The sequence below is a fragment of the Acomys russatus genome, chromosome 15, assembly GCF_903995435.1.
Source record: "Acomys russatus chromosome 15, mAcoRus1.1, whole genome shotgun sequence".
NCBI classification, from domain to species: Eukaryota; Metazoa; Chordata; class Mammalia; order Rodentia; family Muridae; genus Acomys; species Acomys russatus.
Window position 1 is genome coordinate 9122011 of NC_067151.1, and position 144179 is coordinate 9266189.

The window sequence follows — 144179 nt, forward strand, 5'->3', positions numbered from 1 at the left end:
TGTTTAATTTATTCGTAAATGTTTTAATCTCTCTAATCCTATAGAGAATTACTTCTTGCCAGTTTGAGAGGATCCATTGCTAATACTTAGAAATGCAATTAAGTTTTGCATATCACATCTTCTGTCTTACAAGCTTGTATACATTACTTTTTAGGTAGAATCATGGTTAATCTTGGTTATCAATTTGAGTGGATTTAGAATCATTTTGGAAGCACAGCTCTGATGGTATCTATGGGGGTTATTTCTAGAAAGCTTTAACCGAGGACAATAGAAAAGAATCACCCCTAGTGATGGTGGCACACTCCTATTGTCTAGGGTCCTAAGGTGAATAGGAAGGAAAAGGTGATCTGAGTACTAACATTCATCTCTTTCCGCTTTCTTCTTTTTTTCTTTCCTTTCCTTTCCTTTTCTTTCTTTCTTTTTTTTTTTTTTTTTTTTTTTTTTTTTTTTTTTTTTTTTTTTGAGACAGGGTTTCTCTGTGTAGCCTTGGCTATCCTGGACTCACTTTGTAAACCAGGCTGTCCTCGAACTCACAGAGATCCACCTGCCTCTGCCTCCCGAGTGCTGGAATTAAAGGCATGCACCACCACCGCCCGGGCTTCTCTCTGCTTTCTGACTGTGGATGCAACAATGGCTTCATCCTTGGACTGTGGCACACGCCTCTAATCCCTGCAGGGAGGCAGAGGGGGATCTCTGTGAGTTCGAGGCCAGCCTGGTCTACAGAGCCAGTTGCAGGACAGCCAGGGCTATTACACAGAGAAACAATTGGAGACACAACAGTGGGCTAGGCCCATATCAGTCAGGACCATCTCCCACAGACACACCACTGATCTAGGCAATTTCTCAGTTGAGCATCCTCCCAGATGGCTCCAAGCGGTGACAGTTAAAGCTAAATCAGACACCTGGTACATTGTATCAGTTGTTTTGGGGATGAGCATTCCTGAAGGATGGAAAATGTCAATTATGATAAACGCTTTGTATATGCTACTGGGTTCCATTTCTTAGTCTTGTGTTTAAAACATTTTCATCTGTATTTGACAGTTAGTAGTCTGCATTTTCTTTTAGATTTATTTATTATGTATACAGTATTCTGCCTGCATGTACACTTGCATGCCAGAAGAGGGCACCAGATCTCATTATAGATGGTTGTGAGCCACCATGTAGTTGCTGGGGATTGAACTCAGGACCTTTGGAAGCCAGTGCTCTTAACCTCACCTCTGAGCCATTTCTCTAGCCCCAGTCTGCATTTTAAAAAATTTGTTGATTGTGGTTATCAAGGTAATGTTGTCCTTTTAAATTTGTTGAAAAGAATTCTGTCTTTTTATATTTTTTGAAATACTTTGTGAGAAAATAGTTTTTTGGTTTTTGGTTTTTCAAGGCAAGGTTTCTCTATGTAGCCCTGGCTGTCCTGGACTCACTTTGTAGACCAGGCTGGCCTCGAACTCACAGAGATCCGCCTGCCTCTGCTACCTAAGTGCTGGAACTAAAAGGGTGCACCACAATGCGCGGCTGAGTTTATTCATATTGTATCTTCTCTTTTTTTCTTGAGTTTGTTTTGGCAAACTCAAGGAAACTCTAATTTACCTAAAAAAAAATATCTTCACCTAGAGCTGTTTATAGTGCTTCTTTCACAACTTATTTATGTATGATTAATAATTAACTCATCACTATAATTTAAATTTAATTTTTTATTTTATTTTATTTTATTTTTAAGATTTATTCATTTATTATGTATACAGCATTCTGCCTGCAGGCCAGAAGAGATGGTTGTAAGCCACCATGTGGCTGCTGGGAATTGAACTCACGACCCTTAGGAAGAGCAGTCAGTGCTCTCAACCTCTGAGCCATCTCTCCAGCCCCTAATTTTTAAATTTGAGTCATTAAAAATAATATTTCCTCTACTTCCTGGTCTCCGTGCTTTCTTGCTTCTTACTGCAGAAGTTTATTTCATGTTCCTCCTGCTCATTAACATGAAAGTGGAAGTTAATGGCCCGAGATTATTCTTCCTTTTTACAATGTAAATGCTCACATCTATCTAGGGAAACATTCCAAACACTTCTGTAACTGTACCCATGCAGCTCGCTGTCTTATACTTTCATTTTCACCCAATCCACAGTAGTCCCTCATTTTCTGGTGATTTCGTCTGCCTAGGAGTGTATTGTTAACCCTCACTTTCGTGACTGTGCTAAATATCCTCCTGATGCTGGTGTCCAGTGTCATCCTGAATAAGCTTTTAACTATTTCAGTCCTTTCTGCTTTATTGCAGCTTGTTTTATAGGTCATATGAGGTCTGCCTGGGAGATTATTTCATGAGCGTGAAAGGAATATGTATTCAGATGTTGCTGGGTAGGTTTTGCTGAACTCCCAGCCTCCTTCACTGTTTTTGTTAGTGCCTGGGGGCTGGGGGTGGGGCACAAAACTGCAGTGTACTGCAGTGTTATTTACGATTTCTCCTCCTCTCCTCTCCTCCTCTCCCCTCTCCTCCCCTCCCCTCTCCTCTCCTCTCCTCTCCTCTCCTCCCCTCCCCTCTCCTCTCCTCTCCCTCCCCTCCTCTCCTCTCCCAGGGTTTTGCTTCATAGCCCATGCTGACCCTCACACCTTAGCTTCCCAAGTGTTGGGATTACAGACATGAACCACCAGGATTAAGTTTTATTTATTTATAGTTTTCCTTGTGGCTGTGGGAAGAATGAGCATAAAGTTTCCTTACATGCACTCTGAAAATATTCTGATAGTAGTTTTATATCTAATGCAGTTGACAATAGACAAGGTTAATGTACGAACAGATGAGTGGAACACTGAAGTGTCATTTTCAGTAACAAACTAATAGAAAATATTGAGATGACTCCTTTGTTATTTTTAACCTCTTTAATTAAAGACAATAAGACTTAGTAGAGGAGAGTTGGTGGTTAGTCACTGGTTGGTTGTTGTTTGGTGATTGGTTGGTTGGTTGGGTGGTGTGGTTGGGTGGTTGGGTGGTTGGTGATTGGTTGTTGCTTGGTTGGATGGTTTTGAGACAGTGTCTCACTGTTACCTCAGCTGGCCTGAAACTTACTATGTCAATCTTGCCAACCACAAATTCACAGATGTTCACCTGCCTCTGCCTCCCAAATGCTGGCATTAAAGGCATGGACCACTAGGCCCATCAATAGAAATGTTTAGAAGGACCTGGTCTAAATTGAATCATATGTTAAGGAAACACAACTTACTTTTTTCAGATAAAATTGCTTTCAAGAAGATGGTGCGTCATCCTGGTAGATTTTTATATTCAGTCTGAATTAGCTACCAGTGTGTTCTTCAGCTGGGATCAAATGTGGAAATATGTTTGCCCTGCTCTTCATATGGTCATAAAAATCTGCCACTAGATCTTCAGTGTCTTTCTCTCAAATGGTACAGTGCAGGAAGCCTCGCAGCTCATTTTTCTGTTGCCTAAATTTACTGTGATACCCAGTAATATCCTGAACTTTGTGCTGGAGGTATTGTACAGTGGTAGAGCACTTGCCTAGCATGCATGAGGCTCTGACTTCATGTCCTTGTGCTGAGGGAAAGGAATCAGACGCTCTCAACTGTGTATACCCCTGCCATTCTCTATAGTTTAACTGAACTTGTAACAACATCATTAAAAGAAGAGGAAACTACGCAGACCAGAAATCCTGATCATTTGGAGGACTTTGTTACTTTACAGAGGTAAACATCAGCTACTGGGCTCAGTCACACCTGCCTCCGGCTGAGTGTAATTCCAGTGATAAGAAAAATCAAATTCATGATAAACAATTATAGGCTTGCTGGCTGGAGAGATGGCTCAGTGGTTAAGAGCACCACCTGCTCTTCCAGAGGTCCTGAGTTCAATTCCCAGCAACCACATGGTGGCTCACAACCATCTATAATGAGATCTGATGCCCTCTTCTGCAGATAAAGCACTCACATACAATAAATAAAATAAATATTTTTTTTAAAAAAACAGTTATAGGCTTAAGAGACTTAAAATATTATTTGCAAATGTTCTCTCATTTTACAGTCAGCAGAATGTTTGTCCCGATGTGCTGCTTTACACACTGTTTGGAGAATAATGATTGACAGAATAAGTGGCAGACACAGATTCTGTGTGGTCACACTTTCATATCACATTGTTTTGCTTAAGCGGTGCGTGTGGGGTGGGGTGCGTGTTCATAGTTGTGTGTGCCTGTTTGCATATGTAGAATCCAGATGCCAGCCTCAGGTGTCACGCCTCATTCAGGAGCCATCTATTTTGTTTTTTTGAGACAAGATGTCTCATGGGAACCTGGGGCTCACCAATTAGGCTAAGCTGGCTCGCCACCGAACCCCAAGGATCTACCTCTGTCTCCCTCATCTCCCCAGCTCTGGTATTATAAGTGTGTACCACCACACCAGGCTCACATAAATTCTAGGGGCTGACCACGGGTCCTTATGCCTGTACATAAGCACTTTACCAAGTAAGCTATCAAACCAGCCTTAACCATTAAAAGAAAAAGTCACACTAGGGAGGAAGAGGCAGGAAGATCTCTGTGAGTTCGAAGTTAGCCTGATCATAGAGGGAGCTGCAGACCCTGAAGTTACTGTGTTTCTTATGCACATATACTTACACTCAAACATATACCCATAATTAAGAATAAAATAATTTTTTAGATATCATGATTCAAGAGCTTCTGTCAAAATACTGAAATTTCTTCTGCAAGTTTTGTTCTATTTCAATTGGAGTACTGGCAATTGTACTCGGGACCTTAAACATGCTGAACCGATGAGCTATAATCTCGGAGCCCACAGAAGTCTCACCGCTCAGTGTTCTTTAATGGTATTTTCACACCAAGTACACGGTTATTAACTTAAAATATAAGTTACTTTCCAAGCAGGCCTTTCCTTGAGGATTGCATGCCGCCCTAGAAATGTAAACACACGCTAATCAACGCTCCAATCTGTTAGCACCACCCAGCCGGCCTCGGGGAATGAGCCATCTTCAACGGACAAAGCCGCCCGTCTCAGCTCTCCCTCTGCTTGCTTCCTGTTGGTCTCCAGCATTTCCGTATTGATTTTCTACTGTACCTGAGTGAGACCAAAGCATATCCTACTTTAGGCCGCAGATAAAGCAAGAGTAAGGGGGAGTTCCAGGTGTGGGGTGAGCTCTGGCTGCCTGCACATACACAGTGCCAGTGGAAGGGCACTGCGAGGTAAAGCCACGAGTTCATCTGTGCACTCGGCTGCTTGCCCTGTGACGGCTGCTCCTGAATGGATTCCTATTCTAGAACAAATTGACCAGCTAGGAAGGAGCCTATAACTGAATCAACCCAGAGCACCACACTCGGCCTTTTGAAGCAAGCTGCCATTTTCCATAGGTGTCTCACAGAGCTGAAACGTTCCGTTCCGTTGTGAAGTCCTGTTGACACTTAGAAATGTATGGGGCCTCCGCTTTGAGGCTGTGTCTAGTCAGCTCCGGGGATCCCCCGCCCCCTAAATTAAGAGCTGCTTTGTGTGTGGCAATTACATAAAATCAATCTATTTTGAATTACACTGTGAATGCTGTAGCTACCATTTAGACGACGAATAGAGAAGAAAATATTAGGCTTATGAACCTTCAAAGGGGGAAAAAAAGAAAAAAAGATTGTCCACAGTCAAGAAGCAGAGAGTGATGGGTGCTTGTGCCTCCCCTTCCTCTCCCCTCCCCCCCCTCCCCTCTCCTTCCTGATTCCGCCCTGGATCCAAGCTTTGAAATGGTGCCACCCATATTCAAGCTTTGTCTTCCCACCAAAATAAACTCACGTGAGAAAACCCCTCACAGGTGTGCGCACCAGCCACCCGGTCAGCTAACCCTCCGGTGGAAATCCCACTGCAAGTGGTTTCAGAGCCCTTCAAGTGGACAACTGGGGATAACCAGGACATCCCCCTCTGCCTGCAGTGGAGAAAGGTGGTGGCCTCAGCAGTTGGGTGAGAAGTTAAAGGTCATTCTTGGCTACACAGAAAAATTGAGGGCAGCCTGAGCCACTCAGAACTCTGTTTCAAAAATAAGATGGGAGCCAGGCACGGTGGTACACGCCTATAATCCCAGCACTTGGGTAGGCAGAAGCAGGTGGATCTCTGTGAGTTCGAGGGCAGCTTGGTTTACAAAGAGAATCTAGGACAGTCAGGGATACACAGAGAAACCCTGTCTCGAAAAAGCAGTAAAATGAATGAATGAATGATAGATAAATACATAAATAAAACGGAGTAGTGGGGAGATGGCTCTGGCCGACAGCACTAGCTGCTCTTGTAGAGGACCCAGGTTTGCTTTCCAGTGCGCACACCAGGCAGCTCACAACTGCCTGCAACCCAGTTAGTACTGTATGCAATCCAGTCCCTGGGCATGTGATGCTTATGGGCACCTGAATGCATCTATTATACATACATACGTACACACATACATACATACATACACACACACACACAGGCATATGCACATACATATAAAATAAAAAAATTAATCCTTACAAAAAAGTGACATGACAAAAAATGTAAATAAGACTACCAAGATATACAGTGTGGAAAAATAAAACCCCAAACAGAAGAATGGTGACAAGACCCCCACATACATGTGAACATGTATGCACAGTCACATGCACACGTAGAGATTCAATCAAGAGAAGGAAGGCTTACTAAAGTCTACTTTGTTGGAGGGGACTTTATTAGGACCCCTGGACATATGAAAGCTTTGTTAGGGGCAGTGCACTTGCTTTTCCAGAAGGCCCACGGAGCTGAAAGCATCGTTTTGCCTGCCAGTACTTAGCATGAGAAATCAGCCTTATTATATGAGATTTGGGGTATCATTTGCAAAGGCACAGTTACTGGAGTGGGCTCATGACACAGGAGGCAGTGTGTTCAGGCTACCAACTGTCCTACGTGTGATGGATGCATACATGTGGGCTTGCTGCTCTGATGGCGGGCTCGGGTTTGCTGATCTGATGGTGGGCTCAGGTAAGTGGTCCCTGATGATAGCTGAAATCCACAAACCAAGCGGGAAAAATAGCATCACTGTGATATTTCTGAATGCTACCAAACGGCCTTGGGTGCCTGCAGCTATCCAGAACTGCTTAGGACTGGTGAGATGGCCGAAGGCCAAGCCTGGGCCCCGCATGGTAGAAGAAGAGAGCTCTGACAGCCACGTGAAAGCACTCCTCCCCCCCAAACATATACAAATAAGTAAGACTAATGTACATTTAAATCTTATGGATAGAACTATTTGTTACATCATGAAAGTTAAAAGGGAAACATAAAATTGTTTTGTATTTGACAAATCATTGTTTATGCCCTCTTCAACACTAAACTTAATCTCAGTAGGGCAGGAAGGAAGGCAGCAACAGCGAATAAAGCAAGCCTTTGTTTTCTGCTTTCTCTATAATTTTTAGAAAACTTTTTTAGTACATCATTTTTTAAACTTTTAATTGATTCTTTGTGAATTTCACATCATTCACCCCAATCCCACTCATCTCCCTCTCTCTTCATTTCTGCCCTAAACCTTCACACACACACACACACACACACACACACACACACACACTCACACACATACACACTCACACACTCACACACACACTCACACACACACTCACACACACTCACACACACACTCACACACACTCACACACACACACTCACACAACACACTCTCACACACACACACACACACACACTCCCATCCCACACCACTCCACCCCAGGCCACCAAGGTAGTCAAAAAAGAAAGAAAAAAAAACCCGGGCGATGGTGGCACATGCCTTTAATCCCAGCACTTGGGAGGCAGAGGCAGGCATATTGCTGTGAGTTTGAGGCCAGCCTGGTCTAGAAAGTGAGTCCAGGACAGCCAAGGCTACACAGAGAAACCCTGTCTCAGGGGAGAAAAAAAAAAAAAAAAAAGAAAGAAAGAAAGAAAAGAAAAGAAAAAAAAGAAAGAAGAAAACCAAAAACCAAACAAAATCTCGACGTGGAAGCTGCTGTGTGTCACAGTGTGTCACACAGTACACCATTTTGCCCAAACAGCTTTACTTGCAAATGTTCGTTGAAATGAGTCATTGGTGTGTTTCCAGGCATCTGGCTTCTGCTATTCTATCAATATGGGTTTCTCGCTGGGACTCCTGTCGGATATCCTGTTGTTACCCTGAGTCATGGAGACCTTGCAAGCTTTGGATCTGCAGGACCTGCCCCTTCATCCACTCCAGCAGCTCAAGATGGTGTAGATGTTGGGGTGGACCAACTCAGAGCCCTGGATCTGAGCCTGGGTAGTGGCTGAATTGGTCAGCCCTCCAGCTCTTCAGCGCCCTCACCACCAGGGCCAGCTCTCCCACTCTCACAACCCTGGGGCTGCTCTCTCTCTCTCTCTCTCTCTCTCTCTCTCTCTCTGTGTGTGTGTGTGTGTGTGTGTGTGTGTGTGTGTGTGTGTGAGAGAGAGAGAGAGAGAGAGAGAGAGAGGGAGAGAAAGAGAGAGAGAGAGAGAGAGGGAGAGAGGACAGGCTGTGGGAGTCGGTTCTCTCCTCCTACTTGAGGATTCTGGAGATCCAACTCAGAAAGCCAGGTTTGTCAGTGACCTTTTACCAGAACTTTCTATACTAATTTAGAGGACTAGAAGAGACAGTTGACAGTCCTTTTCCTCAAGCAGATACCATTGTAAGGGGAGACTTTTTTACCTGACTCCTTTTGCCTCATTTAAAGTCTGCATATCCATGTGTGTGTGAGGTGCTCCTGTGCACATGGAGGTAAGAGGCCAGCCACAAGAGTTGTTCCTGAGGGTGATGCCCTCCTTTTCTTCCTGGAAACATGGCTTCTCACTAAACTGGAACTTGCCAACAGGCTAGGCTAGCTGTCCAGCAAATCCCAGGAATCCGACAATCTCTGTCTCCCCAGAACTGGGATTACAAGTGTGTACTATGATGCCTAGTTTTTCTTGTTTGTTTTTGTTTTTTTGAGACAAGGTTTCTCTGTGTAGCCTTGACTGTCCTGGAACTCACTTTGTAGACCAGGCTGGCCTCGAACTCACAGAAATCTGCCTTCCTCTGCCTCCAAAGTGCTGGGATTAATCGGGTGTGTTTTTTTCATATGGGTTCTGCATATTAAACTCAAGCCCTCTCGCTTGCAAGACAACCACTTTATTGACAGAGCCGTCTCTCAGCCTGCTGTTTGGAGTCTTCCAAACAGAATGCTGGATGGTTCTGTTACTAGCTGGAAGTTATTTTGTATTATAATATTATAATGTATCTTCAACATTAATATATACCTAGGTTTAGAGAGTTCAGAATCGAGTCTCAGAACCTCCATTTCAAAACAATTTCACAGGGGGCTAATTGGTTCCTCTACAAATAAATTTGTGGGATTAAAAGAGATCCAAGTTAACTCTCTCATTTAATAAAGTCCAGAGCAGTGAAATGACTGATTTTTGTAACATAAAAAATTTCATTCTTTTGATATAATTTAAAAATAGTTAGCTGGGCATGGTGGCGCATGCCTTTAATCCCAGCAATGGGAGGCAGAGTCAGGCAGATTGTTGTGAATTCTAGGCCAGCCTGGTCTATCTAGTGAGTTCCAGGACAGACAAGGCTACACAGGAAAACCCTGTCTTGAAAAAGCAAAAAAAAAAAAAAAAAAAAAAAAAGAACAAATAGTTAAGTATGTAATATCTTATCTACATGAATTTGATCCTAGAAACCAATGAAAAGAAGTAAAAGAAAAGCAGGGCATGGTGACACAAGCCTTTAGCTCCAGCACTCAGGAGGCAGAGGCAGGCATATCTCCGAATTCAAGGCCAGCCTGGTCTACAGAAGGAATTCCAGGACAGCCTGTCTCAACAATAAATAAATAAGTGAAAAAATTAAGAAAAGAAGTAAAATAGCATAAATTCGAAATTGAGACTTTCTGGTAGCTGAAGAAAAAGTCCTGTAGCCTTATGAAATTCCTAGTTTTACTTTTTGCATTGTATTTTCATACTTGTGACCTAACCATGCGCTAACAGCATGTGTTGAGTTACTTGTTGTTAAAGATCTCACTTTAGCTCATAATAATGTGTTCTTTTCAGCTGGGCGTGGTGCCATATGCCTTTAATCCCAGCACTTGGGAGGCAGAGGCAGGTGGATTGCTGTGAGTTCAAGGCCAACCTGGTCTACAAAGCGAGTCTGGGACTGCTGAAATAACATAGAGAAACCCTGCCTTGAATAAACCCAAATTAATAATAATAACAACAACAATAATAATAATGATGACGATGATAATGTGCTCTTTTCACAATCAGTGGGTTCACCATAAGCATGGTAATGTGTTGAGTGTCATTTCTTGATAGACATTTTCTTTCCTCATTAAGTCACCTTTTACTTAGTCTTTTTCAAAAACAATTGTTAGGAAGGCTTGCCTAGAGAGATGGCTCAGCAGTTAAGAACACTAACTGTTCTTCCAGAGGCGCCAGGTTCAATTTCCAGCACTCACACAATAGCTCACAACCATCTGTAACTCCAGTTCTAGGGGACCTGAGGAATTCTGGCTTCCAAGGGCACCAGGCACGAACATGTGCACAGACATACATGCAGGATTAACGCCCATACACATAAAATAAGATAAAATAAAATAAAATTTTGCTGGTTGTTGTTTTGTTTTGTTTTTCGAGTCAGGTTTTCTCTATGTAACCTTGGCTGTCCTGGAATTACTCTGTAGACCAGGCTGACCTTGAACTCACAGAGATCCACCTGCTTCTGCCTCCTGAGTGCTGGGATTAAAGGTGTTTGTCACCAATGCCTTGCTTATTGTGTGTTTTTGTTGGTGTGATTTGTTTGAGACAGGCCCTCATGTATTCCAGGCTGATCTTCAACTTCCTATGTAGCTAAAGATAGTTCTGAACTCAAGAGCTTCCTGCCTCTACCTCCCAGGTGCTGGGGTTACAAGCATGCAGTCATCACACTTGGGTCATACACTGCTGGGTATCCAACCAAGCACTCCGGTGTGCTGGGCTGGCACTCTACCAAACTGAGTTATATCCTCAGCAATATTTAGTCTGGATTTTATAGTTTAACCCATTTAAACAGCCCTTCAAACTGATTGTGTTCAGGCTAGATTATTCCATTTCCTGTCATAGAACTAGGAAGCAAGCTTGAACTAAATGGGGGAACAGTGTATCTCCCGTCCCTCTGAATCAAGACTACAATACCAGGGCTGGAGAGATGGCTCAGAGGTTAAGAGCAGTGACTGCTCTTCCAGAGGTTCTGTGTTCAATTCCCAGCAACCACATGATGACTCACAGCCATCTATAATGTGATCTAATGCCCTCTTCTGGCATGCAGGCAGAACACTGTATACACAATAAATAAATCTTTTTAAAAAAGACTACAATTCCAACTTCTCTTAAAAGCTAGTTTTCTGATTTCTAGAGGGAATTTTATGTTTTTATCTGGTTAAAGATTTTTCTAAGCTGGGTGTGGTGGCGCACGTCTTTAATCCCAACACTAAGAGAGGCAGAGGCAGGTGGATCGCTGTGAGTTCGAAGCCAGCCTGGTCTATAAAGCAAGTCCAGGACAGCCAAGGCTACACAGAAAAACCCTGTCTTGAAAAACCAAAAAAGCATTTCATAGTACTATTAAGAAATATTTTACACACGTATATTTTTTTAATTTTTTGTTTTGTTTTTCGAGACAGGGTTTTTATGTGTTGCTTCTGGGAAAGCAACAGTGAACCGCTCCAAAATTTTCAGATGGAAGTGGCTGCCTCTCTTGACTTCTTATTTAAAGAAACTTAAGGTTTCTCTTTCCATCGAAATACAAAACCAGCTGGAACCTGCTGAGCTTCTGAGAGCAGAAAACAGGCCTGTTTAACACAGACCTGCTACAAACTTAGGAGCCCTTTCTATGGTAGGGGGCCGGGAAAGACTAGAACTTAGTTGGTAGTCTGCCTCCCTTCTTCCGTCCCTCCCTCTCTCCCTCCCTCCCTCCTTCTTTCCTTTCTTTCTTCCCTCCCTCCCCCCCTTCCTTCCTTCCTTTCCTGTGCTGGGGATTGAACTCGGCCTTGCTTAATGTTTATTACTGATCTATATCACTAGCTGAATTTCATAAAAAAAAAAAAAAAAAAAAAAAAAAGAATTATTTAAACACACAAATAATATTGAGAAATATCTGTTGCTGGCAGAACTCTGTGCATTTGAGGCCAGACAGGTCTACATAGTGATAACCTGTCTTGAAAGAAAGAAAGAGAGAAAGAGGAAGACAAAGGAAAAAACCATTAAAAATAGTTATTGTATGTCCATTAGATACAACTAAACTGAGAAACAATGTTTCTTCACCCTAGTTGGTGCAGTCCCCTTAAAAGACCAACACCAAGCAAACTGCTAATCTTATGAAGAACAGGTAAAAGCTGTAGAAACTGACGGGTACTTTATGCACAGCAAGGTTAGAGCACTAAAAACAAAACAAACAGACAACAGCAACAAAACACCAAACACTCTGGTAAATTATCTCCGAAGATACATATGTGTGGCCTGACACAGAAGCCGTCTCTTTCATTTAGAAAAGACTTTCATCAGGAATAACATCAAAACCAAACCAAACCAAACCAAAAACCTGCCTTATCAGGAGCCAACTGAAAGAGCTCCCGTTAAAATGCCAGGGTCTCGACCTAAGTTCAAAGACAGCCAGAATAGGCCAAGGGCTGCTATTTAGCATTTCAACCCTACTTTTCCTCAGCAGAAAAGACAGGGTTGGTGATCTCCAGGACCCACGGCAGTCTAGAATTATAAAAGTCTCAGCCCCACATTGGGAACCTTTGATTTGAGAAATCCATTCGACTTTCAGCTCCTTGTATAAAGCATTCTTTGTATAAGCCTCGCCCCCCACCTAGCCTTCAACATTTATTGGTTGACAATAAAAGCCCCGAACCAGTTTGTCACCCATCAGATACGTTTACTGAAGGCTTATTATATATGCTCGACATCAAGGTAGGAAAAACATAAGCCTTACACTGATGTAGCTCACAAGTAGCAGAGCTCTGTCAATATTTGCTTTAAAGCATGTGATAAAGTTCAAGGTAATTCAGTGGGGGAAAGAATTGTTTCACTGTTGCTTTCCAACAAATGATTCTGAGACAATTAGCTATCTGTCCACACACAAAGAAGTAAAGGCAGACCACTTTCGAAGATGATTATAAAAACTAACTTAAAATGGGTCAAAGACCTACATATAAGAGTTCAAATTGGGGGAGACCTGGTGGCACTCAGAGGAAGGGTAGCAGGCTACCAAGAAGAGACTTGATGCCCTATGAGCATATAAAAGGGGAGGAAGTCCTCTTCAGTCACAGTCATAGGGGAGGGGAGTAAGGGGAAACTGGGAGGGAGGGAGGAATGGGAGGATACAAGGGATGGGATAACCATTGAGATGTAATAAGAATAAATTAATAAAAAAAAAAGAGTTCAAATTATAAAAAACTCAGGAGAAAATGTAGTTAGTGTTTATGATCTCAATGTAGTGAATGATTTTTTTTTTAGATGTGGTTTCAAAACCACAAAAAAAAAAAAAAAAAACAAAAGAAAAAAGAAGGGTTGGGCTTTGTGGTGCATTCGTGGGGATCTCTGAGTTCAAGGCCAGCCTGGTCTGCAAAGCGAGTTCCAGGATTACACAGAGGAACCCTGCCTCAAAAAGCAGAAAACAAAGAAACAACAACAATCAAACAAACAAAGGAAAGAAACTTATGGACAAAGGGTTTGAACAGAAAGTTCTCAAAACAAAACAAAACAAAACAGTTCATTAGTTATTAGTGAAATGCAAGTAAACTCATGAGGAAATACTCGACACCCACTAGTTTCAGGTACAAAAATAAAATAAAATAAAATAAAATTTTAAAAAGGCTGGATAAGAAAAGAGGGTTGGTGAGATGGCTTTTCCAGTTAAGATGCTTGCGACCAAGTCTGATGAATCGCAATGGATCCCCAAGATCCACAGGAGGAAGGACAGAATCCACTCTGTAGGTTGTTCCCTGACCTCCGTGTGTGGAGAGCTTATGCAGACATAAATTAATAAAGCAATACAAAATGGGGCTGGGCGCTAGCTCAGTGATGAAAGAGCTTGCTATGGAATGATGAGAACCAGAGTGTGGATCTCCTGAACCCAAGAAAATGCCAGGTGGGCGTGGCAGCCGTCTGTATTTCCTCCCTCCGAAGGCTGCTTGCTCACACACATACAATGCTCCCAAACTCCCAAACAACAACAACAACAACAACAACCTCCCCCCCATCTTCCTTAAATAATGAATGGATTCACAAATATGTAACATCCCCATAACGGCATTCAGTAGCGAAAAGGAACGAATTGCTGATACACATTGACAGTACACAAATCTTGGAAACATTATGTAAAAGAGAGCTTATATTCCAGGCTATATATTATATGATTCTTCTTGTAGTAAATGTCAAGAATAGGCATTCCGTAGAGACAGAAAGAATGTTAGTTGTTATCTGAGGTAGCAGGAAGGCAGAGATAGATAATTGGAATGGGGTTACTTGGGAGGCTGATAGGTGTGTTTTGAAATTACAAAATGCTAGTGGTTATACAAAAATGTATATATAGTTACATATACATAGTTGAGCATTTACTTTAAATAAATACATCTTATGTGAATTGTATCTCAATTAAAAAACACTTGTTAGCTGGGCAAGGTGGCACATGCCTGTTGTCCCAGCACTAGGGGAGGCAGAGGCAGCCAGATCGCTGTGAGTTCGATGCCAGCCTGGTCTACAAAGTGAGTCCAGGACAGTCAAGGCTACACAGAGAAACCCTGTCTCAAAAAACCAAAACCAACCAGACAAGCCAACAAAGAAGCAAACAAACAAAAAACCCACTTGGTAAATACCATGAGTATTAATACTAAAGAAACAGCTGACTCCATCTGGAAGAGGTTGTGAGAATTACAGGAAGAAAATGGTGTGCAGAATTTGAAAAACAATACCACCTAAGATAGTAGAGAAAAGTGAGTCAAGAACCTGATTACAGGTGGCACACACCTGTAATCCCAGCACTCAGGAGGCAGAAGCAGGCAAATTGCTGTGAGTTTGAGGCCAGTCTGGTCTACACAGTGAGTCCAGGACAGTCAAGGCTAAACAGAGAAACTCTGTCTCAAAAAACAAAACAAAACAAAACAAAACAAAAAATTAAAATAAAAGAAAGAAAGAAAACCCCCAAAAAGCCAAGAACAAGAACCTGCATTTGAACACTGATGAGATGGCTCAGTGGGTAAAGGCGTGGCGGCAGCCTAACCTTGCTCCCTGGACCCCACAGTGGTGGGAGAGACCTGATTACTGAGGGTTATCCTTTGACCTCCAGACTACAGCATGTGCGAGTCCACACACACATGCAGCGTTGGCGTGTGAGCACAGACAAACAATTAGTAAGATAAAATTTAAGGGAAGAACATGCCCGCCAGTCCTGCCATTGAGTGGCTGTGTGGCCTTGGTCAGGTGACTTCCTCTTACCAACGTGGCCTCACTCCTCTGCAGGATGAAGACTAGAATCTTCTTCATGGCTGTAGGGTACACTAGATGGCACAGCTAGGTGTTCAGCACATGCTGCCTCTCTCCCTCTTCGGTAGAACTGATGGCGACTGGAAAGGCAGAACACCGGAAAGGCATTCTTTGTGTCTGAACGGTGAGAATTGTGATGAGGCCGAAGGCTAAAGGAAGCAGGAAGTAGCCATGAGGTGATGTTTTTGAATAAGAAGACTATGTTAGAAAAGGTCCTTTAGGATTTATTCCTGAAAAAAAAAAAGGATTTATTCCTGAGAGGTGCTAAAGTCATCTGACATTTGGGGGAGGAACAGAGAATTGATTCTTTAGACAAAAACTGAAGAGGTGGCCCAGGATGGACCAAGATGTTGCTACGTGACCTCATGAGAGGATGCTGTCTCAGAACCTCATTGAATACAACCCAGTGCCTGGCATTAATTTTTATTTATTTATTTATTTTTTGCTAACTAAAGATAACCTTGCATTTCTGCTCCTCCTACCTGTACTTTCTGAATTCTGGGAATACCATACCCAGCTACCATTTTCTAAATACTGACTTACCTGGAAAATAGTCTATTCTAATTACAAAGATTACATTGCTTCTGGGCTCTAAAAATACTGCATGGAGGCCTAAAACTTGTTGTAGAATGTATCATCTGGTGTATATCGGCTTTCTGCTACTATAACAAAATAGCGGAGGTAAATAACTTATAAAGAAGGAAACGCCTCATGATTTCAGAGGTTTTAGCCTGTGTTTATTTGGGACAGATGCTTTTGGGCCTATGGTGAGGCAGAATATCATGGCAGAGGTGAGCGGTGAAGGTCCTGGCTGGGAGAGAGTGAGACCCAGATGGAGTGAAGGGATCATGTAAGCATTTGCATCACAAGTCAGTGGTGAAAATGTAAGCCTGACTGAGGAGTAGGGCACCAAACCAAAACCCAATTCTAGACTGCCATTATGCGGACTAGAATATGAAACAGCTAGCCGTCCCATACCCACAGCTGAGAGCCAAGAGAAGTTAATGCACACCTGCTTGCTTGTGTTCAGCTAGTTTTGCCACTCCTTTTTTTTTTGTTTTGTTTTGGTTTTTGTTTTTCGAGACAGTGTTTCTCTGTGTAGCCCTGGCTATCCTGGACTCGCTTTGTAGACCAGGCTGGCCTCGAACTCACAGAGATCCACCTGCCTCTGCCTCCCGAGGGCTGGGATTAAAGGCATGCGCCACCACATCCGGCTTAGTTTCTCCAATCTTACACAGTTCAGGACCTGTGGAGGGAATGATGCTGCCTGCAGTGGGCTGGGTCTCCCCACATCAATTCATTTAATTAAGACATGCCCACAGGCCAAAGTAAAGTACACAATTCCTTACTGAGACTCTCTTACGTGACTTAGGCCATGTCAAGTAGACAATTATAGTGAACAGTCACAGCTGGTAACAGTGGCCGTAGTATAAAATCACAACCGGTTTGTATTCGGGTAAATTCATTTGTGCCCATAGTTGTGGAGGCAGAGATGAACATATCATTTGAAGGTGGAGCTAAACGAACTTCAGGGGTTCACAAGTGGTGGTGTGATAGAATCAGGACTCAAATTGGCTTCATTCTAACACTCCATGTCTCAAAACATTTCTCGGATGCCCCAGTGGTAAATGCACACCAGGCAAAAAGGCTGAGCAAAGCAGGAGTCCAGAGCATCTGTGAGTATTTCACCTATGTGTACTGAGGGCTCACGGCACATGGCAAAACGCTTCTGTAGGGGGTGACAGTCCATATTCTGTATTTACCATGGATTCTTGCTCCAGTGGATCCTTTCAGCTTTAATGCTCTGTGTTGCTATTACTCAGCACCTGGGAGGCTACGGTAAATTCTGCCACCCACACCTAACATAGGGAGATAAGACTGACAAGCCTGTGACTGGCATGCTGATCATCTGCAAGAGTGGGTGAGAGGGAGCAGGCTACAGAAACATGTTTAGTTTGCACAGTATCTGAGTTAGTAAAGGTGTTTGGTGGTAGCACATTCCTTTCAATGGAAGGCATCACAGCAAGAGGAATCGTAAGACGTTGAGGTCAGTGTGACGTTATCTCAGGAAACAGAAGGCATTGCTTATGATCAGTGTGCTTCTGCTCCTGTCAAGAGAGCCGAGATTTACTTACCTCCCAGATCTATGAGCAAAGTCGTATCGTGTACAGTTGTCTACAAAATCTATTCTTCAGAGTAAGACTATCTTGGATACACGTTTAATGTTTTATAGTGTGGTTAATTTGTGTGTGTGTGACACAGTCTTAGTTTTTTTAAAATTAGTTTATTTATTATCATGTACAGTGTTCTTCCTGCACATACACCTGCACACCAGAAGAGGGCATCAGATCACATCACAGATGGTTGTGAGCCACGGTGTGGTTGCTGGGAATTGAACTCAGGACCTCTGGAAGAGCATTCAGTGCCCTTAACCTCTGAGCCATCTCTCCAGCCTGACATGGTCTTATATATCCCAGGCTAGCCTTAAAATTTCTCTTGTTAGCCTTGAGAAAAACACCGTTTCCATGACTGACTGATTAAGCCAGCTTTATCTAGACTACCAGAAGGCTGCTTCACCCTAAGTCGGGATTTCAAAGAGCAGCCCCCTCACTAGCTTTTGAGGTCTCTCTCTGTCTCTCTCTTAAAAAAAAAACAAAAAAAAAACAAAAAAAAAACAAGACACATTTATTTTATGTATGAGTGCGCCATCTGTATAGACACCTGTATGCCAGAAGTGGGCACCAGATTCTAGTACAGATCGTTGTGAACCATGTGGTTGCTGGGGATTGAACTCACGACCCCTGGAAGAACAGGTAATGCTCTTATCCGCTGAGCCACCACGCCAGCCCTTGAGGTCTCTTTTATAAGGTTTAGGGTTGATAGAAAACAGCTGTTGAGAGAATTGGTTATTAGCGCCTGGACAGAAGAGGGGGGTGGGGGGTGGAGACTCAGGGCTAGAGGCTGCATTAGTCTAAGAATACATCACGTGGAAGGGTATTCAGGTGTTGAGGAGTTTAGCAAGGTAAAGGAGTGGGTACACATTATGAGGTTAAAAGTTCAGCCCATGATGAAAAAACATGGTTTGCAGGATACACTGGGTTTAGGAAGTAAACTTGTTCTTGTAAGGTGTGGAGACTTAATGCGGTTCCTTTACAACAGTGTGGCTCCGGTATATAGCCCAGGATGACTTCGAATTTATTTCTCCTGCCTGCACTTTCCAAAGGGCCCCGCCACACTTGGTTTATGTGGTGCTGGGTATTGACCCTAGGACTTCATGCATGCTTCTGCAAGCACTCTGTCAACTTCATTTCTAGCGCTCCGCAAAACTTTTTCTTTCCATTTTTGCCGCAGACCCCGGCCTAAGGCAAAGATTCTAGGCAATAGAAATACAGACAGGGTGGCTGGGAAGGACCACTTATAGCAGGGAGGGCAACACTGGCTTGAGGTGGCGAAGGCTGGACCTTGCTGGCCTCACGTGACCTCAGCGCCCCCCCCTACCCCCGCCCCCATGCCTGGGTAGCGCGGATCCCGCCCCAAGCTCTGGCGGTGAAGGGGGGGTGGTGGGGGAAGCGTCGAAGAGGAAGGGGAGGCGCATGCGCACCCCGTGTTAGTGATGGAGGAGAGAAGATGGCGGAAGCGGAGTGAGTGACTTGCTGGTGACTGATGTCGTAACCGGGGGGTGCGAATGAGGCCAGCGACACGTCCCCCCGAGGGAGCTCTCAGGCCTCCGAGGCTGACAGTGCAGCGCTGAGGAGAAGAGAGAGCCACGGCTTGGTGGAGGAGCCCGGCCGGGGGAGGAGGGGGAGGAGGAGGAGGAGGGGGAGGAGGAAGATGGGGATGGCAGCTCCAGTCAGCCTCTCCTTGGGAGTGCGTATGGCACAGTCCGGCCCCGGGGCCGCGCGGCCCTAAGCGCACAGCTCCTGGGGGGACCCGGGCCTCCGCAGACACGAGCCCTGGGGGCTGCTCCTCCGGGGCTGTCATTGCAGCCGCGGGCCCCGGCAAGGTGGGCCGGGTCGGGCGGGCGAGCGGGAGGGCGGGCGCCGCCAGGCCTCCCCCGCGCTGGCTCCCGGGGGCCGGGTCGCCGTGCGGGGGAGCCGGGTGGGGGTGGGGGAACCGCGGGGAGCCGGAGGTGGGGGGAGCCCGGAGAGGTATGGGGCGCCAGCTGCCGCGCGGCCAGGCCGGCACGCCCCGGCCTTTCCTTGCAGTCCCGCTCCGGGCTCGCGCTGCAGCGGCGTGCCTGCCTCCCTCCCTGGAGGGCCGCATTCCTGCGTCGCGCTGTGATGGTATGCTCAGTTAGCGACTTGCAACTTACTAGGTAGGCCTCTGGTGTGCCAGAGCTGAGCGCTGCAGATATTTCCGTGCCAAGCCCCCCGTTCGCTGACCAGAAGTGTTCTTTTGTACCAGGCCTCCGTGCAAGGCGATGGTTTGGCCAGTTGCACCTAGCAATGTTTAGAATTAATGTCTAGTTCTCTGATCTTTTTTTTTTTTTGCCTAGTCCGAACTACTTGCGGGTCGCGTGTGGGCTTGAGAGCACACACAGCTGAGCAGAATAAGACTCTGAAAGACTAGGGCTTACGCTGGTATTTTGGAAGTCACGACAGAGGGTAATTTTGATCAAGATTTTACCTTACTGCTGATTGTGTGTAATATCGAATAGGTACCATATGATACTGTGGTTTGCTCAACGGAAAGCAGTTACAAAATAGCAGAGAAAAATAAAAATGTAGGAATCAACTTCTAATAAAAAGTGAGAGATCAGTCCCCTCTGTTTTTCTTTTCACTTTTCTCGCTTGAGAATTGGAGATGTGAATTCAGGCTGGAGAAACCTGAGCTACATAGTGACACCCTGTTTTGGTTTAGAAAGAAAAATGTTCTTTTTACATTCTTGTCAGTGAGGGCATGGGAATGTCAGTTGGTTCAACTTTTATTTCACAGGAGAAAAGACAGATAAGGAAAGAGGAAACCAATAAAATCTCACGTGTGTTTCTGACCCTGGGGTGCCAACTACTCTGGTTTTAGTTTGTAACAATATGGAAGCTCTTAGAATTGACCTTAGAGGCTTGCATTTATTAAAGTATAGAGTTCTTTTATTTATTTATTTACGGTTTATTATTTTTTGTCTTGTTTTTCGAGACAGGGTTTTTCTGTGTAGCCTTGGCTGCCCTGGACTCACTTTGTAGATCAAGCTGGCCTGGAACTCACAGAGATCCACCTGCCTCTGCCTCCTGAGTGCTAGGATTACAGGTGTGCATCACCACGCTGGGCAAGTATAGAGTTTTTATTGGGTGAAACTTTGTGCCACAACATAAATGACACAAGTTTGTAATACTGGAGGGAAAAGACTAGAAAATTTGATCAAATATGTACTTCCTTGGTTGTACATAGGAAAGTGAATAGATTATATTTTGTACCCCCACATTTTAGAGCAATCGCTGTGAAAAAAGATTTTTGTAAGGTTATAAGATGTTGCTTTGATTTGCTACTTTATTTTCCTAAGTCGACTAATCTATTATTAAGCTAAACTGCTACTACTAGAACTAGTAAAGACAGTGTTGTAGACTAATAAGGTATTGAGAGTTGAAAAAGGTTAACTTAAAATTTTTATGTATATGGGTATTTTGCTACCTTGTATTTGCATGGCATTATGCCATGGTATGTGCTTGGTACCTCCGAGGCCAGAAAAGGATACCTGACCGCCAGGACTTGATTTCTGAGGCTTATGGGCTACTGTGTGGGTGCTGAGCACCAAACCTAGGTCCTTTGCAAGAATAGCCGCTGCTCTTAACCACTGAATTGTCTTTCAGCCCCACTAACATATTTTTATGATCTTATTTTGAATTTTTATTTCTTTCTAGAATTATTTACTTTTATTTTATGCTCATTGGTGTGTGCTGGAAATGAACCCTGTGTGTGTCTGGAAGAACAGCCAGTTCTCTTAACCACTGAGCCATCTCTCTAGCCCCTAATTTTTATTGCTTGCTTGCTTGCTTATTTATTTATTTATTTATAGACAGGGTTTCCTGTCTAGTCCAGGCTGGCCTCTCATTTATTATGCAGCCAAGGATAACCGTGCCTAAGTGCTGGGATTGCATGTGTGTGTGCCCCCATACCAGGTTTCCTAACTTCCTTTTAAACAACTGTATGGCAGCTACGGTTAAACTAGTCCTTATGAGTCTTCTCTAAAATATAGCTATGGATGACTCTGAGAGGTGAAGAGAAGGCTCAGGGCTTAGGTGCACTTGTTCCCGAAAAGGACCCGGGTTCAGTTCCCCATACTCACATGGTAGCTCCATAACTCCCATATGTATGTATACACACACTCACACGCAGATATTGCTTAGTCGTGTCCCCCCCCCCCCCCCCCCCCCCCGCCTCCATCCTTAGGTTAATATCCTCTCACTGCCTTCCTTATCTTTTGGTTTCAAATCTATCTTTTTTATTGAAAAATTTTTTTTCATATAACACATTTTGGTTATGTTTTTCCCTCTCCCAATTTCTCCTGGTTTCTTCACACCTTCCCTACCTACCCAGCTGTATATTCTTTTTCTTTTTTTCTTTATATTTCTTTTCTTTCTGTTTGAAGACAGCCTGGATTACAGAGCGAGTTCCAAGACAGCCAGGCCTGTCCAAATATACCCTGTCTCAACAACAACAGCAACAAAAAAAAAAAAAAAAAAAAAAAAAGGAAAAAGAAAACAGAAAACCACAGAAAAAAACTCTCCCAAGAAAACCCCGTTAACAGCAAAAATCAAAATAAATAAGCAAAAGACTTAATTCTAGACAAAAATTGTCAAAACAAAGCAAAATGAAGCAGACTGCCCACAGAGTTGCTGCTGAGTTCATTCTGTGCTGGCTCGCTATCCTTGCTGTGGGGCCTGCCCTGACCTGTGGGCTGGGGCAGCCAGTGAGGCTCCATTGGAGAGAATTGATTCTCCTGTTGCCAATGGTGTCAGTTTCAGAGAGCTGTTTCTTCTTCTTCCTCCTCCTCTTCTTCCTCCTCCTCTTCTTCCTTTTTGTTTTTGTTTTCAGACAGGGTTTCTTTCTGTGTAGCCTTGGCTGTCCTGGACTCACCAGGCTGGTCACAGCAATCTGCCTGCTTCTGCCTCCTGAGTGCTGGGATTGAAGGCCTGCGCCACCACCTCCCGGCTTCAGAGAGCTTCTTGATTGGGAATGGGACCCATGTCCACGCCCCCACTTCTCAAATCCCTCGCTTTTCATTAATAAAACATCAACTTCAACCTAGGCTCATCTCAGTTACTGCTCTGAGTCATTTGAATTTGGTTTAGCAGATAGGAACTATCAAATATTTTGTATATGAGGGAAGGATGTTTCTCTTGTATTTGGGGATTATGTACTAGCTTTATTTTATTAAGGTCTTCCTGTAAGTTTAGATGCTTAACTGCTGCTTTTTTTGTTGTGAGTATTCACTAAGGCTCATAAGATTTGGCTTTTACCAATACTGATCCTTGGTGTTGTCCACCAGATTTAAGGATCACAGTACCACTATGGACAGTGAGCCAAACTCCGGAACATCTGTGTCAACAACAGCCAGCAGCACCACCACCACCACCATCACCACTTCCTCCTCTCGGATGCAGCAGCCACAGATCTCTGTCTACAGTGGTTCAGACCGACATGCTGTTCAGGTATTTCAGCTATATGCATGGGGAGGTTAAGCTTATAAGATTACATGACAGAGCTGGGCGTGGTGGCGCACCCCTTTAATCCCAGCACTCAGGAGGCAGAGGCTGGTGGATCGCTGTGAGTTCAAGGCCAGCCTGGTCTACAAAGTGAGTCCAGGACAGCCCAAGGCTAACACAGAGAGACCCGGTCTCGAAAAACAAAAACAAAACAAAACAAAACAAAACAAAACAAAACAAAAAAAAGATTACATGACAGTAAATTATAATCGAATGTCCCCTGCTGTAAGAGTGAAGGTATCACTTGTGAGATATTTCGAATAGATGCGTTCCTGGCTTACTTTATATTTAAGCCTATAGACTTGGAGAAAACTTTTTACATTCAGCCACCGTAGGAACAGTAAGCAGGAAGGTTCTCCTGCCTCTTGGGTAGAGAGGGAAGAGAATAGTTTGAAAGATTTTTGGTGTAGTCACTTAGCTGAGGAAGTAAAATGGATTCGGTCGAACTTCATCCCACCAGAGACAATACGGTGCTGTCGTCTCCAAGGCGCTTTGTTTGAACTTGGTTTCCGTTGTTCTCAATGTCTGTGTGCCCTTGGGCGGAAGACATAATCCTCTCTTTGAGTCCCAGGAAGCAGTGAAATGTGGACAACGCTGTGGACTTCGATCAGTTACTGGGGACTGAAAGGGACACCTAGAACTGTTTGTGTCTCTAAGAAATCACAGTGGGGTCCGTTGAACTGTTCTTACGTGCCAGGCACTTAGTGGATGCTTTCTTCATGTAGAGTACTCTGTTTAGTTGTCAACAGACCTCTATACAGTAGTAGTTTTACAAATGGGAAAAACCAGTGTTTTAAATAAGCTGAATAATATTTCCAAACTGGCATTGCTGGCAGGCTTCCTGACTTCAGCTCCTGCCATTAACTGCCCTGGGCTCTTCTTCTATATTACTTGCCTTCACTTTTCTAGGATTCTCAACTCTTTTTTATTTGTCTGCTTGTTTATTTATATTTTATATACATTGTTTTTTCCTGAATGTTTGTTTGAACGAGGGTGTCAGATCTCCTGGAACAGGAGCTACACACAGTTGTGTGCTGCATGTAGTTGCCAGGAATTGAACCGGGGTCCTCTGGAAGAGCAGCCTGTGCTCATAACCACTAAGCTGTCTCTCCAGCCACGATTCTCAAGTCTTATAACTGTATGCTTTTTTTTTTTTCTTGTTTGTTTTTGTTTTTTGAGGCAAAGTTTCTCTGTGTAGCCCAGGGTGTCCTGGAACTCACTCTATAGACCAGGCTGGCCTTGAATTCAGAGTTCTGCCTGCCTCAGCCTCCCCACTGCTGGGATTAAAGGCGTGTACCACCACTGCCAGGGTTGCAATTGCATTTGTTTTTGGGTTTTGGGTTTTTTTTTTTTTTTTTTTTTTTTTTTTTTTTTTTTCCGAGACAGGGTCTCTCTGTATAGCCTTGAATATCCTGGGCTCACTTTGTAGACCAGGCTGGCCTCGAACTCTCAGTGATCCGCCTGCCTCTTCCTCACAAGGGCTGGGATTAAAGGTGTACGCCACCACCCGGCTGTAATTGCATTCTTTAAAGTTTTGTTTGGTTTAATTTTTTTTTTTTTTTTAAAGTGCTGGGATGAAAATGTTCTTTTATAATTGCATTCCTTACAGTTTGTGCTGTACTCCCTGTTCCTGTTCTTTCCTGGTAGATATTCTGGTGTAAGGACTATCTAACTCTTCTATGGTTTCGAATTTAGTTCTGAAGTCATGACAGAGAGCTGTTGGAGACCTAGTCAGCTCAGCAGAGGTTCAAACTTGAATGCACAATCTGTTTCTAATGTCTTTTTTTTATCTGTGGTGAGCGATATATGGGAGAATATTATATTAAAGAACATACATACAAATGGTATATCTGTCTATGCCATTTTTGTCATTTTCACTTAAGCTGGATAAATTAATAAATGAAATGTCGCTAGAGACATTGCAGGTGCTAATAATACGTCCTGTAAGAAGCTCAAAGTAGTTATTACAGGACACTGAATCACGTCATCGAGAGTGTTTCAAAGCCACACTCACTGAACGACCTAAGGAGTTCTGTAGCTTTCAAGCTTTCCTTTTAGTCATGGGGATTTTCTGTACCCTGGTTTCGGTAGCGAAACAAAGTAAGAATGGTTTGCTGTGCCTTTAGCTTGTAGTTGCCATGTGAGGTAACTGGGAGTGAGTAGGAGGCTGTGCTGACACGGGACATTAATAGGCTGACAGAAATAGACATCGAGTCAATTATCTACTTGTTATTGAGTTTGAGCTTTGGGAGTTTTGTTATGGAGTTGAAGACCACATATGGATTATCTGACCAAAGAGAAACACTGTAGTTCTGAGTCATTTAGTCCTGCATCCAGAGTCTGTTGCTGTGAGGAATGCGCTAGGAATCTGTGAGAAGAGTGCAGCAGGCGAGAGAGAGAGGCACACATGCAGGGGAACAGCACCGCATGTGCAGTAAGGGATCCAGGGTGTGATGCCTGAGGCCCTGAGGTCCCGTGCGCTCTACACTCCTCCATTAGAACTTAAACTCTGGTGTGCTGCTACAGGCACAGTGGCGTGAGGAGGCGCTTTCACTTACCGCTCAACAGATGGAGGGTTTTTCTATAATCTTTTTAGAAATTTTGACCTCTGTTTAGGCTCAGATTTTACATCTGTTAATAATTACTATAATTAATTATTTTTATGTGTTTATTTTTTTAAAACACTCTTATTATTTTGGGATTTATTTGTGTAAGAGTGTTTTGCTTGCATATATGTGTGTGAACCAAGTGCGTGCAGTACCCATGAAGGCCGGAAGCTCCTCTAGGACTGCAGCTGTGCATGGTTGTGAGCCACCATGTGCGTGCTGGGAACCGAATCTGGGTCCTCTGGAAGAGCTGAGCCAGCTCTCCAGCCCTGCGTGTATTTTTAATGTGTGCATTCTGCTTGCGTGCATGTACGTGTAGCATGTGTGCGCCTCTTGCCTGCAGGGGCCAGAAGACAGCCTCAGATGGCCTGGAGCTGCCGCTACAGGCAGGAGTGAGCTGACATCCACATGGACATGGCAGCCATATTCAGGTGGGAGGAAAAGGCCAGCTCCTAAAGTTGACCTCTGACCTTCCACACATGCCATGGGCACCAATACACACACAGATACATTTTTAAAAATGATTGAGAGTATTCCTATGTGGAAACAGAGAATTGGGTATTTTTTAAAAATTAAAAAAAATTGAGTCATTTTAAAAGAGAAATACTCTTTTAATTTTATATAATAGTTAATATAGTACTCACTGTAGGACTTTCAGATATGTATAGAAAGACCAAAGCAGTCATCTCTAATATACTCACTTTATTATCTCCTTGATTATTTCAGGAATTTTTTGTTTGTCTGTTTGTTTGTTTTTTTTTTTTCCATCATAGGGTTTCTCTGTGTAATAGCCCTGGCGGTCCTGGACTTGCTTTGTAGCCCAGGCTATCTTCGAACTCACTGAGATTCATTTGCCTTTGCCTCCCAAGTGCTGGGATTAAAGGATTGTCCCACCACACCCGGCACATATTTCAGGAATTTTAAGACTAAATAGTATTCTACTCAAAATGATTTTCTTCATCTTGTGATGTATTACTACTACTGCTGCTACTTCTTTCTTTCTTTCTTTCTTCCTCCTCCTCCTTCTTCCTTCTTCTTCTTCTTCTTTTTTTTTAAGACAGGGTTTCTCTGTCTAACAGTCCTGGCTGTCCTGACTCGCTTTGTAGACCAGGCTGGCCTCGAACTCACAGAGATCCACCTGCCTCTGCATCGAGTGCTGAGATTAAAGGCGTGCGTCACTACTGTATTGTATAATACAGTAGTCACTAGGTATACCTGTCCATTAAATTTAAAATTCAAGTTCAGTTTAAAGCTAAAACCTCCTTTTTTAGTCTAGCCATTTTTATGTCCTTGCTAGACACGTGGTTGGGGGTCATTATTGCCTTTGTCTATATTACTGTTTATAATGGCTACATGGTGAAGCTATTCTTTATACATGTGCCCTGACGTCTACCAAGTTGTATACAGAAAGTCTGTACAGCTCAAAGTCTTACGACTTGTGTAGGAAGGTTTATTTTCCTAGTCAGTAGTAGTAGTCTTTTGGAGCTCTGTCCACCACAAGTTGTAAATTGCTATAACTGTTTAATTGTAAGTTTATTTGACTACTACTAATACTTATGATTTCCTAACATATTTATCCCATTCTACTTTAAATGAATGATCTGGGTAATTTAATTTGTATAACAAGAAAATCCTAGTGATATGCACCAGTAGGTTAATGTGTCAGTATGCTTTATGTTATTCAATATTAAAGTAGTAAAACCTTAAGCTGTCACTTTTTATACTGAAGCTCATGGTTAAGTTAATGGTGGATCAGGAGTTATAATAGTAGAAGCCTGTGCTCCACGTGTGTGTGAACCTCAGCACCAGACGCTAACAGACCAAGCTGCCATGACGGTTTGACAGAGGCTCCCTTCCCTTGTGGCAGGTGATTCAGCAGGCTCTGCATCGCCCCCCCAGCTCCACGGCGCACTACCTGCAGCAGATGTACGCGGCTCAGCAGCAGCACCTGATGCTGCACACGGCTGCCCTCCAGCAGCAGCACCTCAGCAGCTCCCAGCTCCAGAGCCTTGCTGCTGTGCAGGTGAGAACAGTGGCCACACTTCCCCAGGACTACTCAAGTGAGCGCTCGCCGGTGCCCTGGAGGACATGGCTTAGTAGGCTGGCAACACAAGCTCATCAGGAGGAGAGCTCTGTGTCTAAGCTGTTCTATAGATGGTGTGTTTTTGTCTCCAAAATTTTAGGTGAAACATTGAATACTTAAGGTTATATGAATTATATTTTTTAAAAGCTGAAACTAAGTTTCTGTTTTCTTTCTTTCTTTCTTTCTTTCTTTTTTTTTTTTTTTTTTTGGTTTTTCAAGACAGGATTTCTCTATGTAGTCTTGGATGTTCTGGACTCACTTTGTAGACCAGGCTGGCCTTGAACTCACAGCAATCTGCTGCCTCTGCCTCCTGAGTGCTGGGATTAAAGGTGTGTGCTACCATGCCCGACTAGTTTCTGGTTTTTTTGTTTTTTGTTTTGGTTTTCTGAGACAGGGTTTCTCTGTGTAGCCTTGGCTGTCCTGACTCCCTTTGTAGACCAGGCTGGCCTTTTTTTTTTTTTCTTACATAGGCATTGTATACTCATTAAAGAGCATAAACTGGATAAAATTTCCAGCGGTAGATGAAGTAGAGTTGTTCATGCTTTATTTTAGAAGTGGTCATGTGGCAGCACACAGGTGTGTGTGTATGTATGTGTACCTTTCCAAAATCTGAAATTAGTCCTATCAATAACTTAATTTTATTTATTTATTAAACATTTTTTATTTTTTACATATACATTTATATTATTACACATATATACAATTAACTACCTATAGCAAGAAGAATCATGACCCAATCAGGAGTTATATAAATGCTACATTTGTAGTGTTTTAATAACTTAATTTTATGATTAAATATTTTTTATTTAAAAAAAACAAAACTCAGCCTAGTGGGCACGTCTTTAACCCCAGGTTTTGGGAGGCAGAGGCATGTGGATCTCTCTGAGTTTGAGGCCAGCCTCGTCTACAGACAGTGCTATACCGAGAAACCCTGTCTCAAAAAGAAAAAAAGAAAACAAACCAAAATATTTAAAAAATTAATATGTACAGTTTTAAGTTTTTGTGAATTTTGTTGTTACTCTTAAATCTTACCCGAAAATAATTTTAAGTCATAGAACCTGAAAAAATTATTTCTTTATCCATAGATGCCAGCTCTTCTTTTCTTTTCTTTCTTTCTTTGTTTTTTTGTTTGTTTTTTTTTTTTTTGAGACAGGGTTTCTCTGTGTAGCCTTGGCTGTCCAGGACTTGCTCTGTAGACCAGGCTGGCCTCTTCAAACTTAGAGATCCACCTGCCTCTGCCTCCCAAGTGCTGGGATTACAGCTTTACTTCTTTTCAATAGTGCATTTTAATTGTCTTTTTAAGACAGTGTCGTCTTACTATATAGCCCTGGCTTGCCTAGAGGTCACTGTCGAGGCCAGGCTGGCCTCAGTCTCCCCGAGACCCACCTGCCTCCGCCTCCCAGGGCTGGCATTAGCGGTGTGTTCTACTATGCCGGCTTCAGTAGTGAGCTAAAAATAATATCTTAAGTAGCAGTTGTGTTTATGATTTGAGGCTATTGAGACGCACTGGCTGTTGATATAGTGCAAGTTTTAGCGCCGGCTGTCCTGCACTCACTCTGTGGATCCATCCGCCTGCCTCCACCTCCTTAGTGCTGGGATTGGAGTCATGCGCCACCGCCACCCAGCTGCTTTATCTTTTTTAACAAAATTATTCATGGTTTAGGTGTATTGTGTGTGATCATACATGAGTGTGAGTGTGTGCCCATGTGTGCACATGTCGAGGCCAGAGCAGGATGTAGGTGTCTTTCTTGGCTGTCTGCAGCACTCCCACCTGACTCAGGAACGGGAAGTCCCCTGTTTCAGCTAGGCTGCAGCTTGCAGGGCTCCCTGCCCTTGTCCTGCCCTGCTGCACTGAGAGGACTCTGGCGCTGTGCCTGGCTTTTATGTGAGTGCTAGGACTCACACTCGGCATCCTCAGGCACCTACCGAGCAGGTGTTGCTGCCCACAGAGCCATCGCCCCAGCTCTTAGTTTCACTTTCATAATGGTGGGGTAGGGCTCCACTTCAAAGTAACAGCACAGTGAGACTGGCGGTGAGTTGTTCTTACAGTCTGGAGAGTGCTCTACCATAGTCATAGTGTTTGCCTTTTAGTTTTCCAGACAGGGTTTCTCTGTGGAGACCTGGCTGTCCTAAAACTCACTCCGTAGACCAGGCTGACCTTGAACTCACAGAGATCCCCCTGCCTCTGCCTCCTGAGTGCTGGAATTTAAAAGCACGTGCCACCACCACCTTGCATATTTTTTGTTTCGAATGAATGAATTTATTAAGTAGATAGCAAGTGAAAGTAAAAGAATAGATAAATAGATAGAAAGAAAAACATTATCAGGTCAGGTGCCCAAAACAGCCAGCAGTCCAACCCCACTGAGGCAGTCATTTGGAGTTCCTAACAGAGTACCCAGGATGGAGCAATGTCCTCTCAGGCAGGGCTTCCAAGCATCAGCACAAGTAAGAGCAGAGAAGTAATCCCATCCAACCAGGGACCTGCAAACATCGCGCAGACCCAACTGGGGAAGGCCTGTTAAGGTGGCGAGCTGGAGTTCCTGGTGGCTGTGCCCAGCAGTGTCGCTTTGGGTAAGGCTTTCACGTAACAGAACGCACAGCAGTGTATAGAGATAAAATCATCACTTGGTGCTTCCAACCACCAGCAAAACCCAACCGGAACAGGAGGTGGCTGGCTAGAGTTTCCAGCCGAGTTTTCCCAGCATGCTTGAGCTCTACCCACACCCCTTCCCACCAGGCCCGAACTTCCAGCCTTTTCTCTTTTATTTTACTATTTGCTCATTGAAAGATGTTACTGTTTATTTATGTTGTGTGTGTGTTTGTGTGCACACCTGTATGCTAGTGCCTGTGGAGGCCAGAAGAGAGCATTGCTCCCCTTGCATCCCGAGTCACAGGCACTTGTGAGCCACCTGCCGTAGATGCCGGGCCTCCAGCTCTGATCGTCTGTGGTAGTAGCTTTCTTAACTGCTGGGTCATCTCTCCAGCCCCAGCGCACTGACATTGATTTCATGGGATAGACAATAATAATATCAGATGGGAATGGCTTAACTTGTAGCTGTTTTCCAGGACATGATGTTTTCTTCTTGAGCTGTTTTGCTTCTTTCCTTCCTCTCTGTCACAGAGTTAGTGGCGTCCAGCCAATCCCCAGGCAAGAGGTCCCAGTAGATAAACATGCTTGGGGCTGCAGTTGGTCGGGAGAATCCCACTTGTAGTGCTTCCTGCTCAGTGAGTTCTGATAACATATGACAGTTTATCAATATAATTACATTATGGGAGTGCAGCTAATAACACACATTAGGGGTCAGTGAGCTGACTCAGAGTGTGAGGGCACTGCTGCTAAGCTTGGCCACAAATCTCATGTACTGAGTTTGATCCCTGAGATCCACATGGCAGAAGCTGTGTTCTGTGAAACACATGTATGTAGTAATACAGATAAATACATGAAGAAACAAGAAGTAAGACTGGGGGGGGGGCTTGTTTTCAAAGAGCTTTGTTCTTTTTTTTTTTTTTTTTTAAATGCTCAGGATCAAGCTATGTTGACTATAAATGATTTGTTTCATACATGGACTTTAGAATTTTTATTGTAGTTTCATATCACTGTGGCTCCAGGAAGTTCTGCTTGTTTGTTTTTCCCCCTGCCATGTTTTCTGTAGACTGTCAAGCAGTCAAAACAGAAGGGAGAGAAAGATGTCTGACAACTAGCTGTCTCTGTCAGCTTCTGACAACTCAAGGAAGTTACCTTAATGTTTTTTACATATTACAATAGTTTTGTTATTTTAGGCGAGTTTGTCCAGTGGAAGACCACCTACATCCCCTACAGGAAGTGTCACGCAACAGTCAAGCATGTCGCAGACATCTGTGAGTACCTAACATTTCTCCTGATTTAACTTTTTTTTTTTTTGGTTTTCCGAGACAGAGTCTCTCTGTGTTAGCCTTGGCTGTCTTGGACTCGCTTTTGTAGACCAGGCTGGCCTCGAACTCACAGCAATCCACCTGCCTCTGCCTCCCAAATGCTGGGATTAAAGGTGTGCGCTACCACGCCCAGCTGTTTTGGTTTTTTGAGATAGGGTTTCTCTGTGTAGCCTTGGCTGTCCTGGACTCACTTTGTAGACCAGGCTGGCCTCGGACTCACAGAGATCTGCCTACCTCTACCTCCCAGAGTGCTGGGATTACAGGCATGTGCCACTGCACCCTACCTGATTTAACATTTTTAATGGTTGTTTTCTAAAAATGAAGCTACTGTTTAGCTAATGAGTGCCCGGAAATGGTAAAGTTGGAGAAAAACTTTTAAAAATCTGAGATTTTTTAAAAGGCTGATTTTATTATGTGTATGCGTTTGTCTGTACATGAATATGTGCTTGTATGTGCAGGTGTTTAAGGATGCTGGAGATATCGGAGCCATGTGGAGTTCATGTTACTATACGCTGCCCATTTTAGGTGTTGGGAATTGAAGTCCAGTCCTCTGCGAGATTAGCTATGCTTAGCCATCAGGTTTTGCTCAGCTCTTGAAAACTTGAGTATATTCTTACGATTATGTTTAGATGTCTTGTGATTCTCAATTCTTTCAGTTTTCAGAATTGATTGGAACCCTACAGTTCTAAAAAAAAAACCCACTGAAAACCCTGTCATGTCTTTGAAGGACTAAAAAATTAACAGTAAAACACACACACACACACACACACTTAATGCTACTTGTTCTAAGCCAGACAGCACTGTACCTGGGAGTATGCCAGGACTGTGAGAGGCTGGTTGGGTAAGAGACATGTGAAGAGGAAATGGATGATGGATGTCAGGTAAGAGAAGCACAGTGCACCCTGTTTGTTTTGTTGACGGTTCTGGGTAGCCAGCCGCTCCACAAGTGGTTTGACTAGAAGCATATTGCGATGGCTAAAGTAGCTTACAAAGCTCTGGTGAATAGTGCAGGGACCAGAGCTCTGCAGGTGGCAATGGGTCAATGGCAGGCAGGTTTCTATGACGTCAAGGTCAGCCTGGTCTACAGAATGAGTTTCAGGACAGAATGAAGAAGGAAGGAAGGAGGAAAGGAAGGAAGGAGGGAAGGAAGGAAGGAGGGAAGGAGGGAAGGAGGGAAGGAAGGAGGGAAGGAAGGAAGGAAGGAAGGAGGGAGGGAGGGAAGGAGGGAAGGAAGGAAGGAGGGAGGGAGGGAAGGAGGGAAGGAAGGAGAGAAGGGAAGGAGGGAAGGAGGGAAGGCAGGAGGGAAGGAGGGAAGGCGGGAGAGAAGGAGGGAAGGAGGGAGGGAAGGAGGGAAGGAAGGAGGGAAGGAAGGAGGAAAGGAAGGAGGGAAGGAAGGAGGGAAGGAGGGGAGTAAGGAGGGAAGGAGGGAAGGAAGGAGGGAAGGAGAGAAGGAAGGAGGGAAGGAAGGAGGGAAGGAAGGAAGGAAGGAAGGAAGGAAGGAAGGAGGGAAGGAAGGAGGGAAGGAAGGAAGGAAGGAGGGAAGGAAGGAGGGAAGGAAGGAAGGAAGGAGGGAAAGAAGGAGGGAAGGAAGGAGGGAAGGAAGGAAGGAAGGAGGGAAGGAGGGAAGGAAGGAGGGAAGGAGATTCTTGTCTCATGCATCAGCAGCCAGTTTGCCTTATCTTCATTCCTCCCAGCTCTGCCCTGCCCCCAGCTTACCTCTCCACTACACCCACTCCCCTCCCATTTCCCTTCAGAAGAGAGCAGGCCTCTAAGAGGCAACAGCCAAACAGAACAAAACAGGATACAGTAAGATAAGGAAAAGCCTTCATACCCAGGCTGGACAAGGCAGCCCAACAGGAGGAAGAGTCCCAAGAGCAGGAAGAGTGAGACACACCCGCTCCCTCTGTTAGCAGTCCAACAAGAACAGCAAGCTATCAGCCACAATGCACACGCAGAGGACCTGATGCAGGCCCACGCGGGCCCCATGCTTGCCACTTCAGTGTCTGCGAGCCCATATGAGCCCTCCTAAGTTGATTCAGTGGGCCCTGCTCTCTGGTTTCTTCATCTCTTCTGGTGCCTACAGTCTTTCCTCCCCTTCCTCCAAGGGACAGGGCCTGATGGAGACCTCCAGTTTAGATACACTCTCTGCTAATGCTTGGCTGTGGGTCTCTGCACCAGCTCCCATCTGCTGCGGGAGGAAGCCTCTCTGATGACAACTGGACAAGGCACTGAGCTATAAGTATAGCAGAATATCACTAGTATTCATTTCATTCTGTTTGTCTGTCTGTCTATCACCTATCTATCCGTCCGCCTGCTTATCTATCTATCTATCTATCTATCTATCTATCTATCATCTGTCTGTCCGTCTGTCTGTATTGGTTGGTTCTACTCTACTTCTCTGGGTGATCCAGACTCAGGTTTCTGGCCATCTAGGCAGTGTAGGGCACGGACTCCCTCTTGTGGCATCACCCTCAAGTTAAAGCAGACATTGGTTGGCCACTTCCCCAAGTTCTGCACCACCATTATCTTAGCACATCTTGCTGGAAGGCCTGATTGTTAGTCAGAAGTTTTGTGTCTGGGTTGGTGTCACATTTCTCCTTTGGTAGCCTGCAGAGCACCTTCTCATGCCAAAGAGACTAGAACGTAGTGTGTAGGCTCCGTGCAGGCACCAGCTCAACTCTCTGCATTCATTGAGGTATATAGATGTTGTCTTCAGCAGTGGCGCCTCACTGTCAGTTTTTGGAACTCGACCCTCTGTCCTAGTAACTGCTTGTGTTGTTTAACTGAGAATACAACACAGCGATATCATTGTTACTATGATTATAAAAGGTCAGTTGCATGGATGTGTGTTTTGAGTAAGCGATGAGATGGGCTGAGTTGTGTCTCCCTCAGTTGATGTGCAGGAAATGTAATCCGTGTTGCTACCCTGGACAGAGGCTATATAGCAGTGAACTGACTTAGAGTTAAGTGAGGCTTCAGGGTGGAGCCCTGCTAGGAGAGAGCTGTGTCTGTCAAAGAGGAAAAGACTTGGAAAAATAAGTGTCTGTTTTTGAAGTTCATGGTGCTGGGCCTGAGTGCACATTGAGTGCACAGGCCCTGCCCTAAGTTTGTTGCTGCTGTCAAGTTGCTGGGTTGTGGTGCTCTGTTATGGTAGATTATGGCAGAAAAGCTTTGCGTCCTAAAGCTAGCCAGACACACCAGTTTTTGAGGTATTCAATAATAGTTGTATTTGAAGAGAGGGTCTTATTAAATAGTTTGAGTACCAGTGATTTAGATATTAGTTTATGGCTCTTTCAGGGTTTCCTAAATCAGTTACATGTATGGTAAAGATATGTGTGTCCATTACATTGAAGGGCAAATGGGAGAAATAATGAGCACCAACTAGAATGTGCAATAGATAACTTTTAATGTAGGCTGTGTGTGTGTGTGCGTGTGTGCGTGTGTGTGTGTGTGTGTGTGTGCGCGCGTGCACGCGCGTGTGTTAGCCCTGGCTGTCCTAGAAGTAGCTCGCTAGACCAGGCTAACCTTGAATTTACAGAGATCTGCCTGCCTCAGAGTGGCCGTCCAGCAAGTTCAGGCACCTTCCCAGTGCTGAGATTATAGGTGTGTGCTACCAGGCCCACCTTTCACTTATGCTGGTGCTGGGACCAAACTCAGGTCCTTACCCGTATGGGACAAGCGCTTTACTGATTGAACCATTTCTTCAGCTCACATTTCAGAACTTTTAATGCCAGCATGCTGTCAGGCACAGGGCTGGATTCCAAAAGTTCAAAGAAAGCAAAGGTATTAGAGCATGCTGAGGGTAAGGGCAGGTAAATCGTCAGGGGGCGTTATGGCGAGCACTCTGTTTGGTGGAACATTTTCTGGAGGCTTTCTTGTAGTGAGACAGCGGTGACCAACGTGAATCCTCAGTGTGAAAGGACATTTCTGTTTCATGCCTTTTGTAATTATTTTAACAAGGATCTTGTATTAAATACTTTTTATGAAATTAGAAAACAAGGGCGGTGGTTTTCAGAACTTCAGCTGCTAAGCCTGAAAGTGCAGCGTGCCAGACTCAAAGATTGAAAACAAATACCTGCTTCATCATCAAAGGGAAACAGAGCAGCAGTAGCAGGGTTAGAACTGGAGCCGGGCAGGGAGCGTGACATGCTAAAGGACAAAAGCCACCCTCCACTGGCCTAGTAATGGGTTGTGTGAGTCACCTAATAAGGAATTTCAGATGCTGCTTTGAGGAAACTGACACGTTAATACAGAAAACCAATTCACGGATTCATCAGAGAAAGTTAACATTAAAATTTAAAACAAAAAATGTAACACAAATCCTAGAACTGAATGATACATTGGAAAAAGGAAGGAAGGAAGGAAGGAAGGAAGGAAGGAAGGAAGGAAGGAAGCACCAAGAGCAAAACTAACCAGGCAACACAAGAATCTGTGGATTTCAAAATATAGCCTGGAATGGTGACCTGTGCACTCTAGGCATGGCTTAGCACCAGACAGGAACCTTTTGCTGGGAGCCTTTGAAGCCCCATCTTTGCTGCTGAGCTTTGTATGGAATTCAAGACTTTGCAATTTGACCAAAATGCCCGTTATCTCACAGAGGATATGAGTTCTATCTAGTGCTTGCAGGTTGAAAGACTTAGTCCATGGGTACCAGCCTAGAATGCGGGGCCGGGAGGGTGTGCCTAGGGCTGGGCTTTGCTTAGCTCTCTGTGCTGTGCTGCTGAGCCTCGGGGAGGGGTAAGAGGTAAGGCGAAGGGTCCTCCTGCTCTGCAGCAGCGTCTTTTCTTCCTGTCCTCTCACCTTGAGTCTCATGAAGGGAATTTCATGTGTGGACACTTCAGGCTGATTTTCCTCTGGTGAAAGATCACTGGAGAGCATGCTCCATCCACTATTTTCTTCCATCAGATGTTAATGTACTGGATTGTATTACGGGCTTTTCAGGGAGTGTGAGTTTGTATTTTATACCCGCACATGGCAAACGCCTGAAATCTTGATTCTCATAGGTGTCTTCCTCCACCCTTCAGTATGCCAGGGCAGCATGTAAGAGCGTCCTAGCTGCTGCTTAGAGTAGACAAGGGCAGCCTTTTCATATTGATCAGACTTTCTCAGGATCTTGTCTCAAAATAGAGATTTGACTTCCAGCTTTACAGTGTAGCAGGCTAGATGTGGACACTCCATCTCTGTGGGCATAATAAACCTAGAGTTGCCTTGGTGTCAGTTGTTGCTTACATGTCTGGGTTCGGGTTTCTTTCTTTGGGAAAAAAAAAAGCTTTATCTCTGATCCTTGGGCATTTCCCTCCCTCCTCTCTGGCTTACCGTAACTCCATTCTCATCTTCATCTCGACAGAGCATTTGAGAGTGCCTTTCAGCACGTGAGCGCGCGTTCACTTGCTGAGTTATAAGTCTAATATTTCTTAATTTTATTTTCTGCTTTGTTCCACAAAAAGGATTTAAGGTGAGGTTGAGTTATATTATCCTATTTGCAATTTAAGAATGAATGCTATGTGAACACAAACAGTACCTGAGTACGAGTGGGGAAGACAAAAGGGTTTGTGTGCCTCGCTCTTCCTGTTCTCCCCCTTCCCTTTGCATTTCCCCTTCACAGACCCAAGCAAGTTGCCACTTTCTGATGGTTTTCCAGGGATTTACTAGGCCACACACTCGCCTTACTTTTTTGAGCTAGGATCTTATGTAGCTCAGGCTGCCCAGCAACTTAAATGTTTCCTAACAAAGACTCACCAAGACCAAGCGGTCCTCCTGCCTCAGCCTTTCCTGTGCTGGGTTACAGGCTGTGCCACCCGTCAGCCACACACTAATTTCCCCCTTTTTCTTTTTGTTTAGACCAGATCTCTTGTACGCTAGGTTGACTTAGAACCTACTCGGTAGCCCAGGGCTGGCTTTGAACCCATGGGTCTCTCAGCCTGTTGAGTGCTGGGTTACATGAGTCACCACATCTGCTTTCTAACTAATTCTTAAGCAGTGACATTAAGCTTTAAAGTGTTAATATACTAATTTTGTAGCCAATATTCAGGATTTTTCCATCTGTTTTACAGGTAGCAATTTTATTTTCTTCTGCTTTTAGTTAAAACATTACACTAATTTTATGTTACCTGCATGCTCTTTGTATTTGAATGGATTATTTGTGTTTTAATTTTTATTTACTTTAGAAGTTCCTCAAGATGTGACAGTGTGACAAAACAATGCTTTAAAGTTAGAATTTTAAAGTTATTTACTCTATGGAATGTTAAAATTATTGAACATTAGCCCTAATTTCAGGGAGGTAGTAGTTATTACATTTTAAGATGTTACAAGTCTTTCCCTCCCAACCCCATGCCCACCAAGACATATTTTCTCTGTTTAGCCTTGGCTGACCTGGAGCTCACTCTGTGGACTCAGAGATCCGCCTGATGCTACAAGACTTACTGAAGTGTGGATATGTTTAAGAGTTGTTTCAGCTACTAAGCAGGCTCTGCTGTTTCTGCTTATGTGTGAACAGTTGCCCAAAGTGAAGGGTTCTGCCAAAGGTCAAAGCCTCCTTTGAGGCTTCCAGTGTTGCCTGCCTAGCTCCATCGTGGTGGAACCAAGGAGCACAGAGGTAAAGGAAGCATTGACCTACTGTGTTTTCTCCCTTAGATCAACCTCTCCACATCTCCTACGCCTGCTCAGCTGATGAATCGTTCGCAGGCTTCCAGTTCGACCAGCGGCAGTATTACCCAACAGACCATGCTACTGGGGAGCACCTCTCCCACCTTGACGGCCAGCCAAGCCCAAATGTACCTCCGCGCTCAGATGGTAAGATGCATGGTAACAGCTTGTTAGTGTCTAGGAACTGCGGAGTTCAAATGTTTCTGGACTTGATGCGATGAAGCGTTGTTAATGCTTAATATTTAACAGGTGTGTGTTCATGTGTTTAGCCTTTGTACATTTATAAGTGTGCATAGAAATTCCACCTTGAATTAGGCCTTTTTGCTTAAAAAAATTTTTTTTAATACTGAGTTACTGATTTTAAGAACTTTTTTCATATTTTGATATCTCTACAACTGAAGAGCTTTCTATAATTTATGCCATCTTATAGTTTTAGTACCTATGGTGATGTATAAAATCATTTATTCTGTTGACATAGAAGATTTGAAGAAATAGTTGGAAATATTAAAAACAGTTTTTAACTGTAAGTAAAAATTTGTCCTAGGGCCTTCTTGAATTTGGATTGGAGTTCTAAAACTTTTTCAGATAGCTGATAGCTTTGGTTGTTACTGTCTCAAATTTTGTAATGTTGCATTCTTATGTGTACTTCAATTTTTTTTATTAATATAAAATTGTTAATTGATCATTCTATAACTAGGTACCTACCGATTTCCTGATTTAGTTGTTGAACTTTTTTAAAGGAACGTCGACATTGGCTGGCACCATTTTGTACAAAGTCAGACAAATGTTTTAGCACATGTATGTGTTCGTGCTTATATAAGCTATAGATGTATGTATTTAGTTAATTTTGCAGTGCTAGAGATGGAACCCAGGGCTTCATGCACGCCTGGCAGGTGTCCTGTCGGCACTCAACGTCTTCAGCCTCCTTAATGTGCAGATTTCTGACCAATGAACTGAGCATGCGTATGACCCCAGTTTTTCATTAACTGAAAGAAAGTTTCCAGTTGTGTTTCCCGCAGAAATGATGCTGTGACACGGTTTTTATTCTGTTCACAGATACAGAGTAGGCATCACCTTTCTTTCCTGGATTGCTCTCCCCAATGAAACTGCCTTTAATCATATGATTTGAAATTGGGTTGAGCCATTTGAATTTTTTTTCATGGTTTTGACCTTTAAAATGGGCAATTCATTCTTACGGTTCAATCTACCAGAGTATCTTCCTTTTGGGGTGGGTGCTGTGAGGCTGCATGCACTGAGAATCAGAACATTTGTTGGTAAATTTACTTAGATTCGGTAAGTGAGTAAAAAATTAAGGTGTAAAGGATCTGGAGAAAAACAACGGGCTCAGGAGAGGTTGGGGTGAAGAGAATTGGCCGTAGTGACTATGACCATTATGTGTGCACATGCTTGAGGGTCTCACCGTGAAACCCAGTGTTGTATATTTAACACATACTGGCATGAAGAGCAACCGTGCTTTGTCCTGTAGATAGGTCCCTTGTAGTTGAGGAGCAGTGCAGGATAGTGTGTGGCATTGTTGTCTGTGTGGACTGAGGAGACTTTTGGTGTTCCTTTTCCTGTTTCTTACCAAAAATTAATCTATGTCCTAATGTAGTTTTATTTTCACTCTTTATCTTAGAAATCCTGAGATAGTAGCTTTTATTTGGGACAAAATTTGGTTTGAGGATTTCATATCACCAAAACACATTTTTTCCCCTTTGAGTGGATTTTTTCCCTACTCTCAGAATTGTGAGTTATGTCAAAGCTGTGCTGACTTTTTTGAGCTCTGTGATCACAACCTTCTCTTTGTCACGTGAAACCTTTTGCTTAGGAGGTAGTCCTGACTGGCGTTGTCTCTGTGTCATAAAGTTCAGTCTCTTGCCTGCTTGCTACACACTGTGTGTGGGACATGTTCTTTAGTCTTAGGGTATTATTTTTGGTTTTCTGTCTGTACAGCTGATTTTCACACCCGCTACCACTGTGGCTGCTGTACAGTCTGACATTCCTGTTGTCTCGTCGTCATCGTCATCTTCCTGTCAGTCTGCAGCTACTCAGGTGAGATTGCCCTGGGTCTCAGTGGAAAGACGGGCACTGCACTGCACGGAATTTCAGGGCCTCTGCTTCAGAGCGCACTGCCGTGCCTTTCAGGTGGGCTTCCTAAGACACGAGAACTTCAAGAGCATGCTTGTTTGGTGGAGACGATACATAAGTAAACATAGATTTAGGCTATTAGATGTTCATCAAGGTTAATGAGAGTTTTATTAATGACATCGCATTTTTAGTTTTATTGTACTCCAGAGTTCTTTTTTTATGTAAATTACATTGTTTTTTGTAGATTGCCTTTGCAAGGGGTTATATAATAGATAAGTCAAAATGGATGGTAGTTTTTTTTTTTGTTTGTTTGTTTGCTTGCTTGTTTTTTTGAGACAGGGTTTCTCTGTGTAGCCTTTGCTGTCCAGGACTCACTTTGTAGACCAGGCTGGCCTTGAACTCACAGAGATCCGCCTGCCTCTGCCTCGCGAGTGCTGGGATTAAAGGCGTCCGCCACCACTGCCCGGCGGATGGTAGTTTTAAGTTTAAAAATGAATTAAATTGGCAAACTTTAAGTTAAAAACTTAAGTAGAGTACTACTTCATTTGATACTATGGAAAAAAATGAACCCTAACTTCTCTCTTATTCACAAAAGTAAACTAAAAGTAGAACGTAGGCCTTAAGGTAAAAATTAAAAAATTACCTTTCTAAACAGAATAGTGTCTTTGCAAGTTTAGGGTAGGCGAGGCTTTCTTAGAGCACAAAAAAGATTAACTAGGAAAAAAAAAATTGGACTTTACTAAAACTAAAAATTATTCTTTAAAGAATCATTTTAAAAATGAGTTACCAGACTACAGGCTGAGATAAATTATTCACAACATATGTATCTGATCAAAGATTGTACCTAAAGTATTTTTTTAAAATGCCTATAGTTTAATAATTGATTATAAGGTCAGTTTGGACAAAATATTTGAAGAGATCATTCACAAAAGACAGTACATAGGCACACCCCTTTAATCTCAGCACTTAGGAGGTAGAGGCAAGTAGATTTTTGAGTTTGAGGCCAACCTGGTCTTATATAGTGACTTTCAGAACAGCCAGAACTACATAGCCAGACTCTATTTCTATAACAGCAACAACAACAACAATCCAAATAAAAGACAGTATATAAATGGCCAAGGAACACATGAAAAAAGTGTTCAACTTCATAGCGCATTATAGATAGGCAGATCAAAGCTATAATGAGCACCATTATACACTCAGCTGGGTGGCTAAGATGAAGACTGATGACACGGCAGTAGTTTATAATAATTAAATATTCTTTAAATGTCAAATTGTAAACATGGTGCTGTATTCATACAGTGGAATAGAACTCAAAGGTGAAAAGAACAGAGATCACTGACATGTCTCATAAACATGGCCAACTAATGAAGCTAGACACAAAAAGTACATGCTCTGTGATTCTGGTTTTCTTTCTTTCTTTTTTTTCTGAGGCAGGGTTTTCTCTGTTGTAGCTTTGGCTGTCCTGGACTCTCTTTGTAGACCCACAGAGATCTGCCTGCTTCTGCCTCCCTGAGTTCTGTTCTGAGATTAATCATCTGGCATGCTTCTGTTTTTCTTTCTTTTCTTTTCTTTCTTTTTTTTTTTAAGTTCCAGAACAGGGAAAACTCTCCATAGTGGAAAAAAAATTAAATTAATGGTACCTGCGGGAGAGGTGGGAAAGGCTGACTAGGAGGGAGGTTGTGTGTCTTGGCTGGGAGGTGGTTATATGCTGTGTTTCTACTGTCAGGACTCTTGGGACAATTGCATTTGTTACTAGTGATACCTCAGTACACTTCATAAACATTGTTTAGATTCAGTAAACTTTAAGTTAAAATATGATGCTGTTTTTGGACTTCATGGCAGCCATTTATGTATAGGGTCATCTGTGATTTTTTTTTTTGTTTGTTTATAAATTTTCATTTATGTATTTTTTTAAAATTTATTTATTACATACACAGTGTTCTGCTTGCATGTATGCTTGCTTTCCAGAAGAGGGCACCAGATCTCATTATATATGATTATGAGTTACCATATGGCTGCTGGGATTTGAACTCAGGACTTCTGGGAGAACGACTGCTACTCTTAACCTCTGAGCCATCTCCCCAGCCCCCATCTTTGACTTTTGTTGTTTTGTTTTGTTTTGTTTTTTGAGACAGGGTTTCTCTGTGTAGCCCTGGCTGTCCTGTACTCACTTTGTAGACCAGGGGGGCCTGGAACTCACAGCGATCCACCTGCCTCTGCCTCCGGAGTGCTGGGATTAAAGGCGTGCGCCACCATGCCCGGACCCCATCTTTGACTTTTTATTTAATTAAATACTTTAAATTATCTTTTGTTCATTTGGAGTGTGTTAATGCTTTTCTTTTTTGAGACAGGATTTTGCTGTGTAGCCTTGGCTGGCTTGGTACTGGATGTGTGTCTCGGGCCTTGAGGCAATATTCTTGTCTTAGCTAATTCTACGCTGGGGTTGCAGGCATTAGTCACCATGCCTGGTGCATTTTTTCTTCATTTCATATTTCAGTCTTCCGGTAAAATCTAAGAAATGAGACAGTAATAATACTCTTTGATTTTTTTTTTATAGACCATCTTTGTTTATTAATATACTTAGTGATGAAGACTCATTTTCATGTATGAATTATAGAATGTGGTCAGGTAAACTCAGAGTCGCCCTAACTTTCCAGGCCCTTTGTGCTTCTTTAAGAGCCTCTGTTAGCTCAGTAAATGAATGCTCGGCACCACTGTGTTTATACTAGAAGTGACCCCTTAGTCCTCACAGGTCATAGCATACAGACTTCTTAGCATAGTGCCTGCCATAGAAAGGGAGATCGTTTCTTAGCTTTTAAGAAGGTAAACATGAAGAGAGGAACATAGCCATTTAAATGATTTATTTTTCCAGGCTAAAGCAGCAGCTTAGGAGAATATGCCTGTGTTTAACATGGCCTGGAGCACACTTTGCTTACCTGCTTCTCACAGTGAAAACATTCTTAGAAATCTGTGACTAGCTAATGTATGTGACGTGCGTGGTCTTCTGGTGCCGCTGGGTGTGGCGTGTCTGCAAGGCTCCGTGAGGTCTGGTTTAGTTGAGGCTTTCAGGGGAACTTGAGGAGGGTTTTTCCTTAGGCACATCTCTGTCAACGTTGTGCTTTTGAAAGGGCAGTGAGGCTTGCAGTGGGAGGTGATGCTGACCCAACGAAGATATGACTTCAGGCTTGGGACTGCTGGTTTGGAAACTATGCTACTTTTAAAAAGATTTGTAGTTTAATATTATAATTTAAACTACAAAAGTCAGTATATCAGTTAATTTTTCCTCAGCCAGGAAATATATGATTTTTAGGCACAGTCTTACTGTGTACTCCTGGATGACCTGAAAACTATATAGATCAGGCTGACCTCAAATTCACAGTAATCTACCTGTCTCTGCCTTTGGAGTGCTGGGATTAAAGTGTGTGCCACTGTGACTGGCACAAAAATCCTACTTACCAACTGGAATCTGGGCCATGCTGATTTGAAGAGAAATAGAACTACTGTGAACAGCACAGACTCCTCCTGTGTAGAGAGAGGGCACTATGATGACGTCTGCAGTGTTGGAGTCAAGTTAAGTGATTTGGAGGATAATTTGGCACTGATATATTCATTATATATCATAAAATTACTATTTTGTGCACAGTATCAACATTTTCATAATATCATAGGCTTGGTTCAGGGAAAATGAAAATTAAAGCTAGGACTTTAGGATGGATTTTCTTTCCTCAAAACTGATAGCAATGACATGGAAATCTTAATATGTGTCTTTCCAACAGTAAATAAATATTACCTTTGGTGCTAAAGTTTTTGTGTGTAATATTTACATCAAGTTGATACTTGAGCGAAGATGGCAGCGGGTTAGTTGAAGTCTAAAATCTCACATTGAGCACACACCATACTTAACTACGAAGACCTGTGCACTGCCTGCCAGGGCTCCAGAAAACGACCAGAGCCTTCTAGATGTGTGCTGTGGCTGTTAAGGTCATTGTGTCGAGTCTTCATTTACTGCTTTTCATTTTGAAGGAGCCATCCTGGTTTTTCAAGTTGTCTATTCTTGGTTGTCATTATTATGTAGTCTGCTGCATGGGCCATCTATGGGAAATGTTATATTCTCCGTTATGTAGCTCTTTCAGGAAGAGCTTATTGCTTTACTTGTTTAAGTATTTACTTATTTCTGGAGACTGGGTCTTGTTGCATGGCCAAGACTGTTGGAATTAGCTATGTATCTTAGACTGGCCTTGAACTTGTTTTTGATCTTCCTGTGTCTGCTTCCTGTGTAACTATCCCTGATGCAGTTTTTGTTTTTTTCTCAACCCAGGGCTTTTACATCCTAGGCGGATGTGCTCCCGCCTAGTCACATCCCCGCCCAGTCACATCCTCGCCCTTCCTGAGATATTTTAGTGTGCCTCACCAAGACACTTGATGGCGTGTGTTAGTATGAACAGATTTTAGTGTTAGCATGGAGCCCTAAGTGGAACCAAATAACCTTTCACATAGGTATGTGAGGTGTATTTCAGAATTAGATGTAAGAGAGTATCCCAGACCTAGGAAGCTTCCATTGTTTGTATTCTGACCTGCGAGGGGTAGGAACGTGAGTGCTAGAGATGAGAGCCTACTAGCCTGAGTCTCCTCTCAGCGGCTCACAGATGTGTGTTGCTGATGCACAGACAGACTAGACATTATGGTATAGGCCACCCTGACTCAACTTCTGTGGAAACACCCTGGAGCGGAGGAAGGGAAACTGAGGAAGGACTTCAGGGTTCTTCTCTGAAAGAGGGAAGTGGGGACTATTTGACTTGGACCAGTGGCTTGAGAAAGAATGGCATTTAGGCGAGAAGAACCAGAACACAGGCACCACTTGGACTACTGAGAGCAGTTTGGCAGGAACGTAAGAATTGTAGAACGGGGGCTGCAGAGATGGCTCAGAGCTTAAGAGCACTGGCTGTTCTTACAAAGTTCCTGAGTTCAATTTCCAGCAATGACATGGTTGCTCACAACCATCTAGACATGAGATCTGTTGCTGTCTTCTGGCCTGGAGGCAGAATAGTGAATTAAAACAAACAAACAAGCAAAAAAAAAAACAAAAACAAAACAAAACAAAAAATCAAAAAAGAAAAAAAAGAAAAAGAGTTGTAGACTGGATAAGTGGGGTCTATGTAGTTTGGGCCTACGTTGTGAGCTTTTGAGTGGCAACCCAAGGAATACAGTACATTTTACTTTTGGCATGAAACGTTAATACCAGTGGCTATTAATATTTATTGACACATATTAATATATGTGAGGAAATCTGAGAAAATACTTAGTGTGATCTCACTGACAAAGTTTTTCGGGTGGTTATATTAGTCAGTTTTTGTTGCCATAACAAATAATCCAGGAGAACCAATCTAAAAGGAGGGAAATTTGTTTTGGCCTGTGCTTTCAGTCCACATTTCTTGCTGTTCTTTTCTGGGGCCATAGAGGCAGAGTGTCATGGCAGGAGTGTGTGGGCATAGAGACAGAGTGTCATGGCAGGAGTGTGTGGGCATAGAGACAGAGTGTCATGGCAGGAGAGTGTGGGCATAGAGACAGAGTGTCATGGCAGGAGTGTGTGGGCATAGAGACAGAGTGTCATGGCAGGAGTGTGTGGGCATAGAGACAGAGTGTCATGGCAGGAGAGTGTGGGCATAGAGACAGAGTGTCATGGCAGGAGTGTGTGGGCATAGAGACAGAGTGTCATGGCAGGAGTGTGTGGGCATAGAGACAGAGTGTCATGGCACGAGTGTGTGGGTATAGAGACAGAGTGTCATGGCAGGAGAGTGTGGGCATAGAGACAGAGTGTCATGGCAGGAGTGTGTGGGCAAAGAGGCAGAGTGTCATGGCAGGAGTGTGTGGGCATAGAGACAGACTGTCATGGCAGGAGTGTGTGGGCATAGAGGCAGAGTGTCATGGCAGGAGTGTGTGGGCATAGAGACAGAGTGTCATGGCAGGAGAGTGTGGGCATAGAGGCAGAGTGTCATGGCAGGAGTGTGTGGGCATAGAGGCAGAGTGTCATGGCAGGAGTGTGTGGGCCTGGAGACAGACTGTCATGGCAGGAGAGTGTGGGCATAGAGACAGAGTGTCATGGCAGGAGTGTGTGGGCATAGAGACAGAGTGTCATGGCAGGAGTGTGTGGGCATAGAGACAGAGTGTCATGGCAGGAGTGTGTGGGCATAGAGACAGAGTGTCATGGCAGGAGTGTGTGGGCATAGAGACAGAGTGTCATGGCAGGAGTGTGTGGGCATAGAGACAGAGTGTCATGGCACGAGTGTGTGGGTATAGAGACAGAGTGTCATGGCAGGAGAGTGTGGGCATAGAGACAGAGTGTCATGGCAGGAGTGTGTGGGCAAAGAGGCAGAGTGTCATGGCAGGAGTGTGTGGGCATAGAGACAGACTGTCATGGCAGGAGTGTGGGGCATAGAGACAGAGTGTTATGGCAGGAGAGTGTGGGCATAGAGACAGAGTGTCATGGCAGGAGTGTGTGGGCATAGAGACAGAGTGTCATGGCAGGAGTGTGTGGGTATAGAGACAGAGTGTCATGGCAGGAGAGTGTGGGGCATAGAGATAGACTGTCATGGCAGGAGAGTGTGGGGCATAGAGACAGACTGTCATGGCAGGAGTGTGTGGGCCTGGAGACAGACTGTCATGGCAGGAGAGTGTGGGCATAGAGACAGAGTGTCATGGCAGGAGTGTGTGGGCATAGAGGCAGAGTGTCATGGCAGGAGAGTGTGGGCATAGAGACAGACTGTCATGGCAGGAGAGTGTGGGCATAGAGACAGAGTGTCATGGCCGGAGAGTGTGGACATAGAGACAGACTGTCATGGCAGGAGAGTGTGGGCATAGAGACAGACTGTCATGGCAGGAGTGTGTGGGCATAGAGACAGAGTGTCATGGCCGGAGAGTGTGGACATAGAGACAGAGTGTCATGGCAGGAGAGTGTGGGCATAGAGACAGACTGTCATGGCAGGAGTGTGTGGGCATAGAGACAGAGTGTCATGGCAGGATTGTATGGGCATAGAGACAGAGTGTCATGGCAGGAGAGTGTGGGCATAGAGACAGACTGTCATGGCAGGAGAGTGTGGGCATAGAGACAGAGTGTCATGGCAGGAGTGTGTGGGCATGGAGACAGACTGTCATGGCAGGAGTGTGTGGGCATAGAGACAGAGTGTCATGGCAGGAGTGTGTGGGCATAGAGACAGAGTGTCATGGCAGGAGAGTGTGGGCATAGAGACAGAGTGTCATGGCAGGAGAGTGTGGGCATAGAGACAGAGTGTCATGGCAGTAGAGTGTGGGCATAGAGACAGACTGTCATGGCAGGGGTGTGTGGGCATAGAGGCAGAGTGTCATGGCAGGAGAGTGTGGGCATAGAGACAGACTGTCATGGCAGGAGAGTGTGGGCATAGAGACAGAGTGTCATGGCAGGAGAGTGTGGGCATAGAGACAGAGTGTCATGGCAGGAGTGTGTGGGCATAGAGACAGAGTGTCATGGCAGGATTGTATGGGCATAGAGACAGAGTGTCATGGCAGGAGAGTGTGGGCATAGAGACAGACTGTCATGGCAGGAGAGTGTGGGCATAGAGACAGAGTGTCATGGCAGGAGTGTGTGGGCATGGAGACAGACTGTCATGGCAGGAGTGTGTGGGCATAGAGACAGAGTGTCATGGCAGGAGTGTGTGGACATAGAGACAGAGTGTCATGGCAGGAGTGTGTGGGCATAGAGACAGACTGTCATGGCAGGAGTGTGTGGGCATAGAGACAGACTGTCATGGCAGGAGTGTGTGGGCATAGAGACAGACTGTCATGGCAGGAGTGTGTGGGCATAGAGACAGAGTGTCATGGCAGGAGAGTGTGGGCACAGAGACAGAGTCTCATGGCAGGAGAGTGTGGGCATAGAGACAGAGTGTCATGGCAGGAGAGTGTGGGCATAGAGACAGAGTGTCATGGCAGGAGTGTGTGGGCATAGAGACAGAGTGTCATGGCAGGAGAGTGTGGGCATAGAGACAGACAGTCATGGCAGGAGAGTGTGGGCATAGAGACAGACTGTCATGGCAGGAGTGTGTGGGCATAGAGACAGAGTGTCATGGCAGGAGTGTGTGGGCATAGAGACAGAGTGTCATGGCAGGAGTGTGTGGGCATAGAGACAGACTGTCATGGCAGGAGTGTGTGGGCATGGAGACAGACTGTCATGGCAGGAGTGTGTGGGCATAGAGACAGACTGTCATGGCAGGAGTGTGTGGGCATAGAGACAGAGTGTCATGGCAGGAGAGTGTGGACATAGAGACAGACTGTCATGGCAGTAGAGTGTGGGCATGGAGACAGAGTGTCATGGCAGGAGAGTGTGGACATAGAGACAGACTGTCATGGCAGTAGAGTGTGGGGCATAGAGACAGAGTGTCATGGCAGGAGAGTGTGATAGAGCCTAGTTGCTTACTTCTTGACAGACAGGCAGAGAAGGTAAGAGGAAGGGACCAGGGACACAAATCCCCACCTTCCTCAGACCACTTTCCTGTTCTGTAGACCCACACCTCCTAAAAGTCTATTCACAGTTTAAGTTCATTTGCTAATTAAACCATTGATGGAGTCCTTATCTGTCACTTTTCAAAAATTCTACCTCTGAGCACCCCCTGTGCTTGGAACCAAACTTTCAATATACGTGTGTTTTGGGGGGGCTGTATTGGGAAGCACTTCATTTCCACAAATTAGCAGTAGCTAAAGAATTGGTTGAAACTTGTCTGGCATGAACATTTAGTTGCCTTCTGTTGACGCTGTGTTGGCATTTGGGCGGGGAGTGTAGCCTTGAGCACCAGCTAAGGTGTATTGTAGAGTCAGCGCACTGCGACCGAGGACGTTAGAGGCAGCAGCATGTCCTTAGCGTCACTGCGCTGGGACCTCCTTTGAGCCTCTGAGGACCGAGCACTGCTAGCGCTAATGTATCAGGTGCATGTTCCAGATAGGTAGAACTATGCAGCTTTTGGTAAGGCATTTTCTGCTTTGCTCTTTGGAGAGGCTCAAGTGAGGTGAAGCAGGGCACTCCTGTTAGCTTACAGTGTTTGCAGTGGCCCCTGTTTATGCAGGGCTCCACACAGACCCATTTCAGAGCTGTGCGTAATATTTCAGCTCAAAGAAGCCATTTCTCAAAGGCAAGGAGTGGTCTCAGTAACACAACTTAAAGTTTTCTGAAAATGCTTCGCCTTAGTGTCACAATGAAGTAGATGGTTAGATGCGTCAGGTGTCTTGCAGCACTATTGCCCTAACACATTTAGAGTTAGTCACTGTTAATGCAGTGTGTTCCAGAGCCATTTCCTCATTTTTATAGTTCATTTACCGTCAGCCCTCAGTATTTGTTTGGTTTTCATTTAGTTCCTTGCATCCTTCCCATCCTCCCGATAGATCTTCACTCACCAGTATGCCGTACCCGCCCACTGTAGCCTTTAACCCTCCACATACCATTTAAGATATGCTCACTTAGCCTGTGGCTCTCCTTCCCTTAGGCTTAGTCGGCTGTCGCAGGAGCTTGGGCCTCCTCAGGTAGGAGGCACAATATTAATTGCTGTTATTATTGTAATGACTGCCGAATCAGCTAAAGGCATCGGTTCTCATCTTTATTTTTTATTATGTGGTTCTTAGGTTCAGAATTTAACATTACGCAGCCAGAAGCTGGGTGTCCTATCTAGCTCACAGAATGGCCCACCAAAAAGCACTGGTCAGACTCAGTCATTGACAATTTGCCATAATAAAACAACAGTGACCAGTTCTAAAGTCAGCCAACGAGACCCTTCTCCAGAGAGCAAGAAGGGAGGAAGCCCAAGTCTGGAATCTCGAAGCACAGCTGTCACTCGGACATCAAGCATTCACCAACTAATAGCACCAGGTGGGACAAATGTTCATTGAGTATAGCTGCCTTATTTGTTTTCTTAGCAGACCGAAAAACAAAGGATGTCCACTACTTAAATAAGAATAACAACTTAAAAACATTTTAAAATGAGGGTGTTTGTAAGCTAAAGAAGACCTCACTAAGTAGCTTGGAAAATTATGCTGAAAGAAATTATAACAGCAGAAAAGATGGCCCTTCATGTTTGTGATGTGCTAGTCTCTTTTTATATTAATACAACCTTTTAGCTTTAAAAAAAAAGAATGTTTTAGCTTTAGTGGAACATATTTTTAAGATTGTAGTGAAAAACTAAGTGTATTTTGTTTAAGTCATTAGTGGGAAGAATTTGTTGCTTTTTTAAAACAAAAGATTGTGCAAATAAAAGCATTATTTTCTTAAGTCTGCATCTGCCACTACCCATGTGGGATGTCATCCGGGAGAGAGTCTTGTCAAGGAATCACCTCTTTCCATTCTCACCAGTCTGTCAGGGTCTCCTGCAGGTAGCCCGGCTTCATGGTCCTTTTCTCATGACAGGGTTTCGCTGTGTGGCCCTGGCTTTCCTGGACTTTGTAGATCAGGCTGCTCTCAGGCTTACAGAGACCTGCCTGCTGCCGCCTCCCGAGTGTCGGCTTCAGAGCGGTGTGCCACCATGCCCAGTTGCCTCACTGTTCTTAAACTGGAAATCTTGGGACCTTCCAGAGTGAGCTTCCTGCCCCCAGTTCTCTACTATTGAAATCTACTTCTTCCCCCCCAGACTGATTTCTCTGTGTTTGGTTCTGGGGCTTGAGTATAGCGGCTCACACGCGTGCTGCACGAGCGCTCTGATGTGCAGTCACGGCCTTCAGCTTCTTGTCATGTTTCTTCTGTGTTAGTATGGCTGGTGCTCCTTTGCTTCAGCAGAGAAGAAGATGTCTCCTTACTCAGAACTTTGCCAACAGTCCTTGTCTGTGTGCATCTTTGCCAGACAGCGTGTCTGCTAGAGTAGGCACTGCTTGCCAGCACTCTGCTTTTCTAGGTCTTTTCATCTTCTTTCAAATTCACCTTTTCATGTTAATAGCACTAAGTTGTGCCTCACATTCATTTGCCTGTAAAAGGCAGGCAGGTTTATGTTTGATGGATCAGCCACCCAGTTTCCCATGGCCTTTCCCGTTAGCGTGGTTCAGCTGTCACAGGGGTTCGGAGGGTTGTGAATGATTCTTAGTTTATAAATATCTATGTCCTGGTCTGTGTTGTCTCTTAGGCCAGACAACTGAGTTTTGCACAGCATTCAAAGTAGTGCCCTGCCAGGGTTGTTAGTCAGTGTGCAGCAGCATTGGCCTCCTAACCCTTAAGTGACTGGTCAAGGGCAGCGCTGTGAGACCTGCCCTCTTATTCTTTGCCTTAGCTAGAACTGTGCCAACAGTCATTTTAAGTAGAGAAAAAGACCAAACCCTCTATTTATATTCTAATGTAGTTGACTAATAGTTACTATAATGGACATGACTACTTTTTTCTTGCATTTATTTTTAGAGTGTAAAAATAACTTGATTTCTTTATCATTTCTCTTTGAGGGAAAGAGCTTTCACTTGTTAGTAATTTTATCTGTCTGTCATCTATCTATCTATCTATCTATCTATCTATCTATCTATCTATCTATCTATGTATCTATAAGACAGTACTTGAGGCTGGCCTTGAATTCATGACAGTTCTCCTGCCTCAGTCCCACTATGCCTGACTTACAATTCTGATAGTTCTGTTTTTAATATATAAAGGTAAAAGTTCACCTCTATCACATATTTACTAGAAATCATATGATATTAATGTGTTACAGCTGAAAAAAACTTGAGCAGTTTTTTCTTTTGCTTCTCTAGACATTAATTCAACACGTAGAGAAAGGGTCCTCTACTGGTTTGGTCTAGCGCCACCATGAAATGTTATAGAGTAGGTACCTTGAAAGTCCCAGGTCAGAGTCTGCCAATGCCCAGTTTCTGATGAGGATGGTCTTTTTCGCCTTTGTTTCTCGTTGTTTCTCTTTGCTGTGACATGTACTTCTGAGTGCACAGTGGTGGAGGGGAGCTCTCTGATAAGTCTTTAAAATCAGTGTTAGGGGATTGCTTTCTCATTCTGTGTGAGGGTAGCATGGGGGCCTGGGCATGTCACAGAGTACGTGTCCAGGTCAGAGGACAGCTTGGAGTTGGTTCTTTCCTTTTACTTAGGTCATCAGGCATCAAGTGCCTTTATCTGTTGAGCTGTATCATCAGCCCTGGATCTCTTTTTATTTGTATACAAATCTCTGCCGTGTGACAGCCTCACTTCCAGGATCCCACGTGATGTTAATTTCCTAGCCTCTCACCTCTATGGCTTTATCGTGTGAATTTGGGGAAAGGGGAACAAATAGTTTATAGCAGCCCTCAGCTGGGGATTTGCGGCTCTGGCAGAGTCAGTGCTGCTCTCTTTGATAGATCGTCTTAGTTAATTGGTCATATATTGCATTAGCATAGTACCATAGCTACGTCGTGAGGTTGTGAAATTATTGAATGAAATTACACAATATTATAAATAATGAGAGATATCATGTCCGTCAGCCTGTCACATATTAGACCACTCTGACAATAATTAAGTGTTCATTAAAGTCAGAGAAATTAACCAATAGGTTTCTAGAAAACCAACAGTTTTCTAGAAATTATCAGCTTTCCTTGCTCATAGACCTCATCTGCACTCTAGGACTTGTTCCTACACTCTCTGACTTAACTTAGATGAACAGTAGACTGTTCCCTACTACAATGGCAGGTTGCTTACCGAGGTCACAGGAACTGTTGTAGTGGATGTACTATCTCTGCTGCCGACTACGATGCTTGTGAGGTTGGGGGAACACTCGGCACTTAGGAGTTATTGCTGCTCTTGCAAGGAGTGGAGATGTGTTCCCAAGACCCATGCTGGATGGTTCACAGCTGCCTGAGACTCCAGCTCGAGGGAGGCTTGATGCCCGATGCAGGCCCTCTCAACACCACACACACACACATACACACAATTAAAAACAAAAAGGTATTTGAAAAAGTTGATAAAATTAAGTTATGACTTTGTTTTATTTTTAATGGAGGCCAAGAGATCTATTTCTCTATCTGACAGAGGGGATAACTGCCACATACCCCACAGCTGCTATACAAGTATTAATGCAAGGCCCGAACGCACTTTATAGACTCGCAGGGTGTAGTCACTGCTCTTCTCTGAACACTGTATAGCATAGCCATCACCATAATTGTAGAGGGCTGACAACATTAATTTGAGTTACTAGCTTATGTGAAAAATATTTTTTAGATTAAATTTTAGACCTAACTGTTTTTTCAATGTGTAGTTTGAACCCATGGCATATGCATGCTAAGCGTGTGCTCTCACACTGAGCTGGAACCCAGCCTCCACTTAAGAATGATCAGTAGACAGCTATTGAAATTTCTACATGTTAATTTCTTTAAAGGGTTGCTATAATTTTTAAACAAATCAATTTATATACATGACTTTTGCCTGTGTGTATGATTGCACCACATGTGTGCCTGGTGCCTGAGAAAGGCAAAGGAAGCCATCAGATCCCCTGGGACTGCAGTGACAGATAGTTACGAGCCGTCGTGGGGGTGTTGGGAATGAAATTCTGGTTCTCTGGGAGAGCAGCCAGTGCTCTTAACTCCTGAAAAGTCTCCTCAGCCTGCTCCCTGAACTTTAAATTTTAATCAAATAGAAAAAGTTTAAGACAAAAGTTACTGTCTTATGTATAAGGCTGGTGCCATAAATGTGGTTGAATATAAAAAGATATACAGTGTTATGTAACTTTTATGTTTACATTGCAAGATTTAAAACATTCTGCCTTTAGATTCAATTTAAGGGACTATTTGGTGGGTGGAGGTAGTGGAGACTTTGAGACCGGGTTTCCTTATAGCCCTGACTGGCCTGTAACTCTGTATAGATCAGGCTGGCCTGTAACTCAGAGATCCGAGTGCCTTTGCCTTCTGAGTGCTGGGATTAAAGGTGTGCCTGCCATACCCAGCTTAGATGTGCACAGTGTTTGTGTGGTGTTAGGCGATCATTTCATTTTATCTTCCAGGGCATTCAGTTTTCAGTTGTGGGTAGGGAGGATTTCACTGGCTTCTGCCTGTAAAGAGGCGTCAGAGTGGGAACCAGTCACAATGGAGGGCTGTCCCTGTTTAGATGGATCCCTGATGTGAGCACCTCTGTGGAAATGTCTCATGCCAAGCACTGCCATCTAGTACCACACAACCATACCATATAATTAATTCACTCTGGGGTTTCCATTGAGTGGAAAGGGATAAGCACCACCCCTTAGTTAGGTAGCATGGTCTCATTCTTTCATTCCTTGCAAGAAAGTGATTGCTCATTCGATTTGCAATGGCCGGTACACTACAAGATTCAGCCATGTATTCTGATGAATTGGAGTTTTACGTGAAATAACTGTCTTTCAGATCAGCTAGTAAAGACTTCATCAGAGCTGAAATGCTTACTTGGGAAGCTTTCTAGCTAACTGATTCTGCTATTAGTTTGAGACATGCTTGAAGTCGCCCTTGTGTGCACTGTACTTGTTGATTGAGACCCCAGTGCTAACTGCCAGGGAAGCTGTCCTGGCGGCTGGAAGCGCAGAGCAGGCGAAGCTGTGCATATGTGACCAGACTGCTTTCCTCAGGGTCCCTCAGGTAGCTGATGTTGCCCGGTGTTTTTAGCCTCGCAAGGAAAATACTTCACACTGGTCGTTCCTAAGACTGCAGTGTAATGGACTACAGTGACTGTGACTGATATGAAGACGCTGCCCCTTAGGTTTATGTAAACCGACCTTGATTTGAAGTCAGTACTAACTGTCATTTTTCTCTCTCACAGCTTCATATTCTCCAGTTCAGCCTCATGCTCTAATCAAACATCAACAGATTCCTCTGCACTCACCTCCTCCTAAGGTTTCCCACCATCAGCTGGTACTACAACAGCAGCAGCAGCAGATTCAGCCAATCACCCTTCAGAGTCCAACTCAAGATCCACCCCCTTCCCAGCACTGTATCCCACTCCCAAACCATGGCCTTTCTCCAGCTCCCAGTAGTGCCCAGTCACAGCATTGCTCCCCAATTCAGAGCCATCCCCCTCCTTTAACTGTGTCTCCTAATCAGGCACAGTCGGCACAGCAGTCTGTAGTGGTGTCTCCTCCTCCGCCTCACTCCCCTAGCCAGTCCCCTACTATCATTATCCACCCACAGGCACTTATCCAGCCTCACCCTCTTGTGTCTTCAGCTCTTCAGACAGGCCCAAGTTTGCAGCAGGCTGCTGCTGATCAGGTACAGCCCACAGCACAGCTGGCTCTTCCACCCCATCTTCCACTTCCAGCATCCCCTGTGGTACATATTGGCCCCGTCCAGCAGTCGGCCTTGGTGTCCCCTGGTCAGCAGATTGTCTCCCCAACATCACACCAGCAATACTCAACCCTACAGTCACCCCCAATTCCAATCGCAACCCCTCCACAGATGTCAACGTCTCCTCCAGCTCAGATCCCACCGCTGCCCTTGCAGTCTATGCAGTCTTTACAAGTGCAGCCTGAAATTCTATCCCAGGGCCAGGTTTTGGTGCAGAATGCTTTGGTGTCAGAAGAGGAGCTACCTGCCGCAGAAGCTTTGGTCCAGTTGCCATTTCAGACTCTTCCTCCTCCACAGACTGTTGCGGTAAATCTTCAAGTACAGCCGCCAGCACCTGTTGATGCACCAGTGGTAAGCCCTTGGCAGCTCTTTGACTTTCTTGCTCAACTGAACGTAAAGCTGTTTCTCCCACACGGTGCTGCACTGCTGAGTCTAAATACCTATGATTCTTAAAGCTTGCATTTTTCCTACGTCGGTATTCTGACAATGTATTGTATGGGCAAAGGAAAAAATGTCGCTTGTTGTAGTGTGGTTGCATGCTTTAAATTTGTGATGGTTGTTAAAGTCCCTCGTTAATTTTATTACTATTTAAACAAATCCATCTGCTATCTTTACAGAGTTGATTTTTTTTCCCCAAGGGAATACATTTGAACCAGTGTCATCTGCACAAAGTTTTTTCTCTTAAGGTGATTATCCTTCATAGATCCCTTCTGTTGGCTTGTATGTTCTTAAACGCATGGTCTATCTAGCTAACCCCTTAGTTGTACGCATTGGAAGTCCTGGGCCTTGAGCAGCTTTTCTTTCGTGGAAGAGGTGTGGTTGTATGATATAACTTTTTTGAATAAAGTATGTTTTGTAATTAAAATTGTAAAAAATAATTTATTCTAGGGTAGTGTTCAACTTTGCAAAAAAACAAAAACAACTGACTTTAAAATTTTTCTATCTACTAAGAGAAAATATGTACTTAAGTTATTTTTTGGTTAAAACACTAAGCCTGAGTCTCTGCCTTTGATACTGAGAACGAGAGATGTAATGCATGGAGGGAGAGCCTGAGCTGTTGGGTTCAGTGGGGTGTGTCGGAATGAACCCTAGAAAGGGTTGTGTGATGCCTGCAAAGGCTTGAAAATAGCCTTCTTTTTCAAAATTTTCTCTGAAGTACTTATTAAAATTTATAAAGTGGTTTATGTGAAAATTGAAATAAGGTCTTTATGAGTTTAATCAGATGACCAAATTCAATTTCTTACTGAGAAAAGGAATTTTTCTAAAAGGAAGTTTTGTGTCAGATTTTGAAGAATCACTGCAAGTAGACATGGTTCCTTGCCCTCACCCCCCAGTTCCTGGGAAGCTGGAGCAGAGGAGCTTGCGTTCTGGGCACCCTGGAGGGCGCGTGCGGTCCAGAGCAACTTGACTGCAGAGTCCCTGGAGTAGATGTGTTAGCAGTGATCTCAGAGGGACGGGAGGTGTTGGGCTCCCAGGACTCAGGTTTACAGTTTGTTGTCCTTGATCTTGATGGGCTCTGAGCTGCCCCGTCCTACCTGTGATTACCCGGGAAGCTAGAGCCCAAGAGAAGCAGCAGTGTTGGATCAGCTTACCAGTTACTTATGCCTCTGCACTTTCTCTTCATGGGTTTTTAGCGCACTTACAGCAGGTTATGTATTGAGGATGTAGCTTAGTGGGAGAGTGCCTGTTTAGTTAGCATGGTTCAATCCCTAGAACTGCCAAAACAAAAACACGAAAAGCAAAAGATTAGAAAAAAATGGTACCTTTGAAGGAATCAAATTTAATTTAATCTAATCTTCTCAATATTTAATTCAGTATCTTTTTTTTTCAATTAGTAAAAAATAGAAATTCTACATTCCATATATTTTTTAAATGTATTTTCTCATAAGAGAACTTCAGATCAACACATTCAGTGTAGAAATGCCACAAAACCAGAAGCAAAACCAAAACACTCCCCCAACCCAACCCCCAAATAACAACAACAACAACCAAACAACCAAAAAAAAAAAAAAAAAAAAAAAAACCCCAAAAACAAAATCCCAAAACAATTAAAAACAAAACCAAAAACCAACACTTTAAATATTTAAATATTATGTCACAAGTATTATTGGCTCTGTTTTGCCGATTTTGCTCTCTGTTTTTAAACACAAGGCCGCTGTCATTTTTGGAAAGTTCCTCTGTTGCCGTGTGACCACAGGGCTTGCTGTCTGTCTTTGTACCAGTTTCCTTTCCATTCTATTCACAGCAGCTGTTGACTAAGTTGCTGTTTTGTTGTTGTTGTGATTAAATTTTTTCCCATCACAACACCTTTTCTACCTTTATTTCAAGTACTTAAATATAGATATATTTCTTTCCAACAGTATATAAGAATTTGAAAGAAAAAGGTTACTTATCAAACTAAACCAGTATGTTTTCAAAAAGATATTTCTATAAAAAGTTTGATTTTTAAAGTTGAGATTTAGATATAAATAAGATATGTTGAGGGTAGATGATTTAGGAAAGGGAGACAGATGGGAATATGGACTTTACTGAGGTAAGTTTGGCGGTCCCCGTTATGTTTAGACTAATTATAGTTATGAGCTGACTAGAACTTATGCAAGTTTTGTAATGATCTTGTGAGTAAAACCTCCACTTACTGCCTTTCTCGATATTTTAATTGTTGCATTTAGATGTTTTTTTGTGCCAAGTGTGCCAGATATGTGACAAATTCCTTTTGCCTACTTTATTTACCTGTTAACCTGCTTTCCTCTTTGTGGGAGATTATAAAAAAGATCTATTTATTTATCTATTTATTTATTTTGAGACAGGGTTTCTCTGTGTAGCCCTGGCTATCCTGGACTCCCTTTGTAGACCAGGCTGGCCTCGAACTCACAGAAATCCACCTGCCTCTGCCTCCCGAGTGCTGAAATTAAAGGCGTGCGCAACACTATGCCCAGCTGAGATCTCTATATTTAACCTCATCTTAAGAATTAAATGTATTTTATAGTGTTTCTTGATGGATAAATTTGAGAAAAACAATACTATTCATTTATGGCCATTTCTTTTTTAAAATATACTTTTCAAAAACCAGGATTCTGCTGATGGCCAAACCTTGGTTCCTTAAGAGATACTACAAGCAGCTGTTGAGCCGCATATGGCGGTGCCAAGGGTGAGGCAGAGCTTTAGCGGCTTAGTAGGTGATGGTCGCTGTAGGAAGTTGTTGTCTTTTAAGGGGAACATAATGCTATACAAGCCAGTTGTCCAGCTGCCCTGGCCAGCTCTCACGAGCGCACACTCAGCTGCGAGGAGCCACAGAGGCTTGTTCACCTTATTTCTGGCTGCTCTCGTCTTTGCTAACCCCTGGGCATGGGGGCAGCGATTGGATTCTGTGCTGAGTATTACATTCGTATTAAATATTGCTGTAACATGACAGATGCTAGTGACTGTCAGCTGCGCAGTGGACAGCAGCAGTGGCTGCTTCCGCCTGTGATAGGAGGCTCTTGCTCAAACAGTTTTCTAGCTTCTGGGTTGTGAAAAAGTATCTTACAAAAAAGGCTGACCATTTCGTACCTGACTTGGAAATCGGGCTCAAATGCCATGTTAAACATAAAATAACTCTAGTGAGATTTTAGAAAGATTTTTTGTTGTTGTTGCAAAAATGATGTTTAATTCATTCTTGCTGTTGCTTACGTGGGTCTTGCTATGCACCCAGACTTGTCTTGAACTCAGTGCTCTGTCTCAGCCTTCTCTGTGCTAAGGCTCGCTGCGGGGTGGTGCTGCCATTCCTGGATGGATGGTTTACATCATTCTAAGTAGATGCTGAGAGTTTATTCTTTCTTTCTTTTTTTTTTTTTTTAAACTAGTATTACTTTTTACATATATCTTCATAAATGAAACTTGAAAGTACTTTACATGGCTTATGCTGATTCAGAAATCTTGATTATTTTCATATTACATTCTAGACACCTAAAATTATCAAAGTTTTTTCCAACAACTTAACTAAAAATGTAATAGTAGTTATTTTGTGAATGTTCTTTTTTATTTTTGTTAAGATTTATTACAATTTTAATTAGTCAAGAAATCTTAAAAAAAACCCAACTCTCTATCTGTGTAAATTTAAGCGAAAGCTTTGACACATGAAAGGAAAGGGCTGCTTCACAGCTTTCTGCTAGTAGATGGTCATCTTTCATAAGTAGCAAACAAAGGACTTCTACTAATTTCTGGAGATGCTTTGAAATTTAACCCTCAAGTTTAATAAAATGTCAATTGAGTAATTTTGTTAATTACATGGCTCCTCGTCTGTGGTTTTGATTTCACAGTCCTTCAGTAAAACCATCACAGTTGGATAAAAGGGGCTAAACCTTCCCCATGGGAGCCAGAAATAGACCTATATAGCTGAGAGTGTGTGTACTGTTTTAAAGAAAATGTTTTCTGCATATATTCTACTTACTAGCTTGTAAGAATGCATTTGATTCTTGAGTAGAACAGAGAGGGAATAAAAATATTATTGCTGACTTTCTTGTGGTTTCATACACAGCAATTTTTATTATTTAGTCTTTAATAACATGAATAATCTTGTATAGAATTTCCTTGGCAATATATTGGCCTGATGTATATTATTTTGGAAATTTACTTAGAGTGTCTGTAAAACGCAATAACACCTATTTTGACTCATGGCAGGTAGAAATGAACAGAAGCAGTTGTTTTTAAAATAGTTTAAAATAGAGGGGCTGGAGAGATGGCTCAGAGGCTGAGAGCACTGACTGCTCTTCCAAAGGTCCTGAGTTCAGTTTCCAGCACCCACGTGGTGGCTCGCAGCCATCGCAGCATGTTCAGATGTGGCCGTTGTCATTTGGGAAGCCGGGTGATGAGCGGCTTGCCAAACTGCCCACCAGTGTGTTCTCAGACACACTGCTGTTGTAAAGCATCTCGATTTGCAGTTTCAAAGCTTTCGACTTGTTAGTGTAGTCCTTTGCTTTGCTTTTTACATTTAGTACACCTAGAATTAAAATTTCTAAAACTCAAAATACCTCATGAAATGTATTTTTGGAAATATTTCAAGGCAGCCTGGCTTGTCATTGCAGGTTTACCAGGTGGAAGATGTGTGTGAGGAGGAGATGCCGGAGGAGTCGGATGAGTGTGCGGGGATGGACAGAACACCACCACCACCCACTCTGTCTCCGGCAGCTATAACTGTGGGGAGAGGAGAGGATTTGACATCTGAGCATCCTTTGTTAGGTGAGGCAATAGAAAATATAGAGAAGATTCTATCTGATAGCTGTCAGTAATAGGAATGTTTTTTATTAAAAATGTAATTAAACTTACGTGTTACTCTTATTAACTATAGCAAAAAGTAGATTATATTTAAAAAATTTAAAATATATAAAGAATATTGTTTTATTAAGTGATAAATAAAAATTGCTTGTTTTCTTAGAAAATTCTTTTAAAGCAGTGGCAAATTATTATTTTTTCTGTAAAAACTTTTAGCACCACCCAAAGAAACCATGATGTCTCAAGCATTATAACTATCAGTGGCTTATCAGCTATGCTTCGTGCGCCTGTTGACGGTTCTGTGTTAGCTGTTTCTAGCTTAACAATTAGAGCAGGGCTGAGAAAGGCTGCTCAAGCATTAGCACCTGAGCTAAGACACAGAGTCCACAGAAAGCCAGGCACAGGCCCAGTGTGCCCACAGCGCGAGGAGAGCTGAGACAGGAGAGTACTCAGAGACTTGTGAGCCAGCTAGCCTCGTGTGTGTACCAGCAAGCTGCAACAATTACCCTGTCTAGAAAGAAGACGACAGAGATCAACATGTTCAAGGGTGTCCTCTACCTGTCACACATGCTTTCATGGATGTGTTTGCATGCACAAATGTGTGCGTAAGCGTGAGCACACACACCCACACCCACACTTAGTGTTAATCAAACTATCAGGAAGTTACATTAGCAGCTGGGTAGGTAATTCAGTTGATTGAGTTGTCTAGCATGCACAGAGCAAGCCGTGGGCCCAGTCCCTAGCAGCACATCTCCAGGTGTGATGACAAGTGCCTATAGTCTCGGCATTTGGGGGTGAAGGAAGGAGGACCACCTTGGCTGCATTTAAGGCCCGCCTATGCTACATGAGCTCTTGTACCACCACCCCTCCAAAAGGGGGAGGGGTGCATGTCAGAAACGGCTCATTGCTTAAAAGTGCTTGTCATGCAAGTCTGGTGACCCTAGTTCAGATTCTTGTAAGCCATATAGAAAGCTGGGGGCCATAGGTCACACCTGTAATCATGGCGTTCCCATGGTGAGATGGTGGGTAGAGATCGGAGAATTGCCTAGAAGCTTGTGGGCCATGTAGCCTGTAGTGTCCAGTGCAGCTGCAGGAACTGAGATCGTGCCTTACACAAGGTGGAAGGTGAAAACCAGCCCCTCAGCACTTACCCTCTGAGCACGCTGAGGTTGTGCTGGGCGTTGCTCACACTTGCTGAGGATGCCCAGTAAGTGCTTTCCGGGTTTCTTTAGTATGCGTGGTTCTTAGGTTTTGACCTAGAGAATTACCAGTATTGGCCCAAGCTTAGTGGACAAGCTTAGTGGTCACGGTTGTTTTTTGATGACTGGCCCTCAGTTAAGAACACGCGTGGAGGCCAGCTGCAGGGGTCCTGAGGAGGGCCAGCCGCCGTGCAGCACCTGCCTGCCTTTTCCCTTTCCAGCCTGTTTCTGTTTCCCTCCGTTTCTGAAGCTTATTTGCTAAAGGGAAATCCAGGAAACAGCTAAGAGGGAAACCAGCTTTCTTCTCTTTTCTCTCTTGAAAATAGAACATGTTCTGGGCATGGGGGTGCACACCTCTAATACCATCAGTCAGGAGACAGGACAGGCCTCTCTGAGTTCCAGGCCAGCCCGTCTTACACAGAGAACGCCAGATCATTAGGCCACCTAGTAATACATTTTCCAAAGTCCTGACAGCCGTGCCAGGGAGGCTGTGCACACGTGTAGTCTCAGTACTTAGGAGGCTGAGGTAGGAGGTTCAGGAGCCCGAGGCTAACCAGCGTAGTTTGAAGCCAGCTTGGGCTACACATGAGACCACCAACAGTCTCAAAATATTTGTTTTTTTTGTTGTATTTGTTTTAAAATCTTTCTGTTGTTTCCTTTCTTCTCTTGTTCTTTTTTCTTTTAAAACAGAGATTCTTTATGTAGTGTTGGCTGGCCTGAGACTTGCTATGGACGTAAGGCTGGCCTTGAATTCACAGAAATCCACTTACCTCTTGCCTTCAGAGTGCTGGGTTTAAGGTGTATGCCACCATGCCTGGGCATTTTTGCATTTTTGCATTTTTGCATTTTTGCATTTTTGCATTTTTGCATTTATTTATTTATTTATTTATTTATTTATTTATTTATTTATGCATGCTAAAGATAACAGCCAGGGCATGCTTAGGCATGCTAGTATGCTCCACTGCTGACCTACATTTCCAGCCAGTGTGAGCAGTTCCTCTACTCTGAAAGTATTTGTGTTGCTGCATGTGTCCTAAAGTTTTGATTCAAAAGTAAAAATATCAGCTTGTTTGAATAATAAACTTGATTGTGATTCTGCTTTAATTACAAATCGGCTTTTACTGCTATCCCAAGTGTGAACGGCTCTGAAATGTTGGCATGCAGGTTTGCCTTTATGGCTCTCCCTCATGTGTTGTCTGTGACCCTGTCCAGCCTGTCTTTCTGGATGTTACCAGCTACAGTGTAGATACTTTACTTCATTCTTCTGTGGTATGTGGAAGTGGGAAGTAAAAAAGAGATATTTATAATAACTTGTCAAATGAGGAAGCTAACTAACTTGTAAAAGTAGACTTGATGGGGCTGGAGAGATGCTCCGTGGTTCAAAGCCCTTGCTGCTCTTGCAGAGGATCTGAGTTTGCTCCTCAGAGTTGACATAGTAGCTTGGAACTCCAGTTTCCAGGGTCTGATGCCCTCTTCTGGCCTCCACCGTCACTGGACACCCTCGGCATACACTCACATCCACGTAAAAAGAAATAAAAATAAATCCTAAGAAAATAGACTTGCTTCCATCCATGATTCAGCTTTTATAAATCTGTAAAAAAAAAAAATCTGTAAAAATCTTTAAAGGTTTCCATGTAAAAAAGGTAGGACAAATTCACAGCACAGTGTGAACCTGTAAACAATTCAGTAACATATTTCAAAGTCATAGAGCTGCCCAGAGGACAGTACAGTAGTTGTAAAATGCCAGTGTTGTTTATGCTTTTGTTTTTAATAGCTTTCTTTGGTTTTGTTTTTCTTTTCTTTCTCTCTCTCTCTTTTTTTTTTTTTTTTTTTTTTGGTTTTTCGAGACAGGGTTTCTCTGTGTAACCTTGGCTATCCTGGACTCATTTTGTAGACCAGGCTCGCCTTAAACTCACAGTGACCCGCCTGCCTGTGCCTCCCTGAGTGCTGAGATTAAAGTTGTATGCCACCATGCCTGGCTTTAATAGTTTTTTTTGTAAATTGCCAAATAATAGATATTAGGTTCTTAAAAAGTCAGTAACTTACAGATCTATTTTTAACACAACTCAAGGACTTTATTATGCACATGATGTATAGATTAATTCACATAAACACTGAGCAGTATTTTCTGGAAAAATATACTTTTTTATAAAATATTTATATTTATTTATTATGTATACAGCATTTTGACTGCATATGTGCTTGCAGGCCAGAAGAGGCTAGATCTCGTTATAGATGGTTGTGAGCTACCATGTGGTTGCTGGGAATCAAACTCAGGACCTTTGGAAGAACAGACAGTGCTCTTAACCTCTGAGCCATTTCTCCAGCCTGGAAAAAATATACTTAATTCAATGTCTTAAACCATTTTGTGGACTTGGGCTGGCTATGGTGGAATAGTCTGTAGCACCAGCGCTCAGGACACTGAGGAAGTTTATCTAGAACCTGACATCAGCCTAGGCTATGGAACAAGCACCATCTCAACGAAGAACAAGATCATAGACTTAGGAATTTATACTGAAGAGAGGCACATTTGGCTTGTGTTTCTAGAGTGTGAGAATTATAAGATGAAGGTGCTGCATCTGGCTACACCTTCCTGCTGAGCTATCACACAGCGGAGCATCACGCCAATGGGAGTGTGAGCATCCTCCATAGTTCCTGCACGATGGAAATGTGTCCATCAAGCTCTGCTTCTCACCACGTGCATTGAGCACTAAGTTTCCAGCACAGGAATTCTGGAATGTCCACTTAACCTATAGCATGCAGTTTTATATTTATTGAGCAAGAAAATGTCTTTAAATCTTTAAGGACTATTTAGAATTTTATTTTAGTTATTCGTAGATTTCTTTTTTTTCTATAGAAAAATGACTTTTAGGGCTGGTAAGTTGGCTCAGTGTTTAAGAGCACTGGCCTGAGTTCCAGAGGACCTGAGTTCAATTCCCAGCAACCACATGATGGCTCTTGACCATCTATAATATGATCTGCTGACATAAATAAATTTTAAAAAGACTTAGCCGTTCCTCATGGTTTTTGTTTTTGTCTTTTGTCTCATCATATGTGATGATTTGACATGGGTGTAGTGTTCCTGCTTGATAATACATGTGAACAGTTGTGCATATATTCACAGACATTAGCAAGTTACAGTTTTATGGGTGTATTTCTTTCCTTGCCCCTCCCTACAACCCCCGACTCCCCCATCTCTATTGTTTTTTCAAGACAGGGTCTCTCTGTAGCCTTGGCTGTCCTGGACTTACTTTGTAGAGCAGGCTGGCCTTGAACTCACAGCGCTCAGTCTGTCTTTGCCTCCCAGATGCTGGCATCACAGGTGTGTGCCACCGTGCCCAGCTCCCCTCTCTATGTATGCCCCCTCCTTTCTTAGTTTAATAACATTTATGTAGTTTTGGGTTTATTTGTGCATAGGGATTGGTTTGTTTTTGAGACACAGTCTCATTCTGTAACCTTCCCTGTCCTGGAACTCTCAGAGTTTTGCCCTCTGCTTCTTAGGTGCTAGGATTAAAGACGTGCACCACCAGGACTGGCCAATTATATGGCATTAAACACGTGTTTCAGTGTTTTGTCTTTGTAAAGATAGGCTACTTTATTATGGCTATAAGAGTGTTGGTGAAAGCTACAGGACATTAATTACCTTGGTCTTGCTAGGCGTGAGCTTTTTGTTTTCATTTCTTAATTTTGAATTTGAATATGTATTCTGTGGTGCAGCACCTTGTGCTTGCTACTCGTGCATTTTCCACTGACCTATAACCCAGTCCCTACTACACTGCTTTCTCAGCTGAGGTTTTTGTTCTTTAGGAAGTCTATTCTTATTTTCTACACAAGGACTATATTTTCAGCACCATTAACTGGTGGTATCAGTCTTTTTGTTAGTTTCTTTGCTTTCTTTTGTTTGAGATAGGGTTTCTCTGTGTGTCCCTGACTGTCTTGAAACTCGTTCTGTAGACGGACCAGGCTGGTCTCTGCTCTGACTGCTGGGATTAAAAGTGTGCACCACTACTGCCCAGCTGTGCCAGTCCTTTGTACACTGTTGGTAGAGAAGCGTTCAGGCGTGCTCTAGCATCACTGTCTGGGACAGTAGTGCCCCAGGTTCAGTGCCTACTTGTGGTGTGCCATTAAGACAAGGAAGTAGCCGGGCGTGGTGGCGCACGCCTTTAATCCCAGCACTCGGGAGGCAGAGGCAGGCGGATCGCTGTGAGTTTGAGGCCAGCCTGGTCTACAAAGTGAGTCCAGGATGGCCAAGGCTACACAGAGAAACCCTGTCTCAAAAAAACAAAAAAAAAGACAAGGAAGTTAGTCTACCTGTGTGTTGGTTTCCTAACCTGTGTGACAGAGGTGATAGCATTGACCTCCCATAGGCTGCTTGTAGATTAAAGGAGATACAACATGAAAGCATTGAACATGACACAGACACCCGAGTGCTCAGTGAATGTCCCTGCACACATGCCTTCTGTTGTCTGTAGAAATCTATTCTCGTTAATATGCCGAGATGTTGGCTGCTTCACTTCTCTCCTGTAGCACCAATAGTCAAGGGCTGGTGCTACTGGTGGGTGGGAACTTCCATCCATCAGACATCCTCAGTGCCAGGTGCTGCAGCATTTCCTGTCAGCACACAGCGACACAGAAGCTGAAAGAAAGCAAAAGAGTTGTGAGAGAGTCCAGAAGCTCTTCCTGCTTTGAAGTTACAGCTATGTATGTAACTATCCAAGCCATAGGAATCCTACTTATTCTGTTGGTTTCTGGGTCCTTTTGAATTTCTTAAGTCTATCTGTGTCATGAGGAATAGAAAGAGAGGAGTGTGAGATATTTATTATCTCTGTAGCTTAAAAGCAGGTAAAAACTCAGCTGACTATTTTTGTAATTACTCTTGAGATGATATTTAGGGCATTTTCATGTTTTGTGGGGACAATAAAAAAACTGTTTAGATGGTAATTTTGCACACGTCAATGAATGTCTGTGGAACGGGAATACTGACAGATTGGATGAGACAGAAAGCATGATGTGAAATTCTCCTATGTTCATCCGAGTGCCCTTCATTTCTGCAAAGGCAGATGGCTAAAGATGAAATCCCGTTTCTTGCAGAGCAAGTGGAGCTGCCTGCTGTGGCTTCAGTCAGTGCTTCAGTGATCAAGTCTCCTTCAGACCCCGCGCACGTGTCTGTGCCCCCGCCACCACTCCTAGTGCCTGCTGCCTCCACAAGGGGCAGTGCCACGTCTCTGGCCAGCAGCACCCCCAGCCTCGAGAACAAGCCGCCACAGGCTATTGTGAAACCACAGATCCTGACCCACGTTATAGAAGGTTTCGTGATTCAGGAGGGACTGGAGCCATTCCCTGTAAGTGGAAGGTCATTTGTATCTTTAGAATTATTTTTAGCTACATAACAGTCTTTTAAAAAATGTCAAAAAAAAAAAATGTCTATTGGTAGCTGGGCGTGGTGGTGCATGCCTGTAATCCCAGCACTCAGGAGGCAGAGGCAGAGGCAGGTGGATCGCTGTGAGTTTGAGGCCAGCCTGGTCTACAAATTGAGTCCAGGACAGCCAAGGCTACACAGAGAAACCCTGTCTTAAAAAAAAAAAAAAAAGGTCTATTCTCTACAAAAATACTTGTGATCTTACTTTTAAAGATTGATTTTTTTTTTTTATGTAGAGTTTTAACTGTCTAATCTTTTATGTATTTCCCTATATAAGTTCTGAAACTTTTTTGTTTGTTTTTCTTTGGTTTTTCAAGACAGGGTTTCTGTGTGGCCTTGGCTGTCCTGGAACTCACTTTATAGACCAGGCTGGCCTTGCATTTATAGAGATCCATCTGCCTCTGCCTCTCAAGTGCTGGGATTAAAGGCGTGCATCCCTCTGCCTGGCCTGAGACATTTTGTACTAGCCGTTTCTGATCTTGCTTTTGCTCATCTGCCTGATGGAGATGCTTTTTGGGTGTATGAGGATTAAACACTCTAGTATTATTTGTTTCTTGGCAGTGCCTGGCATTTACTAGCCATAACTATTACTGATTATCACCATTGTAGTGAGAATAACAACTTCACCTTTTCTTCTATTTATTTGTTTGTTTACTTTTCTCTTATATATTATTATGTCCTGATCATAGTTCTCTCCCCCCCAAACCTTTCCCCTAACCCCCCATCACCTCTCCCCCACTTCCCTTCAGAAAAGGGTAGGCATCCCAGGGATATCAACCAAACATGGCATACCAAGTTGCAATAAGACTAGACACCTCAGCTGGGCATGGTGGCGCACGCCTTTAATCCCAGCACTGGGGAGGCAGAGGCAGGCAGATCATTGTTAGGTCGAGGCCAGCCTGGTCTACAAAGTGAGTTCCGGGACAGCCAAGGCTACACACAGAAACACTGTCTTTAAAAAAATAAAGAGAGCCCGACAGAATGGCTCCCGCAGAAAAGGGTGACTAGAAGAAGAAGGGCCGTTCCGCCATCACCGAGGTGATGACCCGAGAGTACACCATCAGCATTCACAAGCGCAGCTGTGGAGTGGGCTTCAAGAAGCGTGCTCCTCGGGCACTCAGAGAAATTCGGAAATTTGCCATGAAGGAGACGGGGACTCCAGATGTGCACATAGACACCAGGCTCAACAAAGTTGTCTGTGCCAAAGGAATAAGGAACGTTCCATATCACATCCGAGTGCGCTTGTCCAGAAAGCGTAATGAAGATGAGGACTCGCCCAACAAGCTCTACACATTGCTAACCTACGTGCCTGTTACACATTCAAGAATCTACAGACGGTCACTGTGGACGAGGACTAACCTGCTGAGTGTCAAATAAAGTTAGAGAGCTGCCAAAAAAAAAAAAAAAAAGAAAGAAAGAAAAAGAAAGAAAGGCTAGGTACCTTGCCTTGTATTAAAGTTGGATTAGGCAAACTAGTGGGACGAAAAGGGTCCTAGAAACAGGCAAAAGAGTCAGAGACAGCCCCTGCTCCCACTGTTAGGAGTCCACAGGAAGACCAAGCTACACAACTACATATGTGGAGGACGTAGCCCCATGCATGCTCCCTGATTGCCAGTTCAGTCTCTGTGAGTCCTTATGGGCCCAGGTTGGTTGATTCTGTGGATTGTCTTGTGGTGTCCTTGTCCCCTCTGGCTCCTACAGTTCTTTCTCCCCCTCTTCCACAGGATTTCTGGAGCTCCCTCCTAAGGTTTGGCTGTGAGTCTCTGCATTTGTTTCCATCAGTTGTTGGATGAAGCATGCTAGACTCCTGTCTACAAATATAGCAAAATATCATTAGGAATCATTTTATTGCCTTTTTTTTTCTCAGTCATGTTTGGTTCTATCCGAGGTGCCTGGACTATCCAGCCTCTGGTTCCTGGCCCTCCAGGCAGTGTCAGGAGTGGGCTCCCTTTCATAGCATGAGTCTCAAGCTGGACTGGTCTGTGGTTGGCCACTCCCTCAATGTCTGTGCCACCTTTATTTACCCAGGCCCTTCACTGGAAGTCTTGCCTGGTTAAGGATATGCGAGATTTAGGCTCCATAGCTCCCATTGGTAGAAGTCGTAGCTAGGGTCACCCTGGTAGATTTCTGGGAGTTTCCATTGTACTGGGTTTCTGCCTCACCCCTGAAATGTCCCCCAATACCAATTGTCTCTCCCAGGACTCTCTCCCTCCATCTTATCCTTACCTGATTCCTCCTGTTCCCCTACTCAGTTCAGCTGCACTCCAGATGAGGACACCATCTCAGAGATGGTTGTGAGCCATCATGTCATTACTGGGAATTGAACTTTGGACCTTTGGAAGAGCAGCTGCTGCTCTTAACCTCTGAGCCATCTCTCCAGCCTTTTTTTTTTTTTAAACATTTTTGTTTGTTTGTTTTTGTTTTTCAAGACAGGGTTTCTCTGTGTAACAGCCTTGGCTGTCTGAGACTCACTTTGTAGACCAGGCTGGCCTCGAACTCACAGAGATCCATCTGCCTCTGCCTCCCTTAATGTTGGGATTAAAGGTGTGTGCCACCACGCCCAGCTTTGTACCCCATTTCTAAGTTGGATTATTTGTTTTGTTGATGTCTAGTTTCTTGAGTTCTTTCTATATTTTGGAAATCAGCCCTTTGTCAGATGTGAAGTTGCTGAAAATATTTTCCTGTTCTGTAGGCTGCCATTTTGTCCTTTTGGTGGTGGCCTTTGCCTTACAGAAGCTTTTCAATTTCATGAGGTCTCATTTATTAATTGTTGATTTTAGTGCCTGTGCTAATTGTGTTCTGCTCAGGAAGTTGTCTCCTGTGCCAATGTGTTCGAGAATATTCTCCACTTTCTCTTCTGTCAGGTTCAGTTTATCTGGCTTTATGTTGAGGTCTTTGATAGACCACTTGGACTTGAGTTTTGTGCAGGGTGATAAATATGGATCTGTTTGCATTATGTTACATGCCAACATCCAGCTAGACCAGCACCATTTGTTGGAGATGCTGTTTTTTTTTCCATTGTATAATTTTGCCTTCTTTATCAAAACCCAGATATCCGTGGGTGTGTGGATTTACATCTAGGTCTTCAGTTTGATTCCATTGATCAACTAGTCTGTTTCTATGGTAATACCATGCAGTTTTTATTACTATAGCTCTGTAGGAGAGCTTGAAATCAGGGGCGGTGACACTTCCGGATACACAAGTTGTCTTAGCTATCTTGTTTTTTTTTGTTTTTGTTTTTGTTTTTCTATATGAAGTTGGATACTTTTCTTTTACAGTCTGTAATGAAGTGTGTTGGAATTTTTATGAGAATTGCATTGAGTCTGTAGATTGCTTTTGATTAAATGGCCATTTTTATTATGTTAATCCTACTGATCCATGAGCATAGGAGATCTTTCCATCTTCTGATATCTTCCTCAATTTCTTTCTTCAAAAGCCTGAAGTTTTTGTGATACAGGTCTTTCACTTGCCTGGCTAGAGTCACACTGAGATACTTTATATTATTTGTGGCTATTGTGAAGGATGTTGTTTCCCTGATTTTTTTTTCTCAGCTCCTTTGTCATTTGTATGTAGGATGGCTACTGACTTTTTTTTTTTAATTTAATTTTGTATCCAGCTACATTGCTCTGGTGGAATTTTTAGGGTCACTTATGTATACTATTGTTTCCTCTACAAATGAAGACACTTTGATTTCTTCTTCTCCGGTTTACATCCCTTTGATAGCCTTCCGTTGTCTTATGGCCGCAGCAGACTGCAAGGCTTCAATTATATAGCGTAGTATTAAAAGAGGTTGTTCTACCTTGTCATTTTTTTTACTTCAGTAGAATTGTTTTTAGCTTCTCTTCATTTAAGTTGATGTTGACTGTGGGTCTGCTGTGTGTTGCTTTTATTATGTTTAGGTACAGAGAGATCCCCAATCCCTCCAAGACTTTTATCATGAAGGGGTGTCAGATTTTGTCAGGCCTTTTCTGCATCTAATGAGATGGTCATATGGCTTTTGTGTTTTTGTTTATATTGTGGATTACACTTACTGATTTCTGTATGTTGAATCATCCCTGCCACTCTGGGATGAAGCCTACTTGATCATGGTGGATGATCTTTTTGACATGTTCTTGGATTCTGTTTGCAATTACTTCATTGATAATCTTTGCATCTATGTTTATAAGAGAAATTGGTCTGTAGTTCTTTCTTTATTGGGCCTTTTTATATGATTTTGGTATTAGGGTGGATGTAATATCATAAAGTGAATTGGGCAGTATTCCCATTCTATGTGTAGAATGATTTGATGAGTATTGGCATTAACCCTTCTTTGAAAGTCTGGTAGAATTCTGTGCTGTAACCATCTTGCTCTGGGCTTGTATTGATTGGTGGAGTTTTAATTACTGCGCCTGTTTCACTGGAGGTTATAGGTCTTCCTAAATTGCTAATCTCACCCTGATTTAATTTTGATAAGTGGTATGTATTCAGAAAATTATCCATGAAGATTTTCCAATTCGGTTGAGTCCAGGTTTTTAAAGTATTCTGTATGGTTCTCTGGCTCTCTTGGTGTCTGTAATGTCCCCCTTTTCATCTCGAACATTGTTCAATTGGAACTTCTGCTTCTACGTTTTAGTTAATTTGGATAAGGGCTTATCAATCTTACTAATTTTCTCAAAGAATAACCTCTTTGTTTCATTCATTCTTCATATTTTTTGTTTGTTTATTTCTGTCTTACTGATTTCAGCCCTGAGTTTCATTATTTCTTGCTGTCTATTTCTTTTGGGTGTGACTCCCTTTTTTCTAGCGCTTTCAGATAATGCTCTTAAGTGGTAGCTATTATGGGAGTGCTCCATTTTTTTATGTAGACATTTTTTGTTATGAAATTTTCCTCTTAGAATCAGCTTCATTGTGTCCCATAATTTGAATATGTTGTGTATTCATTTTCATTCAATTCTAGAAAGTCTTTAATTTCTTAAATTCTGTCTTGGACCTTTCCATACAGTAGTGCATTGTGGCGTCTCCATGAGTTTTGAGCTTCCTGTTGATTCTGTTGTTGATGTCCGGCTCTCGTGTGTGGTGCTCAGGTAGGGTGCAGGCAGTTACTTCAGTTTTCTTATCTCTGTTGAGACTTGCTTTGTGTTTGAGTATGTGCCCAGTTTTGGGAGTGCTGAGAAGAATGTCTGGTCTTTGTGTTTGGATGGAATGTTCTATAAGTATCTGTTAGGTCTCTTAGGTATATGATGTCAGTCAGTTTGCTTACCTTGTGTTTGGATGAGCTGTCCATTGGTGAGGGTACTATGTGAAGTCTCCTTCTATCCATGTGTGATGGTCAGTATTTGGATTTATACTGTAGCAGGGGTTCTTTTATAAACTTAGTTGCCCTCATTTTTCATGCATAGATATTAAGAATTGCAATGTCTTCTTGATGGATTTTTCTTTTGAGTATGTAGTGTCTTTTCCTACTCTGATTAGTTTTGGTTTGAAGTTGATTTTGTCATATATTAAAATGCTTACATTTTAGGTCCATTTGTTTGGACTGTATTTTTCCATCCTTTTACCCTGAGGTGGTGCCTATTGTTGATGTTAAGGTATACTTCATGGATGCAGCAGAAGGATGGATACTATTTTCAAATCGATTTTGTTCATCTGTCTTTTTGTTGTGGGATTTGAGACCATTGATATCAATAAGCAGTGTTTGCTGATTGCTGTTATTTTGTGTGTGTGTGTGTGTGTGTGTGTGTGTGTGGAGTGTGTGTGTGTGTTTCTCTTTTGATTTGCTGGTTTTGAATAATTTATTCCTTGTGTTTTCTTGGTGATTTAACATCGTACGGTTGGAATTCCTTTTCTAGCACTTTCTGTAGAGCTGGGTTTGTAAAGAGATCGTGCTTAAATTTGGTTTTATCATGGAGTGTCTTATTTTTTCCATCTATTGTGATTTAAAGTTTTGCTTTCACAAAAAGTTGAGTCCAGGACAGCCAAGGCTACACAGAGAAAACCTGTCTCAAAAAACCGGGAAAAAAAAGTCTTGTAATCACAAGTATAAAGAAGGCTGGGCTGGCATCTGTGTTCTCTTTAGAGTCTAGAACATCTGTCCAGGCCCTTCTGGCTTTAGATTCTCCATAAGAGGTCAGGTGTGAGTCTAACAGGTCTGCCTTCGGATGTTACTTGGTCTTTGTCCCTTGCAGCTTTTAATATTGTTTCTTTACTCTGTATATTTAGCATTTTGATTATTATGTGCCAAAGGGAATTTATTTTCTTTCTTGTCCAGTCTATTTAGTGTTTCTGTATTTTTAAAAGCCACCAGCAAAATGGCACAGCAGGTAACTTGGCAACCTGAGTTTGGTCCCTGGAACCCATATAAAGATAGGAAGAGCATACTTAGGTCTACAGGGTTGTTCTCCACTGTCCATATGTGTGCCGTGGTACCTAATTTCTCCTTCACATAATCACACACACACACACACACACACACACACACACACACACACACACACACACATACTGCTGCTGCTGCTACTACTATCTGGTGGGCACAGGCTGTAACCTTAACTACTTAGGGTGTTAATGTTGGATTTCAAGTTTAAAGCCAGTCTGGGCAACTTAGCACTATTTTCTCTCAAAATAAAATACTGGAAAGAAATCTGGGGCCAATGTGACCTGGGGAGAAGGCTCAGCTGCTAGGTAAAGTATCCGTGTGCAAGCCTGAACACACCCTTGATTGCTCCCCATCCTCACCCCAAATCACAAAGTGCCTGTGGACACAGCCTTGAACTAGAGTGTTACTGAACTGAACAGTACTGGGCATAGGCTGAGGTGGCAACAACTGCCTAGTGAGGAGCTATCTTAAAACATTCTAAAGACACAGATGCAAGACTGCGGATCAGTTCTCAGAACTGCAAAGTAAATCAGTTCAAACAGCAACCACTTCCCCTCACTCCCAAGGACACTGAGAGTTAGGACGGTCGCTTTCCCCCGGTGCTGGGGAATCGGTCGCTGCTGCTTTAATATTACAAAAGTAAGGAAGCACTAGACATAAGACTTGTTTTTAAAAGCTACTTGCCTAAAGCAGCAGTGCACTCTCCCTGACAGACACTGCAGTGCGTATTTTGCTGCGGGCTAGCTTTAGTGTGTGTGTAGCCAACCTTTTACTTGAGGAGTAAACCCCTAATGATTGCATCTGATCACTGAGTAAGTATCACAGAAGCCAGAGGGGTCATTTTAAAATTGAACTCATTTGTTTCTGAGTTATTTAGAGATTATTTCTTTTTATTTTTTTTCCCATTTAAAGGTGAGTCGTTCATCTTTGCTGATAGAGCAACCTGTGAAAAAGAGGCCTCTCTTGGACAGTCAGGTGGTAAATTCCATGTGTGTGCAGCCAGAGCTGCAGAACAACACGAAGCACGCGGATAACTCGTCGGACACAGAGATGGAAGACATGATGGCCGAAGGTCTGTGGGCCGCATAGCCCTTTCCTTAGTTTAGGCTCGCACCGCTTGCGAGGGGGCGTGGCTTTTTGGTCTGCGTAGATTTTTCCCATGGAAAGCAATAAGTTCTGCTCACGTGCAGTGAGCATGTAAACTGCTGGCCTAGAATAATGGGCAAGCCAACCAGCCTCTTCACCAAACAAGTAAAGGGCAACAGCACTGGGGCTCATTTCTCCAGTGCTAGCTTGATTCCTAGGGGACAAGTTCTAGCATACAGAGAGAAAGTAATTTAAAATTTTTGAATCAAGACAACACTTCTTGCTTTTAAAAGGCAGACCTAAGTAACAAATGGTGATTTTACTGAATTTGCTTAAAAATATAGGCCATCCAGGACTCTGGTTTTAGAGTTGTCCTTCCTGTGGCGTCGGCATTGTGACCAACTGGGCGTCACAGTTACACTAACGATGATCTTGTCAGTCAATAGATGATAATATATGTTCTAAGAGAAAAATACTGTTATACTCCTTACTGTCAGAGAGCCCTTCTCAGCACACTGAACATCCCTCACAACTCAGCAATAAAATGGCTGACAGAAAGCAAACACAGGAAAGTCAGCATCCACACAAGGTCACCATGGTGGCTTTCACTGTTAGAATTTAATTTCATTTAATTCTCAAATACACATTTTTAGTTTTACCTGTGATTAAATGTGAGGACTTTTTTTCCCCCTTTGGTTTTTTGAGACAAGGTCTCTCTGTGTAGCCTTGACTGTCTTGGACTTGTTCTGTAGACCAGGCTGGCCTTGAACTCACAGAGATCCGCCTGCCTCTGCCTCCCAAGTGCTGGTATTAAAGGTGTGTGCCACCACACCTGGCCTGAAATTTCTTATTTGAGATGAAAAGTAGTAAAGATACTCAGGTATTCCTTTCTCTTGCTCTTATCTCTAAGAAGTGTGTGAATGAGGCTCTTTGCTAAAATGTGTTTATCACGTCATGGTGGTGAACACACAGCAGGGTGGGTGAGGAGGAGGCATGGGAAGGCAGGAGGAGGTAGGTCTCAGAGGACCCTGGATGAAGGCCTAGGACCTGAAGGTATTTTACCACAGTTTCTTGGCAATTGTCAGAAACTGAAAGGGGTCTGGCATCGTGCTGGCATCTCTCTGTCGGATGTGTTTAGAGGTTTGGTTATGATTGACACCTGCAGTCGTAGTGGGAAGAAGGAGGAAAGGCCTAAAGAGAGACAAAGCAGTGGACAGTTCAACAGGATAAGAGGCTACAGGAAGGACAGCAAGATCTGAAGACAGTTAATACATTTCATAGGAGAGAAATAACACATAAAATGCCAGCATTTTGAAGTACTTCATAGTTTTAACTTTCCAAGGCCATTTTATAATTTCAGTATTTTTATTATTGTGTACACCAGTGTCCATGCACTATAATAGAGAGTAACATGGTGAGGCCATTTACTTAGTGGTTTTGGTTTTTGTATATATAATTTCAGTATAAAAACACTCATTTCTAAGATGGGCAGGCTATTAAAATTCATGGTATGTATAAGTCTCTTTACAGGATTGTCCAAGTTTGCTTCTCTGTTACTGCGATGTGACACTGAGGAAAGCCAGCTTGGCAGGGAGCTTATCTGCCCTACAGGTTATCAGCCCGTCGCCAAGAGAGACTCCAACCAGGAAGTTTCAATCTTTAATTTAAAAGCTGCCCACAGGCCAATTGAGGCAGTTCCTCATTTGAGGTCCTTCTCCCCAAATGACACTGATTTCTGTCAAGTTGACAAAAACCAGTACAGCTGACCCCTTGATAACTTCACACAAACACTTATTAAACTGTAACCTTTTCTGTTTTGTTCATCTCCAAGGCCCCTTGTTAATATCACAATATAAAACATAGACTGGAGTTTTGTTTGTTTGTTTTGCTTTTTTTGTTTTTCGAGACAGGGTCTCTCTGTGTAGCCTTGGCTATCCTGGACTCACTTTGTAGACCAGGCTGGCCTTGAACTCACAGTGATCCCCTTGCCTCTGCCTCTGAGTGCTGGGATTACAAGTGTGCACCACTGTGCCTGGCTTAGTTTAACTTTCAAAGTCTTACAGTCTTTAGACTTTTCAACACTTTAAAAGTCCAAAGTCTCAACTATGGGCTGCAATAAAATTTAAAATGAGTTATGTTATTTCTTACTGTAAAAGAGAAAACCTAGGGCATAGTAACAGTCAGATCAAAGCAAACACAAACTCCCAACACTGTTAACAGCTCAGTGTCTGATGTCTGGGTTTTACTCATGATCTTCTAGGCTTCTAAGGGCTTGAGTAGCCTGACCCCTCAACTTTGTGTTATGCTGACAAGAACTAACCAGCACAAGGATCAACTCTTGTTTTACTTGGACTGGTTTTATAATCAGACTTTCCAAACAATGGCTTGTGATTTGTAAAAATTGCATATTATCTTCCTTGGTAAATCATTACATCGATCATGGTTTCCAAATAATTCCCCCTTTTACTGCTGATCCTCTGGTGATTTGAAGTCTGAAGGAAAATTAGAACGTCACTGAGCCCTGTCCAGCCCCAGGACTTTTAGTTCTTAGGAGGAAACTGTGAAATGGAACAGGTATCCACTAACCGTTCCTTCAGTACTTTGGGGAAAGGGCGTGCAGATTGAGCTGCTTGCTTCAGGTGCTGGGAAGGAGAGAGTTGGGGCTGCAATTATAGTCTTACTTAGTAGGGAGCACCCTAGAAATCACATCAGAAGTCGGACCTTATGAGACTGTTTGAGATTTAAAAGCAGAATTAATTTTATTTAATATTAAAAAGAACTGTTTTATAAATTGGTTATATATGTCTTTATGAAATTGGTCATACATTGCAAGTCTCTTAAATATTTTACATGTCCTACTAAAATCAAACATATGTAAGTTTCACCATTTTGAGCTATTCTCTTCATTAGGAATTTAAACGGCCCCCTGATGTAAGTCTTCAGAACTTAGTGTACCAAAGTCATAGCCCACGTTCTGCTTTTTGGCAATGTCCTTCTAGAGGGCAGTGGCATATGGCACTCACCTTCATTTCTCAGTGCTTACTAGCCATACATTGATGTTTGTACATTTAGACATGCTGGCTGGCCTCTTAGCCAAACTAACCTATACTTATTACATAGAAGTACTTATTGTATAGAAGGAAAAAACCCCACATAATTTTTATGTAGAAAGAAGGAATTAGGAGCCTAGTCAGAATAGTTCTGGATCCAAAAAAGGTGAAGAAATAATTGGTCTGACTAGAGTTAGAGGCGGAAAGAAATTTTGACACACTCACATTTTTGGCTGTTTCCTTTCTTTTCTTTTTTTAGAGACATTAGAAGAAATGGATAATGAGCTGCTCAAGTGTGAATTCTGTGGGAAAATGGGATATCCAAATGAATTTTTACGGTCAAAACGATTCTGTACTATGTCATGTGCCAAAAGGTATGTCGGTGTTTTGGGATTTACTTAGAAAGAACCGGTAACTAATACAAAAAGTCAAAACAAGGTTACAGTTGAGCATAGGTAGAGTTAGGTCTGATACCACAGGGCAGTCAGTGCCACCCACAGCAGCTCACCCTGGTCCTAATAATGCAGGTTCATAGTATGTACACTCCAGGGAAGGAGCAGTCCCCTGGTGCAAGGACATGCTTGGGAGAATCTCCCCTGTAGCATGACTGATACGTGACAAAATATTAGTCTTGTGGTTTAAATAAATAGTTACTAAATAACTTTAAAATTAATTTATTTTTTATGTAAGGTCTTACTTTATAGCCCTGGCTAGCCTGGAATTACCATGTGGACCAAGCTGGTCTCCAACATTCTGTGATCCACCTGTCTCTGCCTCTCAAGTGCTGAGATCAAAGCCATGTTCCACCACACCCAGTAGAATACTAGTCCATAAAGCCAGAGACTGCAACAGTGGTGTTGCAATTCAGATACTTGATGTGGACTGGTTAAGAACATCGGCTGCCGCTCTTCCAGAGGTCCTGAGTTCAGTTCTCGGAAACCACACGGTGGCTCATGACCTGATCTGATGCCCTCTTCTAGCATACATGAAGAGAGAGCAATCGTGCATTATATATATTAAAAATAAAAAGAATACTTGATGTCCATTCAGAAGACCTGGGTATGTTTAGTTTGATGATTTTGAAATTTATATTGTCATAAGAAGCCAGCGAACTTCTTGCTTGAACATCATGTTGTCTAGTTGGTGCAAAGCCACAGTTAGTTGAACTTTCTACCTTTAATGAGTACAACAGAAGTAACCTTCTCTCAGAAGTGGGTTTGCTGTTTCTGTCCATTGCTCAAATGTTTATTCATGATTAGTGGCGGATCTGTAATAAGATTATGCTGGATTTGTGTTTTAACTTGAATTTCAGTGTGCGTAAAGCACATGAAACACCAGTAGCTTTCTAATGCTGCTTAAAAATGCTGGGAAATTTGGAGAATGGTTTGTCTTTCAGGACATTCTAACCTTCTTGTCTGCTCGGAAGTATATTATGACACTTAACACTACCTGCCTTTACCCTGCTCCCAGCGGTGACGACTGGCTAGGCGTATAGTATGCTCTAGACAAAGCTCTTTAGATGTCAGGGGCTCTGACATGGTGACGCATGGCACAGAGGACAAGGAGGAGAGGCTGTGTCAGGGCAGGGAGGCACTGCTGCTGTGCAGGGCTGCTTAGCTGACAATTTTGGAGGGCTAACTCTGTAAGGACTGACTGCCAGGCACAAAACTAGCTCTCTCCTTTCCTCAGTGGTAAATTTTGTTACCTGATATATTAATTAGAAGTCAAAGCATTGCTGAGCACAGAATGACCACAGTAGGACCTTCAGTTGTTTTTGTGGCTCTCGGGGCACACCTGCATTTCTCACAGTGGGACCTTCAGTTGTTTTTGTGGCTCTCGGGGCACACCTGCATTTCTCACAGTAGGACCTTCAGTTGTTTTTCTGGCTCTCGGGGCACACCTGCATTTCTAGAGGACAGCGGTCTGCTAATCCTCATGGTGTTCCTTATTTCCATCTCTGAAACTCCCATAAAACAGAGGTAAACAAAATTACATGTATTGTTCTAGAATAGTCATCAATAACAAAATTGGTGTGTTTTGCCTCCAAGAATATATGTGCACTGTGTATGTGCCTGATGTAGAAGCCAGAGGAGAGGGTATTGGATCCCCTAGAACTGGAGGGTCAGGCAGCTGTGAGTCTCCCCTGTGTGCTGAGAAACAAACCTGGGTCTCCACACATGCACCTGCATCTGCACACACATGTGCTATTGTACCTGCAATATACATCTGCACACTCCTTTCCACATACTCTAAAAACAATAAGAAAAAACAAAACCCTAAATATATTACTTCAAAATTCATTTAATTAAGGATTGGAAATATTTATGACAAAGTATCTCTTCTGGAACCATGAATTTTTTTGCTGCATTGCAAATTATCTTACAGATTTTGCACGTTTCTCATTATTCCTCTAAAATCTGGAGAAAATATTATTACCTTGTTATGGGTATCTAGTATTATGTTGAGGGATATTTTATGATACACACCGAGGCCATATTTGACCTGTAGCATAAATAGAACTATTCAGTAAGCTGGATGTACTTTGTGAAGTCTTATAATGCTTAATAATTATCTAGTACTTACTGTGCCACAGTGGTGTTTTAAAGTTACAGTTAAATACTAAATGAACCCATTTATATATATTGCTTACTTTTTCTTTCTTGAATTCCTTAGGTACAATGTTAGCTGTTCTAAAAAATTTGCACTTAGTCGTTGGAATCGTAAGCCTGATAATCCAAGTCTTGGGCACCGGGGCCGTCGTCCAAGTGGCCCTGAAGGGGCAGCAAGGGATCATGTCCTTAGGCAGGTCTGTAGAAAGCTTGCTTCAATCTACAATGTCCTTTTCAGAGATGCAAGGAAAGTGCAATGCTGTATTTTACTTGTACTGCATTTTCCAGCTTCCAATTACTTATCCATCTGCAGAAGAAGACGTGGCCTCCCATGAAGACTCTGTGCCCTCTGCTATGACAACGCGTCTGCGCAGGCAGAGTGAGCGGGAAAGAGAACGCGAGCTTCGAGATGTGAGAATCAGGAAAATGCCTGAGAACAGTGACTTGCTCCCGGTTGCACAGAGTGAGCCCTCTATATGGACAGTGGACGATGTCTGGGCCTTCATCCATTCTTTGCCTGGTATGTAGCACACACAACTGGCCTGGCTGTTTTTCTTGTGCCTTCACAAGAAAATGGTGTTAGGTCTATCCACACTTTGGCATTAAAGGCTAGGGAAACTGTGTGCGTGTTAATTAAGCGGGGTTTGTTTTTGAATGTGATCTGCTCCCTCTTTCTTACTCCCTCAGCATGACTGTGTGTTCTTTCACACTTGTACATTAGTAAAGACTGACAAGCCCTGCTTCTCCTGTGGCACCCCAGCTGGTGGACGTTGAGGTGCTGTCTTCCTCGGTCTAATTCTCTCAGGAGGTCAGGAGTGGAAGTGACACTTCTCTGCTTCTGCTTTTCAATTTTTCTGTTCTATTTCCTCAGCTAACTAGCCATTTTGAAGCTGAAACAAGAAAGACCATATATTCTTTTTTCTGTGTGTATTTTTGAAAGCTAGCCAATTCTAAGGCAAATTTTTGCTTTCTTTGTAAAAGGCTACATTTATTCTAATACTGAGAGTAACCTCATCAGCTTCAGTTTCCTTTTTTCTTTAAGTGGCATTCTTAGTATCTATGTTGCAAGGGGATTGGCAGCCAAAGACTGTGAGGCCTTTGCCTGTAATGCGAGCCACACTAAATGTTTGTTAGGACAGTGTATTTCTTTAAGTTTGTAAAGCACTGGTATTACTAGCCTAGAAAATGAGATTTTTAAAAACACATTCCCTGCTGGTCTCATTGTGAGTTGTATCATTCCCATCTTTAAGTGTTTAGAAGAGCACATCTCACGTGGGTTATCCATCAGGCACTTGTAAATCGAGCTAAGAAGTATTGAGGTGTTGCTGTCTTCCTATGGAGGTAACAAAAGTTTCAGAAGCAAATTTAGAGTTGAAGGAAATAGAAATAATAATTTAGAAACTAAATTTTACCTCACTTGCAGAACTCTGAAATTTTATTATTGTATCATGGCTTTTCTAAATGCTGAATTTTTAACAAAACAAGGTATGGTCCTGCTTATAGGAAGAAGGAGTTGCTTAAAGGAAGTATATTTCATGTAAATTTGTAAGCACCTGCATAAGAAAAGGTGTGTGTTAGTAGCAGACCAGCAGACTCTGCTTTAAGTTTGGTCTCTTAGTGGGTTGGGGGTAGTGAACCTGCAGTGATGATTGTTTTATATTTATGGAAACAAGACAAAATTTTAGTTTCAGACCAGTATAGCTGCCTTAACCCTGCCATAACACTGGAGCCCAAACTGATTACCTGGGCTGGGTGCTTTCTCTCTTTCTACATGTAGAAACAGAGTACAGAGGGGCAGAGCCTGGGTTCTGACGGGGGCAGAGGTGTCTTTTTCTTTGGGTATGGGAGTTGTTTTCTAGCTAAGAAAATTAGTTGTCCCAAATAACTAACACATTGTCCTTACTGTTGAGACTCTGGTCACTTCAAGTGTTGTTCTTTATGGCAGTTTTCCTAGCATCCAGGTGCTCGTGCCTGCTCTGGACTGCTTGAGCAGATCAAAGCACTCTGATCAGGACTGTTTCACTCTTCTCTCATTTGAGTTCCACAGCGACACCAGACACTGCACATTCTTGGCCTACTGAGTTCACCTGCGTTTATGAACACTCCACATCATTAAAAAGAGACAGAGCTGATGGGTTGTACTTGTTGCTGAAGACATAGGAGGATTGCTGAATTGCTTTGGCAGACAAAACAATCTATTTGTGCTATCAGTTATTGCTTTCTGAAAGTTTCCCTCAGAGTAGTGCTCTGCTGCTTAGGATAAGTCTTAAACCAGAAACATGTATTTCTCTTTCTTTCTCCCTCTCTGGCATTTGTAAATAACTTTCTGAACTCTCAGGCTGTTTCTGTTTCCCGTGTAGTCTCTTTGCAAGCTCATCCCTTGTGTGATCTCTCTTTTTTTTTTTTTTAAATTTCTTTATTTATTGTATATGAGTACTTTATCTGCAGAAGAGGGCATCAGATCATATTACAGATGGTTGTGAGCCACCATGTGGTTGCTGGAAATTGAACTCAGGACCTTTGGGAGAGCAGGCAGCGCTCTCAACCACTGAGCCATCTCTCCAGCCCCTTGTGTGATCTCTTACATGCTCTTTGACACAGGATGTGCTTCCTTGTAATCCAGGCAGCCGTGTGCACTCTGGCCTCTGCTCTCTGTCGTGTTGCTAAACATCCCCTAGGGCTGTGTAAAGCTTCCCGGTAGCGAGCTCCTGTGTGAGAGCTGCCAGTTGCCTCAGTGAGCACTGCCAGCTTGGCAGTCCCCGGAAGGGCTCCTCCAGAGCACTCTGCTTCCCTTTAGTGAGCAGCCCTTTAGAGCGCACATTCATGTGGACGTTTGCATCTCTGTAGGAATGCAGGTAGGAGTTATTTCTTTAAAGTACAACTGTTTGCTGTCTTTTGGAGACATGTTTATTCTGCACTAGCGAGTGGCTCTTGGTGTTTTTTCTGTAGCTTTAGTGAGGTCAGTTTGTACACAGAATGTTTTGTTTTGTATTTCAAAGTGGGAGAAGTGATTGTGGACACTGGGACGTTCAGGTGGGCTGTGGCAGAGGCCAGCGCCTCACTGAGACCTGTGCACTCGGTCAGGGTGACTGGAGCCAGCCCGGCTGCCTGGCTGCCTCACGTGTGTGCTGTGTACTCGGTGCTTGGCTTCCTTCAGTCCAAGTGGATGCTGCTGTCAGTCAGGAAGTCAGAAACTCAGAACCTTTGCTCAGAGTATCTTGAATACTTAAAATTTTAAAATCTTGATTTTTTTTTTCAGTAAGTTTCTAGATGTATACTTGCTTGGCCCTTCCTTTTCTATAAGTCACTTTATTTTCTCACGTCTGTCCTAATGTAATGGTACTTTTTGTGTTTGGCTTGAGAAAGTTGGGAATCTAAAAATATGACAATAATGTATATTATTTAATCATGCTGTTTCCCAAGATACTTTAGAAATATTTTGCCAGTGCTTTTGTTATCTACCTCTGGAAAGGAGTCTCAGTCAGGAGGAATGAGAGCATACTGGGTATTTCCTCAAGGGGCGCAGCTCCTTCCTTCATCCCCAAATAAAGCTCTGTGGTCCTCCTCGTCACTCCTCTTGATTTCTGAATCTAAGTAAGTCCTATCGTTTCTCTCTCTCTCTTCTTTCCTTTCCTGGGCTCTTATAAATAAGACTGGAGAGAAGAGCGTTAGTTCTTCCAAAAAAGAAGGATGAAGTTACAACTAGATGCAAGATTAGTCAGTTTTGTTCAGAGCTACCTCTGGGAAAAGAAAAGGGGCTTTTCTATGGTGAGTAATCCTGCTTCATCTATATGGTTTCTTATGTGTGGTACACGGGCAAAGCCATATACATTTTATACAGGATTTTGAAAATCTGAGAAATTACCAAGATAGAGAAAGTGAAAAGCTGGCTGCCATATAAGAAGCAGTAAAGAGAAAATAACAGAGTCATTGAGGGACACTGAGAAAAATGTTGGCAACACAAATAAAACCTGTTCCTGTCACAGATAGCTCTCCATAGTGAGCTATATTTTTTTCAGTTTTATCATTTCTTCACTTATCCATGTGTGCTGCACTGTAGTGCGTTGGGGTGCTCCTGGGGCTATAGGGGCTCGTTACCTTAATACAAGCTAGAGGGTGAGTTTATAACGGGAAGAATCATCCTAGCAAAACTGCTGTATTCCAAGGTGCAAGCTAACCATTCCCATCTCTCATCTGTTTCCTGTCACTCCCCTGGGAATATTGATCTGAATATAAAAAAGGCTGTGGAGGATGTGGGGAGAGAGGAACACTCCTTCATTGCTGGTGGGAATGCAAACTAGTACAGCCACTTTGGAAATCTATCTGGTGCTATCTCAGAAAACTGGGAATAGGGCTTCCTCAAGACCCAGCTATTCCACTCCTTGGAATACACCCAGAAGATGCTCCAGCACACAACAAGAAAATTTGTTCAACCATGTTCATAGCAGCCTTATTCATAATAGCCAGAACATGGAAACAGCCTAAGTGTCCCTCAGTAGAAGAATGGAATACTACTCAGCTATTAAAAACAAGGAATTCCCAAAATTTGTGGACAAATGGATTGAACTAGAAATGATCATAATGAGTGAACTAACCCAGGAGCAGAGAGACTCAAATGGTATATACTCACTTATAACTGGACACTAACCCAAGGGGCAGGTCCCATGAAAGTCTTCACCTACCAGCAAAGTGGGATAGAGGTGAGGACATCCTATTGAGACTCTAGGTGAGAAAAATATAGGGGATAGGGAAGTAGGTGGATCCAGAGGGTCCTAGAAACCTACAAGAGGAACATTATGATGGGTGGATCTGAGCCCAGGGGTTCTGCTTGATCTAAGGCACCAACCAAGGACAAAACGTGCAGTCATCATCAAACCCTTACCCAGATCTAGCCAAGGGACAGAACATTCTCCACAGTTAAGTGGAGACTGGGGATTGACTTTCACATGATCTCTGATGCCCCATATTTGGCCATGTTCCTTTGTTGGGGAGGCCTAATGGCACTCGGAGGAAGGATAGCAGACTACCAAGAAGAGACTTGATACCCTAGCACCATATTCAGGGGAAGGAGGTCCCCCTCGGTCACAGTCATAGGGAAGAGAGATTGGGGTGAAAGTGGGAGGGAGGGAGGAATGGGAGGATGCATGGGATGGGATAGAAAATGAGATGTAATATGAATTATTTTATTTTTCAATAAAAATGTGTTAAAAAAAATAAAAAAGACTGTGAAGCTGTTAGGTCTTGTTCCTAAGCTAACTTTCATAATTTTACTACTTGGAAGGGAACTTTCGTGTTCTGGCATTCTCCCTTCTTTGGGCTTCGCAGTTCATTACCTAGCCTAGATGTTTCTTAATTTTGTTTTTGTTATTGGAGACAGAGTTTCTCTGTGTAGCTCTGGCCATCCTGGAACTCACTCTGTAGACCAGGCTGGCCTTGGAACTCACAGAGATCCTCCTGCCTCTGCCTCCCAAGTGCTGGGATTAAAGGTGTGTGTCACTGCAGTCTGGCTACCTAGATGTTTCTTTACCATGATAGGGAAGTGATTGACCAAAGTGGTTGTTCAAGTATTCTGGTAGATATTAGAGACAGTCAAGGTTCAGGTAGCAAGAGCCTGCTGTAGGCTGAGAGCCAGTGCACTGTTTACTTGGTAGCAGATGACCCTGGAGCTTCATAATTCCAATGACAACTTGTTTTCTTACCAAAAGTAAAGATGAGTGCTGGGAGTGTGTAATGTGTTCAGCAGTAAAGCGTTTGCCTGCCATCCCTAGGGCTCTGGGTACTTTCCTGTAATCCCAGCATGCATTGAGAAAACAGAATAGATAATAAGGTTGAGACCAGCCTGGGCTACATAGACTTTAGGAAAACAGAAACGAGCAGGGCGTGGTGGCGCACGCCTTTAATCCCAGCACTCAGGAGGCAGAGGCAGGTGGATCACTGTGGGTTCGAGGCTAGCCTAGTCTACAAAGCGAGTCTAGGACAGCCAATGCTACACACAGAAACCCTGTCTCAAAAAAACTAAAGAAGAAGAAATGAAAGGTAGAAATTACTGTAGTGATGTTAAGCTTTGAAGTTGATATTACGAGGTGAGCAGTGTGGTGTGTCAGCAGCACTGTAACATGTCAGCATACCAGTCCTGGGGGGACAAGAAAAACATTGCAGGCATGCAGACATTCACTCACTGAATATGTGAATTCACAGGTTTGGGTGACAATGAAAGTTCAATCTGACACTTGAGAAGATATTTCCAGATTCTTTTTTTTTTTTTTTTTTTTTTTTGATTCTTTTTTTTTTATTAATTTATTCTTGTTACATCTCAATGTTTATCCCATCCCTTGTATCCTCCCATTCCTCCCTCCCCCCCCCCCCATTTTCCCATTATTCCCCTCCCCTATGACTGTTCCTGAGGGGGATCACCTCCCCCTATATATTCTCATAGGGTATCAAGTCTCTTCTTGGTAACCTGCTGTCCTTCCTCTGAGTGCCACCAGGTCTCCCCCTCCAGGGGACATGGTCAAATGTGAGGCACCAGAGTACGTGAGAAAGTCATATCACACTCTCCACTCAACTGTGGAGAATATTCTGACCATTGGCTAGATCTTATTTATAGCAGAACATTTCATTCCGCTCTGCCTGTTACACAGAGATGAGGCCGTGTGGTGACACATGACGATGCAGCCCTTTCTGCACGGGACTGCGGTGGCATGTTGGGGTTGATCCTCTTACCTCGGCTATTTGTGTAATGTTTTTAAAGCAAGACTCCCAAGTAAGCTCTTCCTTGGGTTTTGACTCAAACCCAGGGACAGCAGAACACCGTGAGGAGCTCTGTCTAATTGTGTGTAACTCTAACCTTCCTCTCATGGACTTCCAGGCTGCCAGGATGTGGCAGATGAGTTCAGGGCACAGGAGATCGACGGGCAGGCCCTGCTCTTGCTGAAGGAAGACCATCTCATGAGTGCGATGAACATCAAGCTGGGCCCGGCCTTGAAGATCTGCGCGCGCATCAACTCTCTGAAGGACTTGTAACAGGAACCGAGGCTTTGATGTGGCGTCAGTTTCCTTCCTCCTAGTAGGTGAAGGTAAAGCCTCCTCCTGCTGAGAACACTAGGGGACCGCCACATCTAGTGCCGGCATTTCCCTTCAGATACCCTAGCTCATCACACGGCTTCATAATTAGCCAGCATTGGTGGAGTTAATTTTACCAGCTACATACCACACTGAAAGACTTGTTACAGAGGCCCATATTTTTCAAAGAAACATGTTATACTAGATAATTTTTTAAAGGTAATGTTTATCATTAATATAAAAGAATACTTTTAAAAATAATTATTGATTTATACTCTCCCTCCTTTAATTCTGTTTTCTTATGTTTTTCTGCCCTGTTAGCTTTCTAAAGGTTGTCATAGAGAAGTGGAATAATTTAGGAGCCATTGACAGAATTGAATGCAATGAAACACCAGTATGTTTTTAAAAATATGTATTCCAGACAGGCTGTGAGAAAGGGTTGTGTTCTAGCACGGGCAGTGTTTATGGAGGCCACAGAGTCTCTGTTCTAGCCTTCACTACCCATCTTGGCATGACAGGCAGTTTCCCTCCGGGTTTTGGGTATCAAGAGCAATAGTTCTCAGTGGAGGTCCCTTTTTGTCCTCCAGGGGACACTTGCCAATTATCTACACACACCGTAGCTGCCAGAGCTGGGGGTTGAGTTTTTGGGGAGGCTGTTACAGGACTTGGGGTGGTGGTGGCAGGTAGCCAGAGATGTGGCTGAACAACCTGCAGTGCTCAGGACGTCCCTCTGTCACCAAGAGTGATGTGTACAGATGCCAGTGGTGCCGAGGCTGAGGAGCCTTGCTGAGCGGAGAGCTGCACACTGCTCTTTTTCGCCTGCAGGGACACATACTTGGACGCTGGGCTGTGATGAGGAATGCGTAGACATGCAGTGTCATTCATAGGTGCTGATGCTCTGCTGAAGTACTTCTTAGTCTTGCTGTATACTAGACAGGGAAGGACATCCATCAAATTGGCCTATAAACGAGGCTAACTTACAGACCGTGTGACTCTCATGTGACACAGGCCATGCTCACCTCCTCCTGACTCTCTGCACTACTCTGCACTGATGAAGGCGTCAATGCAGTTATGCCTATGAGCCTCTTCCAGCAGGTGAGCTGGCGGTGCAGATGTGATCCCTTCCCAAGTGACCCCACTGAGTCTGGCTAAAATGCACATCTTTTTCTCCCTTACTAAGTCTTTGGATTTTTCCAACAAAATATTTAAAGTGATTGCTCTTAACGAAAAGTTTTCATTCAGCAGTTTTCTGTTAGGACATTAAGACATATTTTCTGTGGATGCCCTGAGAGCCTTATAGTGCTGGGCATCCAGACATTTGTTGATTGTGTTTGCTTTCTCTACCTTTACAACATGTTTGAGAATCTGAGCAGTTGAAGGAGCATATACAAATCCTTTGCCACAGATCTGAGAGGCAGCGAGAGTCTGAGCGTTCACCACTCTTATTCTTTTCAGAGATTGCGTTGAGCTAGTAGAAACTAAAAAATGTCACAAAGATATCACAGATTTTTATCTTTTGGCTTTGTGTACATTAGAAAATGTTGGTTATTTTTATACAAAAATATAGCAGATACTTTTTTTAATCTTTAGAAGCCTCTTGTTTGAATGTGTGCTTTGTGGGATTGTTGGTACAGAGGCTAGGAGGCGCTTGCTGGTAGTCGTGTGTGAGCTCCTGTCTCAGACCTACTGTAGTATAGTCCACATGCCTTATTTCTTTGCATCACATTTTGTTACTAACATTACAAGGAAGGTAGGTGCTTTACAGCCAGCTTTATTTATTAGCACTGGGTCGCCACAGCACAGTTGTCATAGACTTGCCCCTCATTCTCCTAAACATAAGCTAAGCAGCACCAAGAGATTGCCTGTCATAGTGGAGGAGGCCAACAGGCAGATTTCCTCTGGAATTAAAACTGTGTTGTAGAAACCCACAGTTAATACAGAACTGCTTGTCTGTTGTAGGCCTCCAGCAGTAATGCTTTCCTCCTACAGATCCTTCTACTAAAACCAGCCCATCATGTGCTCATGAGAAAACCCCGTGCCTAACCCCAGCTTTAAGCATCCCTAAGCAGCTTAGGTGTCCATTGGAGAATGCCTTCTTGTTCTTAATCTTAGAAGTAGCGCAAATCTTCTGTTGTCTGCACTTAAGTTTAACTAGAAAATACTCATTTTTTTTTCTACAAGTGGGTTGTTTTATTTTGCTGTCATTTGGTAGTTCTCCCACTGCTGCAGATATTTCTTTTTATATAATTTTATTTATCCTAATTGGAAGCTTCAGTTACATGTAATGGGCACACACACACCGTGCTTCCCTCGTCCCGTTCAGCATGGTGTATGTAGGAAGAGTGGTTTCCATGTCCTTTTGTACTGCTGAGCGCTTTCAGAACTTTCTTGGAGGAAATAATGAGAAGCAGAAAGGAAACACGGTTCTTCCTAGTTTTGCCGCCTGACTTTGCAGCATTTCCTTGAAGCCTTCCACACGACCCACTTTCTCACGAGCTTGTTGTGTGTCTCAGGAGCTATGTCCAGTGTATGAAGTCTCTGGCTAGCAATACTGTTAGAGCATTTCAGAGGGGCTGGCCAAATGTTGAGCTTTGAAGACTTTGTGAATGCCAGCACCACTTGCTGCCAGCTGGCCCTGCGAGCTGCCGTGGAATGGCTCTCCTCATTGCCTTCACTGAGCCCTAACCCCACTTCAGATAAACCGCACCGACACTTTGTAGTTCTTTGCTTGGGGTTGGGTAGCACCCTTGCGTGGAGATCTTCAGGACCTTGTAATGGGGCTGGTTGTAACGTTACCAGTTGTATTCCAATGAAAGCGTTGTCCATCTATGCAAATCATTTCCTAGTTACATTTCTTGTGCACTAAACATTAACCGTGTGATTAGTTGTGCCCTAAAGGGTTTTTTTTTTTTTTTTAGGGGAGGTGGAGGTGAGGGTAGAGGAAGAGATAGCTAGGAAGATGATGCATGCGGCCACAGGATGAAGACAGTGTGACGCTGGTCGTTAATAGCTTAGAACACGCTGCAGTGACGGAGGGCTGGGCATGTCGTGTTAGGTGTTCTGTTTACTGGTACGAGGGACTGAGTTAAGGCTTCAGAGTCCACCGCTGAGGTTACACACTGTGTGCTTGCTTGTCTTCCTAGAGTAACCTGGAATTGTGGTCCTCTGTCCTTCTCTCAAGTGCTGGAATTAAGGTCTGTGCCACCATGCCAAACCTAGCCCCTGTGGGTTTAAATGTCAGTATTTGCCTGTAATCAAATTAGTTCTGTATCAACCTGACAGAGCTCTGAGGCAAGTTGATGTTAATACCACCACGTGTACCCAAGTCAGTGACCCTGGATTTTTGAAGACGATAACCAGTGACAGGGAGAGTATCGTCAAAACTGACAAGTTTGCTGTGAGTGGGCAGCCAGAAAATAGAGGAGTGTCCACAGGCAGACAGCACCCTGACTTGGCCCTGCAGCTATCACAAAGGAAGGCACAGGACGTGGCACCGAGGAGGGCTGACTGTCGCCGTAGGTTTCGCCTGACTGGCAGGTTCCAGTAAGTAGAAGCCTGCCTGCAATCTTGGTGTAAAACAGAATGACTCATGACATGAACTGTTTTAACTCAAAATCATCAGTATTTTATCAGTCCATTTAGAATGTCTTATTTCATCTCAAAGATTGGTTTTCAGGCTAGGTGAGTACAAGTAAGTATTAGGAAAAGTAAATATGTTACCTAAAATGTTAAGTCCTTACAAATTGTGCTTATAGGTTTAGAGTTTGGTCTACTTTAGAATTATACTAAGAGAAAACCTTTTTCTTTTTGAAATTTACAAGGTACCAATTTAAATACAATTATGATCATCACACTCCAGGGGAAGCAGGAGGCCCCTCCCTCTGCTGTACCGCCACCCAGCTTCCCTGCAGCAGGTTCTCTGGCCAGTGCCATAGTTAAGGGAAAGTAGTTCCATATGGGTTTTATATTCTTTCCCTTTTCATAGCTAGTGGGCATTTTATTTGATTTAAAAATACAATTTTAATAAAATGTTAGGTACAAAGTGAGCTTCTAACACTTTATATTTTAGGCAAAGGTCTTTCTGTTGCTTTTCAAGTGCAAACCTACTGCTGTCCATGATATTGCTGATATTGAGTTCTATAGATTCATGATCTATAGAAAGAAAAAAATATGTAATGAGTGAATTTTAATGTTGAAAAAATCAGTATAAATTTAAAATACTATGCTAGTATGGCATAGTCTTAATGAAATAGAAGAGGACTGTAGTTACATTCTTTTATACTAAGTTAGTCCAGTCATCATCTTAGGTGTCCATGGCACTGCCTTGAACACATTGCACCTTATTGGCTTAATGGAACATGTCAGTGCTAGCCCGTGCTCTGTGCACCGTTCTCTGACAGTGATGAGTAGTAGTGGAGACTGGAACATCATTGAAACAAAGATGGACCTGCTGTAGAGGAAACCAACTTTTAAAATCTTGCCTCAAGTGAAGAAGATATGTACAGTGTTTAAAGTCCTTGTACATAATGCTTGTGTTAAATGGTTTGGTGCTATTAAAATGTGAGCAAATCACTATTTTTCCTCAGTAGTACCAGATAAATACACTTGCTGCATTACAGTGCTGAGTGGAGTGGAAACACTCTGGCTGCACTAAGTATACTGATTTTTTTTTTTTTTTTTTTTTTTTTTTTTTTTTGCTTAAATCATTATTGAAGAACCCTCCCCCCTCCCCCACACACACACTTTAAAATTACAGTCCTGAGCTACATAATTGGCATCACCACTGGCCCGACTGAATGACAAGTAAATACCATTATTCGTGTACTTAATTGTTTATTTGAACACTTGGATTGTATGTGGAATATACAGGTAAGAAAATAAGAAGTGAAATCTTCCTGTACTGATAGCGGAGCAGGTTTCTAAATCAGACTCAGCTGCAGGAGGCCAGGGAACAGGCTGCTGCCGCTGCCGCCGCCACCGCGTGTATTGTGTGAGGGACAGCCAGCGCTAACGTAAGACTCAGCCAGAAAGGGCATGCATTGCATTGTGAAGGGCAGACCTGGCACCATGAAGCAGGCCCTGTGTGTGCTGGCAAGTGTTTGCGGAGTATAGATGGAGTAAGGATCAGTTTTAATCAGGTAAATCGCTGCCGCTCTGGGATCCTGTGAATCAGGTTGTGATTCTTGCTTTAAATACTGACATCAGTTGATACTAACAGTCTCTATAAAGATAGTTAAAATTTATCATGTATCATAGCTGTAGCTTTTTAAAATGGGAAAATGCCTGCAATAAAGCATTAGACTACAATATATAATAGATGCTTTCAAGCTGAGGGTTTTTTTTTTTAAGTTATAATAATCTAAATAGCCCAATAACCTGGCCTTTGTAAATTGCTCCATGATTCTGGTTACTTTTCAAGTGTTTTAAGTTTATACCTACGTTGTTAAGATACTCTGTGCTGTTTAGCTCTCTGTTCTTGTATAAGTGTTCTTAGACCTTCATAATCAGCTGAGAACACAGGTTGTGATTTGTGATTCCCACATTGACGGAGTAGACTGCTAATCACCTCATCAAAAGATGGGCTGTATTTTTTTTCCAACAGGGGATTAAAAAAAAATCAAGATTCAGGCCAGGCGGTGGTGGCCACACCTTTAATTCCACTACTCAGGAGGCAGAGGCAGGTGGATCGCTTTGAGTTTGAGGGCAGCCTGGTCTACAAAGCGAGTCCAGGACAGCCAAGGCTACACAGAGAAACCCTGTCTTGGTGGAAAAAAAAAAAGAAAAACGAAAAAAAAATCAAGAATCAGAAGTTCTTGGGAGGTACAGGGGCTGTGCTGGAAGTGAGGGTTGTGTGTTGCAGACAGCCATGCACAGGGTAGACGCTGAGTTCAGGCCTCTTGATGCAGTTAGAACGTTTTCTCTTTTTACCACTTAAAATTTGTCTCACAAGGGTAAGTTGCTGTGATTAACTTTTTTTTTTTTAATCCCTTTAAGAACATTAAAAATCTTCCTTTTGATTTTTACCATTGTTCTAAAAACAAAGTTCTATAATAAAAAAGTATCTCAAAAGATGATTCATCAAGGAAAAAAGCATCCCCAAGGGGAAGGAAAACATGTTTTAATCTTAGAGAAAGCAAATATTAAGGTTATATAGACGTGTCTCACATTGGATGTTGTGTTAGAGTCCTCCTCACAGGAAATGCTATAGCTCTAGCCCCTTAGCATAGACTTCCTAGACTGTGTCCATAGCTGCAGCTTTACAGTGTATAACCTGAAGATGAAGTCACTTTTGCATTATAAGAGCACACCATTATCTATGTACAAAATGTTCATTTGATGTATTTTTTTAAGAAGAGAAAGCACTTTCATATTAAGTCGCATGTGTATGAACTTTAGACTTCCTATTTGTGTCTATTCAGTGAAATAAAATGGAGCATCAGATGTTTGCTGGCAACGTTAACTGCTAATGGAAGCACCTTATACTCTGCTGCTTAAACTTGCTTGGATTGCACCTTTGTTCCCTGCACACTTTCACATAGAGTATTGTAACATGGCTTCGAGTGGGTCTGGGTGGAAGAGTAGTGGTGGACCTACAGGGTCTTTTATTTATGTTGTTTATATGATAATATATTGTAGACCAGCTGTAACTTCAGTTCTTTACAAATAAAAGCCTGACTGGTTATCAAATTTTTATTTCTTTAAGCTTTTGAGAGATGCAGAAATCTAATAAAGGTCTTAATGGAGGGCTGAACTGGCTGTGACTTTCCTGCTATATGATTTACATAGAGTGTACATTAATATACATCTAACTAAATATATTTTACTCTCATTGTACAAGCAATTGGAAGGCAAAGAACCATGGAGAGGAAAACGTATGCCAGTGAATTAAAAGGCCCAGCTTCCGGCATCTGAACTGCACACACACATGCACCGTTGTTCACTGGGACACAGGGTCATGTCTGCTGAGCTTTACTGTCTGTGGCGTGCTTGCCCGCATGTGGGCGGCCCTGGTTTAGTCCCACATACCACACAAATCAGCATGCTGGCTCTGGATGTAACTATATCTGTTTGCATCTTAACAGTAGAACAATGTAAAACTTCAAATTCCCACTTTCCTTACACATTGATACCTAAGTGCTAAATATTTTAGGTACTGTACCTTGCAGCCTAATGATTGCGTTCCCTCCCTCCCTCCCTTCTTCCCTCCCTTCCTTCCTTCCTTCCTTCCTTCCTTCCAGTGTCTCCTTGCAACATTGGCTACAGATGAGCAAGCATATGGCTCAAATTGGCCAATTATTTCCTGAGGTTTTATATTTGAAGCTTTACATTTTATATCTGGAGCTTTAAACTGGGACAAGAAGAGCCCAGGCTATTGGCAGCCAGCATGCCTGCTGTGTCAGTACATGAAGCCTGGCGCCCCAGAGTCTCCTAGCTTATTCACCTCTTCGTTGTTCCAGGGCCCCTTGTCTTAGAATAGCTTTGGTTAGGTTTGTATCATAAGGTCTAATCTGGAATGTTTGAGACCTTAAATTTTTCAGACTTTATTGATTATCCATTATCCAAAGCATTTTAGACCAGTAGGGCTTATCCTGTGCTTGCAGCTCAGAGAACTGGCTATGCAGCAGCACGGCGAGCTTGTCTCTCTAGGTGGCTGGCACTAAAGGCCTGTATGCCTGTATGCTCAAGGAAACAGGGCCTCAGTTCCTGAAGATGGTCATAGACTCTACGCCACACACACACACACACACACACACACACACGGCCATTGTCTTGAGTGGGACTAATGAATGGTGTAACGTGTGGGAAAGTGCACAACTCTGGAGCCAGGGTTCAAATCTTACCCCCTCCGTCACTTGAGCGAGTCAGGGTAGGTGTCCTAGTTTTGGTGCCTTTTCTTGACTGCAGGAGGATGCGAACAGGATGAAGCCGAGTGCCGTGTAATGCTTACACAGAGCCAGGCACACAAACCCGTGGTTGCTGTTACTGCTGTTCCATGGCGCTTGCTTTAGGATATAATACATTTACAGATTATGGACTAGATAGGTCACAACGTCTTTTTAAAACTGTAAACCGCCATTACACACACACTGCACCTATATACATACATAGTGAGTACATGTGAGTTGTGATGTTAAAAATTCATCTTAGGGGCTGGAGAGATGGCTTCGTGATTGAGAGCACTGACTGCTCCTCCAGAGGTCCTGAGTTCAATTCCCAGAAACCACATGGTGGCTCACAACCATCTATAATGTGATCTGATACCCTCTTGTAGTGGACAGGAGTACATGCAGATAGAGTACTCACATACCTAAAAAAAAAAAAAAAAGTCATCTTGGAGGAAGAGGAACTGGACGATTTCGTGTAGCCCAGGCTGACCTTAAGGTAACCAAAGATGAGCTTCCTGCTCACACCTCTCAAGTGCAGGATCACAGGCACCCACTATTGCACTTAGTTAGCCTTCGTGGTGCCAGGCTTTACACATGTTGGTGAGCAGTTCATGAACTGATTCCCAGACCAAATGCATTGATTTTAGAAATGCTAGGGGTGGTTCTTGCAATGTATATTAGTATTTGTAAATAGCAGCCAAAATAGCTATGTAACTTAATTCATGGAGTGACCACAGATTATTCTGACTCCCAGTGCTTTACTCCAGGGGCTCACTGGGGAGTAGGGTTGGGAGTTGTGCTCAGAGGAAGGTTGTGGAAACATTCTTTGATCTCCACTTCTGGGAAAGGTGTATGGTTTCCTGTACAAGACACCATTACCAAGCCCTAAATCCCAACAGCCCACAGCTTTTTCTAGTGTATGTAGCTAACGCCTGACATGCACATGGTTATAAATGAACATGCAATTGATTTGTCATAGAGGTCTCATGATTCCAAGCTCCACAGATGGGACAGCTGAAGCTCTCCAGGAATATTTATAATAAAGTACTTTAGGTATATTTAAGATGTGCTAATCTGCCCCATAAAGTGTACTCATACCAAAACATTTTAAGGGGCTTTTTGTTTGTTTGCTTTGCTCTAAAGTTGATAAAATATTTAAGCCCAGAACTTAAAGTTGGCAGCGAAATCTCAGATTTATATAACATTTTGCATCCAGGAGTTTTTGGAGTAAGACATTGAGCTGGCCACATGTTAAAGTGTTTATTTTGCATCAAGACCAAAGACGTATCCAGTGTTGCTGAGCAGGAATAAAAATTGTTTTGTTAATGTGTCCTTAGCACTATTTAATATCCACCTGACAGAGGCTGTGCTCAAGAGATAAAACTTGGGGGAACAGGCGCGTCAGTGCCTGCGCTGCTGAGACTGGTGGGGTGCTTGTGGGCCTCCTCCCAGCAGGGTGTCTCAGCAGATGATGATGGATATGGGCCTCTCCACCTGCTTAAGTCTGTGAACTGGAACAAAGCAGCATTTCCAGTTGATAAAAGGATCCACAGGTAATGTGCTGTCTCTTAAATAAAGCTTGTGGCAGTTAAACCAATAAACTGTAGCAATGAGAAAACTATTGACAAAGTACAGCCAGGGGACGTTCATTTCTATGTATGCTGGGATCTCAACCCCAAGTGAGAGGATGAGGAGCTGGAGAGCCACAAAGGGGAACCAGGTACCAAGAAAGCACACAATGAGCCTGGGCAGGAGTGCCTCTCTGGAGCTCACAGTGTAAGCGCAGTGAGGCGGGAAGGGGAAGTAGAGGATGGCCTCGTTCTTATAGGATGCTATCCTAATGGCCTGTATCAAGGCCACAACCTCTGGCCATGAAATCAGAAAGGCCACAAATAAAACCATCAGCATAGCCAGTGACAGCCAGTGGCTCTGAGTGCTGACATGGGAGGGGCACTGCTGCATGTGAGTCCTGTGTGTGTCTAGGCTTGCTGAGACAGCTGCATCTCCCAAAACATAAGCAAGGACTGAGATCCAAGTTAAAAGGACTGTCAAGAAATAAAGTAGCCTTTGCCACTTAGATGAATGCTTGATGCCTCGAGACAGACTCAACCAGTAATCTATACAAGCTACTAAGCAAACTGGATAATGCAGAAAGCCGTAAGTGAAGGAAACGATTTGCATGAGCAGGCAGATGTGGTATTTAGTAAACCTAATACCTAGAACTACAAAGTCCCTGAAGTAGGACAGAAAGGAAATGATTACCAATACTAGGAGATCAACAAATGCTAGTGAAAAGCAGAAATATTCCATAAAACTCCTGCAGGTGTCTTTCCTTCTCAGGCCCAGGACGAGGATATTTGACAATGCTTTCCCAAGTATGATCAGCAGCAACAGACAGTGAACGTCTAGGGCCGGCTTTGTCTGATGCCACGCGTGCTGAAAAGAGCAGTTCTCTGAAGAAAGCGCTGTCATGTTTTTAGTTAAACTTCAGGACAGTCTGGTGATACACAGGATAAGAAATGGCTTCACCTTATTTTCTTTCCCTGCAAAAAAGGAAAACCTTGATGTTACCGTGGTGCTCTACCCGAGACCTTCACATGCGTCCCCGTTGGCACAAACTCATGGCTTAGGAGTGGGATGGACGTGGCATTACTAATAGACAAGCACGCACGCACTGTGCCAGACAACCTCCCTTTTGTTCTTGTGCGGAAAAATGTAAAGGCTCTGCTCAGGGGCCGTTTTTAGGTTCTTCCACCTAGCTTTCTCTGATGCTCAAAACTTAGCGGGGTTGAGAATGGGAGCCCATGGGGAGGAAACAGCAGGGTTTCTCTTTGGGATGTGCCTGCTTAGACGCTGCAACAGGAGAGAGAACCCAGGAGAGGACGCGGCTGAGCACGGGACCCAAGAACCTAAGTACAGGAGCAAAGGAGCAAGGCAGGAAGCTGGGGAGCGCAATGCTCTGGCAAGTGGGAAAGAGGTCAGAGAGGAAGAAGTCAAGAAAGAGGGAACTTCTAGAAATGGCCTCCCAAGAAAAAAATATTAGGGGACATAGTTCACTGCCTTTCATGTGCAAAACCCTTCCTGGGTTTGCTCCCTAGCACCTCATCCCCACAAAACCCCAAACAACACTGTGTACAGCACACATGCACATGAACACACACAACCAACTCCTAACAATAACATCTGAGTAATATCAACAATTAGATGGACTAAACTAACACATGGTAGGCGTATGATTACGTACGTGTGTGTGTGCGCGCACGCGCTGCATGCTGCCATTTAAAAGACACCAAGGGCTAGGATACAGCACAATGGCAGTGCATCTGCCTTGTAGGCTCACTGCCCTGAGTTTGGTCCCCTATCAAAAAAAACCAACGTTTTAAGCTGGGCATGGTGGAGCACCCCTTTAATCCCAGCACTCGGGAGGCAGAGGCAGGTGGAGTGCTGTGAGTTCAAGGCCAGCCTGATCTACAAAGTAAGTCCAGGGCAGCCAAGGCTATACAGAGAAATCCTGTCTCGAAAAACCAGAAAGTAAAATGACAACAACAACAAAACTCCCAACATTTAAAAAGCTTATTCAAATAGGAAAATTTAATTTTCTAGTGAAAAGCAGTTTGTCTATACTTGTTGAAAAATTTCACACGTTAAAGTAATAATAAATTTCTACAACATTTTAAATTCAATGCAAGGTACAATATTATGCAACATACAAACATAGTGGCATGCGTATCCAATCCCAGCTCCCAGGAGGCACAGGTAAGTGGATTTCTAGAGTCTAGCCTAGACTACATAAAAGCCCTAGCCAGGGCTACAGAGATCTTACAATAATAGCTTAATGATACACTTGAAAACTTTAGAAAAACAGGAACAAATAACACCCCAAAAGAGCAAACAGGAAGAAATAAACTCAGAGCTGAAATTAATGAAAGAGAACAACAAACATACAAAGGATGAATGAAAGGGTAAGTTAGTTCTTTGAAAAAGTTAACAGTGCTGACAAATCTTTAGCATGCTTAACCAAAAGAGGATCCAAATTAACAGAGATAAGAAAGGAAATGTTACAACAGACACTGAGGAAATCCACAGAACCATAAATACATGCTTTTGAAACCTATATTCCACCAAGTTGAAAAAAAGTAATTTCTGTCTGTACACAACCTATCAAAATTAAAATTTGAAATAGACGCATAACATCTAATATCTAGATAGAAGCCCTAATTAAAAATCTCTCAACTGAAATAAGCCCAGATCAGAGAGATTATTTGGAATTTTACTAACTCAAAGAAAACACCAGTATTCCTCATATTATTCCATGAAACATAAACTGAAGTAATATTATGAAGCCGGTATTACTTTGATATCCAAACCAAAGGTCAATAACAACAGAAAATTAAAGACATTTCTTATGAATGTAAATGCAAAGATTCTTAACAAAATATTTGTAAACAGAACCCAAGAACACATCAAAAATATTATCCATCATGATAAATTTGGCTTCACCCCAGAGACAGGAGAGTGGCTCAGTATAAGTAAATCAATAAACGTAAACCTCCACATACATGGAATAAAGGACAAAAATCACATGATCATCTCATCAGATACAGAAAAGGCCTGCGACAGAAAACATCTCTTCATGATAAACATTTTGAAGAAGGGAAAAATGGAACAGGAATAATTAAGTGGGTTAGGGATTAGGAGGACAGGACAGAGGAGAAAATACGGCAAGGTGGATAGCTAATACTCAGACCATTTGAGTTGGGCACTGGTGGGGCAAGCCTTTAATGCTAGCACTCGGAGGGCCAGCCAGGGGCCAGGCCTAGTTTACACAGTGAGTTCCAGGGCAGCCAAGGGACCTGTATCTCAGGGGTGGGGCCAGGGTTTGAAAGTACAAGCTTAAATGGAGTTATTCTGGAGGGGGGAGCAATAGCCCAACTAGACACCATATGCTTCTAAGTAAAAACCACTAGTACCAATGGAGTTCATAGACCTACACCAAACATTCAAGCCTACTGCTAGAAATTGATGGTAAGACTCTATTGCTAAAGATTCCACACATCTGAATCATAGAACATGGAGAAATCGAGCTGGAAGCTTCAGCCCTACTGGCCGGCTTTCATATTGTTGGAAGGTACTATGCATGCTACCAGGGGAGAAAAGGAATTGTCAGTCTCACCCAGCTATGAACTCTGTGAGCTACAGCAGCAACTTGTTTGCCTGGCAATAGTGGCACAAATGTTATAGAAGTAACCGATGACATTTTGATTGTATTTAAGGCCTGCTCCACAAGATGGAGCCCATACCTGGTATCATCAGCGAAGTCCAAAACCTGTGGCTACATACGTCATGGGCCCTAGGGGAAAACTTACTATTATTCCACTAAATAGACATAGCAAGAAACCTGCTCCCAGTGACTTATTGCTACACTGTAGATCAGAAATGCTTCTTATAGTAGGTGGCATTAACATACAGACCCATAACAGGCCAGGAAGCAGAGAGTGGGAGAGAGACTGACAGCCCCAGCCCCAAACAGGATATCTGCATTTTAACTTCCCTTCAAGGCTCAGAGGGTCATGTGGAAGATGGCACAGAAAGACTTTAGGAGCCAGAGTTCGTGTGTGAATGGCTTCAAGGAAATGGTTTTGCAGGCACAGCGGAGCCTGTGATGGTACAAACTCAATCCATGCTAACGCCCACAATGGACGAGGGAAGGCGGTGACATAGCCTCACCTACAGTGAAGAGCTGTTAGCATTTCACTGGTGCCAGGAAAGGGAAAGCCCATTCACCTCTGTCACAGCAGAGACATGTTTCTGCAAGCCCTAGGCATCTTTAAGTCTAATCAAGTTGTCAGTCAGATGATCAGTTATCACATGGGGCTTAAAGACTCCTTCCAGCAGCACAGAACAGAGCAGCATTGAAGGAGGGCGGGGCTAGGTTTGGGAGGCAAGGGAAGAGGTAGGCTAAGGGAGGGAAGGGTCACCATTCAAGACTTGGGAAGACAGGGCTCGGCCTGGTTCCGTTAACTGGGGAGTAGGGTTTCTTCCTAGGACAGCTGGCTGGGTGCAGAAGGCAGGCCTGGGATTAGCGAGAGGAGCTGCATTGCGGGCCTTGACCTTGACGCACAGCTGGGGGGGTTCGGAATCTGCCACTTTTCCTTCCTCACCATTTGCTGACTGGGTCGGGGCACCAGCTGTGAAGAGGGAAGGACTCTCCTGCCTAGAGGGAGCCTGCAATGCTGCTAGTCTCCTTGAAAGACCCTCAGAGACATAAGAAACAGACACTCAACGCCACCATCTCTGATAAAGATGACAAGGCCCAGTTTGTGTGCTCAGTTCTCGCGAGAACCTCAGTTCACTTTCCTCTCTCCTTACAGGCAGCAGAAGGCAACAGCGACAGATGATGACAAAGCCACCTTGCTGGACGAAGGCCAAACTAGACAGCCCTTTAGGAGGGTAAAAAAGTGCTCAATAAAGTGCAAATATTAGCTAATGATACCAACAACACTTTTCCAAGCTAAAAGGCAAACCTGCTAGAGCGCTAGAGCTTACTGTGATGGACCGTGGACAAGACCTTCTGGAAACAAGCCTGACCAACTGATTAGGGTCAGTGCTGCGGAGAGCTTGGAATGCTGCTGATCCTGGACTAACTACACTGATCTCGGGCTACCTCAAGACCCCGAAATAGCCCATTCCTTGTCTACCTTTGTGTCTGGCCTAACATCCTGTGACGAAGGTGAAAAAAATAAATAAAACCTTGGACTGTATGAACAGAGCCGTCGTTTTGAGCAACCAAAGGGCTGAGCACAGTGACAGCATCTGAGGCCCATAGCAGGGCTCTTCCCATTTGTTCTGACTCACCTACCTAACAGAGCCACCAATGTATGTGAAAAGAATCTCAACTTACGCTGGCTTTCTTTGTTCCGTTACTATAGAAACTTCCTAGGACTGTTTCCACATTGAAACACAGAATTTCTGTTCCCAAACCATGGTCACTCACATCTGCCTCCGGGATAACCTCTCTGGTTCCCTTTGAGGTGAGAGTTGTGTTTTCTCAATGTCAGAGGCAAGTGGACGGGGCTCTTCGCCACGCCTGTGTCAGGATTTCATGACATGTTCTTGGCCCTCATGACACTTGTGAGGTACATGTACAACCCCCCCCCCACCCCCCAGCTGGTACAAGCTCCCTAGCCCCGCCATGCAGCAGCGCACCACAGGTTCCCGCTCTATACTGACATTAGCCTCCTCTTCCACAGCCGGGGCTAGGGAGCACTTACAGCCTCGTGAACATACGTTGGGGGTCGGGTTCCATGACTTTCACAGTCAGAGAGGATTTTAATTCCCAAAGAACAGAGCCAGAATCCTGGGTTCAAAGTCTGCTCTTACTCATTTCATGCCTGAAGCATGCGCGCGCACACACACACACACACACACACACAACTTGTCAGGGAGAACTAGGTCACGGGGCAGCCCACAGATCCTCCCTGGAAGAGCGGTCAGAGTTGGAAAGCATTTATAACTTTCCGTCTTCCTTCCAGCAGTATGAGGTGGAGAACGCGTACACAGGACAGATAGGCCATGAGGGCTCTGTCATCAACAACAGGGGAGGCCCATTGTCAAGAACAACAACAGAGGACTGGAGAGACGGCTCAGAGGTTAAGGGAACTGGCTGTGCTTCTGAAGGTCCTGAGTTCAATTCCCAGCAAACACATGGTGGCTCACAACCATCTACGATGAGATCTGGTGCCCTCTACTGGCCTGCAGGCTCACTTGCAGGCAGGGCACTGGTTATGTAATAAATCAATCAATCAATCAATCAATCAATCAATCTTTAAAAACAACAACAGGGAGGACCGCACTCCCGTGACCCCTATGCAGGCACTGACAGAGGCTCATCTCCAAGGTGAGCATCGTTGCTACTCTATTTTATACAAGAGGAATGACGTGGCCAGGCGAAACACAGTAAAACAGTGCCACGCAGATAGGTGGGGGAGCCAGTGGACACCAGCCCTCACACATCCAAGTCCTTGCTCTGGAGTGTTTTGTTTTGCTTTTGTTTGCTCAAGCCAACAGTCAGTCAAGCCTGTTTTACTTGGCCAAGGAGATTATACACAGTCAAAAACCTGTAGAGTTCTAGAAAGGTCTGCCACCAGCCTGATGGCTTGCCACTTACAAAGCACCTGTGTCTGTAAGATGGGCGCACGTCTTTGGGCCTACACAAGGCATTCTGTTTGCAGCTCTTTCATGGTCTACTTTTTCATCCACTAGGATATACCTACAGTGACAGTCTACCGACAAAGACCTCAAAGCAGCACCTTATTTCCCCCCCAAGCCATTGCATGGGTGCCCAGGCCTGTGGAACCTGGGGACTCTGAGGAATCCATATTCTCAACAAAACTTCAACTGTGGTGAAACTGCAGGCACAGTAGAGACAAGAACATCAACCCTGTGATCGTTAACAGGAAGTTTCAAAGTGAGGAAATTCAATTCGACTTGACTTGTAGAAGCATCTGGAAGGCTGGGCTGTGGGCAAGTGCTTCAGTTCCTCACGCAAGCCGAGCTTTCTGCGAAGCCACTCTTAGTAGCTTATAGCAGACTTGCAATTATCAGGAGTCGGGTGGGCCGCGCAGACACAGGGAGGGTAAAGCCTGGGAGCGCCTTGGCATGCCTGGGGTCCAGCTCAGGGCAATTTCGGGACCCAGCCTCACTAGCCACTGTGCTCCCAGAATCAGGCTGGAGTTCCCAAGGCACCCGGGACCTACCTTCTGACTTACAAGGAGCACCGTGGGCACTCCTTCCCACCACGGGGCCTCCAACACCAATGCCACACCTCTGCAAAAGTGCAAAGCAGATGAGTGTTCTAGTTAGGGCTCTTGATGGGATTAACACCGTAACTAGAGCAGCTCGGCAAGAAGGGGTTGATTGCAGCTCACAATTTATATTCCAGCATCCAGGGATGCCAGGCAGCTGCGCAAGGCAGCAACTGAAGCAGAGGCCATGGCGGAGCCCAGCTTGCTCACCAAGGCTTGCTCAGTTTGCTTTCTTCTACACCACAGGACCAGGCACCCAGGAATGGTGCCGCCCACAGGAAGCTTGGCCCTTCCACAAAATCTCCAGTTAAGAAAGTACACTAGTACACCGCAGGCAACGGGCCAATCTGGGGGGGAGGGGCAGGGGAGGGGGCAGGGCGGCATTTTCTCTTCTTTCCAAATTGCATAGAGCCAGCCAGCACCACTGCCTCCCACAGCCTCCCGTGTTTTGTTTTTTGTTTTTCCCTTCGAGAAAGGGTTTCTCTGTGTAGCCTTGGCTGTCCTGGACTCGCCTTGTAGACCAGGCTGGCCTCAAACTCACAGTGATCCACCTGCCTCTGCCTCCCGTGTTCTCTTGCACACACAGTATAAAACACAAACCTTTTCACATTCTCAAAGGGCAAGAGCTTCGGCCCTTTAAGCTTTGTTTCCGTGCTAGATGGCTTAGGGAAAGGGCGCAGACGCTAAAGCACTTGCTGAGTGAGAAGCAGGACTCAGGTTTGACTCTTTAGAAGCCACGTGAACAACGGGTGGCATGGCTGTTAGTAATCAGGCAACAACAGTCACCACCACCCCCACCGCCGACAGGACTCAAGCCCCCTAAAGCACGTGTGTACCTTCTGCGCATGCGTATGTACCTCCTGCGCATGGGTATGTACCTCCTGCGCAAGCGCTAGTTTACAACGGGATAGTTTACAACGGGAACTCCTCTCTCTCTCCCTTTCTCCCTCCCCTTTTCTCCCACTCTCCCTCTCCCTCTCCCCCCCCCCCCCCCCCCCCACGTGTGTCTCCAGAACGGTCTCTGTATTCCCTTATTAAACCTCTTAAGTAGATCTGCAGCGTGGTGTGCTTCTATCTCTCTGTACAGCTCCGCCGTTCATTTCTAACAATGGCAGCCAGCTTGCAAACGCCACCTTAGCAGGTGGACGCGGGGATCCCCGGAGCTCTGGGTTTGACTGAGAGACCCAAGTAGTGAATAACGCGTTAGAGTGACTGGGGCTCAATCCTGACATCAGCCTAAGACTTTCACTAAGGCCAAACATGCATGCCCACTCGTCATTTCATACGTGTGCCCCTATACATGTAAACATGCATCTGTCTACACACAGTCATGCAAACAGAAAAAAAAAAGTGATGCCTCATATTGGAGCCCAGGGCCTAGAAGATGCCAGGCAAGTCCTCTACCATTGCCTGTAGTCCTGGCCCCTGTCTTCATTGGTTGAGGCACAGTTTTGTTATATGGCCCAGGCTGGCCTTGTATTCTTCTGCCTCGGCCTCCAGAGTTGCTGAGATTACAGGCATGTGCTCCACACTTGGCTGGAGCAACACCTCACTGCTATTTATAATTACCTCATTTTGAGATAAAGGTCCTCCGCACGATCTTAGCCTCCAGAGCTGCTGGGGTTACAGGCATGAGCAATACGCTGGGCTGCCGTGACACTACCTCACCGTCACCTGCGATGACTTCCTTTTGAGATACAGCACTACCTGAGATCCTCCCTACAGCCTCCACAAGTGCTGGGGTTACAGGTATGATGTGGCCACTAGAGCCAGCTAGTTTTGCCTGTCCTGGTACAGTTTAGCCTGTTAGCCTTTACCGAACAGGTTACTGTGCTCTACATTTGTGCCACAAGGCCTCCCGCACGAGTTCCTCACTGTCAAATCTGTACAACTGCTGCCTGGCCACACGTCTGATAATACTGCAAGAGACGCAAACCGAAAGGGTGGCAAACAGCTTGGGGGACAGTGGAGGGAGAGCGTAAGCTTTACCGAAAGAGGAGGCTGCTTCCGTCCTCCCTTGAGTAGAATTCTTAGGAGCAGAACCATTCATGTAAAAAATAATGTAATTTTAAAAAACATCTATACTGTATGTGCCATGTGCACACATATGTACACTCGAGCATATTTGCCTACAAAGCAAATAACTGACACAGAGAGACTAAAACGTACTTTAAAGCTGCCGGCGTAAACAAACTACTCTAAACCTTATAACATACATATATTCCAAACACTTGCCACTATGACCCCTGGGCCCATCTGCGTCCAGTTCCCACCATCCTCCTCCAACCTCCAAAAATCCTCTCCCTTTCCAACCGTCAAACTTTTCTTCCCCCCTTCCAGGAAGTCCCGCCTTCCACTTCCTGTCCTATACCCAGCTGATTGGCCTAAACAGCACTTTATTGATGGTTGATACATTCACTTAGCATTCCTCCACAATTCCCCCTTTTAGTCTAAAAAAAAAAAACCTTTTACTTATACATTTATATCACTACTCCAATATACAATACACACACACACACACACACACACACACAAAGAACCACCAAACAATCGTCATATTTATGTTATAATGTTTTGCTGTCTTCAACCCCATCAGAGAGTTGAGAAGGAATAAACTCAATTAGCTGAGTAAATAGGAAGTGCAGGTTAGCAGCTTCCAAAATGAAAAAAAAAAAAACCAAAAACAACAACAACAACAAAAAAAAAAAAAAAAAAAAAAAAAAAAAACGACAGAGACACTTTGCTACCTGAATAGTCACTCAAAACTCTTTAACACATTGGAGAAATTTTCCTGAATTCAGTCTCGTTCTTTCTCTGAACAAAGCCAATAATAACACAATCAATTCTCAATGAAGATAAACCTCCATTGCCCAAGACCTTACTCAACCCCCTTTAAGGGAAATGGAACGGTGTTCTCTTTTTAAAGCTTCTTCAGGCTGACTTGGGACAAATAATATCTATACAGGGGTCCAAATAAAACTAGGAAAATGGTTAAGCAAGCTAGAGATAGAATTTGTGGTCCAGTCTCTAATTGTTGAAAAACCAAGCCTTATAAAAGTCCTGTGTGGGACGGTCTGATATGCTGGACCAATTGGAATTGGGAGCTTTCTACAAAGCTGTCTTGGGAGATGTTCTGAAGACAACAGCAACTGAAGCACTTGTGGATGGAACATGAGGAACGCAGCCTGTCAGCATATCAGAATGCTGGAGGATGAATCCTGTTGGGTCTGATCCAGCATCAGTGTCTGGTACTTTAATTCTGAAATTATATAATTTCTCACCAGCATTATACAATTCCAAAACTATAAATACATGAGGTGTGCAGGATGCACAAGCAGTATACAATCGAGATTAGTACTGTAGTGTAAATTCGTGTACGTATAGACTGACTTAAGTCAGTAGTCTCTTTTTAATCCAGGTCTGTTTTATTTTGACCTCTTTCAAAAAGAGAAGTATATAATATTACCATTACCAAAGACCATACAATCATTATTTAATTGAAATCAAAATAAGATTGTATAGTTATCAATGTCCTTCTCTAGGCTCTGTGGCACCTGATGAACAGGTTAAGCTGCTACCTGTCTCCTGAGGAAATGCACCCTGTTTTAGAGACAAGCCAGTTGCCCTGAGCAAAAGAAGAGAAGGCATTAAGACTTGAGTAAACTTATGTATACCCTAGGCATCTTGTACCTGGGTTTTCACACTTACATAAACTCCCATTTTTGAGGAGTTTACGCATACCCAAGGCACCTTGTTAACTGGGTTTACAAACTTATATAAACTCCCATTTTTGAGGAGTTTATGCATACCCTAGGTACCTTGTACCTGGGTTTACACAATTGTTGTAGGTGTTTTGTCTCACCCCTTCTCCCCATAGGGGATGGACACTTCCACCTTTTAGACTAAATGTCCTTTTCTAGGCTCTGTGGCACCTGATGGATAGGTTAAGCTGTGACCTGTCTCCCGAGGAGATGCACCCCGTTTTAGAGACAAGCCAGTTGCCTGAGCAAAAGAAGAGAAGGCATTAAGGTTACCCTTTTAAGTATGTGAATTTTAGCCTTTGAGTTTTTAGGGTCTAACTAGGCTGACGAATATTTTGTCACCTGTAAGTCCTCGGTGTCTTTTTGCATCTGGTGTGACCGTCAACTATGTCCCATGAAAGCTGCCGACTGCCAGAGCAGTGACACCTTAACTTCACAAACAAAAAGCCTTTTGACGTGGGTGGCATGCAGTTTACATATCTGTTCACAAGAAATTTGTCTGTTTAAATCCTAGGCTGTTTTACAAGTAGCTTATCAGTAAGGGAGTCACACCCTGTGGAGACCAGCCCAGTCTAGAATTTACAGAGATCTGTCTGTCTTTGTCTTCATGGTGTTAGGATTAAGGTTGTATGTATGATTTTCAGGGGGTCTTCCTCTATCATATCTAATTTTTATCAATTTAGATGGAGCCCACAATTTCTCCTTTCCTGTATGAACATATGCAAAACTTCTACCCCAACCTAACACACTTCCTGTTCTCCATTCTGAGGTCAGGATGTCTTTGAAATAGACAGGCTGATCTAATTCAGCAGATTTTTTTGAAATCTAATGTCTCTCTGCTGCTGTCCTGTTTTGTTCATTAGCATTCAAGAAATTCAAAGTCAATAAGGCATTATGTAATCTACCTCTTGGGGTCTTTGATATCCCTTTTTGTTTGATGAGCATTTCTTTTAAAGTATGATTGGATCTTTCAACAACTGCTTGTCCTGTGGGATTATATGGTATACTGGTATCATGTTTTATGTTATAATACATTTAAAAATGTTTCATTTTATGAGAGACATAAGATGAAGCATTGTCAGTTTTAATCTGTTTAGGTACACCCATCGTAGCCATGACTTCTAGTAAATGAGTAATAACAGAATCAGCCTTTTCAGAACTTAAAGCCACTGACCATTGAAATCCTGAATATGTGTCTATAGTATGGTGCACATACTTCAGTTTTCCAAACTCTATAAAATGAAACACATCCATTTGCCAAATTTCATTTCTTTGATTACCCCCTAGGGTTACTTCCCGCAGGTAAGGGGAGTTTGGTTATATATAGAACAAGCAGGACATTTTTTCACAATTTCCTTGGCCTGTTGCCAAGTGATAGAAAACTCCCTTTTTAAACCTTTACTGTTAACATGGTGTTTTTTAAGAAATTCTGAAGCTTCTAACACACTTCCGATCAACAGTTGACCAATCTCATCATTACCATGTGCTATAGGTCCTGGTAGACCCGTGTGAGATCTTATATGGGTTATATACAATGGATGGTTTCTATTTCTGATCACTTGTTGTAATTGAATAAATAGTGAAGTTAATTCAGAATCATGCTGAATTAGGTCATCTGTTTCTATATTCAGCACAACTCTTTCAGCATACTGAGAGTCAGTAACTATGTTAAGAGAGTCTTCAAACTCTGATAATACCAGCAGAGTTGCACATAATTCTGGTTTTTGAATTGAACCATAAGGACTCTCAACTACCTTACTTATATTTTATGATTTATAACCTGATTTTTTTGACTTATTGGCATCAGTGTAAAATGTAGGAGCTCCAGAAACTGGAATCTTCTTCACTATACGAGGAAGAATCCAATTAGTTCTTTTTATGAATTGAAATCACTTGCTATTTGGGTATCTGTTGTTAATTTCTCCCAAAAATTTACTACAAGCCCTCTGCCAATGTTCACTGTCTGCACATAATGAGGCAATCTCAGCATTAGTAAAAGATACCACCATCCCAGCTGGATCTATTCCAGCTAACTGGCAAAGTCTCATTTTTTTCCTTTTACAATCAAGTCAGAAACCTTTTCTATGTAGATTTTTAACTTTTTACTTTGTGTGGTAAAACTATCCATTCTAAGATACAATCTTCCCTCTGCATAAGAATTCCTGTGGGAGAATGAGTAGAAGACAAGACAACTAAGATCCATGCCTTCTTTGGATCAATGTGATCGATATATGAATCTTGTAATTTCCTTTCTACCAAAGCCAATTGCTTTTCAGCTTCAGCTGACAGTTTTCTTACGCTATTCAAGTCCTTGTCACCTTCTAGGGTTTGAAATAAATTACTTAATTCTTGGGTGGTTAAACCAATTGTAGACCACAGCCAGTTAGTATCTTCCAGCAACCTTTGAAAATCATTAAGAGTCCTTAATTGATCTCTCCTGATTTGTACTTTCTGTGGTCTAATTTCCTGCAGGCCTATTTTGTATCCTAGATAACCAACAGAATCCCCTCTTTGTATGTTTTCAGGGGCAATCTGTAATCCCCAACTAGGCAAGATTCTATTTAATTCCTCAAAAACCTGTTCTAATATACATGCATCTGAATCAGCAAATAAGATATCATCCATATAGTAAGTTATGGATTGAGGGAATTTCTTTCGAATTATCTCTAATGGCTGTTGTACAAAATATTGACACAAGGTAGGACTGTTTAACATTCCTTGTGGTAAAACTTTCCAATGATATCTCTTTATTGGACAGCTTCTATTAAAAGTAGGTACTGAGAAGGCAAATCTCTATCACGTTTATGTAAAAAAATCGTGAAAAAGCAATTTTAGATCAATCACTATAATAGGCCATTTCCTAGGTAACAAGGAAGGCAATGGGATACCAGATTGTAAAGTTCCCATTGGCTGAATAATTTTATTAATTGCTCTGAGATCTGTTAACATCCTCCATTTTCCAGATTTCTTTCTGATGACAAATACAGGAGAATCCCAAGGGCTGTTGGACTCTTCTATATGTTGAGCCTCCAGTTGTTCTTGGACTAAATTTTCTAGTACCTGTAATTTGTCTTTAGTCATAGGCCACAGGCCACTGTTCAATCCAAATCGGATGGTCAGTCAGCCATTTGAGGGGCAAGGCGGTAGGTGTTTTATTAGCAGTGGTTTCCGGATAAAATTTAGAAGAGTCAGTCTCTTTTGTATCTTGTTTTTGGACAGACTTTAACTGTCTTTGATAACTCCTTTTTATAGTTTTAAATTTTTTATCAGGAGTATCACCTGTTTTATCACTTGTTACGAAATTAGAGGGAAGTTAACCTGGGTTTTCCATTGTTGTAACAGATCTCTTCCCCATAAATTTACACCTATATCAGCCACATATGGCCTTAATTTTCCTGTTTGACCTTCTGGCCCTGTACATTTAAGCCATCTGACACTTTGTCTTATTTGAGACAATGTTCCAATCCCTATGAACCTTTTGAAGGGACCAAATTGGATGCCAGGATTCTTGAGAAATTATACTGACATTGGCGCCAGTATCTAGTAATCCCTCAATTTCAATGTCATTTAATTGTAATTTTAACCTTGGTCTCTTATCATTAATTGTAGTTTGCCAAATTATTTGTTTTTTGGTATCTTCATTACCTTTTATTTTATCTCTAGGGGCATTATTATCTCCATTAATTGGGTTTTATAAGTCTTCAGTAGCCCTATCTCTTTTATCAGACCTTGACTTTTCTTGTTGTCTTTTAGAATAATCCCTTTTTGGTGACTAGGAAATGTATGGCTCATGTTGTTTTTTTGTTGGGCCTTGAGCTCAGGCCCTTAGTCAGTTTTCCGAAGTCAGGGAATTGCCTTGGATATCCATGGATGACCTACGTTCGTGAGCTACATGACCATTCCTTCCGCATCATATACATTTTACAGGAAACCTTCTCCCTGAATTATTATCATTATATAATAATTTACAGTTAGGAATATTTTGTTCAGTATGATTTGAATTTTTACAGTCACCGCAGTGAGCATTTTGTGTTTTGATGGCTCCTGTAGTTTTTTTGTCCAATCATAGCTGAATCATGAGTGTTTACTTCTATGTCTGAAGCAATTTTAATCCATTCATGAAGAGGTGCAGATCTTGCCCTCAAGGGCCTAATAGCTTTTTTACATTCAGAACTTGCATTTTCAAAAGCAAGAGATGGAAGTAGGATTTCTCTAGCATGTGGATCTGCTATGGTTCTATTCAGAGCTTTAATTATTCTCTGTAAAAAATCAGCGAATGTTTCATTTGAACTTTGGGTTATTTTTGTAAATGATTCCGTTTGTCCCTGTTGTTCAACCTTGTCCCAAGCATCCATGGCTATTGTTCGGCATTGATCTAAAACAGCATCATCAAGGGCAACCTGTACTACTAATTCAGAATATGGGCCTTCACCTAACAACTGACCCCTGACAATATCAATGCCTCTAGTCCTATTGCACTGCTCCATAAGAGCTTCATCTTTCCACCATGCCAGCCATTGTAGTTAGGGACCCGTCTCTAAGATGGCAGTCATTATATCTCTCCAATCTTTTGGAATTACGTGATTCTGTGTGGCCCAATTATTAAGTATCTGTCTAACATAGGGTGGGTGCAAACCATAACTGCTTATTGCCTCCTGAAACCCTTTTAATCCTTGTGCCCCTATAGGTTGCCAATCAAAGCCTTGATAACCTTGTGGATTTTCCACGTCTCCTGAGAGTTCTCTTATGAAGGCTGGGAAAATCGTTTTTGGTTTTTTAGCAAATAATGAATTCCTTGTAGTCTTTTTACAATTTTGTGTTATATGTTCTGACCTTTTTTCTTCAGTTCCTATCTTTGTATTATTATTCTTAGTTATAAGCCTTTTAAACGTCTCTTCTAAGGTTTGTTTCCAAATTTCATATTTTTCATTTTGCTTTGTTTTCCATAGTCTAGTATTTTCCTCAGTCCAATCCCTAATTTTTTCTAATGCCTTTTCCTTTGAATTATAGAAAGCTAGGATGAGTAAAATAAAAATAGTATTCATAATCAGTAGCACAATTTCTTTCTCATTTGTATCACAGCATGATTTTAAAAAGCGTTTAACAAGGCCCAAATATTTTGTGTTAGTGTGTCTTGCATCTTCAAACTACCAAATTATAACAAACTATAACTTTTCTTTTGGAGCTATTTCTCCCACCAAACTATAATAAGGTATCCTTTTTCAAGGGTGTGGATACACTGAATAAGCCAGGTGCCAATTTGTTACACTATTTTGTATCCGTTTGGCCTACAAAGCAAATAACTGACACAGAGAGACTAAAACCTACTTTAAAGCTGCCAGCACTTCCCCGGGCAGAGTCTGAACTGATTCTAATCTACTTGTAAACTAAACAAACTACTCTAAACCTTGTAACATACATATATTCCAAACACTTGCCACTATGACCCCTGGGCCGGTCCTCCTCCAGTTCCCACCATCCTCCTCCAACTGTCCAAAAATGCTCTCCCTCTCCAACCCTCAAACTTTTCTCCCCTCCTCCAGGAAGTCCCGCCTTCCACTTCCTGTCCTTTTGCCCAGCTGATTGGCTAAACATTCACTTAGCATTCCTCCACAATACATAACCAACCCACCCACTCCAAACAAAAACATATGTGAAACCTAGCACTCTGCAGGCTGAGGAAGGATGGTTACACATAAACTTGAGGCTAGCTTGGGATACACAACGAGTTCCTGGGCCACAGAGCGAAACTTTGTCTGGAAAAAAAAAGTATATAATAAATAAAAAGACTAACATGGATTCTTAATAAAAATGTCGTTCTTCCATTAAAAAAAAAAAAAAAAAAAAAAAAAAACCTGACTTAAGAGGCTGAAAACTTAGCTCTATGGATGGAGCTCTTGCCTACCATGCAGTGCACTATGGGTTTGTGTAAAACCAAGAGCAGAAGTCATAGTGAGGGTGGGGGTGGGGTGGAGGCAGGTGAGGCAGCAGCTCAAGGCCACATCAGGAACATGCAGAGTTTGAGGCTAGCCTGGGTTACATGGACTCTTTATCAAAAAAACAACAAAGAAGATGGCTGAAGAGATGCTCGGAGGTTGAGAGTACTTCCTGTTCTTCTAGAGGACCCAAAATTTGGTTCCCAGTATCCTCATTTCTAATTCAGCTCCAGGAGACCCAACACCCTCTTGTGGCCACTTCAGGCATCCCTGCCCCCCAACACACACACACATAGGGGAGGGGGAGACAGAGATATACATATACATAAATAAAAATAAATCTATATTTTAAAAAAGGGAAAAAAACTTTTGGTTCCCTTAGACCTCAATGTCAACCTTTGTTGAAAGCCAAAACACCCCTCCAAAACACTCACAAGGGGGTAAGGTAAGGCAGATTTGAGTCCTGTGTTGAAGCATAGAAGTGCAGTATGTGCTGATTCGACAGGCAACCCTCTCCACTCTCTTCTGGGCCAACAAGGGAGCAATTTGCTTTTCTAATGGTTTTATCACCCTTATCCTCACAAGTCAGGGTAAAGATGTTATCACATTTGTGGTAATTCCTTCTAATGGCTTTTAGCACTATCCTCTGCCAGAAAAGAGGAAGTATCTGGCCAAGTAGAGACTTGGCAGCTTTCTCTGTAACATCTTATTTTAGAGGGTCAGGGAGAGAACTAAGTTGCAATATCTATGTAACTGATTTCGTGCCAGACAGACACTTGAGTCCCGGGGCTATCTGATTGCTGTTATCTTTTTCTTTTAAAACATCAGTGTGTTTAACAGGCTATAAAGGATCTTAAGCTTGATGACTCCAAAGAAAAGACACAAAAGGCTACTCTGAATTGGCCAGCGGAGTTCCATAGATCCCCAAACAGTACAGGCTATTGCCAAGGTTCTTGGTTACTCTTCACAAATGTTCATAATTGAGTCATGGAGCATGGGGAAATCTAGCTGGTACTCAGCAGGAAACTGCCTCAACTGGCTAGCTTTCAAACTCCTGGAAAGGGCTCTGCATACTATCAAGCCACCCAGCTATGAACCTGGAAGATTACATTCATAAATGATCTGGCAAGATATGCCCACTTACACAACAGTGGCATAACGGCTATGGGAGGGACCAATCACTTTCTGGTTGTATCTAAGGCCCACTCCAGGAGAAGGACCGCACACTGTTAACTGGGCCTAGAACCTGTGGTAAATAGGTCCTAGGGAGAACCTGATACTATTGTTCTGCCACATGGACACACTATTTAAAAAAAACTCCTAATAACTTATGGCTGTACCCATAGATTACTGCATCCCTCAACCACTTTCGGAGAAGCTTCTTGCAGTAGGGGACAATTAACACAGAGATCCTCAACTGGTCAACATGCAGAGAATGTGGGGTTGCTCAGCTATGAGTGGGATATTTATATCAAACTCTTTCCCGCAAGGGCCAGGGATCTTCAAAGAAGAAGAGGTAGAAAGAGCGTCAACAGCAAAGATGGTGGATAACTTCCAAAGACACAGTGTTTTCAAGACACAACTGGATCACAGACACATGAACCCATAGCATTTGTGACAAGGTGCGCACTATACAAGCTCAAGTCAGAAAAAAAAAATTCCTGCATGGAGGAGGGAGGGGAGAGCCACTAGCCTCTAACCACTGCTCACAGAGGGAGAGTCAGTCTTCTTTAATTGTGCAACTCCTGGTGATCAGCCACACTCCAGGCCAGGGCCCACACGCAAGAGTAGTTGGGCAACATAAACTGAGCTGAATGGGCTTTAAAAAACAAAGAAAGAAAAAGAAAAATAAGAAAAGAAAAGAAAAGAGAGAGAGAGAGAGAGAGAGAGAGAAGAAGAAAAATGAGAAGTTGAGTGGGTAAGGGAGGTGAAGGTGAGAAATGGGGCAAGGTGAATATGATAAAAGTATATGAAATTATCAAAGAATAAACATGTTTTAAATGTAGGTGTTTGTGTATGAATGAATTCACTTATGATGGTTCTAACATTTATATTGTATACATTATCTAGTATTATCTAGCATATCAATATTTTCCTCTGTATGGATATAATTTGTTAAATCCATTCACCTGTTAATAGAGAACAGTGAGCAGCTTTCTAATTTGGAGGTAATTTAAAATAAACTGTCTTGAGCAGTTTTGTACATTCTCAAAAAGGCTACTTTGTAAATATCAAGGAAATAGGCCTATTTACAAAGAATTCTGACAGGCCTGAAATGGGTAATGATGTTACCTCATCAAGTCACTGAAACTTTCTTTAAAAAAATGGGGATCAGGAGGCTGGAGAGATGGCTCAGAGGTTAAGAGCACTGTCTGTTCTTCCAAGGGTCCTGAGTTCAATTCCCAGCAACCACATGGGGGCTTACAACTATTTACAATGAGACCTGGTGCCTCTTCTGGCCTGCAGGCACACATATGGGTAGAATACTGTATAAATCATAAATAAATCTTTTTTAAAAATGGGAATCACTTAAGGGCCCTTTTCTTAATGCCAGCACTTGGAGGCTACACAGAGAGACCCTGTCTCGAAAAACCAAAAAAAAAAAAAAAAAAAAAAAAAAAAAAGGCCCATTTCTATCAGCCAGGTGACAGAGACAATGAGGTAACCTGTGGCCTGGGTCTCCTTCCCTACAGAAAGGTGGCTTAGTTACTTCATGGTTAACATCTCTATGTTCTACCCTTTGTATCCTAGCCCAGGCTTCCATAAACTGGGAGACGGCCACAGGCAGTAGGGGTGAAAAATCAAAACATGCCACCTACCTCATTTTGGCAAAACTGTAAATGAACCTATCAATTTTGGTCTCCTAGTTTTTTGAAAACTAAAGTAGTGGGTTTATGGATCTAAGTGCCCAGTAGCCATTGCATATTTCCTTTATTCATACAATGAAAACTGAACCGTACACCAAACAATGTAACTGAGGTACCGTGAACCAAATTCCCAGAAGAAAAATAAAACAACAAAACCTACCATCCATGTACATGGTTTAGCTGATTAGAACACTCTGTGACTGTGGAGAGCTAGAATATTCTAGATCTAGAACCAAATCATCTTCAGCTATCTTTAGCCCCTTAATAACCACTCACTGTCCACTTCTGTCTGACCAAACATCCTGTGACTCTCAAGTAAATCCTTTGGAATGTATTAACTTAGTAGACCACTAGTTTCACTGCTTAGGAGGAGGGGATGGGGCAGTCAGCATCTGGGACCCATACCATCCCTTTCCTCTCTTTGCTGTGATGGCCTACCTGATGCTCCTCTCTCTCTCTCTCTCTCTCTCTCTCTCTCTCTCTATATATATATATATATATATATATATATATATATATATATATATATAAATTTTTTTTTTTAACATTACATCCTGGTTGGAGTCTTTTCCTCCCAGTCCCACCCTCCCTCCCCTATTCCTCAGAAAAGGGGAGCCCCCCTACCTTCCACCCCAGTACATCAAGTCAAATCCCCCCACCAGGGGGAAGTGATCAAAAAAGCAGACAACAGAGTCCATGTCAGAAACAGCCCCCGCTACTCTTACTAGGATATGCACATGAAGCCTGTGCTGCCCATCAGCTATGTCTGTGCAGGGGGCCTAGGTCCGGTCCATGCATGGTCCTCGGTTGGTGCTTCAATCTCCGAAGGCCCCTCTGGGCCCAGGTTAGTTGGCTCTGTTAGTCTTCCTGTGGCGCTCCTGTCACCTCCAGGTCCTTTTCTCCCTCACTTTCCCACAAGACTCCCTATGCTTTGCCCAGTATTCTGCTGTGAGTCTCAGCATCTGTTCTGAACCACTGCTGGGTAGAAACTCTCGGAGGACAACTCTGCTAGGCTCCTATCTGCAAGCATAGTAGAGTATCCTTAATAGTGTCAGGGGTTGATTCTCTCCCATTGGGTAGGTCTTGGGACGGGCCAGGCATTGGTTGGACATTCCCTCAATCTCTGCTCTATCTTAATCCCTCCACATCTTGTAAGCAGGGTAAGTTTTGGATCAAAGTTTTTGTGGGTGGGTTGGTGGTGTTCCCTTCTCTTGGCTCCTGCTACTAGGAGTCTCAGCTAGAACCCTGCCCCCAATCCCACCCCCACCAATATCCTCCCAGAAGCCTACCCTGACTTAGGTCTCTAGCTTGTCACAGGGATGCTGCCCACCCCCCACCTCCTACCCCCCACAACACACACACAGTTTCTCTTTCCTCTTCAGGCCTCTGTCCCCCGCCCCCTGCTCTCCCCAGGTCTGATCTCCACCCTCATTTCTCTCTGCACTCCTTCTGCCTTGTTCCCTCTCTCCAACCACTACTGCTGTCTATTTCCCCTTCTGACTGAGATTATATTAAAGTATCTTGGCGTAACTCTAACCAAGCAAGTTGAAGACCTGTATGACAAGAACTTCAAGTTTCTAAAGAAAGAAATTCAAGAGGATCTCAGGAGATGGAAAGATCTCCCATGCCCATGGATTTGTAGAATTAACATAGTAAAAATGGCCATCTTACTGAAAGCAAGCTATAGATTCAATGCAATCCCCATCAAAATACCCACACATTTTTTTTTTTTTTACAGACCTTGAAAGAGCAATTCTAACTTTGTATGGAAAAACAAAAAACCCAGTATAGCTAAAACAATCTTATACAATAAAGGAACTTCTAGAGGTAGCTCCACCCCTGACTTCAAACTATACTACAGGGCAATAGTAATAAAAACAGCATGGTACTGGCATAGAAACAAGCTGTTTGATCACTGGAATCCAATGGAAGACCTAGAAACAAACCCACATACCTATGGACACTTGATTTTTGATAAAGAAGCCAAAACCACACAATGAAAAAAGAAAGCATCTTCAACAAATGGTGCTGGTCTAACTGTAGGAAAATGTAAATAGACCCCATATTTATCACCCTGCACAAAACCGAAGTCCAAATGGGTTAAAGACCTCAACATAAAACCAGATACACTAAATAATAAATGGGACCTCATGAAACTGAAAAGCTGCTGTAAGGCAAAGAACACTGTTAATAGAACAAACCAGCAGCCTCCAGCCTGGGAAAAGATCTTCACCAACCTTACATTCAACCAAGGGCTGATATTAGAGAACTCAAGAAACTAAACACCACCAAACAAAATAATTAAATGCTATGTTTTTTGTTGTTTTTCATTTGTTTTTCAAGAGAGTTTGCCCTGTGCATCCCTGGCTATCCTGGACTTGCTTTGTAGACCTAGCTGGCCTTGCATTTACAACGATCTGTCTGCCTCTGCCTCCCCCCAAGTTTTGGGATTAAAGGCATGCACCACCATGCCTGCCTCTATGTTATGTTTTTAAGTGGCTTAATTTATGACTTTATTTTGATCCATAACTTAAAAAAAAAAAAAAAAAAAAAAAAAGAGAGACCATTCTCACCTTAGAGTGTGTTATTTGGACCAAGCTGAAGCTGTGTTCCTAGGCCATGGTCATTTGTATTTGCTGCAAGAATAAACTCCCTTACAGATCCCTCTGAGGAGACTTTTCTAACACTTCAGCAGTTAGTTGTCACAGGCGGAGCTTTACGTGCTTGCTGCCTTCCTTTAAATCAAAGGAACATTAAGTTCAGTTGTAGTGAAGTCACTAAGAATGCTGGTTTATATTTCAGGAATCTGTGTCCCCTTTCTTTATTTACCAAACTTTGACCTATCCCTCTTGGAATCTACACTCTCAGAATTTGCCAAGGAAGCGTGACAGTACGTTAAAAATTACAGGATGAAATTTGAGAAAAAATAATTAAGTTAGATGAACTACCTCCCCACACAGATAAAAATAAAGAATAGCATGGGCCAGGCAATACTGTACCAGTCCGTTCTTTGCTGGATACTTGCTTCAGGGGCCTGAGAGCAGAGTGACATAAATACGGGAAAAAATACAGGTCTTTGTCAAGGATTAAATACATCCCCACTTATCTTTACATAAACTTTGACATACAGAGCATTCCAGAGTGCATGTGATCCCAAGTAGACTACCTGTGTGTCACTACTCTGGTCTTTTCTAGGGGAACTGAGGGGTCCTGGAGACCCAAGGCAGGCCCTAGAGCAGGCCAGGCAAATGCTCTCCTGCAGAGCCACACAGGAAGCCCAGCCTGGTTTTCTGCTGAGTCTAGCTTAGAAGGGATTTGAGCCGTTGGAAAAAATGCTAACACATTTGATACACACTGCCTGACTACAGGCAGCCTAACTCCCGGGCTTGCTAATGGGGGTAGAGAGAGAGGGAGAGACAGGGGGAAAGAGAGGTGGAGGGGGGGGGGGAGAGGGAAGAGGGAGAGAAGGAAGAGGGAGAGAAGGGAAGAGAGAGAGAGGAAGAGAAAGAGGGAGAGGGAGGGAGAGAGAGGAAGAGAAAAGAGGGAGAGAGGGAGAGGGGGAGAGGGGGAGGGGGGGAGGGAGAGGGAGAGGGGGAGAGAGGGGGAGGGAGGGAGAGAGAGAGAGAGAGAGAGAGAGAGAGAGAGAGAGAGAGATATCTCTATATACTATCGCTCGCGAGAGAGCCCTCTCCAGCGCAGGCTCAGAAAAAGCTGAGCCAGCACTCACCTGCATCAACTTGATCCACTTAAACACCTGTGCTTTCTCGGGGCATCTCTCTCTCTCTCTCTCTCTCTCTCTCTCTCTCTCTCTCTCTCTCTCTCTCTCTCTCTGTGTGTGTGTGTGTGTGTGTGTAAGACAGAAGCACAGACTGTGATCTTTTATGATCAGTCTGATGAGGCATTATTCATATTCAATTTATGAAAAATAATGACATATGAAAGGCTTTGAAACTAGAATCACCTGTGGTGCTGAGCTTACCTTGTGGGGGGGCCCAGGGTTTCAACTTTTAAAAGGAAATATCCAATATATGCAAAAATTGACAGAGTAAGGGCTTGCATGTGTGGCATCCATCCTTGGCTTTTAACCTCTGTGTACTCCAGCACCCCAAACTAAAGCAAATCCTCGATTTGTATTGCAACTTCAGCCAGGAATTCCAAAAAATCAGTTTTTAAGTTATATGATGATGGGGCCAGCAAGATGGCTCAGGAGCTAAGGGCTCTTGCCATTAAGCCGAAACACCTGAGTTGCAACCACAAACACAGGAGGAGAAACTAATCCTGAAAGCTGTCCTCTGACCTCCACATGTGTGCACACGACGAGATGGGACACACCCACACACAGAGATGGGGGGCGGGGAGGTGCAGTTTAAATTTTTAAAAATGTAATTAAAATTCCCTTTCTAAAAATAAAACCTTTTTCTCAAATTCCAGAACGTTCCCAAACCAGGACAAAGACAAGTCCCACAAGTTGTTTTGCTCCGTTAAGGCTCTCATTTTACCTTGCAGGTTCGGAAATCCCTGCAATTCTCATAGGAGCCAACTCTGGCAACTTTAAAAACTTGATTCACAAAGAAACGCTAGACATAGGTCACGCCAATGTGCGCCTGTATATACGCATTCATAAATATAAAGCACACACGGAACAACCTTTGGCGTGTCCTCTGTTACCTCGGGTGTTATTTACATCTGGGATATGAGCAACAACGCCCTTATCAGACCATTTGCACAAGTTAGGGGAGAAGAGGGCGTGTTTCCTTCTCCTACCTTGGAGCCAGATGGGTGCGGTGGCCTCCGCAGAGGGAACTGGGGGCGCGGTGGGGTGTTGCCACTGCTCTGCTCGACCACCACCTCAGAAAGAGAGAAGTTGCTTCAGCCCCGCTCCCCTGGGCGGGTCCGCCAGCCAGCCGCCGCGATCCAGTGCGGACCGCCCGGCAGAGCCCGAGGCTCAGTCGCTGGTGACTGGGTGCTGAAAAGTCAGCGAGGAACGACACCCACCCATCTCACCCCTCTGCCTGCTGCAGAAGGCTCAAACAGCGCGCGGGGACCGGGCGCCCGTGGGACTCCGGCCCTCGCCCTCCACGGACGTCCGCAGGGCCTCGCGCTCCGCTCTGCTGAAGCCCCACGGCTCCCCCCGAGTCCCAGGAAGGAAAGCCTACGAGTGACGCGATAGGCTAGTGGCCTCAGCGACTCCCGCGCCCACTTCAGCTTGCCCTCCTGCTCGGCGTGAACCCCTGTGACTGGCCGAGGGGCGGGGCCGCGCAATGATCACCTCCGATGGCCCCGCCCACTCTCGCTCCGCCTGCCCCAGGTGAGCACCCTGAAGGGGCGGAGCCACGCGATGCCCACCTCTGCCCACCTCCGCTCGCCCCGCCCGCCCTTCCAGTCCTACCTAGGTTGCTACCAGAGTAATCGGGCCGAGCTTTTCTTTTCAGCCTAGCCACCCTCTGAGCGCTCAGGGTAAGCTGCCTGAGTCCACACTGCGGTGGCCCATCTGGTTCATACTTGGAAAAAATGGCTCTGGTTTCCAATAGCTTGCAAGCGCACAATCCCCAATTGACAGGACGCCCTCTGCCAGAGGGGAGACCGAGGCTGTCGCCTTGGCCTCTGGGAAAAGATTGAGTGAGTTGGCAGAAAACTGGTTGGGGGCGGGGGGGGGCGTGTTGGGTACAGGAGACTCCTTCCTGGTGCCCAGCCTGAGGTGCTCCCAAGATTGTGTCACCACCTCTTGCTTTGTAGCCAGTTTCTCAAGTTTACCTTTTGGCAATTGTCTACAGAAGAGGGTGTTCCCAAGGTGACAATTGAGCCATGCGTGCCACCAAGCAATTGCATTTGCGCACTATAAATTCTGATTTTAAAAAATCAAAGTCTGGCTGGACGTGGTGACACACGCCTTTAATCCCAGCACTCGGAAGGCAGAGGCAGGTGGATTGCTGTGAGTTCGAGGCCAGCCTGATCTACAAAGTGAGTTCAGGACAGCCAAGGCTACACAGAGAAACCCTGTCTCGAAACCCCCCGCCCCAAAAAAGCAAAATCTGCAAAAATACATGGCATTTTTTTCTTTGCTGGCTGGTGTTAATTCAGCAAATATTTGTTGAGAACCTATGACTTGTTAGTCATTTAGACATTTAGAATAAGGGACACTTTTCTCCCACACCTCTCCAACAGATCCAGGAACAGAACTGTAGTCTAGGCCTTTTCACCTCTCAGTAGGACTGAACTGACCTTACCAGGAACTCAGAAATGGCCTAACTGTGTAGTAAAAGGCCTCCCCGCACCGGCTCCCCCCACCCCTGCCCCAGGGGTTAAATGTATACTGTAAAGGAAATTGGGGTGTGCCCACCTCCCAGCTCAGAGGAGACATACCGGAAGAAAGGAGAGAGAGAGTGAAATCAAGTGGGGCTGTCAGGTGCTTCCGCCCAGAGCACTAGAAATGGCTGGGAGCTCTCTTATGTGGGGTGGTGGGTGAGGACAGGAGGTATGTAGTCAGATCATGGCCTAAGAAAAAGAACTGTCACCATCTGTAGCGTGTACACATCAAACAGGGCCAGTGGTACATCTCCGTAAACTTTACACTAGGCTTAACAGAGGCCAGCAGCGCAGCTCGAAGCTCGTCTGTGGAGTGGTGCCTTGCCAGCAGAGTAGCTCCCAGGAGCCAGCCTGCACTTTACAGTGCCTTTCCCAATAGGCCAGGAGGCTGAGTCGGACTTCAAATGCTCCTAGCATTCCCTAGTTTCCCCACATGCCCACTCTCTCCCTCCTTCCCCAAATTTATTGTCATCTAGAGATGTTAGGATGACTACACACCAGACTCCCCCCCGGAGAGGATCCCGTCTGGGGAGCTAGTGGTAAGACTGCGCCAGGCAAATCCATTGCTTGCCACTTTCTCCTCTTCTGTAATACCAGAACTGGAAGGTGAGTCCCTTTGGGCAGAATTCACCCAGTAGGGTGCTATCACGGTTATCCCTCCTGGCCAACTTGATTGCATTTAGCGTCACCATGGAAACACAGCTCTGAGTGTGTCTGGGAGGACATTTTCTGAGAAGCTTCGCGGAAGTGAGAAGATCCACCTTGATCACAGGTGGCACTGACCGCCCGTGTGGCCTGAGGCCTTGGAATGAATGCTAGGGAGGAAGTGAGCTGGGTTTCTCTCTGTTTCCTGCCAGCAGCTGAGTCTTGCCACTTGCCTTCAGAGCCTGGATGCACTGTGAGTCAAAGTAAGCCTTTCTGCTTCGTCAGGTGTTTTGTCGCAGGAATAAAGAAATGAACTAAAATAAGTGCCCAGCGCTCCTAGGAACCTACATCAGAGGCTTTTGTCCCGACTGTCTCACCTGTACAATGTCAGAGGTCTACAAGAGATAGGTCTCAACAGTTGCCCACTTTACCTTCTGGAGACGCATACTCTGCTTCAGGGAAGCAAGTTACAAAGCGGCAAAGTTGAGCCGGGCGTAGTGGCGCACACCTTTAATCCAAGCACTCGGGAGGCAGAGGCAGGCTGATCTCTGTGCATTCGAGGCCAGCCTGGTCTACAAAGTGAGTCCAGGACAGCCAAGGCTACACAGAGAAACCCTGTCTGGGAAAACAAAACAAAACTAAACTAAACCAAAAAACAAACAAACAAACAAACAAAAAAACCCCAAAGCTGCAAAGTTACAAAGCAATCCCTGTAAGGTGGCCACTCTCCACGTGATTCTGGTGGTGTGAGGCAGGGGTGTGGAAGAAAATCCTGGGAAGCCTTGCTCTCTTGAGGAAGACCTCTTCTCTTCTGCAGCTTCCTTCCTGCTGTGAGCTAGGGGTGGAACGGTAATCTTAGACCAAGAACAACACTCCACAGAAAAGGGGGCTGTGCCTGCCCTGCCCTGTTATACTCAGAATTCTCCTTACAGGGAAAAATAAATAACTAAATAAACCCCTTCCTGTTTAACCCATAGTCAGGATAGTACCAAGCAAGTGAACACCATAGCAGCAAATACACTGTTCTTTCAGAAGACAAGGACAAAGTTATTCTAGGCCCCGTAGCTAAAGGAAAGAGGGGGTTTCCAGCAACAGAAACCCCAGGTTTGAGTTTTGGCTTTGCTGATTATGTTACCAAATGATCTTCCATAAGCTTGGGAAATCAGGCTTTGTATTGTAAAATCAAAAAGTATCACTTAAGAAAAAAAAGTAAAAATCCATGATGCGTCTGGGCGGTGGTGGTGGTGGCACATGCCTTTAATCCCAGCACTCAGGAGGCAGAGATAGGTAGATCTCTGTGAGTTCAAGGCCAGTCTGGTCCACAGAATGAGTTCCAGGATGGCTAGAGCTACAGAGAGAAACTTGGTCTTGACTGAGAGAGGAAGACAAAAGGGGATGGGGTGGGGGTAAGAGATCAAGGACGGGGCCGGGCGTGGTGGCGCACGCCTTTAATCCCAGCACTCGGGAGGCAGAGGCAGGTGGATCACTGTGAGTTAGAGGCCAGCCTGGTCTACAAAGTGAGTCCAGGATGGCCAAGGCTACACAGAGAAACCCTGTCTCGAAAAACCAAAAAAAAAAAAAAAAAAAAAAAAAAGGACGGCTGAAATAGCAGAGCTGTAAGGAGAACAGAGTAGCCGGTGCTAGGGAAGTCCTGTGATGGTGAAGTTCATGGTCAGAGGTGAGGAGAGCCAGCTCATGCTCTGGTATGCTGATAGGCGCCACAGCCAGCCGTTTTCCCCTTCTGCCAGTGAGAGGGGAACAGACCTCACAGACTCTTGAGGAATGCTGGCTTTTGTCTGACGGCCAGAATGTGGGAGAGTCAGGGTTAGGGTTAGAGTTATTCGTTTCTCAGTTTCATCTCTTAGACTATTGTTGCTTTTCCAGCCAGCCCAGTAGCCAGTGAACCCCAGTGATGGGTTTGCGGGGTGAGCAGCCTTGCCTGACTCTTTGTGTGAGTGCTGGGATCTGGGCTCAGGTCCCCACACTAATGCAGCAAGCTCTGTACCCACTGAGCCATCTCCCCTGCCAGCATAGCTCTGTCTTTTTCTCTCATTTATTTATTTTTGCTTTTTTTGAGACAGGAGTATTTAGTGTGTGTAACCTGGCTGTTCTGGAACTTGCTCTGTAGACTAGGCTGACTTCTTTTAACTCAGAGATCTGCCTGCCTCTGCCTCCTGAGTGCTGAGATTACAGGTGTGTGCTGTCACTGCCCAGCTATAGCTCTTTCTTAAGTCTGAAACTCTCAGTGCTTGTATGTTTGTTTATATTTTTAATAACTAAAGATATTTTAATGGTCTAGAAACATTTTTTTGTTTTTTGTTTTTTGTTTTTGTTTTTGTTTTTGAGACAGGGTTTCTCTGTGTAGCCTTGGTTGTCCTAGACTCACTTTGTTGACCAGGCTGGCCTCAAACTCACAACGATCCGCCTGCCTCTGCCTTCCGAGTGCTGGGACTAAAGGCATGTGCCACATTTTCTGTTTTTGTTTTTGTCTTTGTTTGTTTGTTTTTTACATTTGCTGTTTTAATTGAAGCTGAAAAACATTAAAAATTGATTCACTTTGATGTTATTCATTTGTTTGCTGAGCTCCAGCCCAGGACATGTTGAGTACTACTTGGCTTTTTTTTTTTTTTTTAAGATTTATTTACTTTTATCGCATGTGTATAAGTGTTTTTGCTACATGTATGCCTGTGTACCATATGCAGGCATTGGGCACAGAGGCCAGAAGAGGGCATTGACTTCCTTGAATGGCAGTTACAGATGGTTGTTAGCATCTATGAGGGTGCTGGGAATTGAACCTGGGTCCTCTGGAAGAGCAGTCAGTGCTTTTAACCCCTGAGCCATCTCTCCAGCCCCATGACTTGGCTTTTTAGCTTAACAGGCCAGCCTGGTCTACAAAAGCGAGTCTAGGATAGCCAAGGCTACACAGAGAAACCCTGTCTTGAAACCCCCCCAAAAAATTATATGTGCTTTTCATCACTTCAGAAGTAAACAATTAAAATGTGGGTGAAATATAGTCTATTGACGCTCTGAAATCTTTGTTATGCTTAGTTGGTCTTGGTTATACACCGTTTACCTCGAGGGCTAACAAAATGGCAAGGGCACTTGCTGCTCTTCCAGAGGACCCAAGTTCAGTTCCGAGCACACACGGTAGCTAACAGCCACTCACAATTCCAGTTCCATGGGATCCAACATCCTCTTCTGACCACCAAGGGCACCAGGCATGCAAGTAGCACACAGACACACATGGGGGTGAGAAGTTATAAAATTATAAAATGTAAGACCTGAGGCTTCTCCCAGTTCTCGTTACTGCTAGCCTCAGGAGTTCCACCCTAGTTCCCAGAATAGCTACATGCGAGCTCCCAACTATCAAAGGTCCCATACGGTTTCCAGTAACCGCCCTAGGGACCCACACCCAAGTCCCCACAAGAGGTCTCCCAACGCTAATGTCCATATGGTCTAGCTTGATAAGCAACCTTACCTGCTTTGCGGTTTTAGCCTTTAAAAACTAGCCTGTAACAGTCACTGGGGGTCCTTAGCCTCTAGAGTGCTGTAGGACCCTGGCGCGTCAGCAATAAACCTTTGCTTTTGCATCAGTGTGTTGTGCCTCATGTGGTCTCTCACAGCGACCCCCTTCCCAAGTTGGGCGTGAGGGTCCAACAGGGGCACAGCACTCATAAATAATCTGAAAACAAAAACAAGTTTACCTTGAATAGTTTGTCCCTACACTTCTGTCTGTCTGTCTGATCTGACCCCTCTTCGGCATTGTCGCTCTCTCCAGGTCGACACTTCTGTCTAAACCTTGATCGCATTATGAAAAGCCCTCCTGGGGACTTTTGCATTTGTCCTGCCCACCCCTTCAACCCCTTTGCAGCCTCTGGAATAGTCGTGAACAAGTGGCTAGAATGACACCCCTCTTCTTTCAAAATCTTAGGAAAGATTCTTATTTAGAAAGAGCATCAAGGGCAGCAATGGTCGTCCTCACCCGGGATGAACAGGAAGTGTGGCTAATGCAAGCTTAGCACTTGGCTCATGGACAATGTCTCAGTAGGGCGCCGGCAGGTCTCCTGTGAAAGGGGCGGAGGAGGCTACTGCAGATGCTGTGGCCTGAGCAGAAGCTACAGTCCAGCTTCTCAATCCTACCAGCATCTGCTCGCTCCGTCACTGTAGACCTACGGAAAGGCAGATTACCTCGGCCCATGATGGTGCGCAAGAGCAAAGTTGCTTGCCTCCCGGTGGCTAGGAAGCAGAGAGGGGAGATGAGGCAGAGGAAGGGCCAAGGACAAAATATAATTTTCAAAGGAGTACCCCTGTTTCCTAAAGTTTCTGTTGTCTCCTAAAATTGCACCAATTAGTGACTACGTTTTCAACATATGAGCCTCTGGGAGAAGTTTCATGTCCAAACACCTAGCCTTGAAGTCCTCCGTCTTTGGTCACACTCTGTGGCTCCAGATTCTAGATGTCTTAGAAAGAGTTACCCCCATGTGGCTGCCAAGAGGGGAACACCAACCCACCCACAAAAACTTCAACCCAAATTTTACCCAGCCCAGAAGATGTGCAGGGATAAAGGAAGAGCAGAGATCGAGGGAATGCTCAACTAATGCCTGGCCACACCATGCAAGACAGCCAACCCCGGATGCTATTAATGACACTGCCCTAATTGCAGATAGGAGCCTAGTATAACTGTCCTCTGAAAGGCCCCACCCAGCAATGGATCAAAGCAGATGCTGAGATTCACAGCCAAACATTTGGGCAGAGCACAGAGAGCCTTGTGGAAGAGAGAGATAAGATAAAAGGAACCAGAGGGAGCAGTCGCTCCACAAGAAGACCAACAGAGCCAACTAACCAGGGCCTGGTAGGGCTTGCAGAGACTGAAGCACCAACCAAGAAACCATGCGTGGACTGGACCCAGGCCCCTTACACATATGTACCGATGGGCAACTTGGTCTTCATGTGGGTCCTCTAGTAAGGGGAGGGAGGAGAGGGGATATCTGACAAGGACTTCCTTGTATGCTTTTCAATCACTTCCCCCTGATGGGGATCCCTTTCCAGGCCACTTAGTAGAGGATGCACTTAGTCCTTATGCAACTTGGTGGGCTGGGATGGGTAGGTACGGGGCGGTTCCCCTTTTCTGAGTGGTAAGGAGGGGGGATACAGGGAAGAGGGAGGGAGGGTGGGACCAGGAAGAGAGGAGGGAGGGAGCTATGGCTGGGATGTAAAGTGAATAAATAAATAAATTAATTTTAAAAAGGAAGTTACTTAATTTGTAAAAAATATATTTTAGTGTATTGAGAATTTCACACATATGTAATATATTTTATCTAAATTTCTGATACCATAGTAGGTCCTTAATGTATTTCATGAGAATAATAAGGTATATCTCAAAAGATAGTGTAAGAATTAAATAGACTAGGTATTGTTGGACCCTGGAGTCCAATTCAGGAAGGGGGTCGCCGCGAGAGACCACTCAAGTCACACACGCTGGAGGTATAGGTAAAATTTATTACTGACACATCAGAAGTCCCAATTGTTGATGTGTCAGGGCCCCTCAGCACTCGGGAGGTGAAGGACCCCGAGTAGCTGTTACAGGCTAGTTTTAAAGGCTAAAACCACAAAGCAGGTGGGGTTGCTTATCAAGTTAGACCATATGGACATTAGGACATCTGGCATTGGGAAGCTCTTTATGGGGGCTTGGGTGTGGGTCTCTAGAGTAGTTACTGGAAACCGTATGGGACCTTTGATAGTTGGGAGCTCGCATGTAGCTATTCTGGGAACTAGGGTGGAACTCCTGAGGCTAGCAGTAACGAGAACTGGGAGAAGCCTCAGGTCTTACGTTTTATAATTTTACAATTTTTCATTCCCTCCTCTTTTTGTACCTAGCCTCAATCTTGAGGCTCTTTGGTTTTTAAAGCTTGATCTTGTTGGGTCAGGATGAGAGCCTGAGTAACATTAAGTCTATTTTTAATAAGAGCCATGAGTTGGTCTAAGATGCAGGGTCCATAGGTGAGGGTTAGTAGAAGTAATTAGGGGGCCTGTAATGGCAGACATTAGGGTGGTGAACCAAGGGGATTTAATATACCAGCTTTTGAACCATCTCTGGTGGGCCTTTATGTTGAGAATCAGTAACAAGGGGAGAGCACAGTTAAGGGCCAGAGCGGGTCAGTCTTATCTTTAGAGGATCCTCGGAACGATGGAGCTGTCATTGGGTGCGGTGGTCAGAGTCGGAGGGAGAGACCTTGGCATGGGAGGCGTGTATCCAGGCTGCAATTCCGTCTAGTTTGAGAGCGGTGGGCGTGGTCAGGAGTACGGTGTAAGGTCTCTTTTACCTGGGTTTAAGTCCTTGAGAGCAGTGTCTCCTGATGTAGACTGAGTCACCGATATGGAAAGGGTGTCCCGTCTGGTTGTGGCCAGGCTTATAGATCTCGACGAGGGGGGCCCAAACTTGGGCCTGTACTGCTTGTAGCCCTTTTAGGTGAGCCTGTAAATTAATTTTGGAAGCAAAAGGCTGATAAGAATTAAGCATTGTAGACAGGGGTGGTGGGCCTTTATAAAGGATCTTATAGGGGGTTAGAACAAAACAAAAGGACAGAGTTAAAGATAGGAGGCGTCTCCAGTCTTTTAAGCCAGTCTCAATGGTCAATTTAGTCAGGGTCTTTTTTTTTTTTTTTTTTTTTTTTTAAGATCTATTTATTTTTACCTGTCCTGAACTTTGGGGTCTTAAGTACAACGTAATTTTCAATCAGTCCCCAGGATCTTGGCCAATCTCTGACTTACCTGGGAGATGAAGGCTGGCCCGTTATCTGACCCGATTACCTTAGGGAGTCCAAACCAAGGAAAGATGTCTTGTAGGATGGCCTTAGAATGGCCTTGGAACGCCCCGGGCCCAAAGTCGATGAGTTTGGTTCAGGTCGATTAAGATATTGTGGTGCAGAATGCTGCAGTTGTAGCAATGTCACGCGGCCTCTAGCACCTGGTACTGTGACTTTAAGGGCACTTTCTTTTTGTCCGGCCTCAGCTTGGAGGCATGCAGGCACTGCGCGCCGGTGGGCCAGGGAATTGATCTTGGACAGGGGCATATCCATCTCTAGGGTGTTGGTGCGGGACCAGTGCCAGGACGGGTAGCGGCGGCGGAGCAAGCTGGGGCTGTGCTGGCGAGTTGGCGCGCAAGGCTGAGGGCGAGTCGGAGGATGACTGAGGGAGTTGGCGGGCCGGCGGATCAGGCACTGGGAGAGGCGGCGGCGGGGCGAGCCGCGGGGCCCAGGGCTGCTGCTGGCTGTGACTATTTTTGTGTAGGTGGGCAGGAACTCTTGTTGACGGTCAGGTTTGCACGTGGCACCGGGGGCTGTGGGTCCGGAGTGTGGCGGCCTGTTTCAGAGTGTGTTTAGCCGGAGCAATAGCGCAGGAGCAGTAGTAGGAGTGGCCGACTCGGCCTCCTCTGAGAGTCACTGTGGCAGAGAGGGAGGGAGGCGCGTAGCAGGGTTGAGGGTGGCCGGGGAATTGAAGGTGATGTGTTCCCAGTTTTAGTCGTTATTTTTGTCCAGCACCAGGACTGGACCCTTTTACCGGTCTTTGGGTCGTTTAGGGCAGTCTCAGATCTAATGGCCTCTCTCTTTGCAATAAGCACATTGGTCTTTATTTACCCTGGGCCGTCCTTTGTCTCTACCTTTTTTATCCCGTCTTTTAGGCCTAGGATTATCTGTTACTACTGTGGCCAAGATTTTATTTAAGCCTTGAATGCTATCTAATCGCCGTACCTTAGCCAAATTAGTAGGGCGCTTTTTGGCTCTTTTGAGACCCACCAACAGAGCCTGGCTATAGACAGGGACTCTCTCGTTACCTGTAGTGGTCTTATAATTTTTTCAGAATAACGAGGAGGAGGAGGAGGAGGGTACAAAGGAAAGGTCGGGGAGGAGGTCCTGGGCAGGATCCGAGGGCAAGATGGGCTTCTGATTTTGCTGGGAATCAGGATCCCCAGTAGTCAGAGCCAGGTCCTGGAAATGGTCAAGAGTTAAAGTTAAGGGGGTAGTTACAGTCCATCTTATATTGGTCCAGTCATAACAGTCGTAACACAGGAGAATAAAAGAATAAATAACAAAAATGAAGCCTAGAGTAAGATAAAGATAAGCTGTATGGTAAAGCATTGTGTTTTTTTAGCGCTAAACCAAAAGTACAAATCAAAGTGAAAGTACAAATCAAAGTATCAAAAACTCAAAATCAGACCACCACCAGAGCGTCCTCTAGTGGGCCAGGAGAGAAGGGTCCGGCCACGTCTGACCCCCTTTTTTTCCCGATATGAACTCAAATGGCGCGCTACCAAGAGACAGAAATGCAGACAGTGTAGACAAAGACAAAGCAGAAGCAGCTTGACAAAGTGAAAGTAACTTAACTTTCGTCTTCGTTGTCCTTCAGCAAGTTGAGTCAGTGGTCCCAGAACGACCCCCCAAATCCCGGACGAGCCCCCAAATGTTGGACCCTGGAGTCCAATTCAGGAAGGGGGTCGCCGCGAGAGACCACTCAAGTCACACACGCTGGAGGCATAGGTAAAATTTATTACTGACACATCAGAAGTCCCAATTGTTGATGTGTCAGGATCCCTCAGCACTCGGGAGGTGAAGGACCCCGAGTAGCTGTTACAGGCTAGTTTTAAAGGCTAAAACCACAAAGCAGGTGGGGTTGCTTATCAAGTTAGACCATATGGACATTAGGACATCTGGCATTGGGAAGCTCTTTGTGGGGGCTTGGGTGTGGGTCTCTAGAGTGGTTACTGGAAACCGTATGGGACCTTTGATAGTTGGGAGCTCGCATGTAGCTATTCTGGGAACTAGGGTGGAACTCCTGAGGCTAGCAGTAACGAGAACTGGGAGAAGCCTCAGGTCTTACATTTTATAATTTTACAATTTTTCAGTATGAAAAACCCTTTAGGTCTTGTTAAATATTAGATGTTCTGGCTTATTTGTTTTGATAACAACTCTTGTTTATGCTCTGTGACTTGATACCCCACAGGTACTGGCTAATTAAACATCCTGGCTTCACACAAGGTGTGGCCAGCTTTCAACTAGAAGACTTTCATTTCTTCTGAACTCAACTCTTGAGTGCAAGGTAGCCACTGTTATTGTTTTTAAAATTATCTCTATTACCTGTAGGCCAGGCTAGTAATCAATGAAGACACAGACACTTGTTATATTTTAAAATAGCCTTAGTTAACCTGAGGCAGTGCAGATATCAATCCTCTAAACTGCTTTTTATAGTAGGGCCTCAGGCATGGGATCCCTGTCTCGATTTCATGCCATCTGCTTCTAATAACTTCTATCAAGTTACCTTCCATCTATAATCCCATACACTTGCTCATGTTCTTCATCTGGGCCGGATTCTCCATCCATGCCGCCGACCATGTGCTTCTCCTCCAGCTAACCCATGGCAGCCTTCCTCTCCTCCCTTCAGGTCTCTCTCCTTTCCTGGTGGTGGTCCTTCTTCTTCCCAGAATTCCTCTCTCCTAGCCCCACCTATCTCCTGCCCTGCCCAGGTGGGATGGCTTTTTATTATGCAAAAGGTGGGTCACACAGACAGCAAGCAGTAATTAGCATCAAAATACATCAGACCATCTCCCAACACACTGTTTACCTTTGAGCCTTTAAACACCAGTGTAGTATGAAGCTTGTAATCCCTTTGCTTAAAGATGGGGTTGAAAAATAAATAAATAAATAAATAAAGATGGGGTTGAGTCCTCAAGTTTGTGATCCCACAGCCTTGCAGTTTAAACTCTGGGATTGTAGGCATTATCCCTCCATGCTTGGATCACACAAGTCATCTTGACTACAATAAAGTCTACTTAAAATTAAGGGCCAGAGTATTCCTGTGGTTATAACAGGTTTAAGGAACCTCTCTGGGGGGCTGGAGAGATGGCTCAGTGGTTAAGAGCACTGCCTGTTCTTCCAAAGGTCCTGCGTTCAATTCCCAGCAACCACATGGTAGTTCACAACCATCTATAATGTGATCTAATGCCCTCTTCTGGTGTACAGGTGTACATACAGACAGAATACTGTATACATAATAATAAATAAATCTTAAAAAAAAAAAAAGGAACCTCTCTGAGTATACAAGAAATTTATACCATAGGTTGCAGCATTCACGTTGACCTGTCTCAGGACCTTCATGCAGCAAGTATTTATAAGGTTCCTCCTATAAAAAAGGTTTTGATGTGTGTGTATTGTGTAAAAAGCCAGGGAATAAAATTAACATAGGCCTGTGGATCTAGCTTTTAACAGAAGCCATGCTTTGCATAACTAATGTAAGCATTTTGCGTTAATACTTGCAGGAAGAGCCAGTGGGAATTGAGTGAGCAGCCAGTGTGGTGCCTACCTGAAACTGGAAGATCTCCGAGGAAGTGATGGGCACAGCAATGACACAAAAATGATTAGACACCTTAGCAAAGACAGTGACAGACATTAAACACAAGCCTGCTGGTGCTGAAACAGCCCAGGGTCCTCAACATGGTGAAAAACAACCAACCTGCTGGTTAGCCTGGGTCCAGGGGTCTGCGACTGCAGAGGCCTTGGAAGCCTTGTGAAGTGTGGAAAATGTGGGTTTCTCTCCATAAAAAGAAGCCCCAGTCCTGAGATGCACTGCTCCATGAGACTTACTTCAAATCATCCACAAATATCGGATAAACCAAGTGGGTGTGATATGACCCAAAAATTGGCCATTGACTCACTGGCAATTGTTAGAGCTGGACTGTGGGTACTTGAGAACACTTTATTCTGTTTTGTGACTATGTTAAATTTCCATAATAGGTAAACACCCCTCCAGCTTTGGTGAAGAAAAGAGACCACAGGGGAATTGGGCACAGCTACGAGGAGTCCAGCCTTTGCTGGTGAGAGAGCAGCTTTGAATCCAGTAGGTCGCGCAGAGCTTCAAAGGCCTTGAACTGATAAAGCTCATTCATGGGTTAAGTGTGAGGACAGAAGTGCTGCCAGGAACACAAAACTGTCAGGGGAGGGTTGCGGAAGTGGGGATGGTAGGCCATATGGCCAATGTTCAGCCATCTTGTCAGAGCCTAGGTTTCTATTTCTCCAGCAGTCTATCATTTACCAGAAACCAGCTGACCCTGTCATGGTTTGGCAGTTAGACTAAAGATAAGATTTAGGCGGAGCCGCCCTGTTGTAGTTTAGCAGTTAGATTAGATAAAGATAGCAAAATATTCGGTGTGGCAGAAGGTTGTGACCTACTTGGAATTCCTCGAGTCTTGAGATAGCCTACAGCTGGGTTGCCATAGCAGTATGCTTCCCTGCCCCTTGCCTTATAAAACCTTCTACCTGAAAAATAAAATTTGAGAGCTTGATCAAAGACTTGCTCTCTTTCTTTGTGTCTTGTGTTCTGTCTCTATACAGGAGAATTCTCGTCCAGAGCGTTAGTCGAACCTCGGCAGGCTGGGTCAGGGAAGAGTCTCAAGACAGCCTCCTCTCCAGGCGGCAGAGAGGCAAGCCCAGCTCAGCACTGCCACCAGCAGCGGCAGGACTTCCCTTCTTGCCAACCCACCTGCACTTAGGAGAAAGCTGGACCCTTGACAATCCTGAACAGAAGAGAAGTTCAGAATTTCAGTCAGACTGAAGCAAAGTTAGAGAGCTTAAGGCAAGGGAAAGCACACAGTTTATTTATTTATTTTTAACATATTGTTTATTTGGTTTGTTTTCCGTGTAACAGCCTTGGCTGTCCTGGAACTCACAGGTATGGCCCTGCCTCTGCCTCCAGAGTGCTGGGATTAAATGTGTATGCCACCATGCCTAGATATTTTAAACATTTTATTTGGTGCATAGGGTTATTTGCCACCCCGTGTCCTGTAAAAACTCGTCTGTCCTTACTTTTCTCTGTGACAAAACTCCAGACAGAAGCTGCCTAAGGAAGAAAAGGTTTATTTGGACTCGAATTCCTGGGGGTAGGGGGTGAGGGTGGTACCGCTCCTCACCTGAGGGAAAACTTGACAGCAGGAGCCCGAGTCATACTGTGTTCTCTGTCAGGAGGCAGGGCAGATGACTAGTGGGGCTCCAGCAAGTGGGATGGTGCTGCCCATGTGCAGGGCGTGTTTGCCTTATTCATATTAATCTTCTGGCAACATCCGAGGTGTGTTTCTGTGGTAACTCTAGATCTAGTCATGTTGATGATGAAAATTAACATCACCGCCCTCAATACTTAACACTTCCTGCTGTCTGCCCACATGGCAGTTAGGGACAGAACTTTCTATTCGGTTTTCTCTAAGCTGGTCTTGACTAAACCTGTTTCATTCAATGGTGTCTGCCTTCTGTTTATCAGGAGACTGAGAAGCTATAGAAAACCACCCAGTTTCTATTTGAGATGGAAGTCAAGTTAAGTTTTGGCTCTGGCGCTCTGGCTTTCCTCTGCGTAGTATTGACTTCCTGCAGCGCTGAGGAGACAGATGAAGACATTGCAAGGGAATTCTATCCATTCCACAGTGGAGTTTTTTTTTTTTTTTTTTTTTTTTTCTTTCAGGTTTGTTCTGCGTGTGTTCCATGACACAAATCCAGTGGTCATACTAGGAAAGTAATTTATCAACTTGGAAGACAAGTTAAACCAGATCCTCCCCTCCATCACCAGCCACAACTATCCTTTAGTAGGTTAAAACTATGTTCCCCCAGCCTAGGCAGTCTTAGCCCTTAGTTCAATAATTGAAACAATGTTCTCCTTTTTTTCTGTGTGTTTGTTTATACTTTAGAGAAAAGGGATATTGTAGTTTCAAGCCAACCAGCAGAGGTAATTAGCATCCAGCACTCTCTCCTCACTGTTTTTTTGACTGGAGTTATCAAAATAACTTATCAATATTCATAAGCCTACATTTACTTACTAAATCTAGGCAATTATTTCAGCCATTAACTATCTCCACATGATGTCTGATAACATGAAGAAGGTATTCTCTCTTAGCTGTTTCATTACAGAAATTTTAAATGTGCAAAACAAGTAGTGGGATGCAACCTCAGGGTGGTCCCCTCTGGTTTCAGCAGTGAGCTCTCTGCCTGGCTCACTCCATGCAACCTACTTCCTTCCTTGTACTTTGTTTTGAAGCCAATACCACTAAAGATTGCACTATGTGTCTCTAAAAGATAAAAACTTTGCAGGGGCCAAGTGTTTTATCAAGAATTTCCTGAGACTAGTTTATGGGAACATTTTGCAAGAAATGGCTCTGGAACTTACAAAAAGCTGCAATTTGGGGGCTGGGTAGAGATGGAGACAATCGTATTAAGCGAAATGAGCCAGATATAGAAAGACAGATGATCGTGTTGTCTTCATTGCCAAAGTGCTTGCAGGAAGCCCCGAGCCTGAACTCCAGGCTGCGCATTTACAAAGCTGGGCTTAGTGGCACATCCTCCACATCTGGTGCTGAGAGGTGCAGACAAGGCAATTCTTGGTGCTCTCTAGATGGCCAGTCTAGCTTTGCTGTGTGAGTTTCAGGTCAATGAGAGACCCAGTTCCAAAACACAAAGTGAACGGGGCCTAAGGAATGACACACACGCAGGAGCAAATGCAGGTACACACACATGCACACACACACGACAAGAAAGTAAAAGTGGCACTGGGACTGTCTGGGTAGAAGAAAGGGAACAGAAGAAGGAGGGTAGGGAAGAAAAGAGGGCAATGGAGGGTAAATAGAAGCAAAGTAAATGATGCATCTATATGCAAATGCCACTGTATATGAGTATTTTCTCATTATAATTTAAATAAAATATAAAGACAACTAAGCTTCGTTTGTCCTTGGGGTGGAGGCGATGGTGAATTCCAGAGAGAGCCTTTGAGCGAGGGTGGACTGGCTTTCTTGACAGTCGTGGACTTGGTGAAAAGCGAAGTTGGGACCTTGGATGTAATCATCCTGTGTGAGCACTCCCCCATGTTAGCTGACTGTCCCCACAGTCAGATGCCGTGTCCTGAGACCCCAGGGTAGTAAGTCGGCAAAGGTGTGTAGTCAGGGTTCTCTGCAGGAATGGGACTGATACAGTGAATACATGGGACTGGAGAGGCATACAGGCTGTGGTCCGAGTAGTCCAACAGAAGATGTTTATTAGTTAGGCTTAACCCCTTGTCTGTGCAGTCTTCTCTGGTGAATATCCCACGGCAAGTTGACAGCCACAAATAGCCATCAGAATATGTCCCCTGATGGAGAGGCCGAGCATCCATCCCATATACTAGATGCCTCAGCAGCCCTAATCTGGTGCTGGAATCCCAGGGAACTGCTGGTCTTTGCTCTATATTAGAGTTCTGAAAAGGAGGTTCTAATAACAGCAAAGGAATGCCTCAGTGGCAGGGTAGGTGAACTTGCCAGCAAGAGTGAGGGCAAGCAGGCAAAAAGAGAAAGGCTTCCTTCTTCCATGTCCTTTCTATGTAGGGTGCCATTAGAAGGTGTGGCCCAGGGTTAGGAGGCCTTCTGTCCTCAAGTTATCTGGATTTGGCGTGCATCTTCCCAATTCAAATGCTCCAGTCATGAAACCCCCTCACATGTGTGCCCATGTGCTTGGGTTTCAGTTGATTTCATGTAGCCAATTGACAACCAAGATGAGCCCCCACAGCATTGTGACTGCCCTACTCACAGTGTTCCTTCACAGAGGATAGTTCATTTTATCTGGACTGGTGTCAAGGTACCCCAAGGAAACTGGCTGCAAGTCCTCTGAGGGTAAGATAGATGGCTACGTCCCTACATTTCCTGGCTTAGCACTCAGCCCATAGAGTGGGTGCTCAGAAACTGGCCACTGAATGGACAAAGGGATAAAAAGAAGGAGGAAAGAATAAATACTAAATAAATTTATTCCAGAGTTTTATGAACAGCTAAATCTAACAATAAAAACAGGTAGCAAAGGGGGAAATCCGTGATGGGTAGATTAATGTTTTCCCCAAAGATGGCGACATTCCAGCCCCGAGAACGTCCATCTGGAATGTCTGTTACTTTGTGTGTGGGGAGCCACCCTTAGTGGCTCTTGGCTTAAAACATAGGCAATTCCACCTTGCCTCTAGGCTCCATTTTCTATACCTTGGCTTGGCACGTAGCAAGCTGAGGGTCGCCCGAGGCCACACCACGGGGTCCGCGGAAGCTGCTTATTTGCCTTATCTCTGCTGCATCATTCCTCAGAACTAACCTCCCTATCCTTGAAGTTTCTGCTACTGAGATATATAGCAGGGCCTAGGAACCGATTGCTTATCACCTTTGCAGCTGCACTCTCTCAGGACTTACTTCCTTATCTTGAAGTTTTGTACTACCGAGCTAGAGAGCAGAATAGCTGCCATTAGGTTTCCATAGCAACCCTGCCCTTGCCCCTCTGAGACGCTCTATAAAAACCCTGTGAAATTTTTCGATAAACGAGGATTGATCAGAATCCAGACTTGCCCTCATTTCTTCGCATCTCCTGTCTTTCACTCCAGCACCCCCTCCCAGGTTCCATTTGAAGACCCCTCAGGCTGGGGCAGATGTGGAGAGTTAAGAGCTTGGAGCTGAGAAACTATTATGGGTTATCCTCACACAGTGCTCATAACTGGGGGAGGGGGGCTCTGAGGATGGAGGAGGTGGCTGGAGTGGCCCTAGTGCTGGCTTTGAAGTCAGAGGCAAGGGGTCATGAGCCAGGCCTGTGGAAACCTCTAGAAACTGGAGAGGTAGCTTTTTCTCCAGAATCTCTAGGAACCAGCACACAACATGCATTTCATACTTTGACCTTGAGTATTGTAAAAACTGTGAATACTTATTTTTTTTAACTTTATTTTTTTCTCTCATATGTTATATCCTGGCCACAGTTTTCCTCTCCTCCTCTCCTTCTAGTCTCTCCCCCACAGGCCCCCCATCCACCCCTCCTTCGTTTTGCTCTAAAAACAAACACAAACAAACAAACAAACAAAAAAAAAAAAAGAAAAAAAAAGAAAAAAGAAAAGAAAAGAAAAAACCAAAACCAAACAATCAAATAAAAAAGACTAGGCACCTCACACTAGGTTTCTACCTCAGCCCCGAAATGTCCGACAATTCCAATTGTCTCTCTCAGTATTCTCTCCTTCCATCTCTGCCCGTCCCCCACCCCCCAACCTGATCCCTCCTTTTCCTGTCCCCACTTCCAGTAGGAGGGTCTCAAAAGCAGGCAAAAAAGTCAGTGACAGCCCCTGTTCCTACTGTTAGGAGTCCCACAAGAACTCCAAGCTACACACCCATAACATGTACGGAGGACCTAGGTCTGACCCATATAGACTTCCTTATTGTTAGTTCTGTCTCTGTGAACCCCTAGGGACCCACGTTAATTCTGTGGGCTGTATTCTTGCGGTGTCCTTGTCCCCTCTGGCTCCTAGGATCCTTTCTCTCCCTCTTCCACAGGAATCCCTGAACTCCTGCCTAGTGTTTGGCTATGGGTCTTTGTATCTGCTCCCATTAGTTGCTGGATGAAGCCTCTCTGATGATGACTATGCTAGGCTCCTGTTTACAAATATAGCAGAATATCATTAGGAATCATTTTACTGACCTTGGGGGGGGCAGTCATGTTTGGTTCTATCCTAGGTCTCTGGGCTATCCAGCCTCTGGTTCCTGGCCCCCCCAGACAGTGGCAGGGGTGGGCTTGTTGGAGGATCTTTGATCCCGTTGTGATCCCTGAGATTGAACTGTAAATTCCTGTTGCTTGTCTTTGAGCCCCAACACACTTTTAATCCAAGAGTTTTCTGTTTACTGTAAACAGGTAACCAAGGTGTGGTTCAGCCAGACCAAGAAACTAGCTGTCAGGGATTAGAGAGTAGGATGGACTTTGAGTTAAGGGGTATTTAAGACATCCTGATGAAGTAGAAGGAGTCCTTGGTGTGTTTACTCTTTAGCTTGGGATTTTAGCTTAGCTCTCTAGCTCTTGAGCTCCTCTGCTCTTTGGCCTTTGGCTTTTTAGGCCTTGGGCTAGCAAGCCTATGGCCTTGGGTTTTTTTGACCTTTTCCTTCTAGGCTGTCAGCTGAGCTAGTGAGTCTTCTTGGCCTTCTCCATTGGGATGTAAGCTGAGTAGGAAGTTCAGCTGGGTGCTTTCTCTGCCTTTCTGAGCCAGCAGTATTTTCACCACAACATCTGGCTCCTAAGTGTTTTTTTTTTTTTCTTCTTCTTTTTTTTCTTCTTCTTCTTCTTCTTCTTCTTCTTCTTCTTCTTCTTCTTTTTTTTTTTTTTTTTTTTTTTTTTGGCTCCTAAGTCTTTACTGGTAAAAAAGAACAATCTGGGCTCCCACTCCCAACATAGGTCTCAAGCTAGACTTGTCTTTGGTTGGACACTCTCTCAATCTTTGCAACACCTTTACCATGGCACATCTTTCAGGCAGGACAAGTTGTAAGTCAAAGGTTTTATGGCTAGGTTGGTGTCCCAATCCATCCTCTGGAAGTCTTGCCAAAAGCAAGGCTCTGTATGTCCCCTTATTACCTAGGGTCTTAGCATTGAACAATCTCTAGATTGTTTTTGGTAAGATGGCCATTTTTACTATGTTAATCTTACTAATCCATGCGCATGGGAGATTGTTTCATTTTCTGATATCTTCTTCAATGTATTTTCAAAGACTTGAAGTTTTTGCCATACAAGTCTTTCACATCTTTGGTTAGAGTTACAACACAATATTTTTTATGATTTGTGGCTACTGTGAAGGGTGTTGTTTCCCTGACTTCTTTCTCAACCTGTTTACCATTTTTATATAGGAGGAGTACTGATATTTTTTAGTTAATTTTTGAATCTAGCTACCTCACTGAAGGTGTTTATTAGCTTTGAGAGTTCCCTGGTAGAAAGCCGGGTGGTGGTGGTGCATGCCTTTAATCCCAGCACTTGGGAGGCAGAGGCAGGTGGATTGCTGTGAGTTTGAGTTCAGCCTGATCTATGAGTCCAGGACAGTCAAGGCTACACAGAGAAACCTTGTCTCAATAAATAAATAAATAAAATAAAATAAAATAGTGTTCCCTTTTTTGGAGTCGCTTATGTATACTATCCTAGCATATGCAAACAGCAATGGTTTGATTTCTTCCTTTGCACTTTGTATCCCCTTGATCTCCTTTAGTCGTCTTATTGCTCCAGCTTGCACTACAAGTTTTTTTTTTTTTTGGTTTTTGGAGACAGGGTTTCTCTGTGTAGCCTTGGCCATCCTGGACTTACTTTGTAGACCAGGCTGGCCTTGAACTCACAGCAATCTTCCTGCCTCTGCCTCCCGAGTGCTGGGCTTACAGGCATGCACCACCACGCCCGGCTCAAACTACAAGTACTATATTGAATAGATATGAAGAGAATGGGCAACCTTGTCTTCTTTCAGTTTAGTGGAATTGCTTTGAGTTTCTCTCCGTTTAATTTGATATAGTCTATACGCTTGTTGTCAATTGCCTTTATTATGTTTAGATATATCCCTGTGTCCCTGGTCTCTCCAAGACTTTTATCATGAAGAGGTGTTGGATTTTTGTCACAGGATTCTTCAGCATCCAATAATATGATCTTTTCTTTTTTTCATTTCAGTTTGTTTATATAGTGGATTACATTGGCAGATTTTTGTACGTTGAACTATCCCTGCATCTCTGGGATGAATCCTACTTGATCGTGATTGATGCTTTTTGAAAAATGTGCTCTTGGATTCAGTTTGTGAGTCTTTTTACATCAGTGTTCATTATGGAAATTGGTCTGTAATTATTTTTCTTTGTTGAGTCTTTGTGTGGTTTGGTATCAGGGTAACTGTGGCCTCATAAAATGAATTTGGTAATGTTCCTTCTGTTTCTATTTTGTGAAATAGTTTGAGGAGTATTGGTATTAGCTCTTCTTTGAAAGTCTGGTAGAATTCTGCACTAAAACGGTCTGGCTCTGGGCTTTTCTTGGTTGTGAGACTTTTAATGACTGCTTCTATTTCCTTAGGGGTTATAGGTCTGTTAAGTTGTTCATTTGATCTTGATTTAGTATTGGTGAGTGGTATCTATCAAGAAAACCATGCATTTCATATAGATTTTTCAATTTTGTGGAGAACAGGTTTTTAAAGCATGACCTAATGATTCTTTGGATTTCCTTGATGTTTATTGTTATGTCTCCCTTTTCATTTATGATTTTATTCATTTAAGTATTCTCCCTCTGCCTTTTACTTAGTTTGGCTAAGGGTTTGTCTATCTTGTTGATTTTCTCAAAGAACCAACTCTTTGTTTCATTGATTCTTTGTATTGTTCTCTTTGTTTCTATTTTATTGTTTTCAGCTCCGTTTAAGCCCTTCTACTCTTCTTGAATGTCTTTAGGCCTTTTTGTTCTAGAGCTTTCAGGTGTGCTGTTTAGCTGCTAGTATGCGACCTCTCTAATTTATTTATGAGGGCACTTAGTGCTATGAACTTTCCTCTTAGGACTGCTTTTATTGTGTTTCATAAGTTTGAGTATGTTGTGCATTCATTTTCATTGAATTCTATGAAGTTTAAAAATTTTTTTCTTTCTGGCTTGACTCAGTAGTCATTCAGTAGAGGTTTATTCAGTTCCCATGTTGTCACAAGTTGTAGAGGCTTTGCTTGATAGAGTTCCAAAGACCTCAGACTTCCTAGCATGATCTCTAGACACCCAGAACAGCTGTTGAGGCTTTGCGTGACAAAGTTCTAAAGATCTCTGGCTGATCACCAATGCCCTTAAATATTGTCTATGGTCCAGGTATAATTTTGCCTAAAAGCCTTTTCTCCTAAAACTGTCTATTTCTCACTTTGACTATGATCCCTAATGAAAAATACACTGGAAAAATTTCCTCTCAGAGAATGCTAAAAGAAGGCATCTGGCCAAAGGCTTGAAGCAATGAGAGAGTCTTGGCTCTGACTATTGTGAGTAGCCAGGAAGAAACTGCTTGAAAAGAAAGTTAGGGCTTTGATAACAGTACCTGGTTAGAGGTTGTTAGCTATAAAAAAATAAAACTTGTTTCTTTAGGATCTTCTTTGAAAGTAATAGAAGGTGGGCTTGGAATGTCATGCTTTACAGATATTTTACAATTGAGGACCCCTTGGCAGCTAACCTAGGCTTGGATAGCACACCTGTTGGTTTAGGACTGGAAGTAAGTCAAGTTCTTTTCTGTGCTGAGGATACTTAGTTTCAAGCTATGCTCTTATGACAATGATATACACACAGTAGCTTTAGCCTGGGGAAATTTCTG

The 144179-nt window shown here is 43.7% G+C and overlaps 2 protein-coding genes and 1 pseudogene across 3 annotated transcripts; 2 read left to right on the plus strand and 1 right to left on the minus strand.

Annotated features, from left to right (window-relative positions):
• Positions 1–22755: 22755 nt before the first annotated feature.
• Phc3 (polyhomeotic homolog 3) lies at positions 22756–87894 on the plus strand. 2 transcript variants are annotated; one of them, XM_051157007.1, is made up of 14 exons: positions 22759–23162; positions 27690–27845; positions 31686–31763; positions 38451–38609; positions 40416–40514; positions 50196–50439; positions 55300–56171; positions 60884–61037; positions 67361–67611; positions 74956–75115; positions 78439–78553; positions 80853–80985; positions 81077–81308; positions 87657–87894. In XM_051157007.1, exons 1-14 carry the CDS (start codon positions 23022–23024, stop codon positions 87809–87811), a joined length of 2949 nt encoding a protein of 982 aa, XP_051012964.1. In that variant the 5' UTR covers positions 22759–23021; the 3' UTR covers positions 87812–87894. The 2 variants fall into 2 exon arrangements, with proteins under 2 accessions (XP_051012965.1, XP_051012964.1); XM_051157008.1 differs by lacking the exon at positions 40416–40514 and having other exon boundaries at positions 22756–23162.
• LOC127199135 (60S ribosomal protein L31-like) lies at positions 68670–69046 on the plus strand (annotated as a pseudogene).
• Positions 87895–97182: 9288 nt separating the features above from the next.
• Positions 97183–98299, minus strand: Gpr160 (G protein-coupled receptor 160). The gene has a single exon (XM_051157009.1). It carries the CDS (start codon positions 98206–98208, stop codon positions 97198–97200), a length of 1011 nt encoding a protein of 336 aa, XP_051012966.1. The 5' UTR covers positions 98209–98299; the 3' UTR covers positions 97183–97197.
• Between the last annotated feature and the right edge of the window lie 45880 nt (positions 98300–144179).

What these genes read in the sequence shown, in the direction of transcription:
- Phc3 (XM_051157007.1), top strand. Translation starts at nt 23,022, where the DNA reads ATGGACAGTGAGCCAAACTCCGGAACATCTGTGTCAACAACAGCCAGC. An exon ending in ATCTGAGCATCCTTTGTTAG is followed by an intron (nt 61,038 to 67,360) that starts GTGAGGCAATAG and finishes CGTTTCTTGCAG; the next exon opens with AGCAAGTGGAGCTGCCTGCT. An exon ending in GGAAGACATGATGGCCGAAG is followed by an intron (nt 75,116 to 78,438) that starts GTCTGTGGGCCG and finishes TTCTTTTTTTAG; the next exon opens with AGACATTAGAAGAAATGGAT.
- Gpr160 (XM_051157009.1), bottom strand. Translation starts at nt 98,208, where the DNA reads ATGACAGCGCTTTCTTCAGAGAACTGCTCTTTTCAGCACGCGTGGCAT.